Source organism: Dipteris shenzhenensis, chromosome 17, assembly GCF_047967505.1.
Source record: "Dipteris shenzhenensis isolate YYH24624 ecotype China chromosome 17, Dip_SZ_1.0, whole genome shotgun sequence".
Classification (NCBI taxonomy): domain Eukaryota; kingdom Viridiplantae; phylum Streptophyta; class Polypodiopsida; order Gleicheniales; family Dipteridaceae; genus Dipteris; species Dipteris shenzhenensis.
In genome coordinates this window covers 1,470,140-1,614,318 of record NC_141612.1, presented here as the reverse complement: position 1 = coordinate 1,614,318, position 144,179 = coordinate 1,470,140, and the positions used below count along the sequence as shown (strand labels likewise).

The 144,179-nt window shown below is 42.9% G+C and overlaps 4 protein-coding genes across 4 annotated transcripts; all 4 read right to left on the bottom strand.

Annotated features, from left to right (window-relative positions):
* Nucleotides 1-1,477: 1,477 nt before the first annotated feature.
* On the bottom strand, nucleotides 1,478-2,442 carry LOC147891509 (uncharacterized). Its single transcript, XM_087388893.1, has one exon. It carries the CDS (start codon nucleotides 2,276-2,278, stop codon nucleotides 1,685-1,687), a length of 594 nt encoding a protein of 197 aa, XP_087245019.1. The 5' UTR covers nucleotides 2,279-2,442; the 3' UTR covers nucleotides 1,478-1,684.
* A 75,022-nt stretch (nucleotides 2,443-77,464) lies between these two features.
* Nucleotides 77,465-124,986, bottom strand: LOC147891506 (DNA-directed RNA polymerase I subunit RPA12-like). The gene is made up of 6 exons (XM_087388903.1): nucleotides 124,822-124,986; nucleotides 124,651-124,691; nucleotides 124,471-124,566; nucleotides 124,329-124,385; nucleotides 124,144-124,247; nucleotides 77,465-77,837 (listed from the first exon to the last, which is right to left on the bottom strand). Exons 1-5 carry the CDS (start codon nucleotides 124,940-124,942, stop codon nucleotides 124,170-124,172), a joined length of 393 nt encoding a protein of 130 aa, XP_087245029.1. The 5' UTR covers nucleotides 124,943-124,986; the 3' UTR covers nucleotides 77,465-77,837; nucleotides 124,144-124,169.
* Nucleotides 95,347-95,796, bottom strand: LOC147891508 (uncharacterized). The gene has a single exon (XM_087387980.1). It carries the CDS (start codon nucleotides 95,794-95,796, stop codon nucleotides 95,347-95,349), a length of 450 nt encoding a protein of 149 aa, XP_087244106.1.
* On the bottom strand, nucleotides 101,328-102,026 carry LOC147891507 (uncharacterized). Its single transcript, XM_087387979.1, has one exon. The coding sequence runs from the start codon at nucleotides 102,024-102,026 to the stop codon at nucleotides 101,328-101,330; it is 699 nt and encodes a 232-aa protein (XP_087244105.1).
* Nucleotides 124,987-144,179: the final 19,193 nt, after the last annotated feature.

The following is a 144,179-nucleotide window of genomic DNA, read 5'->3' as shown; positions in this document are numbered from 1 at the left end:
CATCTTCAATGGAGATGAATGCACTATCAGAGACAAATCCAAAGGATTTCAGCTAGTAGGAAAAGCAGTCAAGGAAGGACGCTTGTCCAAAATGCTAGCTACAGGTACCAGATTTGCATGCCATGTCAGCTCAACGGCAACAGATGCCACTATCCATAAAATGGCACAAGAGATATGGACATGTCAATTCCAAAAGCTTGATAAAGTTCAGGAATCAGAATATGACAATTGGGATTCCTAAGCTACAATTTCTTGAAAAAGTTGTGAAGCATGCTGCTTCGGTAAACAAAAGCGACCAACTTTAGCAGAAGCACCTCTCGAGCACGAGGTATTCTTGATTTGATTCATACAGATGTATGGGGTTATGCCCAAACCCACAGTATCAATGGTTCTTTTTACTAATTGACTTTCATCTCACCAATGGAAGAAAGGAAATAGAAATTAGAAGCACAAGAAACTCAAGCTAGCATGAAGAACCCATGACAATAAATAAAGAATGGAAAGGTTCAGATGAAGCATATAATATTAACAACAATAGCAATAGTGAAAGATAACCAAGCCCAGTAGTTGAGAGTCTTGATAAAAGAGCTATATGTGTGTGTGTGTGTGTGTGTGTGCGCGCGCGCGTGTGTGTGTGTGTGTGTGTGTGTGTGTGTGTGTGTGTGTGTGTGTGTGTGAGAGAGAGAGAGAGAGAGAGAGAGAGAGAGAGAGAGAGAGAACAAACGCTCAACATAACTAGAGAGCAGAGAAAGAAGCTTCATAGACAAACCCAATCCTTTTTTACACTCTTCCTGTCATTCAAATTTCTTTCAACAACACTAAAAAGTGACCCATAATTCCATTTTTTAGTGCTAAAAAAAAAGATTGCAAACCCTACGAAAAGAAAACAATATGTAGAAAGCGAGGAAAAAGCACATAAATGGCCCATAAAACAGGCATCCAAGTCTTTACTACAGAACTCCTCTAATGAGTTGGCAGTGGTGGTAACAAAATAGAAGCATCATAATATGCATGTTGGACTAATGCCTCTTTCTTAACCCTAGCAAGGCTTATAGTGATAGTGGTTTGATACATTTTGTTGTATTTTTTATTATTGCCCTTTCGAAAAAACACTCTTCTTTTGGGCAAAAACACACCTCTACATACAAGTTTGTCCATGAAAGCTAATTTAAATCTGAAGTAATGTTGTAGCGTAGCTACATTTTCATGGAGAGTGTGTGAGTTTAATATAACATAGCTTAATGTACCATGTTTTTTTGGGGGGTGGGGGGAATTCTAGTAGTATTTTGTCCATAATTCCACACAAACATTTGAATATACAATTTGTTTTGCATGTTTCAACACAAACATTTGAATATGCAACTTGTATAACATGCGTCAACACACACATTTGAATATACAAGAAGTACTAGATTGTTCAACAAGTCACGAAGCGAAAAGCAGGTGATTTGTAGAAACTATTGAACATTAGCGAAAAGAACAAAACCTCGTGTTACAAGCTCAAGCGTAAAGGAGAGCGTCGTTGGAGGCACGCTGCTGCAAGGAAGACATATATCGTAAGCTCGAAACGAAATCTTTGTGTTCCGTCAGAGGTGAGGCACCATGGACGGAGACAGCCGTACTTGATTGACGGAAATATCGTCATTGACAACATGTTTTTCGAAAGCGTGATCACCTAAACTTCCTAAACGACTATCGGGATTCCTGTCCAGTCGCCGACATGTGGCCTCAACAACGTTAACCCGGCCAGCGTCGCAAATGCCGCCACTATCGCTGCCACTTCGCCCCCCCTCAACGCACTCCTTAAAGTAATTTGAGAAATCTCGCGAGCAAGCAGTTCTCCGTTCTCCACTAGTCCCTTCCGATGATGCAGCTTCCTGTTGAAGATAATCTCGAGCACGAGTGTCGTGATCCACGTTATGATCATCCGCGGGGCTAAAAAGACCAGCGCTACCACCACTGCCACCACTCCAACATCCGTCCCGACCAGAAGAGAGAACTGCAACGCTGAGAGCGGCTGGGAATACATGGCGATCTTCCACAAGATAATCATCCGGATTGCGAGGTACGCGGTGAAGCACAAAGCCCCTACTCCCGTGGTGACACAATAGATCCGCAAGAATTTGCAGATGCCAATCGTGACCGCGGCCTCGGAGGCGAGGATTTCGGCATCCTCCGTGTCCATATTGACGGCATCGTCGGAGGGATGTTCGACCGGCATCGCCCTTTCCACGATCTCAGCGCTAGAATTCATCAAACCTCGGCTATTTTCGATCATAATGGTGAAACAGCAACAGCAACAGCGAGCACGAGAGAGAGAATTACTTGAGGCTTGCGGGAAGTAGAAGCAAAGGTAAGAGGCTTTATCAAGAAACTGAGAAAATTCTTGAGCGATAGGAAGAAGAGTGAAAGGAGAGGCGAAGTAGATGCTCAGCAAACGTAAAGTCAATGAGTTTCCCTTTCCTTTTGCCATCACGGTCACGGTTTGACGAAACCTTGGTGCAAAAGTTCACCCTGGTACAAAAGTCTATCCATGAGTGAGACAACGTAAGCTAAGCACTAGGGTTAGCTCCAAACAAGGGGGCTACCACCGCTCTCCTTTGAATGACTCCTTGTTGCCTTGCAGCGTAGACCACGGGCAAATATGCCCCTTGTTGTTCGCCACGCATGTGAGTCGGTGGGTGAGGGGGGGCCGGGGAACACTAGCCATTTTCACCCTTTATTTCATATTCATTCTACCTTTGGGGTCTATACGATTCGATTCACCATGGAAAAAGTATCCCCAATCACAACAAATAGTTTGGAGTGCAACTATAAACCCATCTTAAACCAATCTAGCCCTTCCTTTGGGAATGGCATGGTTCTTTACAAAAGGTGGCTCTCAGTTACCTCAAGTCACCATCTTGGTATTTGAGCTTGTCTCCTCAATTTGTCAATAACCTACATCATTAGCATAGCAATCCTTGGAATCTACGAAAAAACAAAATTTTTTCAAAGTGTACAAGCATGGTATATTTGTCAGTAAGTTACTCATTAAGACTGATCACCAGAGTCTTAAACATCTGCTTACTCAGTCGGTGATCTCGGATCGGCACATTAAATGGACTGCCTTTATTGACAGTTTTAAACCGATGATTCAATATCAACCAAGCAAAGACAATGTAGTTGCCGATGCACTGAGCCGTCAACCTAGCATAAATAATATCTCAGTCATCGAGGGAGACCCTTTCGAGCCTATGAAGGCAGACTATCCTATTGATCGAGACTTTTCAAAATTTTGGCATAAGATTAAGCAAGCTAATAGCACCCCTATGGCCATTCATAATGACTATCTATTCTACGAAAAGCGCTTGTATGTCACTGCACCATTTCGACGCTTGGTACTAGAAGAGGTACATTAGCCACCCTACATGGGACATAGAGGCGTTGCTGCTACGTATCAGACTGTAATTCAAGATTATTTTTTGCCTAAGCTTAAAGTTGATATTGCACAATGTCTTATTTGTCAAAAAGTCAAGAGCTACAAGGGCAAATATCAAGGTTTACTTATGCCTTTACCAATTCCTGATGGCCCATGGGAGCAGATTTCTATGGACTTTATTATTAGATTTCCTACAACTAGCTCAGGTTTTGATATGATTTGGACTATCATTGATAGATTCAGCAAGCAGGCTTACTTTATTCCTTGTAAGAAGACCTTGACCGCAATTCAGGTTGCTCATTTGTTCATCAAGCACATCTTTATACACCATGGCCTTCCAAAAGTAATCGTGTCAAACTGGGATAGTAAATTTTGTAGTAACTTCTGGACCACACTCTTTGACAATCTTGGTACGAAGTTAGATTTTTCCACTGCTTTTCATCTCGAGTCTAATGGCTAAATCGAGGTCACACAAAATACTATTTGTGACATGTTACGTGCTTACGTGTCTGGTCAGCCAGGCAACTAGGACAAATTTATACACATATTACAATTTGCCTACAACAACACTAAGCACTCTGCTACAGGCAAATCTCCATTCCAAATTGTATATGGAAAGACCATTCCTACTCCATTGACCCGCCTTAAGCACCAAGTAGAGGCTGCTGATCGATTTGCTGAAGATTTCTCTAGCATTTTGGCTACTGTCAAAAAGAATATCGAGCATGCTCAAGCTGTGTATACTGCACATGCAAACAAGGGCAGAAAGAAAGTTGTATTTGCTGAAGGTGACCGAGTTATGTTACGTATTGAGAAGCACAGACTTAAGAGTATTGAGACACACCCTATAGTTAAGTTTGCCCCTAAATCCTATGGTCCCTTTAAAGTTTTAGAGCACATTAATGACAATGCCTATTAGCTCGAATTACCGAGTTATGCTACGTATTGGGGTGGTAGCAAGCTAAGGGTGTCCACTTCCGAACCACTTTCGGGTGAGTGTGACACCCGCTCGAGTGAAAATACAAAGGTTTTGCTTCGGTCTGCAATACCTCGATCGAGGTATTATCTCCAATGAAAATCACACATGAGGACAACCGAGCCAAGCCGATACCTCGATTGAGGTCCTTGACTTTTTTCATCGAACCGAGCCTATACCTCGATCGAGGTCTCCTATACATGCCACCTATACCTCGTTCGAGGTATCGTGGCACTCCAGCTGTACCTCGATCGAGGTATTGTGGCATGTCCAGCTATACCTCGATCGAGGTATGTGCCATCCGACAGGGCAGTTGACATATCTCGATCGAGGTATGCTGGACTGATGACTTGGCCGCATGTCGAATACGTCAATCGAGATATGTGGCATCCGGCTGGTTGCTGACATACCTCGATCGAGGTATCGTGGCAGGTCCATACCTCGATCGCGGTAGATGTACCGATGTGTATGGGGCATGTCAAATACCTCGATCGAGGTATAGAGGTATGACGGAGCGATGTATATATGGCATGTAAAATACCTCGATCGAGGTATCGTGGCATGTCTATACCTCGATCGAGGTATGATGGATCAATATGTATGTTGCATGTGAAATACCTCGATCGAGGTAGGGAAACCCTAAATTTTCTTATATAAATAGAGGGACCCCCCCCTCATTCTTCATACCTCGATCAAGCTCCTCCTCATCGACCGATTTCGGATTTGCAGGAGGTCGACGGAATTGCGGCAGCGACGGAGAGCGACCGACGGACAACGACGGAGATGGACGGCGCGGGAGAGTCCAGGTAAGGTTTTTTTTATGTAGCATTTTTTTTTTGCTAAAATTTATTTAAATTTTAGTTTATAGGAATAATTATAAAATATTTCTAAATTTCAAATGCATTTTAAATTTTATTTTTCTTTTTGGAATTACGACATTTTTTATTTAAAATGTAAAAATATAAATATAATCATCTTTTTAAAAAAAGAGATTAAAGTTATTTTTTAAATTAGTGCTATTTTTATTTAAATAAAAAAACGTTTAAATTTTATTTTTAAAAATGATCTTTGAAAAAAAAAAAAAAATAAGAGTTTAAGGTAACTTTTATGTTATGTAAGTTATTTAAGTTAGTGAAGTTTTTATTTAAATGTGAAAAAGTATATAATTTGTTTATTAAAATCATCTATAAAGAAAAAAATATAACTGAAGTTTATAAATTACTGAAGTTTTGAATTAAATATAACGTTTAAATTTTATTTTTAGAAATCATCTATTTAAAAAAAGAAAATAAGAGTTTAAAGTAGCTTTTATATTATTTCAGTTTATAGGAAAATGTAATGTAATTATAAAATATTTCAAAATTTCAAATGCATTTTAAAAAAATTTTAAACAATTTTTTTTAATTACATAATTTTTTCTTTAAAATGTGAAAATGTATATATTTTATTTTTTAAATTCATCTATTTAAAAAAAGAGAGATTAAAGTAGGTTTTATGTTATTTTTCAAATTGGTGCTATTTTTATTTAAATAAAAAAACGTTTAAATTTTAGTTTTAAAAATCATCTTATTTAAGTTAGTGAAGTTTTTATTTAAATGTCAGAAAGTATATATTTTATTTTTTTAAATCAACTATTAAAAAAAAAAAAATTAAAGTAGTTTGCATGTTATTTTTTAAATTAGTGAAGTTTTGAATTAAATATAACGTTTAAATTTTAGTTTATAGGAATAATGATAAAATATTTCTAAATTTGAAATGCATTTTAAAGTTTTTTTTAATTATTTTTGGAATTACGTAATTTTTTATTTAAAATGTGAAAATGTATATATTTTGTTTTTTAAAATCATCTTTAAAAAAGAAGAGATTAAAGATATTTTTTAAATTAGTGTTATTTTTATTTAAATAAAAAACGATTAAATTTTATTTTTAAAAATGATCTTTAAAAAAAAAAGAAAATAAGAGTTTAAGGTAGCTTTTATGTTATGTAAGTTAGTGAAGCTTTTATTTAAATGTCAAAAAGTATATAATTTGTTTTTTTAAATCATCTATTTAAAAAAAATTATAACTGAAGTTTTTAAATTACTGAAGTTTTGAATTAAATATAACGTTTAAATTTTATTTTTAGAAATCATCTATTAAAAAAAAGAAAATAAGAGTTTAAAGTAGCTTTTATATTATTTTAGTTTATAGGAATATTATAAAATATTTCAAATTTTCAAATGCATTTTAAAGTTTTTTTAAATAATTTTTTTAATTACATACTTTTTTATTTAAAATGTGAAAATGTATATCTTTATGTTTTCTAAATTCATCTATTTAAAAAAAGAGAGATTAAAGTAGGTTTTATGTTATTTTTCAAATTGGTGCTATTTTTATTTAAATAAAAAAACGTTTGAATTTTAGTCGTCAAAATCATCTTTTAAAAAAAAAGAAAATAAGAGTTTAAGGTAGCGGTGTGCGTTTATCTATCTTTATGTGGAATATTATAGATTATATAGTTGGTTAAGAGTTGTTTCATAATTTAGGTAGAGTAAGTAGGCTGTATAAAACACCACATGGGCATTATCCCTAAAACACCACACCACATGGGCATTATCCTAAAAATGTATCCCAACATAGCTAATCATGTCCTCATCATCCTTGGGATAAAAGAGCAAGCAATATTCAATGTCATGTGGTATGTGAGTTTCTCCCTTATATTAGCAAAATGATTTTTTCTTTCATGTCTTTAGCAAAGTAACTCGTTCCTTCCCACCTGGCGCCCACCTACATCCTCTCACTTGAGGCTCACATAATGACGAAAAAGTATCTTCTATTTCTAACCTTAGTATAGCATGGCCCAAAGCATAGTAACTATTCACTTGGGGGTCAAATGAAATTGGAAAAGTGTTTTCTACTTTCTAGCCTCAATTGAGCATGGGATGAATGAAGTCTATCCAATGATGCATCATCCGAGGATGATTGCCCACATGCAACACCACCCTACTAAGATATTGTGCTACCCATGTAGAACATCTATTGTTTTGCTTGGCCATATGGCAAAGACCCCAACACTAGAGTGGTTAGATGCATAAGCGTATGGCTAATTGGATCTTCTAAATGCATCAGTGCATGGAAAACACATACGTAAATGATTGTCCAAAGGTCTCCTCTCTCCCCAGGCATGGGAACCAAGTGATGATCTATAGGAATGGCCACTAGTTGAGGTGGATTGCCCAACCAAAATAGATAACATTGAAAAGGCCTAATTATTTTCTCAAAGCTCTCGCTTTTGAAGGTCTGTAGTGTCAACCCGCTCTCTTTTTTAATGTGTAGTCCGAGAAATACTAGATGCGCCTTGCTTGTGTATCGTTCAAAGTAATGTATTAGATATCCTTCTATCTCCTCCATATCTAGTGCAAACCCAAGGCAGTAAAGCATTCAAAGAAGGTCTTATTAACCAAACCTCTCCACTATCTGTCCTTAGTATAGGGGCCATAAGTGGACAATGTGGTCCTTACACCACATGTGGAAAAGTTTCCAAAGAGCGAGAAAGGCATTTAAAAAAATACATTTCTCCTTATTTTGGAAAATAACTTAATCAAGTATAATAATACTTGCCCCAACCATGTGTATTATCTTGGGGAATAAAATATAGAGATTCTCCTCAATACCATCTCTTAAACCTACAGTCTTGTCAGAATCTGTATAGTTAACAAACATAGATCATAATGAGTCTTCTTACTAGGGTCCTCAAAGTACCGATAAATGCAAAGAAATACAACCTTGGGTTACCAAGAGTGTGTTGCATGTGTGTGTGTATGTGTGTGTGTGTGTGTGTGTGTGTGTGTGTGTGTGTGTGTGTGTGAGAGAGAGAGAGAGAGAGAGAGAGAGAGAGAGATTCCACACACAAAAAAAGTGTGTGTGTGCTTAGATTAAAAAGCCCCATCAATAATTGAGCCATACAGTTAATTCCATCAATTGGATAAAAAGTAAAAAAAAGGGAAACATATAAGGAAAAATATTTGAAACATCTAAGTTTAAAAATGCAACAACTAGAGTTTGAAAAAATTTTAATCAAAATTAAGAATTTTTAATAATATTGAGCCACACATTTGGCCCATCTACCGGTAGGTGCATAGGATGATCCCAACGACATCCTACCTCATCAAGGAGTACGTACAAATAGTTTTCATTACGTAAATAGATTATAAGTCATATTGAATAGAATATTATTTTCATTACCCAAATAGAATATTAATTTCCATGTGTTTTTTTTGTGCATGCGCTAGCCAGCGCACAGGTTCTAGCACCACTATTCATATGCAGATAGAGATTCTGAGAGCTGAGATGAGGGCACTGCAGGATGCTAGGGCACCCCCTCACTTGGTTGCGAGTCTAGATTCAATTATTGAGGCTCTGGGTCGATTGGACACAGTTGAGGACGTTGTGGATAGATTTCAGGCACAGGCTGAGGTAGAGATCACTGGTCATGGCTTGGATTGGAGAGCCATTTGACAGTTGTTTGAGCGTGAGTCACCTCACAGGCAAGCCTTAGAGGATACGTTTTGGGATGGTCACACTGAGGCGATGCGACCATGATCAGGGCTGCCCTTGCATATTTTACGTTGTAGGCACCCCATCATAGCAGCACACATTTATCCGAGATATCTCGCTGCGAATGGTGGTCGATTGCCTCACAATCATCAGATAGCCAGGTCATTTGCCATGCAGCTATACGCCGAGTTTGTGCTTGGTCATCGAGTAGACTACCTTAGTACCCATCCACGATCAGGAGCGGGACATGGTAGGATGGGGCGTCAGGAGCATCAGACTGCAGGTGTTCGCGGCGTCGACGCAAGGCACCAGAGTTGCACACTATCCCTGCACCGGCATTGCGAGCTGTTGGAGGATGGATTAGGGGGGATGTTCATTCAATGGCATCATCCTTGCACCACATGGTCTCTGCCCTATCAAGATCACTTTCGATTCCACCTCCCCCACCTCCCACATCGATGGAGCCTCCCACATCTACACCACCTCCCACATCTACACCGCCTCAGCATGAGTTGGAGACTCGAGATGCATGGATTGCAGAGTTGGAGGCATTGTTGGCCGAGTCTAGGGACGAGGTTAGTTATTTAGATTATTTTAGTTTATTTTTTTGTAGCGTGTTTTGAACTGAAGGATTTTGGTTAATTCTCACCATGTATGCGACATGTTTGCATTGCAGGCACATCTATTGCGACAGGATATGGAGTCTCGTGTATGACTGTTGGAGGTAGATTTGGAGGAGTAGAGGATTCGGGACATGCATAGCGTACCATCGTGCAGAGCACTATATTTTGCAGTTGAGACATATTAGTCGTGATCCATCTCGCCATAGGATCGACCCCAGCATGGCCCTATAGCTCGCTCCTCCTGTAGATGTGCCGACTAGGACACCCATAGATGCAGCAGTCATAGCCAGGCTTCCTACCGCCACTTGCGTCCTTTGCCACGAGGAGTTTGACACCGTAGGGTGGTTTGGACTAGGGTGCGGCCACATCGCACATCTCCATTGCATGACCCGCCACATGGTGGCACGATCAGTGTGCCCTGTATGCTTTGCTGACATTGATGTGGCCACATACAGAGGACTATGCATGGATGATCTATATCCTGGTCATCGTCAGGCCATTGATCCATTCGCCCGCATGGTCTTGATAGAGCACTATAGGGAGGAGGCACAGAGAGCTTTGCTGATGCAGGAGGGTGCTGATACATCTGTGATTGCAGCGTGTGTTCCACGATGCTTCTCATATGGTTATTTCATGCCAGGTGATGAGGCACGAGTAGAGGAGCCACGCCATATTGAGCGAGAGGCAGAGCTGCAGACATCATTGCAACAGTGGGTGGAGCAGCAGCTTGGGCAGGGCCGAGACCAGCGTCTTCTACATGTAGAGACGATTACTCGCGCTGGATTTGAGGCATGAGTATTCACAGATGCATGACTTTGGGAGCTGAGACGCGCATACATAGAGGAGGCGAGGGAGGCAGAGATGGCAGCGGTGGCTCGCGCAGCATGCCCTCTTCTTCATCAGGATGAGGCTGGCCCATCTCATGCAGGAGATGAGGCTGGCCCATCTGATCTGGCTTTGCCTGAGGGCACACAGCGGACGGTTGGGCAGCGGGTCATACAGGAGCCACGTCAGAGGATGACTAGAGGATCATATGTGGAGTTATCAGATTCTGATTCAGGATGATTGTTTAGGCTTCACAATTTCTTGTTTAGGGATGCACTTCTGCACGATGATGATGATGATGTACACATTCATTTTGGTACTTTCATGATATTGTTCTTACTTTTATGATGTATGAGCATTTTCGTACTTTCATGATGTTCTTCTTACTTGTTTATCTTAGTTTATAGTTTGTTCAAATCTAACATAAACATTTAAAATTAGGAGTATGATTTTGAATTTCAAATATCTCAATTCACACATCGAATACATAAGGTATTTTAAAAAGAATGCCATGTGAAGTAATTGTAAACATTAAGCATTGAAAAAGTGTTCAAGTAGAAGGTCTCTCTCTCTCTCTCTCTCTCTCTCTCTCTCTCTTTCTCGTGCTATGAACTTTATCATTTTGAATATCATATTGAATTTTGTATATATCAATGCTTGCAATTATTACACTAAACCTAAGAGCCGTGCGAAGTTTCATCCCCATGTGCATATTTAAAATTAAGAGTATGATTTTGAATTTCAGATATCTAAATTCACACATCTAATACATAAGGTATTTTAAAAATAATGCCGTGTGTCATAATTGTAAACATTAAGCATTGAAAAGGTGTTCAAGTATAAGGTCTCTCTCTCTCTCTCTCTCTCTCTCTCTCTCTCTCTCTCTCTCTCTCTCTCTCTCTCTCTCTCTCTCTCTCTCTCTTTCTAGAGCTCTCTTGTGCTATGAACTTTATCATTTTGAATATCATATTGAATTTCGTATATATCAATGCTTGCCATTTTTCATACGTAGTCACTAGTAGGGATTATACCTTCCATGTGGCACCTATGAAATCAGTTGGAGACCAAATCTTGCGTGGATGTATGCATTATACCTTCCATGTGGCGCATACCAAATCAGTTGGAGACCAAATCTTGCGTGGATGTACGTCTAGGGTAGCCTAAGAGCCGTGCAAAGTTTAATCCCCAATAGATAAGTCCACATGCGTATTTGGTTAGTACGTGCACCTACGATCAGCTAACAGATAAGTCCACGTGCGTATTTGGTTAGTACGTGCAAAGTTTAATCCCCAACAGATAAGTCCACGTGCGTATTTGGTCAGTACGTGCAAAGTTTAATCCCCAACAGATAAGTCCACATGCGTATTTGACCACCTACGATCATGCTATGAGCATTGAAGTGCATCCCATGCCCATCCACTGTATCCTCATTCAGCACACTCTTCAGCATAGAGCATCGCAACAAGTAATAATCCACACCCTCCTCATTGCCCTCCGAAGCAATAACCGCGAAGATATCACCAATACGCAAAATATCTGTAAGCTGGTCATAATCTCTAGAGGAACTGAATCCCGTATCCTGATCATCATGTACCTCCTCCCAAGGCTGGAAGGGAGAAAGCACTCGCCGTACCCATGGATCGGCCCATGGTATCACGGAGCACCCTCCCCAATCATCATCAATGCATGCAGAGCAAAAACATGCAAACCGTCGAGAAAAGATCGCGGGGTGAGACTCACCTATGCTCCTGATGGAATGGAAATCAAGAGTGCCAGACACTGAACGACAATCAAAAGGCCTAGACCGATCAAGACTCCTAATGTCCATGCACTAAAAATACCGGCTCACCACCCTATCATCACGCGACTGAAACGAGGAGATAGCACTAGTGGATAAGTGCTGGCTGCACCACCGCACCACATCATGTGCATCCTTGAAGCGATCGGCACTATGACGCAACTAGTATCGACGCAAAGCACGCTTCATGCAAGCACCTGCACCATCGTGCTCTCCCTTACCGTGCCTTGTCTCGAAGTAGCTCCATGTGATCGGAATGCCTGTCTCACGATGCCATCTGCAGAACCAATAAAATTGTCTAGCGGATTTGAACTGACCACCACAGCCATCTGACCAGATCCAGCGCCGCTGCCATGTGACACCATGATCCCTCAAGAAACTATCATGCAAAGTAAAGCAATGCTGCACAAAATGGGCATCATGCGATCGATCATCACTAATGTAGAAGTGATACTCTCGTACAATGATGCGTGAGTCCATGGTGCTATCAATGCCATCCACATGAGCCTGTGCATGACGATAGCTAATGTGCACAAATATAGCAACCTGCAATATGGCATTGAAAAAAAATATGACTATTGAAATAATTCAATATAATGAGGCGTGGAAAAAATCAATACTCAATCACACGTCACCTGTTCGGAGAAATAATACTCCGATTGGATTTCATGCTGTGGTACAAAGGTGTAATTCTCCGCAAAGTCCACCACTGAGACAACCACCCCTGTAGGAAATGTCCTCAAACATGCACGGAACTAACGATCCTCCCATTTTGCAGTGTGCGAGTGGCATATGTAGCGGTACAGCTTCCCTCAAAAACTATCAATGAATACAACATGTGGTGTCTCCTTCCCCACAAGCTGCAACCTCCTCGACTATGCACCACCATCTAATGTCAAGCTACTGTACTCATACTACTGCCAACGAACCATCTGCACATCACAAGTATCTAGTGCAACTCGTGGCACTCTAGCAAAGTCACCACACAAAGTACACCTGCCTTCCACACAATCAAGGGAGTGGAATAAAGCATCACCATCTCGTGTACACAATATGGAATGAATGAAGTCACGAGGGCTAGTAGGAACCACTCCCCTATGACCATCAAGGGAACGGAATACATCATACATCAATCCAAAATCCACATGGTAGCGACAACAGCATGTGTCATGCTCCTGAGAGCATCGCACAAACCATGGCCTGCATCGCTCAAATGACCTCTGCCCAATCCTGAACTCCGGGTGTGCCTCTACAAACTGAGTGTACAACTCAGTCTGGGTACACTCCAAAAAGCATGCACCATGCTCAATGTACACACCGCGTGACACCCTCTTCTGCAATGCCTTCTTGAACACCGGGGATGCTCTGCAATGCTCCTCCCAAAATTGTTGTATGAACGACCTAGTGGAATCATCCAACAATCGATCGATGTGAGGTGCACGACCACTCGAAGCCCAAAGAGCATCAATCTCACTATCCTCTAGACTCTGCCTCTTAATCATGCTTGCTCGCAATGTGCGCAGTGCAATCTGAAGAAGACGTGAAGCGGTACGCACATGGCCTATCATATGAGGTCAATGGCAGCCACAATAGCACGACGTGCTGCCAAGGCATCACTAGAGTTCCTATGCTTAATAGAAGCATAGGAATGTCGAATATTGCTAAGGACCTCGCTACATACAACCCTATCTCTACGTGCACCAAGACCAGCAAGCCTCCTACACTCTACCAAGTCAAGGTGATCAATCAGGGACGTGAGAAGAGAAGACTACGAAGCTGGCGTGAGGTCACAAAAAAAAGACTGCACAATCTTGCTAGTACGACGACGGATAGTGGACTTTGGCAAGTCACATCGTGAAGCAACACTGCTGCTGCAAGGTGGGGCAAGGGGATCAATGGGAGATGGTAGGGTGGACGAGGGAAGGGAGGCACTAAGGGGAATGGGGGGAGGGGGAGGGGGAGGGGGGAGGGTGGAGGGGGAAGAGGTAGAGGTGGAGGCCGAAATGTAGGTGGCTAGCGGAAGGGCAGAGGCTGGAGGTAGGGGAGCGGATGAGGATGGGGGGACAATGGAGGTGGGGGTGGGGGTGGGGGTGGAGGTAGAGGTGGAGGTGGGATGTAGAGGTAGAGGTGGAGGTGGATCGGTGGTGGCAGCGTGAGCTCTAGCTCTAGAGGCTCTCTTGCACTCATGAGCCTTCCGCTTGCGCTCCTCGTCAATGAGATTTGGGGGGGGGTTCCTACATCTTTCATGTCTACTAGCTCTACGGCTTTGAGAACCCATTCTCAATGAAAGTAGGATGGAAGGTGTGACAAAGTGATGAGGAGGCAAGAATGGCTAAGAATGGGTGAAATGAACCAAAACATGGTGTCTTATAGAGAGCCTCAACTCATCCACTAGATTGCTCTTAGATTGCTCTTCATTATTATTGGTGGAGAAGGTGCTAAGATTGAAACTAATTGGCTGGAATCCAAGTTAATTTCGAATATTTGCATCGTTTGATTTTATTCCAGTTTTGTACCTACAAATACCTCGATCGAGGTATGCTATGCCCATGTCATATACCTCGATCGAGGTATTCAATGCCTCACGCAGGTATAAACCTCGATTGAGGTACATACCCCTTGGTCATAGTACATACCCCTCGGTCATATACCTCGATCGAGGTATTCTATGCCTCACGCAGGTCATATACCTCGATCGAGGTATTCTATGCCTCGCACATCGTGATGTGTATACATGTGGCTGATGTGGCGCCATGTATGGTCATGATGTGGCAATATGGTGTGGAATATATGAGTCTCTTCCATGATGTGGAAATGTGATGTGGCATGATGAGTTGGCATTCATGAGGTGGTAGATTGACATGGCAAATTGAGGTGGAGGGATTGGTGATGTGGCAAGGTTGACGAGGTATGCCAAGGTGGCAAGGTGTGATGACATGGCTTCGGGAGTTCCTATGATGTGGAATGATGAGGTGGCACATGTGGTTGATGTGGCAGCACGTGTGGTAATGTAAGGCGACATGGCAAGGAGTGATGTCACATCTCCTTGATGACATGGCACCACGCGGTCTAACAGCGTGGCATGGTTGCAAGGCAAAAATAGATGACTCAGCCTTCCGCATGGGCAGCATGCACACCCCAAAGGCTTGCCACTAGGGTCAGTGATGCTCCTAGCCTACCTCACCAAGCCTAATACCAAGCCTACCTTGTCTTGGTATTAGGCTTGGGTGGCCCTTTTTCCCCCACAAAAGGGAGATTTCACTCTTGGAGGCCATATCGTACGTTTCCCTTACTCAAATTTAACCAAAATTTTTTCCTCTTATTCATCATGCGGAGGACTAAAAATATTGACATTTTTGAAATGTTTGGTCATGTTTGAGAATTACTAGATTTATTTTTAATATTCTTTGTTGATCCTCTCAAGAGTAAAAGTAAAAATTAAACTTCAATCTTCCTAAATCTAACCGTTGGATTTGGGATTTGATGATTCAACCACACACCCTTATGCCTACTAACCTTCCACCGAATTGGATTTGCTTAATTATTCAAAATACTAAAAAAATGTGGTGTGCTACTAAAATGCATGTATTTTATGACTTTATTTATTATAAATAATTATTTATAATTAGATAAATCATTCAAAAAATTACCAATAAATCAAATTAAGCTCTACATAATGCAAAGAGACCACTTACAAAGTTTCAATAACATTTAATTTAAAATGAGTGAGAAATTTAGAATTTAATATGACACTCTCTGTTCGTGACAAAGGTGTGACCACGCTGGAACCATGCCGTGTGACACAAAGAAATTTTTTGTGTGTGCATCGAATTTTCGATCAGACTATACGATTGTGTGCACAATAGCAAGTGTGATGTTGTGTCAGAAGACTTCATAGACTAGATCCATAGGGAAGTAGGTGAGATTTGCATTTTTGTGTGCTTTAAAGCTTGTTTTTCCACCTCCTAAGGATTGGAGAGTGAACAAAAAGTGGACACCCTTAGCTGGCTACTTCCCATTGAGAAGCGCAGACTTAAGAGTATCGAGACACACCCTATAGTTAAGTTTGCCCCTAAATCCTATGGTCCCTTTAAAGTTTTGGAGCACATTAATGACAATGCCTATCAGCTCGAATTACCACCCGATTGAAAACTTCATAATTCTTTTCATGTGCACCTCCTAAAACCTTTCCATGGAGACCCACCAATTCGACCTATTTTAGACGATGCACCGTTGCTTCAAGGAGAGACCCAGTTAGAGCCAGACCAAATCATTGATCAACAAATTACTCAAACGAGACGTGGAAACTCATATCCTATTTATCTTCTTACATTTAAGAACCACCCCGTTGAGGATGCTAAGTGGATGCCCAAGCGATATTTTTGCCAGTACCCTGATTTATTGACTACTTTTTTGTCGTGCAATTGAGGGCAATTGTGATTTCAAGCAAGAGGGATGTTACGAGAATTGGAATTATCCCATTAATTTAATCCTTCAGTATTTAGTTTAGTGAGATCCAGCATTTTTGTCACGCAGCTGATGCATGTGTGCTCGTCGCTATTCCGTAGTGATGCATGTGTGCTCCTACATGGCTGGATATATGGCTGCGATTGTATGAGTGTGTAGCATTGTGTGCACCACTTACGCGATGACGGTATGTGTAGCATGTGTGCACCATCCGTACGATTTTATTCATGTGTAGCATCAGGTGCACCATGAGATGGTATGTGTCGCATGTGTGCAACATTCATCTGTGATTTATTGATTTTGCGTTGCTATAATACTGAAAGGTTGATTGATTGTGGTGATTAATTCCAAGGTTATCTAATGATTGAAATATTTCATTACTATTGGTTGTGTGAATCCAGGGGAAGAGTAATTGATCGGGCGATGGCATCTGGCAAGCATGACCTACCATATTTTGGGCACGTAGGCGTAGCTCCAGTGATGCGGGGATGAATAAGGCTTATGCCTAATTTTTGATATTACAAAAGCTTATGTACATATTTGAATTTTAGAATATTAATGGCTTGATTATGTGTATAAACTAAAGTTAGAAAAAACTTTATTTTAAGAAAAAGCTAGCTATTCTAGAAGGTGGATGGGCTTTTTGTAAAAGGGTACATGGAGGAAAGCACAAAGGCCTTTGTATGATTTTTGCTTGTAAGCTTTTTGGAAAATATACATAAATATATAGGAGGTGGAAGGAGAGCACCACTCCTATGGGGGGAGATTGTACCCAGCACGCTTGTTCTGTCTCTTCCATTTGTGAGTTTTGAGAGTTTGTGCATATTTTCGAAGAGTGTTGCTATGTTTTTCAAGGATTTTCAGGTTCCGCGAGCATTTCCCATCACAAAAATAGATAAAAATTGGTTACAGAGGGGTTTTTTAAATACCTTCTGAACACATGTTGTATAGCTGGCTTATGTAAGGTGGACCCCCCGAGCGATGGTCTTGGCTCACTTGTGTGTTGGCACAAACCTCACAAGAGTACTCCACAAGCTATGCGTTGAGGTTTGTGAATTGAATCAAACCACTCACCTACAAAACAAAGTGGATAAGAGCATTAGCAAGGACTTTTAGACTATTACTTATATTGGTGAATAAGTTGATCAATTACCATACGACCATATTACCCAAGATTTGCCACTTGGGTGAGCTCCTCTTTCTTTGGCCCTGTGTAGAATGTTTGCCAAGATTGTAAAGTCAAGCACGCATAAGTTATTTCTTACAGACATGTATGACACATTCTTTTAACTGTACATGATAGTGCCGTCTTCATTGTATTCTTGCACAAGCCGTCGAAGAGCCCCTTGCGCTCGTTCTCACAAATGTCAACTACAACGCTCAATTGGTTAAAATGTATTTGTAAAGGAAGAATATAAAGTGTTCAAAGAAATTTCTAAGAGAAGTTGCTCACTGCTGCAAGGTCTTCATTTCTTGGCCCGCCGTCTACAATAATAAGTTATGATCAACTGCTCCTCCATCCTTCACAACTTGGATTACAACAAATGATATAGTTTCCATGGCCATATTGATATGTTTTAGGGATTTATAATTCTTTGTCACATAAGGCACATACTTGGCAACGCTTGTGATCATTCAATAGAGTGATAGTAGCCTTGAAAGGTTCACCCTTCAATATAGTTGTTGTAGTGTCTAGATGAATGGAAAACTGACAAGTACCTCCCTCACCAATGTTCCTCTTCAACACCGCTGGCCCTTCTATCCCATAGAAGGACTCTACCTCAAGCTTATCTTTGAATTCTTCAACATATGAATGAAGTACAACAAATGTGATAGTATCGCAATCGTGCCTATCAGTAAAATCAGCCCTAATGACAATGTTGTAGTTTGTAGCTTTGGCCTTATAAGTCCCATACTTAGCTAGGATCTTTCCCTTGAAGGTGAACCTATAGTTAATACAATCAGTGATTTGCCATATGTACATGACTGGAAGCATGCTAGGGTCAAGCATGCCGTGTGCAAGAACTGGAACTATGGCTTGCAAGTTTTCACCATCATTAGCTGGGGGGAAGCTTTTCTCGAGCCCTTCATTTGACACTGAAGATGACTTAACCTTATCTTCACAACTCTTTATTGGTGTTGAAGACACTTTGCTTGTTGTGGAAATAGTTATGAATTTGAGATAAGCTCATTAAGATTTCATGCATTTATATTGAATTCACTATAAAGAAGTACACTTTGTTGCTTTTCATTTTTTTATCTTAACAAAATTTCAAGGGGTGTGCATGGAATTTGGGTGATATTGAGTTTATATGATTTTCATTGAAAGACTAATGATTATGGAATTGATAAAAGAAAAACTAGTTATTGCAAATGTATTTTATGACAAAAAAATCCATGTATGAAAAGTTTACCTAGGTTGCAAAGCATGTTAAAGCACGCTATTTAAGTGTAAAAGCAAATATCATGTCATCATCAACTAAGTTGCCTTGCTAAAACTTAGCAAAGTAAAAAGCGAAGAAAATTGAAGCAACAACAAACAAAAACTAAGCACGAAGATGTTCCAAAATTCATGAATAAGGAACGAAATTAAATTTTTTATAGACGCCACCTAAAACTAAAGACAGCAAATGATGGAAACCATATTATCCAGGATTTGCCACTTGGGTGATAAAAACTTGTGTGAGCTCCTCTTTCTTTGGCCCATGTAGAATGTTTGCCAAGATTGTAAAGTCAAACAGGCATAAGTTATTTCTTACAGACATGTATGACACATTCTTTTAAGTGTACATGACAATGTTGTCTTCATTGTATTCTTGCATGAGCCGCCGAAGAGCCCCTTGCACCCGTTCTCACAAATGTCAACTACAAAGCTCAATTGATTAAAATGAATTTGTAAAGGAAGAATATAAAATAATCAAAGAAATTTCTAAGAGAAGTTGCTCACTGCCGCAGGGTCTTCATTTCTTGGCCCACCATCTACAATAATAAGTTGTGATCAGCTGCTCCTCCATCCTTCACAACTTTGATTACAACAAATGATATAGTTTCCATGGCCATATTGATATGTTTTAGGGATTTATAATTCTTTGTCACATAAGGCACATACTTGGCAAAGCTTGTGGTCATTCAATAGAGTGATAGTACCCTTGAAAGCTTCACCCTTCAATACAGTTGTTGTAGTGTCTATATGAATGGAAAACTGACAAGTACCTCCCTCGCCAATGTTCATCTTCAACACCGCTGGCCCTTCTATCCTATAGAAGGACTCTACCTCAAGCTTATCTTTGAATTCTTCAACATATGAATGAGGTACAACAAATGTGATAGTATCGCAATTGTGCCTATCGGTAAAATCAGCCCTAATGACAATGTGGTAGTTTGTAGCTTTGGCCTTATAAGTCCCATACTTTGCTAGGATCTTTCCCTTGAAGGCGAACCTATGGTTAATACAATCAATGATTTGCCATATGTACATGAGTGGAAGCATGCCATGTGCAAGAACTGCAGGAACTATGGCTTGCAAGTTTTCGCCATCATTAGCTTGGGTGAAGCTTTTCTCGAGCCCTTCATTTGACACTGAAGATGACTTAACCTCATCTTCACAACTCTTTATTGGTGTTGAAGACACTTTGCTTACTGCAAATAGTTATGAATTTGAGATAAGTTCATTAAGATTTCATGCATTTGTATTGAATTCACTATAAAGAAGTACACTTTGTTGCTTTTCATTTTTTTATCTTAACAAAATTTCAAGGGGTGTGCATGGAATTTGGGTATATTGAGTTTATATGATTTTCATTGAAAGACTAACTATTATGGAATTGATAAAAGAAAAACTAGTTATTGCAAATGTATTTTATGCTTAAAAAATCCATGTATGAAAAGTTTACCTAGGTTGCAAAGCATGTTAAAGCACGCTACTTAAGAGTAAAAGCAAATATCACGTCATCATCAACTAAGTTGCCTTGCTAAAAATTAGCAAAGTAAAAAGCAAGAAAATTGAAGCAACAACAAACAAAAACTAAGCACGAAGCTGTTCAAAAATTCATAAATAAGGAATGAAATTAAAATTTTTGTAGACGCCACCTAAAAGTAAAGACAGCAAATGATGGAAACAGTAACGCAAAATTGCACGACCAAACAAGTTAAATGAAGGGCTAAAAATACATTAACGACATCATGTAGAACGAACTAGAGTGCTTGGCCAGCTGGGCTCTTGATGAATACTTCTCTCTTTTGCTATCTTGTTGAGGTTCACATGAGTCACGTTGTCAGAAATGATGCATAAGATTGATGTTCAATTGCATGCAACCTTTTCTAGAGATTTCATTATCATCCAGTCCTGCTTGCACTTGATGTTGTTCATGTCGACAATAAAACGTAGTTTTTCTTTTTTTCGGAGGAAGACTAATTCCTATTCTTTGCACTGTAAGCAAATCTATTGTCATTCCACTTCGAGCGAACGACGGGGAGATGTATTTCAGAAATGTATAAATAATAAATCAAAACCAAATTGAGCCAGAAGCATGCAACTGTGACAGGAAAAATCCAAACCCAAAGCTGCATTGCATGTACGACAAAAGTTCCAGCACCATTTGCAACTTCATTGGATCCCTTTTTTCGAAGGCACAAATGTTTATTTTTTGGGTCAAATTATGTTCCTACGCTTTAGGAAATAGTACTTCCGTGCTCTAGCCGGATGGCCCTCGAGCGTGTTGTAACCTAATGGACCTACTGTGTTGTGGCTCCTTATGTAGTACTACTCTAAAGTTCATGCTTTGTCTACAGTGTCTGTTGTTTCCAAAACTTTGATTTCGAAATTTTCTTTGAAGGGCTTGTAACACTGCAAGTCCTCTTTCATTTTCGCCGGTGGTTTTTTATTGTGCTGTTTGATCCTCCGCGGCAGGTCCGTTGTGCTCCCTATGTATTTTCTGTTGTTGGGCTTGCACGTGATGTAGTAGACGACGAGGCTCGCGCAATTCCCTTGCGCGAGCGCTTCAGTGGAGGCTCCTCCTTCATCTCGAGGCTCGCGTCTTTCAATGTCGTACCTGCGTAAACATTGACAATTACGTTAGTCATCGAGGTTTTCGGTCTTTTTTTTTCCGTTTGAGGTCCATAATAGAATGCATTTATTTACTTGCCCTGGTTTTTCTCTGTTGGCGTGAAAGGATCGTTTCCAATACCAAAGCGCTCCTCGTATAAGTCCCTGTCGAAAATATACATAAGCTTCTCCATTGTCGTCACCGGGTGCGTCGCGTCATGCGTCCCTCCAAATTGTTCCATGAATTGTTCGAGTATAGCCGTTTCTTGATCGCGCGTCGTGTCCCTCAGCAACTCCAAGGATACGTTGTACCCGTAATGCAGCAGCTCGCACGCATACGCTGTGATCCCTTTCGTCTTCGTGTCTAGTAGCTTCTGCCCCTCCAAACTTTCCATCATCCTATCGGTCTCATCGAACTCAATGTCAAGCTCGACAAGGATCTCTTTGAGTCGTCCTGCAGGAGAAGTGCAATCCATGATGAGTTTGTTGTTCTTGCAACTCGTTAATTCTTTTTCTCAATTGTTGCAGTTTTTTTTAATTTTCGGAAGCATTACGCACCATTTGCGAATCTCAAGCCTCCCGGCTCTCTTTTAGCTGGCAAACGCCTATTGCAGTTGTCAATGAAGTCGTGTAGTTCCGCATACGTGTTGAAGCCATTGATGTAAGCTCCCAGACGTTCTCCTGCATTGTTTGCTAGCCGGAATTGCTTTGTAGTTAGGAAGAACCTCCTCTTTGCTGGTGGAGGTTTTGTTGCCTTCGCGTTGCTTTTGTATAGCTCAAATAGCTGCTTGCAGGCACGACTTATTACACCGTCTTTTCAAATGAGCCGTCTTTTTAAGTCTTCAAGAAAAAAAGATTCTTTCATGCTGGTGGAATTTACCTTGTCTGCGTCCATGTCTTATGCTGCAATGTCCCGAGCTTTCTGATTCTCAGCACCTGTTCTCGACAACAGATAAGATATTAAAACCATTTTCCTTGCACGCATGTTTGACGTAACATATTCATGACTTGTCTTTGCCTTGTTCAATCTCTGGTAGTGAATACCTTTATGCGTGTGGTTGTGTTGTCGGCTGTGAGAACTCTCGTGGAATTGGTCTGAATATGTCTGGATGTGGGCAATGTAGCTCTGGACAACATCACGTATGCTAGGCCAGGGGCAAACACTCCTCGGAATATGAGCAGCGCTTTATTGGATATGGTTGCGCCTTGGGATTTGTGTCCCGTGATAGCGTATGCTAGGGTTAGTGGAAATGTGGACTTGTGGAACCATTTTCCATTTATTGCCTTTCGTTGATGCTTCGAGCGTCGTAATGTGAGCACGGCCGCTGTTGTGTCCACGACGACAGTGATACCGTTGATTTCTCCCCTGCTAGTTGCATTGATGCTCTTGATTTTACACATTGCTCCATTTGCGGCACCTATTGCGAGGTCGATGTTTTCCGTTATCATTGCCTTCGCCCCCACGCAAATTTTTCCTATCTCGTTGAAGCTTTTGTCCTCCAACCATTCTTTGAGAGCTGGTTCGCTCGCGGCGTTACTGTGTATTTGAACATGCACAATCATCTCGGGAGTGTTGAATTTCTCCACAAGCTCATCGTTGAAGGTAGTGACATCGACTCTGTGCATGCAAATGATGGTTGTTTCGGCATCGATGAAGTGGCATGCACCTTCCTTGTCGACAATGCACTGCCCCAAACAGTCGAAAATCTCGTCAGTTGTGGGCGTCCTGAGTCTTATGGTATGCAAGAATGCCAGGAACGGCATGTCTCGTGCATGTCGCACCGAGAATTGCATGTGGTACATTTTTGCTTGAGCCCAGTGCGCGGAGGACGTGATGTGGCACGGCTCGCAGAGATCCTCGCAGTGTTTGCAGACTGGCGGTAATTGCGCCAGGTCACCAAAAATTATGAGCATTTTGTGTCTGAATGGCTCATGCAATGTGCCATTAGTCACATTGACGATTTGTCTTACCACGAGATCGAAAGTCATCCTTGTTAGCATGGACATCTCGTCAATGATGATCGCATTGGCTTCCTTGATTGCGAGGTGTCGCTCATCCGTCTCATGGATGTTCAGTGGGTACTGACTGCTGCGCACAGGGATCTTGAATTGGTAGTGTACAGTGGTTGCAATCCCGCTCAGCCGCGTCGCAGCCGCCCCTGTTGATGCACAAAGTATTGCCGTTTTGTTTTGCGCTACCAGATGCGAAACATAGTACCATATCAAGAAGCTTTTGCCGCTACCTGGTGTTCCACAGACAACGTGCAGCCCCGAGCTTGTTGAAGCTAGGCTTTCGAAGACTCTTTGTTGTTCTACTATCAATGCGGCATTGGCGACGGTGCGAAACTCGGCCATTTTTTCCAAGATCCTCGTGCGTGTTGGCCCTTCGACGGTTTGCTGGTCGATGTTAGGCGCTTCCATCAGGCAGTCTCGGATGATCGCAACCTTTTGCAATATCATATTGATCAACTGGTCCGTGTGGTCAGTCGCTAGCAAGTTCCTTTGCGTGTATTCGGTCACATACATCTCGAGGTCCTCGTTGCTCAATATGAGGCCGCGCATTTGGCATTCGACAATGTAGGATCCAGCTGTGTTGGCAGGTGATATGAGCTCCATTTCATTCCTGAAGCTGAGTTTTCGCAAGAGCACGTTGTAGAAGTACCCCTCTGGTTGATGTCCAGGGTGGTAGTCAGTGAATCTGACTACTCGCTCACATTTTGCGATCCTGTTGCCTAAGAGGTCAAGACCGACCGTTCCATGTTGCGTTTCCTTGGGCTTTCGGATCACATATTGCCTATGGTAATCGTAGAATGTGCTATCCTCGATGACGCTCGGTCTCCCGCAGTATATGTCGACCGGGTGCAGGGTGACGTTGTTGTTTCGCGAGACGATGCGTTGTCTTAGAGATGGTGGGGAGGAGTCGACATAGTGAACGGTCTCGCTCCTTGTGATTGTTGGTATCTGCATGCAGTTTAACGCGGCCTCTGTTGGAGAGGTTGGTTTTGATAGGAGGCTCACAGCGATGAGTTTTAGCTTTACTTCGTCGAGATGTTGCAACCCCAAACGCGAGGCGTCTTCTGAACGGATGTTCACTTTGCCCATTGGTTCAGATTTCATCGCGTACTTGAGGAGGTAGTGAGAGATTGAAGAGTTTGTCACCCGCTGTATGTTCATGTGCGCACCCCACAACAGTAACACGGAAGGGTGGTAAGGGACGACGTTTCGGTGCTCATGTCCCGGCCGGTAATACAACCAATGTTGCGTCAGAGGGTCGAGGATGGGTTCATATTCTGGCTGTGTTGCGAAAGGGAAGCCGTGCTTGCAACTGTGGTGTGACGGTCCGACGTAGCACGCTTTCCTGCATACGTGCAACTGCTTCCTGAGAACTAGTTCTCGCAGCCTTGTGTTTCGAGGATCCAAGGCCTCGTCCCTGGGGACGTAAGCCGCAATCTCATTTGCAATTCGCTGACGGTCATCATGGTGGACCCACAATATGACATGGGCGTGTAGGGAGCCCCTGTTTTGTATCTCATAGCGAACGACATGGTGTTGTATTCGGCCAAGCAAACCGTCGGATGAAAGCAAATGCTTGCACATGAACATGTGGAAGCGTGCGTGGAAAAGTGCCACGCATTCAACAGAACAGTCCTTCCAAGTGAATTGCGCATTATAATGTGTTGCGATGCTCTCGATCACATTAATTTCTTGCCACCGTGTATCGGTGACCTCATCTTCAGTGAATGTCAGAAAGAAATCTGGGAGGCCCCAAGCATCGACCATCGTTATGAGGTCCTTTAGTTGCCGTCGATGCCACGATGGGGACCCCGGCATTGTTGATGGCATGCTGTAGCGAAGCACGTGTCTTATTGCATCTTCATCAGTCGTGGTAGGGTTGGCTTTCCTATATTGGTCGATGTCTCGTTGCAAGCATGTAGAGTTGCTTGAATTGGCAATCATCACTGCCTGTTTTAACTGGAACATGATCAACAAGTACGGCTTGTAGAGCGTGTAGATAGAGAATAAGGTGCATATTCTCATTTTCACATAGTTGCTGAACTGTATGCAGCCATCATAGTAGCCCCGTCCGAAAGGGAAGAGGAAGGGGAACACTGCTGACTCCATGGTTATGTCAATGCACGCACTGCCAGCTGCTGCTACTCCGTCGACGTGGAATGAAGCGACCCTCTCTTAAAGCGTTTCTGTACCCCGTAGCTATATGGAGGCAAACTCATGCTTGTCCCTTGCATCAAAGGCGCGACGGTTCGCGGGGTCCACCATGTTTTGCAAAAGCAGGAGCTCAGGCTGAGATTCCGCTATTGACATTAACTCGAAGGGATCTGTCTCATCGTGTAGTTCCAAGATACCTGCAATGGTTTGAGGACTCAAGATGCACATACCCATCTTGATGTCCGCACGCTCTGCTAAAGAATTGTACTTGCGCAATATTGGATTGTTCTCGATGTTGTATGCGAGCACAGCTGACAGCTCGTTCGTCACGATTTCTTGAGCCGAGCTTAGTGGGACGTTTCGCCAAGATATCAGAGGATTGTCTAGAAGTGACCTTCGATCGAGTGTGCCACGAGCAATCGCATTTGCAGTCGTGGTAACTGAAATGGATACATCTATGATGCTTAGCAGTTGCGTGTGGAGGTGGTTTGTTTTAAGCAACTGCCGAGAGTACTGTGGCATCAACGGCACAATGTATCTGCTCCGTTGGGCATCTCGTGTACAGCTTTGGCATTTCCAGTAAGTCACTTGCATGCCCATATTCTCGCAGGCATCCAAAAGTATCATGTTTCCGAGTGCGGCGCTGTGGCTCGAGATGCCTATGCCTTGCGAAGAAACGATCCTTTGGTTTGCAGACAGTAGCATGGTTATGCCACAGACACCGCAGATTTGAAGGCTAGAGAAAATAGCCGCGCAATTACTAACCCATTGCTTGTATCTATCTGCGATGGTCAACCACGATGACGTAGCTGGCCTCAAGGACATCTTTCTTGATGTTATATCAAGTTGAGTAGCTTGACCTCTGGCTGCTCTGAGCGTTGACGAATGGTCATGTTCGAAGGAGTTTCCGGTGGTCATTTCTACATCGTGACATGAATCCATGTCTTATGTTCGGGTTTAAACACCTACAGGGATTAATAATAAAAACCATCCGAAACTTTGCTACAATTTCACTCACGTGGTTTTGTCTAAACGCAACAAGAAAAACAAAATGGACTGAACCTCTATCTTTAGAAGGTGAAAGAATTGATAAAATAACTTGAATCAAGCAAATACATTTTGTTGTGTGTACCTTTAGGAGAAGACACTCGTTTGGAGGCTGCAAACATCTCGAAAACAGAAGTGTTGCAGACATGATTAGTATGTTGGTCGAACCAAGCAAATGTAATGTTCCCTTGCGAAAACAGAATGTGCGAAGACGTGTGCGTGCTCAAGATGAGGTGTTAAAAAAAAAAAACCATACGTAATGTATGGTGGAGAGCCGGCACATGTCTCTCCAAAAATTATATATCATAGGGGAACGTGCCATCCCCCCATTTCGAATAGTCACCTCCAGTGTTGGAGGTGTAGCGCATTAATGCAGACCAGAGCAATAGACGGTGCAGAAACATTTCAAAATTGAAATGACCGTACATTCTACTTACGTGGAGTATCCTTGTGACGTCCATAGCTCGACGAGAAGTCGCCTATTTCTTTGCTGGAATGTTGGAATCTGAAAAACAATCATGATTAGTCAATATGCATTCCTCATGTTCTGCATGTTTGGATATGTTGGTTAGCATATGTGCAATTTCCTAAAGATGAAAAATTGAAGTAGAAAAGCTATACACAATCCAACGATCAAAGATGTTCAAACCATCAAGGTAATCATCTTCACACATCTTTGAGCAGTTGTAGTTACAATTTTTGCCTTTGCAAGATTACAATCATTTAATGATGGTGAGGTCACTTAGCATGCCCAGGTTTACATAAAGGCATTGATGACATTATAAAGCTAGACCATTCCCATGCCGCCACAACTCAACCTAAACGAGGGAGGCACAAAAGACATAAAGCCAAGGCTTAGAGAAGAGGTGAAGAAAGAGGACCAAGACAAAGGCAAACTTTTCAATGTGGGAACCAAGAAAATGCAAGTGTTCAAAATCTTGAGTAAAAGATGTTAGCTAGGGAGAGTTTCCGAAGACGATCCTCACTCTTTCCAAACTAGAAGGTAAGGGAGAACTTCCTTCACTAAGTACACTTCTCCACCATGGTGGCTATGGCGGACCACCTCCACAAACCTATCCGCATTCTACTCATGCTCGTCTTCCTCTTCACCCTTTCATTCGATATCTTCCTCCCTTTGCTGCATGCATTTATTTCCATGCACTTTTCATGCACATTGGTGTGGGTGAGCTTTTCCTGAGCTCACTCTCATATAACGGCTACTTCTTGTCATCGTCCCCTCCAAAGAACTTGCTTGCCTCACATGCTTTCTCTTCTCTGCGTTTCCGAGGGATGGCTCACCTTCCCCATCTCTGATCAAACGTATTCAGAAGTTGTGACTTTGATCGTGACTGGCCCCTCATCAAATCTAACGCAAGCTGTAACAAAGCAGTCAAGCAGGCGGATGCTGATATGGTCAAGATTGACATAGATAATATCTTCGGTCTCTTGTGCAATGCAAACTCATCCTCTCGCATCCGAGTCGATTTCCACTTCAGTCTACTCTTCGAATGGCCAGCCTAATTCACAATCTAGCCACTTTGCCTTGCCTTTGCAGAAGGCCTTCTTCTCCACCACCGCAGCTGATCAATCATGAAGGGAAGGTGTTGAAGACTCTGCTAGCTTCTCGTCCTACCTCCTGGCACTTCCTTCGCCGATGTAGAAGGTGATGCCTGATTTGCAATCGTCAGCTGGACCATGATTGTAATATTCTAGCTAGATCGAAGTTTCAAGAGCTATTCGATCGTAATTGAGGCGTGCAAGGATTTACGTAGATAACGAATGTCAAGTTTACGATAAGCGTTTTGGAGGAGCAAATTATCTAACATAGGAAATTATCCGTGTTCTGAATGCGGCAATGGGGGATCACAAGTCTCTTCACGGAAGGCTGCAAAATTATTATCTTCAAGTAGCTGGGAAGGTGCAGATCCTGACGAAGTTATCTATGTTATCATGCATCCTACAACGAGAACACACATGCAATGAATTCTGGACATGAAACCCAGATGGTGGCTAGGTAGGCCATCTCTTTTTCAAATGGTTGTGACTAAAAATAAAGAGCAAGGTTCTTCACCCATGGTTCTAACTTCTAAACTTAAGAGTTCCATAATATTCTTATAATTCTAGGTTATATCCACCTTGAAACTTTTAGATAGGTGGGAAACTAAGGCTTGCAAGTCTAGGTTATATCCACCTTGAAACATTTAGGTAGGAGGGAGCCTAAGCTTCCTTGAGAAGATTACAAGCCTCTACTAGAAGAATTGCTTGAGGTATGAGGATGAGGAGTCCCAAAAAATGGCTCCACTATTGGTATTTTATTTCCCTAGCCGCTTGATTTATGCTTTGGGTAATTTGTTGAGACATTATTTCTCATACAAAATCACTCATATCTGAAGCCATCTCCCCCACAAATTTGGGCATTTGATTTTATAGAGCAATGTGTCCACAAGGTATTGTTAGAGTATAGCATGCCCCTTCCTCAATTCATTGACCTCTTGATGAGGTGAAACTTTAGCCATCTTGGAAGAAAGTACTATGGAGGACAAAAGGGAGTGGGATTATTTCGAAAGAGGGGAGAATTCCAAAGAGAAGGAGATAGAAGGAGATGACTATGTAGGAAATGGAAAGACTAAGGAATGTAGAAGCTAAGATCTAATACCAATTATGTGTACTCCAAGTAAAACACTCACTCAAATATGCTATCAATATCTCAAATAAATTGATGAAACACTCATATGGACTAAAAATGCAACTCTATTACTCAAAAGAAAATGAAGGGAAGAAACCCACAATACAAGCTAGAAGTCCAAAATGGGCATCTAGCTAGTTAAAGGGAGAGAAGTGTATACCCCAAATTGACTGATCTACTATAGTAGTATATCTAATTTATTTTTGAACCCTTTTGTTGAAGTGATCGCTTCCAATGTCACTAGGGAACCCCTCCATAAGCTACCGCCATTTGTCTCACCAACCTCTAAAATCTAGCAGTGGGTTTGGTGAATACCTAAAGATCCATGCAATATCTGCAAGATCTCTCTATGGATAATAAGAAAAGATCCATTTCATTTGAAGGAAGTATCATATCTAATGGTATGATTCTGAGGTAGGTAGCCCGTGGTTAGGGTAGGTCTATCAAACCTTCTATAATTAAAGGGTTAACTTCTCAAAAGTGGGATTTTGGGTAGTTGAGATTAATTGGGAAATTTCTCCTAGCTACCACTTCAATGAGTTGTGGAGTACCTACCTCTAAAAAAAAAAATGAATCACATGGCAAAGCCTCCATTATAATGGGTTCCATTTAAGAATCTTTAGCTAAGTGATCAATCCTTCTATCTTGGATTAGTTTATTATGGTTGGCACAATGACCCAATTAATAATCAAATCATCCCTAGTCATAGCTAATGACTTAGTCTAAGACCTTATAAAATTAGAACTCACAAAATATCCACCTTGGTTGCACAATCCTAACTCAAATTCCTAGAAACCTAGGGGATAAAATGCACTAGCATATGTTCAAAATGGGCTTCAAAGAGCCCATTTCAAAATGCACTAGCGTACATTCAAAATGGGCTTCAAAGAGCCCATAGAAACATAAGGGATAAAATACGCTAGCCTACATTCAAAATGGGTTTCAAAGATCCCCTATTCTCTACCCCCTCCAATTAGATGGCAATGGTTCCTGATTACAATTGCAATAATATGAAATCATGGACACAATGATGCATCCACATCATGGTTGGTCGTTGTTCAATGTCTATGTGACCTTTTTGCGTGCTGAGTGCTATCTCCCTTTTGTGACTATGTGTTGTGATGTCCATTGACATGGAGAGGCTTTTAGGTAGTCATGCTTGCTACTTACTCATTTGCTACATTGTGCTTACTGCTTTAGTAATTTTTGTTCTTTCTTTGCTTCTTTCATGCCTTTTCTTTTGCCAACTTGTGTTATATAGCTAATATTGTGTGTGCTATTTCCTAGCTCTTGATTGTGGCCATTCGCATTGGTGAAGCATCCGCGGTGTGGTCATTGTGCTACCTATTGTTAACTTGTTACTTGTTCTGTTCCATTTCTTAGAGTTCTATACTTTGATTTTGGTTAGTAGTCACTCTTCTTCTATTTGTAGGTTCATCGATGTAGCAAGAGGGAGTCTGTCAAACTCAATAAAATGAAGATAATTGAGGAGGTACTAAGAATCTTCATCCTCACAAAAAACCTTGTAGAATCCTCATGAAAGTGAACATTACACCAAAATCCTTTGAACCATTGCAAAGGAAGAATACCCATATTTCTTATCTCTAAAGCATTAAAAATGAGATAATTTGAGCTCTATGAAGTGAAATGGAGAGCTTCCTGAACTAAAACAAAGAGGAAGAAGAGATCTACAAGAAGAGCTAAATGAGTGATCAAGATGCACCAAGAAGGAGTATGACTTGATTAAATAAATGTATTATGCCTTGAATAAGGAGGGCTTGGGACTTCCTAAAAGTAAAGGATTATGCCTTAATGAGAGCAAGGGATTGCACTCTCTCAAAATGGATAGAGCATGAGTGGCTCTAATAACATGCTAAAGGACCAAGGAGAGAGATTGGAGTGCACAATATAGCTCACTAAATATTGAACATAAACATGAACCCCTTAGGGTTAGGGTTTTAACTTATTCCCTAATCTAGGGTGCAATCAAGTGAGAGGATTCTTGTTAGCCACAATCAACAAGTAGAGTTCAGCATTGACATTCCAAGATACTCAAATTTACAAATGAAAGCTGAAAGTATGGCAACTCAAAGAGAAACTGAGTTTTATATCCTCACTCTCCATTAAACTAGAACATTAGGTATGCTTGTAATGATATTGCATTGAGAAAGAGAGGTAGCCTCAGTCTTTTTAATGGAATATCTCAATGCATTGGTCAAGGTAGATTAGTCATTTTTAATGGAATATCTCAAGTTTGGTCTATTGAGACAAAGGCCAATGAAGCTCTCACATTTTTTTGCTGGCATTTTGCTTCATGGAATCCCAAAAATAGTGCCTTGTTTTGTCTCCTAAAAAGGATTTGCCTTTCTTTTTTTACTTCTTGACATCCTCATTATTAAAATCAAAAGAGTTTGGCCTAGAGTCTATGTCCTTTCTTACTACTTTATATCTCAACCAAAATATGCGAATGAAATCCTCAAAAGATTTATAATCGATGATTTCAAGCCATGTTATACAATGTAAAGGCCTTGTCTTTTCCATATGAGTAAGTGGTGAATGCATTCTCACCTTTATCTTTAGATTTCACTTCATTGACCTTCTTTTCAAGTCCCTTGATATGGCATACAACTCGAACTTCTCAACATGAGGGGTTTGGTTTTGCCACTCATCAATTCCAAAAAATAATTTGACATTTTAACTATTAGAAGAGGTTATGACGAATGGCTAGAAGGCATCATGGCACAATTTTTTCTAGTGCAAGAATTTATGTTTTATGCCATATATTTTCTTATGTCCATATGTGTCTCAGCTTTTAAAGAATAGGGAATACCCAAGAGTCAAAGTGCACATGAAACAAGCTTGAGGGGTAGTGACAAGGGTGCACCAGGAGTCAAAGGGGGGGACATGGCACAAGGAGTGGCAAGTGGGAATAGATGAGTGCTATGTTAAACATGAACAAATTTTATTTCTACCAGGTGCAAAAATGGAGAAATGGATTGAAACATATTAAGAAGCCAAAAGAAAATGAGAGAAAAATAGCAAGAGATCTTAGAAGAAGCAATAGTGGATGACCTTGTCAAGATCAGTTATCTGTATTATGAGAAAATGCAAAAGCATGGGGATCAAATTGCAATCATTAAGGCTTGATAGAGGGGAGACTAGAGAAGTTAAAAATAACATCCATCTAAAATACTAATTTATGCTTTTGGCTTTCAGGTTTAGTATCTTTCATTCAAATGCAATGCGGTCATTTGGATGTCAGATTCATGTAGAGAAGGAATGATATGAATGTTAGATATGCTCAATGCCCCACCCTCCTGGTATCCACCAGTGGTCCAAGGTGCTCAAGTTGCAAGGCCCCCATATGAGGAGAAGCCATGTGTGAGCCCGGGACACTAGATGGATCCTGACTTGCATGTTAGATGAGGTCTATCAATGAGACCGTTGATGGTAGAAAGGTGATTGTGTGGGAGCCCCTTGCTCTCATTGGGGTCTGGGGGCCAACTGGCCCCCCTGGTGGGGGTTCGAGGGCGAGAGCCTTCGAGACGATGATATAGGGAATATTCCCTAAATATTCCATGGACGACTAGTCAGTTCCATCGACTAGGTTGACTGGTCAACTCCACTAACTAGGTTGATTGGTCAGCTCCACCAACTACATTGATCTAACTACCGCCCCCATAGCTATAAAGAGGTGACCTCCCCAATCCATTATACCAGATCAAATCTTCCAGCTAGTAGCTCTTCACCTAGTGTCTGTCTAAATCGCCATCTAAGCTCCACTGTGGGAGCGCACGAGTGGACAGAGCCAGCATCTGTACTACATCAATATTGAAGGAAAATTTTGTTCGTCTCTAGTTTGCTGTGTACTCTCTATTCTTTGTTCAGTTTTTGTTCCGCTGCGCCGTGTAACTTAACAATGAAGGATGGATAGTGCATTTGTTTGCAAGAGATTTAAGGTAGTGCGAGGGATACCCATGCAAGTGGCTATAAATTGGGTTGAGGCCATAAAGATATCATGTGTTTATATTGTATGTCAAATGGATCAAAGCTTGGTTTTTCATGTTGTGATCACGTGGTGACATGACCATGTGATCATGAGTGGCAATCATGTTTTCAAAACTCATATTCACATTAATATTCAAGTGACCCAATAATCGTTGACCAAATAGCTTGCTCTATTGTAAACATCAATTTACCAATGATAAATAAATAAATACCGCCAGTCTAAGGTACTTTTATCGGTAGTAAAATTTATCCCTTATATCGGAGGTGAATTTAGGTTTTCTTATTTTTGGGGGATTTCTATATGCATTGGAGTAAGGTGATCAATATCTACAAAGAAATAGCAATGGATTATTGTGAAACTCATTTGGACTCAAAGTTGAACCAAACTGAGATTGTTAGTAACGACATACATAGGAATTTGTAGCCTCTTGATTCTTGAATCCTGACGTTTGAACACAATCTCATTTGGGAACCAGGCAATGAGTGCTAATTGATAAAACATAAATAAGTTGACCATGCTCTATGATTATTTGTAGCTAAGAGGGTCCAACTTGGAATTGGGCCACCACATATATATAAATAATATCATGTGTCCATAGATAGACTAGAGTATTGTCCTTTGTAGCATGAATTGCATGACTGTGTTTGTTTCTAGAGGCTCTCGAATATTCAATGATTACATCTCCTTAAGTATCAACAATGAAAATAAATGATCAAATTAGGTTAAGGTTTGAACAAAATATTGAATAAATAAGTTATATTTTTCCTTAAGTTTGATCTTCAACCAAAAGTCTTTGGTGGTTTCACCGATTTATAGGTTGATGAGGAGCACAAGTGATGAGATTTTGGACACATGCCATTGATGCATTAGACATGGAAAAGTATCACAACTCATTTATTTGTGCTCCTTTCAAGTTTCTCATCATCACTCACTAATCCTCCATTCTAGTCATTTGAAGATGTATCATTAGAATGAGGTTCTTATGCCACCTACTAAATTTCTTCTCTTTTTTCCATTGAACCTTTTCATATTCGCATAATTTTTAGCATCCTAGGGATTATATTTTATGAAAAGTTCTTAGTAGCATGATTGTGCCAGTGTAGCACTTGTAGCTTCTATGCTGATGATAATTGTGTATCAAGAATTAATTTCTCTTGAATAGCAGTGCTATGCTCAAGGCATCTTTCTCGCTTTGCCTAAGGAAACCTGGAAAGAGAGTACTAATTAGAAGGAGATTCCAAGGCATATTGCAAAGGGAGAGAGAGAAAAGCTATTGGGTCTAAATGAAAAAGTAGAAAAGGTTGTGATGTGGAAGCATGTCCTTGGGCTTATATATTGCACAATATTGGAACAATTGGATAAGAGAAAATTCTATAAGGAAGAAAATATGGTTTGTATGGAAGCAAGAACTTTTCTCAAAGTATGGTGTAGAAAAACCCCTTGAATAGTAAGAATCATGCAAACAAAAAAAAGGTTCCTTTGAAAAAGAGGAGAAAATGAGGTGGTGCAATAAGATTTTTCTAATGATATGGCTTCAAAAGGTCCAAATGGAGGATCACTAGGTGAGAAACTCAAAATGAGGGGCATAAATAGATGAGCTGTGACACTTGCCATGTCCAACACATCAATGGCATGTACCCAAACTCATTTATTTGTGCTCCTCATCAATCTATTAATTTGTAAATAGGAACCATGAGTATTTTGGCCCAAGCTCAAAATTCAAAGGAGAAAATTTAGCCATGTAATATGTTCAAACCCCAATTTCATTGAAACTAATAGTTGAGGGGATGCATACGTTCAATTTTTAAGAAAATTAGAAACATACAAAATGATTCATGATCTTCTATGGTGATGAGAATCGATGCAAATAGATGAGTTAGCCATGTCTAAACTCACCTGTAAGAGGCTTGACATGGTTAGATGTATTATCCATAGAGAAAAAAATGTACTGGATGATTCCCAAAGCTTGTAGAAGCTAGAGGAATTGCATTCACACTCCAAAAATTGGTATAGAGGGTAGGACAGGCAAGAGGGGAAGGGGAGGCAGAGGGGGATGGAAGGCAAGGGGGTGAGAGATTTAACTTACCCTAATTTTGTAGGAAGGGCTTAGCTAATACTAATGCAATTACCTTGATTAAGTTAATGTAAATTCACAAATGTGTGCTTGCCAAATTTTAAAGAGATGGTAAATAAGTTGACATAAAAATCACCTCTGGTCACCATATGATGTAGACCATGTGATATGTGTTTTGACTATCCCATTTTTGTAAAACTCACACCCTCGGGAACCCTTGCTAGCATGAGATCCTAGCCATAGATTAATCCTTGAACACCATGAGATGGCATGAGAAACTATGAGACTAGATGAATCCTTGACACTGCAAGAGGCAATCCCTTGAGGGGGGTTTGTTAGGGTAAGTATGATCAAGGGCTTGCTCTATGGTGCATGTGTGCATCTAGGGGAGTCACATGTGTGTTTGTGTGTGTTGTAAAGGCACATCAAGTGCTATGATGTGTCTAGTGTGTGACCTAAGTGATGATGTAAGACAAAGGGAATTCCACGATGTAGGGATTGATTCCCACTGATTGAGGAGATGATTGTGGAGCCTTGGTCAGAGGTCATCAGTGATGTCAGTGATCATGTAAGAGGTGCCTATATATGGACCTCACCTTTCTTCATTCCAATAAGCAAGAATTCTCATTTTGTGTTCACTTCATGATTTCCCTTCAGTTCTCCATCAGTGCATAAGGCCCAGGGTTGAGGTGGCAGGGCATGACCATGTGCCATCCTTCCATGTAAGAGGACCCATAAGGTGTGTTGTACATAATCCATGGTAGTGTTAAAATAAAATGATAAGGTGGCATGGGTCCTCCATGCACCACCCCTCCAACTAGGTGGTCTCACGCCTGCATTTAGTGAGATATGGCCCAAGGACCATGGGAGAAGTAATATAAATAAGGTGGAGATGGATATTATATTAGTTCTTATCTAATGAAGGAGAGCATGTTGATTGACCATGCTCAACATCATGTGATTACATGTGAATAGCACTAACACATATAGAGTCATTTTCAACTAAATCTAGTGTACAGTTAGTCATTTGTGGTGTGCTCTCTAGCTATGCCCTTTCATCTCCACTCTTCTCTTCTCTGCTCTTCATATTTTTTCATGGTATCAGAGCTCCCTTGCCTTCCACTGCTGATGAGGCGTTGCGATCCATGTGAGAGTGATTGAGAGATTGAGAGATTCTCAAGTGTTCTTGTGAGAGTTCACTTCTGTAGAGAAAAGTTTCCGTTCATTTTGAAAGAGAGTGAATTTTTTGTCTATTCATTTGAGAAACTTCTGTCAATTTGTTTGAGAGATTTCATTGTGTGAGAGAAAGATAGACTTCATTGAGAGCAAGTTATCGTGAGAAAGAGATCCCTTCACTCTAAGAGAGAGAGAGAGAGAGGTATTCTTTGCAAAAATTTGAAGTTGGAGACCTTCATCTCAGCAAGCCCTACAAGCTATCTACAAAAGATGCAGCACAGTAGAAGGGGCTATTGACTCCAACAAAGTCACCAACGACTCCTCCATAATGAGCCGCCTCCATCTCCATGATTCATGACTAACAGCAATCAACACAACAGCAAGCTCATGACTCAAACAAAGCTCCTATGACCTAGAGACTATCTACAATGAGCCAACAAATGACATAGATCTAGGTCATAGCAGACTAGATCACCATAGAGGAGATGCTTTGAATTTCTCCAAGTTGCCAATCTAAGCCATACCCTAAATTCTCGACTAGTTCCTACTTAGAGTTAGTCCCTATGCTCACATACGGTTTCACATCATCACATTACCTGAAACTTGATGTTCATTAGTTAAGTGATCAGACTTCAGTGTTCAGAGGCATTGCCAATTGATCAGTGGGAAGATAGCACATGATTTGATTTCATACACACATGCCATCATTGTAAATCCTATTCGGCTATTTCATGGCATTGTGCACTTTATTCTACCCTTGTAAAGCCTCTTGGCTATTCCTACCATCATTTGACACAAGCCTTGTAATTCAGATTGAATTATACATTGCAGTTCTATCTTCACGGACAGTTTAGATTTCAGTTGATACAGTCAGTGTTTTGCAATTGATTTAGACAGTGATTTTCATGACACTTTGAGTACATTTCTTGCACTATGTCCACGTCTAGAAACCTCAATTTGGAGGCACCTACTAAGCTAGACAACTCCAATTACGGCACATGGAAATATCAAATGGAGACCATTCTTGTACTTCATGACAAATGGGAATATGCCGATGGATCTACACCTAGACCATTGGACGATCTAGCCAATAGTAGCTCTACTCCACCTATTGTCACAGCACCAGCAACATGATCTACAACGAGATCTCCAACTACACCAATAGTTTCCGCACCTATAGTAGATCCTACCATTGCCCGAGCACATGCGGAATGGGATAAGAAAGATAAGTATGCATATCATCTGATCAAGCAGAATGTGCAAGATGTCATGCTAGGACATCTCAAGACCATCAAGACATTAAAAAAAGCATGGGATATGTTCGAAGCTCTCTACGACTCCAAGAACACTTCCAAGATTCTTACACTGAGAAACCAAATCAACTAGAGTTTTCATAACAGCAGCAAAACCGATCATGATTACATATTTAGAATCAAAGACTACAACAATCAACTCGTAGTAGCAGTAGTAGGAGAGACCATGAATCTAGCAGAAATGGTTCAAGTCATCCTGAATGGACTAGGAGAGGGATATGAGAATCTAGTCTAGAGTATTGCCATCCAACGGTAAATTCTGACACTGCAAGAGCTTCAGTCAGTGCTACTTAGTGAAGAACTCAAGACTCAGGCCATTCATGCACACAAAGGTCATTCTAATGATCATGCATTCACAGGTTCAGACAAAAGCCGCGGCAGAGGCAGAGGTAGATCATTCCAGAGAAGTGGTCATTATCAGTAACAAAATCAACATCAAAGTCAAAATCAGCATCAACATCATCCTCAGCAACATCAAAATCAGCAAAGAGGAAATCATTCCAATCGAGGAAGATTCCAAGGACTAGGGAATGCATCCACCAATGTGTCAAACATAGTGCAACTACTGTCGTAAGTTTGGACACTATGAAAGAGATTGCCACAAGAAGCAGTACAACCAAGGCGATCAATCCAGCAGTAATAGAGGAAATTTCCACGGAAGAGGAAATCATCGTGATGGACATTCTAGTCATAGTCATTATGCAAATGAACAATGGGAATATGTTTCTTGCAAACAAGGAAATCCAAAAAACTGATAGAGTGTATCTAGACACTGATTTCAATATAAAAGAGGATTTTAGCTATCAAGTCGACCAAGTAGATTAGGATCTTTGGTACATTGATAGCGGTGTATCATCTCATATGACAAATCATCAGGAATGGTTCATAGAGATGAAACCGTTAGGTCAAAAGAATGTCATCTACACAATAGATAATACACCGAATCCAATTCAAGAGACATGCATTATCCCTAAGAACAATTTCATTGGTACGAAAGGATTGGTGAAAGATGTACTCTATGTCTAGAAGCTTAGCAGCAGCAAGAACCTCTTGTCAATAGGTCAAATCATGGAACACAACTACCGAGACATCTTTGATAGAGATGAATGCACTATTAGAGAGAAATCTAGAAGATTTCAGCTAGTAAGAAAAGGAGTCAAGGAAGGACACTTGTACAAAATGCTAGCTACACTATCAGATTTGCATGCCATGTTAGCTCAATTGCAACACATGCCACTATCCACAAAATGGCACAAGAGATATGGTCATGTCAATGTCAAGAGCTTGATAGATCTTAGGAATCAAAATATGGCAATTGGGATTCCTAAGCTACAGATTCTTGGAAAAGTTTGTGAAGCATGCTACTTTGGCAAACAAAAGTGAACCAACTTCGGTAGAAGAACCTTTTGAGCAAGATGTATTCTTGATTTGATACATACAGATGTATGGGGTTATGCCCAGACCCACAGCATCAATGGTTCACTTTACTACTTGACTTTCATCGACGACTACAATAGATATTGTTAGGTCTACTTTCTAAAAGAGAAATCTGAAGTCTTTTCAAGATTTCAAGAATTCAAAGCCATGGTAGAAAACCAAACAAGCAGAAAGATCAAAGTCATGAGATCAGATAGAGGATCTGAATATATGTCTTCAGCATTCATGAACTTTTGCAGAAGTCACGGCATTCGAAGACAATTCACTTGTGCAGATACTCCTCAGCAGAATGCAAGAGCTAAAAGGAAGAATGGGACTTTAGCAGACAGTGCTAGAGCAATGCTTAGTGAGAAGCATCTTCTGAATCGGTATTGGGCAGAAGCAATAGCCACTGCAAACTACTTGCTCGATCAACTTTCGACCAAACCGATTCAGGGTATGACACCTTATGAAGCATTCACTGGACACAAGCCATGCATTGGGCATCTTCACATATTTGGTTGCATTGCATATGCCCACATACATGGCGACCATCGCAGGAAATTGGATGTGAAGTCATGTAAATGCATCATGGTTGGCTATAGTGAAGAAAACAAAGCATACAAGTTGTATGATCCAATCAACCAAAAGATCATTATCTCTAGAGATGTAATCTTTAATGAGGAATAGGAATAGAAAACCTCAAACACACAGGATATAGATGCACCAATTTCACAATCATCTATAGAAATGGTTGATGAAGAAGAGCATGAATTGCTAGAAACACCCCGAGAAGAACCACATCAACTCAGACGGTCTACTAGGGAAAGCAGACCTCCAGCCAGATTGACATATGCTCAGAAAGGTAAAGCAATTCAGGTTGAACCACAACTATGCTCTTATGACTACCATCATGGCTACAGAAGAGCCAATGTACTTCGAAAATGTAGTTGACAAGCTAGAATGGCAAACTACTATGAATGAAGAAATGGAAGCTTTTTACAAGAACAACACTTGGGAATTATGCAACCTTCCACTAGGAAAGAAGGCCATAGCAAATAAATGGGTATACAAAGTGAAATACAATTCAGATGGAAGCATTTAAAGATACAAAGCTAGACTAGTTGCAAAAGGATTTGCATAGCAATATGGTCAAGATTATGATGAGACTTATGCTCCAGTAGCAAAGATAGATTCCATACAATTCTTGATATCACTAGTGACACGCAGATGGAATGTGTATTAGGTCGATGTCAAGAATGCATTTCTCAATGGCTACCTAGACGAGGAAGTCTACATGCAACAGCCAGCAGGTTATGTTGACCCAGGAAAGGACAATCAGGTTTGCCAACTCAAAAAGAGACTTTACGGCTTAAAGCAACAAGCACCTATAAGTTGGTACAATAGAATCAACAAGTATTTTGCTGATCTGGGACACAAAATCTAATGCAGATCATACTCTCTACTACAAAGTTCAAGGGGAAGACATTACTATTGCACTTTTGTACGTAGATGATCTGATTGTGACCGAAAGCAAGGATAGCTTCATCAAAAAGCTAAAACAAGACTTATCTACAGAGTTCGACATCAAAGATCTTGGACTTATGCACTATTGTCTTGGAATTGAGTTTTGGAGAGATTCAGATAGCACCTTTATGAGTCAGCTCAAATATGTTGACAGTCTCTTGAAGAAGTTTCATATTAGCCTACAATCAATGATAGGTACTACAGGTAGCTCGTTGGATCTCTTATATATCTGACTATCACACGGCTAGATATTTGTTATGCAGTAAGTTCACTTGCATAGTTTATGGCAAATCCAAAACAGTCTCACTGGAATGCAGCCAAAAGAGTCTTGAGATACATTAGAGGCACAAGACAGTTTGGGATAGAATACTGAGGAAGTCATCCACAGTTGCATGGATACTAATGCCAGAGATCATGAGACCAAGAGATCCACACAGGGATATGAATTTTTCCTTGGTCAAGGTGCTATATCATGGTTGTTAAACAAACAACGAATTGTTTCTTTGTCTTCAACTAAAGTAGTATATAGGGCACTCACTACAGGTGCATGTGAGGCTATATGGCTCAGAAGACTATTATCAAAAATAGATTACTTTGATGAATTAAAGCCAACAACAATATACTGTGAGAATCAATCAGCTCAAGCATTGGACAAGAATCTAGTAGATCACTCAAGGATAAATCACATTGATATCAAAGAGCACTTCATCAAAGAAAGAATGTTACTTGGTGACATCACACTATAGCATTGTGATAGCAAAGAGAATGTTGTAGACATCTTTACCAAACCAATCGATAAAGAGCTTTTCAAGAAATATCGACAAGCTCTTGGTTTCACGGTAGAGGAAGGACATTCCCATTAAAGGGTTGTGATGGAATGTAATGCTCAGTCCTTCTTCGATTCCCCAAAATCATCATCTTGAGGGAAGGTATTGAGAGACCACGCTCAACATCATGTGATTACATGTGAATAGCACTAACACATATAAAGGAAAGGCTTAGATGCCCTAACCCTAACCCTAAATGGGTTTGTATATGTTCTACATTTTCAACTAAATCTAGTGTACACCTAGTTATTTGTGGTGTGCTCTCTAGCTGTGCCCTCTCTCCTCATCTCCACTCTTCTCCTCTCCCCTCTTCATATTTCATCCGAGCATTTGTATTATGATCCCCATACAAAGGTCTTAATTTCTAATGGGGAATCAATGCATAAAATGTTGAGATGTGCCACTACCTTGATGTCATGATGCTTATGTGCCATCTTGGCATCATGAAGTCAATAGATATAGGATATACATTTTTTGGAGTAGGATTTCCATCATTAGTACATGCTTTTCTTTTTCTTACTTAAAAGAAAACTCATAACTTATAATGGTGATGAATATGTACTATTAACTAGAAAATAATTCAATGCATGAGGCTAGATGCTAGGCATGGCGATGCTCGAGGGCCATGGAGGAAAAGGGAACATGAGGGAAGAAGCGTTAACATAGGTGGGGAAAAAAAAAATAAGAGGGGTGGGAATGAAGAGGCGGACTATGGCATAAGGGGGAAGGAAGAGGGGGAAGAGGAGCATGTACATGATGGGAGGTGGAATGTAGAGATGGAGACATCAAGGGAAGAGAGTCATGCTTTATTGGAAAGATGGGGGGGGGAAATCAAAGTACTAGCTAGGTGGCTTTACAAGAATGAGCGTGTTCCATCAAGGAATAGCCCCCTCCTTTTATAGCCAAGAGAGGGGGTCTCTCACAATAAATGCATCCTCCCACATGCATGGTGTGTGTGGAAGAGTGTCCCATGTGGGCTAGGTAGTTACACACTCTCAATTGTGTGTGACAACCCTTTGCCTTATTTTTCCACATACATCAACCCCCATATCCCAAGTCTAAGATACTCCCTTGGTCTCTTCCCAATTTTATAATACGTTCAAACATCTAGGAGGATAAGTGGAGGGTTGGCACAAGGAATCTTGCCACCTCATCCTACTTTCCCATTATCTAACTTGCATTCTTGGACTTTCTACACGCCCCCCCACATGGGCCTATCCTACATGGAGGGAATAATCCAATATAATATCCATCTCCACCTTATTTATATTACTTCTCCCATGGTCCTTGGGCCATATCTCATAAATGCAGGTGTGGGACCGCCTAGGTGGAGGGGTGGTGCATGGAGGACCCATGCCAACTTATCATTTTATATTATTACTACCATGGATTATGTACAACACACCTTATGGGTCCTCTTACATGTAAGGGTGGCACATGGTCATGCCCTACCACCTCAACCCTAGGCCTTATCACCATATTTTTATTATACTATTGCCACACATGCAAGCACACACACATATTTATGCCTTTTACTTTGGTCAAATTTATCCATAACATTTCCCCCCCCCAGGCAAGGAATGCACAACATTTCCATGCCTGGGACCATCGCACAAAGAAGGGCAACGCTTGTTGATCACCTTCTTGCCATATGGCTCATGCAGCTCCTAAACTTGTACAAACCCATTGCTACATTCCTTGATGACTTTGTATGGACCAGTCCACAGTGGCAGGAACTTCTTATCCATTTGGTGGTCCAATCTATTATCAAAGCATAGCACAACATCCCCCTCAGCAAAGTGTCTTTCCCATCCCTTGCGAATTTTAGCATCCAAGCGGGCCTTTTGTCAATTCTTTTGGATCTCTGTTTGATGTAGTGCAAGGCGTCAGGTTTCATCTAACTTCTCAACTTGTACCAACCTGGCCTCTACATGTTCATCTTCTGTCATCCTCTATTCTCGTGCCAATCTCAAGGCCGGAATCTCTATCTCTAGTGGTAAAACTGCCTAAGTACCGTACACCAACTCAAAAAGAGTGTGACCTATAGACGTTTTATGAGTGATGTTGTAAGCCCACACAGCTTCAGTGACCTTCTGATCCCACTAGCTCTTGTTCCCTATGGCCATTTTCCCCATGGATTTACAAAGGAGGCCATTGGTCTGCTCTGTTTGTCCCATGGATGCTGGATGATAGATGCTAGAAGTGCGGTGATCAATACCCATGCGATCCATGAGCAACTCCACTGCTTCATTTAAGAATGGACTCCCATGGTCAGATACTATTTCCATGGGTGTCCCAAACCTTGTGCAAATATGTTCAAATATGAAATTTGAAACTGCCTTACCATTTGCAGCGGGGAGGGCGATAGCTTTAGCCCACTTAGTGACATACTGAGTGGCTACCAAAAGATACTTCTTTTTGTGGGCAGTCATGGGTAGGGGCCCAACAAAATCTATTCCCCACTCCTGAAATGGATGGATGGACATCACTGGGTAATGTTGCCCAGGATGCAAATCCTTCCTACCAAAGAATTGGCATGGTTCACAAGTTTTGCAATACATAGTGACATCCTTGAACAAGGTTGGCCAATAGTACCCAGCATGTAAAATCTTCTTAGTTGTATAGTTACTGGCATAGTGGCCTCCACAAAATCCATCATGATAATGCTTTAATACCTTAGGTACTTCATTTGCATCAATGGCTCATCTTAGTACCCCATCCAGGCCTTGACAGTATAACACCCCATCAAAGAGAGTGTAGCGCCTACTATCTCTATGGATTTTCTTTCTCTCATAGCTAGTACTTTCTGGAGGAAAGGAGAAAGCGGTCAGAAACCTGTAGATTCCACCATACCATGGATCCCCAACTTCTATGGCCGCTACAAGGGTTACATCGAGGCGCTCCTCTAAATCAATCAAAGCATTCTTCAAGTTCGAACAACCCCCTTTTACAAATTTGAAAGAAAAATCATATTCTTGTAAAACTGCCAACCATTTGGCCAACCGGCCCATGAGATTTGGTGATTGAAGAACCTGCTTTGCAAGACCATTGATACAGATTATAATGAAGGACTTTTCAGCAACATAATGCTTAAATTTCTCAATGCAAAACACCAAAGACAAAGCATGCTTGTCAGCCTTAGAGTAGCGTCGTTCAGTTTCGGCAATTGTCGAGAAGCAAATCGAACGAGATACATGAACCGATCCTCCCCTTGCTGGAGAAGAATACCCGCCAGAGTGTGCTCATCAAACCCATGATTAATATAGAAAGTCTTTGACCAATCAGGATTGCATAGAATGGGTTGTGAAGCCAGAGCACTCTTGATTTGTACAAACCCATGATCACAATCCTCATCCCAAGAGAAATCAACTCCATCGTTTAATAGCATAGTCATGGGTCGCGTCAAAGCAGCATATTGATCAATGAAGCGGTGATAGTATCCTGCTCGATTGACAAATGAGCGCACTTGACATTTGGTTGTTGGCGGGGAGAGCTTGAGGATAGATTCTACCTTCTCGGGGTCAGGCTTGTCCTAGTAACCTCCCTTGAGTGGCTCCAATGGTGCATTTATCAGGGTTGACGCTGCCATTTGCATCATTGACTCTTTGGAAGGCCAACCTAACCTTCATGACATGCTCCTTACGTGCCGAGAATATACAGAAATCATCTAAAAAGACCTCCAAGAAAACCCCCAAATAAGGAGCAAACACCATCTGCATAAATCTTTGAAAGGTAGCAGGAGCATTGGTGAGGTCAAGTGGCATTACTTTGAATGCAAATGTCCCCCAAGGTGTGGCAAATGTGGTTTTGAGCACATCCTCCTCAGCAATTCTGATTTGATAAAACCCGGAGTAACCATCACAGAAAGTATACATCTCATGACCACTTATTCTCAAGAATGAGGTCTTGAAAGGGAAGAGGATGATGGTCCCTCTTGGTGGCTGCATTGAGTTTCTTATAGTCGATGCAGACCTGCCACTTGTTGTTTTTCTTTGGGGTGACTACCACTGGTGAAACCCATTTAGTATTGTGAACCGAAACGATAAACCCAGCTTCTACAAGCTTCTACAACTCTGAGCACAAAGCATCGGTCTATAGGGGCCCTAATCTCCGATACTTCTGAGCCACTGGCTTAGCATCAGGCTTCAGCTCTATCTTGTGTTCTATGGCAGCCACATGGCAAAGGTGGTGGTAGCTAGTTGCGAAGAGGTCAGGGAAATCTTTGAACATTTCTAGGAACTCATCTTTCTCACTCAGAGTGAGGTTAGGGGAAAGCATAGATTCAAGCTGTTGAGGACTTGCTGTTACCTTCTCTGCAGGTGGCGGGGTCGGAGACACCCCCATCATGTAAACTTCCTCCTCTGAGAACTCCTCCCCCCTATCTGATTCTTCCATTGATTCAGACACCGAGGATAAGAGAGTATCATTGTCTTGCTCCTCTTCTTCTTTTGGTTCAGTGGCACCTGGTTGCACCGGGATCTTCTCCTTAGAAGCACCAAAAGACATGTGTCTTGTCTTCCAATAGCTGACTACATCACTCTTTCTCAACCATGGTCTCTCGAGTATGGCTAGGTAACTCCTGCCTGTATCTTCGATGTCCACTACATAGAAATTGACAGTGGTGGTCAACCCATTGACAGTGATGGGCAAATCCTCAATGACTCCTAGGGTGGCAAGTCATCGACCATCTGCTACCTTGATTCGAGTGGAGGAACGCATTGTGCATTTCAAATTCAATTTCTTCATGAAATGGGGCACCATGATATTACATGCAGCTCCCCCATCGGCACACACACTTTTGACACGGCAATTATCTATGATGACATCTATTGTATGTGGCTGCCGATCAATTTCTTCAGAGATAGAAGAAACCTCTCGTACCTTTTCCTTTTTCTTGCTCCTCCTTGTTGAGAGCCCTTGCTGTAGCTCACGTCTCACCTTAGGGCTTAATGCTATTAGTTGAGGAAGCGTGATGCTCAAAGACCGATGAGCAAGGTCTTGAACGACCGGATAGTCCTCTTGCCCTGAGCTGATGGGAAAATCCGAGGGCGACCACTTACTCTTGCGAGATCTTTTAGTCTTCTATGTTGGTGGGTCTGCCATCTCAGCATCTGAGGGCTCTGAGAAGGACACCTTCTTCATGGGGCAGCCGGTCCACGGTTTTGAGAGGGGTTCGAGGTGGTACGACTTCTTTTCTCGAGGTCAAGGATCTCTACGTCAGAATCCTTGGTGCCTGATTCACTTAGAAGATTCACCCTTGGAATATTGGGACATTCCGTGCGATAATGACCCTTCTGGTGGCACTCGTAGCACACAACATTGGCACGTTCTCTTGGAGGGCGATTGGCTTGATTTCTGATGCCCACCATCTCAAGCCAAAGATCAATCATTCAGGGCCTTGGCTAGGTCATTGACTCTGAGTTCTTTAGTAGGAGGGGCCGGGGGAGTAGGAAGGAGGGGGCTCGTGGGCGAGGCTGGGGAAATCTTCCAGGCGGAGGTTGAGGATATACTCCTTGTTGAGGTTAAGCATCTAAGGGAGGACCATACATTTGAGGTGGAGGTGGTGGATACATCCTTGATGAGGGGTGGGGGTATGCCCCTGAGTTAGACCCCCCAGGTTGTTGTTGCAAGAGTTGAGGGGGTTGCGGAGAGACAATCGTCTTCTTTGAAGCGGGGTCCAGACTAAACTTTATCAAACTTTTGAGCAATCTCATGTGCTAGCACCATAGTTTATGGATTCTCCCATTTAAGCTTAAGGCGAAATTCGTCACTTGCTCCTGCTACAAGGTAGACCAACACATGCTGAGTCATTCCAGCTCAAAATTCGGCATTGTCCTCTTGCATGGCAATTAAACGGTCTAGGAGCATGGCCGCTCGATCCACATATCGACGCGCCATCTCACCTTCTGATTGCTTCAAGTTTGCCACCTGTAGGTACACATTCTCCGGCTCCTCTTCTTTGCCGAAATACTCAATCATCGCTACTGTTAACCTTGGCCAGCTTTGGCGAACGTCGTCGGCCTGTTTCTCATACCTCTGAGCCAAACCCTCTAGAAATGTGGGAAGAACCAACAGCCATCTATCTTCAGTAAGAAAGTTGAGAGAAACACAACGGCGCTTGAAGGCCATAAGATACTCATTTGGATTTTCTTCAACCCGTCCACAGAACATGGGAATGTCAGCCATGCTTGAAAAATGGAAAAGAGAGAGTCGAAATGAGGCTTATCTATTGGCAAACAATGGAAAGAGGTAGCTTGAGCTGAAAATCAGGTGAAGATACATCCACAAAGCACACATAGGCAGGGTAGGGTGTGACTAGTGTATTGTGAAATACTACATAGGAAGAATCTTCAGCATAGAATAGCTCGTAGACAATCTTAAAAGGACCAACCCTCATGATATCGCATCCATCTTTACAAGCAAGGGTTAGAGACATGGCGTTGCATGAGGTTTTTCATCAAGGCAAACAAGAATGCCATGACAAATGTCAACAGTTGGAGAGCTTGCACATCACCTTCAGCTTCTTCCAGTTCTTGTAATCGCCATGCTATTTCTTCAAGGGGTGTGCGGTCTGGCATCCTTCTTTTGAGCAATGTCCTTGAGGACCTTTCTGATGATCTTTCGAAGTCACTAAACTCGTATCAAATATGCCCAACACTTAGTTTCATGATGACCAAAACCTTTGCATTCCTTACAAATGATCACCCTCCTTCGTGGCTTGCGGCTTGTTGGGGTGGTGCTTCCACTCGCTTCATGCATGATTGAAGTACAAGCTTCATGTGCCAAGAAATCAGCAACTATATTTTGAGCTCGAGGGATATGCTCAATTTTTACCTCTTCAAATTGTTGGCAAAGTTCCAATGCTTGTTGATGTTGTGGAACCAAGCCCTCGCTCCGCACCTTCCACCTTCCACTAACTTGTTCACACACGAGTTGAGAATCTCCTTGCACCTCAAGTTGCTTGATGTGCACTTGCACCTTTTGTAGCCCAAAAATGAGTGCCGAGTACTCAGCTTGGTTGCAAGTACTTATTGGTGTAGACTTGCTACTAGAGTGTTGGATGACACATCTTCAACAACAATCTCAACCAAATCAGCTCCCCTGCAACAGTGCTCATGCCATAACGGGTGATTCACAAAGCAATGTCAATAACTAGATACAAACATTGGCAACCATCGACAACTGCCATTCATTAGACCCCATCTTCTCACAGATAGATGCTGAGATGCTACAAGTAGATCCTCCACTCACACATGAAGAACCAATCGATCTAGAGGTGCCATTCTTTATGGTTAACCTCGAGTGGGATAATGAACCTGAAGAAGGTACCCATACCAATGATGACTTTGATTTTCCTTAGGACCTTGAAACTGAGGTTGAGAATGCTGAAATTGAAGATCAAGTCTATGACAATGACTTAGCCATTTTGCATGCCCTAATGGCAGTCGAGCTTCCAAAAATTGAACCTCCAAAGTTGAATACCAACAAAAGATCCCACAAGAAAGCTGAAGGAGGAAATCGCAGAAAAGCCAAGGCCGCACACTTCAATGAATTCGAATGAGTCCAAACAAGGATCATCGAATTGTATCTTGCAAAGCCAACTCCCTCAAAATCAGAACCACCCCCTCCCCCTGAGGGACTGGAAGGAGTATGCGTAGCAAATGAACCCTTACTTGGAAACACCCTACCAGTGGAAAAGTTACCCCACAGTTCCCAACGTAAGAAGTTTCAGAAATATAAGCCACATGTGCGGATGAAGCTCTATCAAGAGACTTCAAAAAAAAAAGTCAAAAAGAGCCTAACAAATTGGTAAATGAAACTATGCCACCCAGTACACATGGCACATGTCAGGCTAGTTCAACACCATCAAAGGCTCATCTTCGAGAAGTGTCGAAGTACTTCAAGAATTACACAAGTGGTAGTGCCCCAATAGCAATGCCAAGACCACTAAGAGAATCTAAAGTTCAAGAAATTGATAGCATTGGAGAAACTCCAATCTATGAGGGACCGGCAAAAACACACACAATAAACCTCACCCTTGAAGGGAGGAAGAAAAACTGGTTTTTATTGGGAAACAGCTTCGACAAGAAGATTAAAATAAACTCAAAGCACTCCTAATGGAATATCATGACTGCCTAGCATGGTCATACAAAGAGATGAAAGGAATTTTACTAGACATGGTAGTACACATGATACCTATAAGGGAAGGTGCCCACCCTAAGGTATGTGGACCTTATCGCACAAATCCTAAGTATGGCACCATGGTTTATGAGACGAGCTAGAAAAACTCCTAGATGCCAGTTTCATCTATGAGATGGAGCACACTGATTGGGTTTCACCCATCGTCATTGTGCCTGAATGCAACAAGAAGCTCAGAATATGCATAAACTTAAAGAATGTGAATGCCGCCACAATTAGGGATCACTATCCCCTACCCTTAACAAACAGTGTTGGGAAAGGTGGCAAGCTCCGAAATATATAGCTTCTTGGATGGCTTCAGTGGCTATAACCAAGTGCAAATTGCTCCTATAGACCAATCAAAGCAGCATTTGCTATAGAATGGGGTATTTTTGCATATAGAATCATGCCATTTGGCCTTTGTAATGCCCCAGCCACATTCCAACGAGTCATGTTCACAGCTTTCAAGTCATTTCTGAATAAGTTTTTATAGGTGTTCTTGGATGATTTGTGCATCCATTCAAACAAAAAAGACCACTTCAAATGTCTCGAAGTAGTACTAATCAAATGCAGGGAGTATGGCATCTCCCTAAATCCAACAAAATGCTAGTTCATGGTCACCCACGGAGTTGATTTGGGACACATCATTTCTCAACATGGGATTGCAACTGACATGGACAAAATCAAAATCATCATGGAATTGCCTCCTCCTACAAATTCCAAAGGTGTACCAGTCTTTATGGGACATGCCAGCTATTATAGAAGATTTATATTGCGGTATGCCATGATAGCTAGACCACTTTACAAATAATTAGTGGAATTCTTATGGTCAGAAGAGTGCGACCAAGCCTTTGAGCTTTTAAAGTGGCGCTGAATCACAGCACCCATCCTTATATCTCCCAATTGGGATATTGATTTTCATGTTCATACTGATGGATCCAAGTATGCAATTGGGAGTGTGCTTTATCAACCTGGTGAACATAAGAAAGACTACCCATTCTACTTCGCCAGCCGACAACTCAATGATGCAAAGATCAACTATACCACCACAGAAAGAGAAGCCCTATCAATGGTGTATAGCATTAAGAAATTTTGGCACTATCTACTACGGGCAAATGATTTTGTCTTCTACATCGACCATCAAGCATTGCTTTATCTTGTGAACCATCCGTATACAATAGGAAGAATAACCAGATGGCTCCTCTTGCATCAAGAATTCAACTTCAAAATAGTGGTTCGCAAAGGTGCCCAACACTACATTTCCGATCACACGTCTCGTGTCAAGTTGGGAGAAGAAGCCACTAGAGTTGAAGACGACTTACCAGATGCTGCACTATTTCAAATAAATGCTATTCTAGAGTGGTGTGGAGATATCATTGGGTACTTAATGGCAGGAAGACCACCCCCTGAAATGAAAGCAGTAGATGCCAGAAAACTAATTCTAAAGGCTGCACCCTATCAACTCATTGCAGGGCAACTGTACAAGATGGGCAAGGACCAGGTATTACGAAGATGTGTAATGCCTCATGAGATCATGCCAATACTAAGTGAAGTCCATGAAGGCATTGCAAGAGGAGACTTCCAAGGGGAAGCCACAGCAAGAAAAGTTCTCCTCATAGTTAGAAAGGCAGATGCCAGAAGCACATCAAGATTCTTATACAAAAATGTGATCACCCGATTCGGATGCCCCATTGAAATTGTGTCGGATAGAGTCACATATTTTGTCAATGAGGTAATCCAAGAACTCTTGTTTGGCTTTATGGTAATCCATAGAAAAAGCACACCCTACTACCCCCAAGGGAATGGAAAGGCCGAATCCAGCAACAAAATAATATGCATTATTTTCACCAAGGTAGTAGAACCACAGCGTCCTGATTGGGCAGAGAAACTGAATGTAGCCTTATGGGCATATAGAACCACACTCAAGGTGAATACACAAAACACACCTTTTCAATTCGTTTACGGCCTTGAAGCTGTGGTCCCACTAGAATTTGTAATACTAAGCCTACGCATAGCAGTATAGGAACGCATGGGAGACCATGAATCCTTGAAAGAAAGACTCTATCAATTGGAGAAGCATACAGAGACAAGACTAGTCACCTACCATGCCATGACAATAGAAAAACGCAGAAGAAAGGCATGGTTTTGACATAAATCTTAAATCTAAAGACATCAAGGAAGGTGACTTGGTCTTGTTATACAATGCCAAAGTACACAAGGGGAAATTGAAGTATCTAGGTCAAGGACCCTACCGAGAAAGAAAGATGAATCCCATCAGAGCTGTGCTACTAGAAACATTAGATGGAGTCCAATTCAACACAACAATAAACGGGAGCCGACTAAAGTGCTACTACTTCAACACGCAAGCCATCCCTGACAAAAATGAAGATTTGGGAAACCAAGTCTTCCTTAGTTAGGATTAGATTGTATCACGAGCACTCACTTGCATATGTACTAGCTGCCCTATGAAATCCCAGCAAAAAAAAAAAAGCAGCATATAGTTAGTTCCTACCTAGCTACTAGGTCACATGCACTCACACGCTTTCACTTAGACAGATAGAAGATTGCATGAATAATTGTGCCACACACTTTCATTCCACACTTTCAAAGCATGTATAAAAATATGATCTCTCACAAACACATAGAAAGGTCATACTTGCATGCCAACTAATCTAATGATCAATGGTAAACCACATGCACATGGATGCAAGTTCAGAAAAGATGCCGCCACTAAAGAGGATGCGCAGAAAGAGCCCACCGCCTCAACCACGAGACCCCCTCCAGAGTTTGCAGCAGCCATCTACATCCTCTCAACCACGGCGACCACAGGCATTTGTGGTCCAGGGCGATAGCTCTTAATAGGATTCAATGCATGGCCATGGAGAAAAAATGCCACCCTAGTCATTACTGGACTACACAACCATTGACGGGGCCCAGTCATTGGAACTTGTTTGGCCACCTACATCGACTTATTCTCTTTCCCAGGAAGCAAAATCTTACTTAGAGCAAAGGGGTCTAGGCAGTTTGCATGAGAGCCTAAAATCATTAGAGGATAGTCCTACAATGACCACATACATCAGGGACTTTCTCCATTCTTACCTTTCGAGCAATGCACAGGTTGGCAAGTACGGTACAATCACTATACATCAGAGCCCACTAAACATTATCCTCGATAGTACAATCATTCAAAGGGCTTTCTCACTGCCAACACACGGTGTCAAATACCCTACACGGCCTACCAATGCAAAGTTTCTCGAAGTACAGCCTCTCCTCATCACCAAGGGCACACTGTTCCATAGGGACGGCATATTACTTCGCACCATCCTTAACCATCAAGTCAGGGAAGCAGCACAATTCCTATCCACAATCCTGAAGGTTAAGTGCGACAAGAATCAATCCCTTCCACTCCACACATTTGTTTTGCTGAGTAGGAAGCTAAAGCAAGACTGGATCCAGCACTTAGTCATCTTCTTTACAAAGAAACTAGATGGTTCATCAGGCCAAAAATATAAAATTCCACACTTATTGGCTATAATCATAAAAAAAGAGCTACAAGAAAGAGAAATGACTCTGCCCCAGTCACCAAAACTAATTGAGGAGTTAGACATCCCTTCTCACTAGTATGGGAGCCATCACCAACTTCTCCTACTATCACATTGACAAGTGTAGATGCCTTAGAAGAAATACCTATTCTGGAGGTCGGGATTGAGGAATTGCCCCACGAGATGCTACAACTTGGTGCACAACTGCAACCAATATATCTCCAACAATAGCAGCAACCAAAGCCTAAGGAAAGATCGGCACCAAAGCCTGAGGCTACATCATCACTAGAACCACCCATCGATGCCATGCCAGTCGATGAGCCATAAGGGGAGTTAGTGCCAAATCAACAATATGACTATTGTACACAAGGGACTGAAATATCATTGGAACAACCTCCCACAAGTACTACAGAATCATCAGGATGGCTAAATGGGAACCACTTGTATCAGCAATATCGCCAGTCCTGATCACCGTCTGTGATTCTCCAACATCAAGCTAGCCAAATTATCCAAATGTCATAACTATTCACTAGCTTGGCCAAGGAATAATATGCAAGAGAATTGGACAGACAGACTGCAACAAAAATCGAAGACCAATTCCAGGAAATCGCCATAGAGGTCAAGGCACTTCGGGCACAGATAGATGAGGAGGAGGTAGAAGAAGTGCGCATGAACCAAGCTCTCCAAGCTCAAGAGAAGGCAGTGAGGGACATGACCTCCAACCTCCACCAAAGTCAAACACAACTGACAGCAGCAGTACAAGCAATGGCAATCCTACAAACCTACTATAACTCCTTGACCTCCATACATGCTCAATAGATGGAGGTAGGGGCACAAGCTCAACTCACTCTAATTCACAAAGAAGAAGAGCTCTAGGATTGCAAAGACAAGCTTGAAGACATGAAACAATCTTTGGCAGTATGTGCCTTCAGCATTGATGAGCTTACAAGGGAATGCAAAATCTTAAAGGACCAACATACTATCGCTCAAGAGGCTAGCACTTCACAAGCACAAGTCTTGGACCAATGGTCCAATACCACTGAAGACATTCCTCAATAGGCAAAGGTCACCTTGCAAATGAGAAAGCTTAAGGAGGCATATACAACCATCTACCAGAAATACAAAGAAAAAATGAATGAGATGCACTCCCAAAAGATAATCATCTCCAAGCTTGAACTCCAATTGCTAGTGCACAACAATGAGGTAATGGAAGACAACACCAATGAAACCCCACTACAATGCACAATGGTGGTGTACCAAGAGCTTGTGGCTACTCTACAAGTGGAAGATCCCCTCAACGCACGTGTGCTTATCCAATGGAAGCAACTCCAAATCAAGATCATATCTGCTCATCCAACAATCAAATGGTAACGCTCCATAGGGACCAAAACTCTGTGCATAATTTGCCAAGACTTGTCCAAATATGAGAAAAATATCTTCTGCCTATCTACACATGCCGGGTTTATAGCACTCAGGACGGATGCTTTCATTGCATATGTATGCCTCATGGGTAGTCCTCCCCTCAGGGTTATTGTTGGTTTGTTGCCATTGCTACTAAGGCCATCACTATTATTTGCAAGGCATGAGATAACCGACATCCACACCAACCCATGCAGCTGATGATCCCATCGCACCAGCAAAAAGAAGTGTCAGAAGATGACAGGGCCTATCTCACATCCAACTTCCCATATCTAACCACTCTCTCTACCAACCTCATAACCTCACTTACCCTTGCTGCTACCACCCTCTTAACCTTCCCCGAGCTCCATCCTAACATCTATTCCCTCCATCGTCTCTTTGCTCATGCCTCTCACCATTTTCAACTAACCCTACAGTCACAAACTTACGAGCCCCTCACACCTAGCTTCTTCCCTTCCCTTGCTAATCCTACCCTTGAGGATTACCAAGCTGCTCAAACCATTTGCCAATTATTCCCCCCCTCCCCTCTGCTCCCCCTTCCACAACTAACACTCTTCCATATTTCTCCCCCATGTCCCCAGATTCCCTCCCTACCCCGTCATCACGTTCAACACTACTTGTGCTTTCATCAGCAGAAAATGACACAGTATTCCTTGATGGAGTTACTGGGAAGTGGTATCTCATCAAAATATCCTGATATGAAAACTCGAGGTGGATGGACCCTGGACAACTTTCCTACCAACCTTCGTCAACGTCAAATTAGTGAAGGTTGGATAAGCAAGTTGGATCCACAACCTGATTGGCACCGCCGTTCCAAGCTCTTCGATGTAATCTTCTTGAAATAGTACCTACATGCACCTCCATGTCTCAGAACCCATCCCAAGTTCTATGCAGTTCCAGGATGTAAAAAATGGGATGAAGATCGCACCATTAATTGGGAAATGATTGAACCATACTCTAGTATAGAATGGAATATCCAAGGCACAATGATCCGAGCACTTCAGTAGCATGAGCAAATAATGCGCGGCAACATTGATCGCTTCCTTCACCTAAGTGCTATCTTCTGCAAAACATTGGAATTCATTCTGGAGGTCCCATGTTACCTCGATACCCATTTGCCTCCACTTAGTTTCAATCCCAATGAATGGATCGATGCTCAAATCGATGCTCAGACTACAAGCCAACTCTATCAAAGAGTGATCTTCTTAGAAGCACGCCACATATCTCTGTTCGAATAAACAGTGGATACAGGCTACCTGGAAACTGAGCAAAAATTGTATAGTGCCAAGGCTATACAGCAGGATCGACTGGTACGACACAAGTTCCACAGCCACTGGACTAAAGGCATGGCAATCCAGCTACGTGCTCGCAATAAGCCATAACCCGAGGACGGGTAATGAAATGATCCGGGAGTATGTTGTCTCTGTGCCAACATGGACTTAGGTAGAGTAGAATGTGTGTGTAGAGTAGTGGCAAAGCTCCACTTGTACTTGCATAAGGCTAGAAATAATCCCTCTTAGAAATCCAACTTGCATGTTCTACATGCAAGTTCTACATACAATTCCTACATGCAACTCCTACATGTGAGTTCTACATGCAACTCCTACATGCGAGTTCTACATGCAACTCCTACATGCGAGTTCTACAAGCAACTCCTACATGCGAGTTCTACTTGCAACTCCTACATGCAACTCCTACATGTAACTCCTACATGCGATTCCTACATGCATGTTCTACATGCGAGTTCTACATACAACTCCTACATGCAACATGCAACATGCGAGTTCTACATGCAACATGCAACTTGCAACTCCTACATGCAACTTCTATATGCAAGTTCTACATGTAGAGAGAGAATGTCTTACAATTCCTACATGCAAAGAGAGAAGCTCTCCAACTTGTATAAATACCCCATAATGGAATGAATCCCACACTCTTTGGGGCATTGTGTTGAGTTCTACTTTGGTGTTCCAAGCAATTGTCTCAAGTGTCCATGCTTCCTTGCACTCCACGTCCAAAAGCATGTCCTAACCTTGCAACTCCTCCTCCCCTCTCCTCCAACCTTGCAACCCATCCTCTTCCTCTCCTCCTCCCTCCTCCTCCTCCTCCCTTCTCCTCCTCCCTCCTCCTCCTCCTCCCTCCTCTTCCCCCCTCCTCCTCCTCCCTCCTCCTCCCTTCTTGTCCTCCCTCCTCCTCCTCCCTTCTCCTCCCTTATCCTCCTCCCTCCTCTCTCTTCTTTCCCCCATGCTCTTACACCTTCTTTCTCTCCTAGTCCTATGCTCCCCCTAAACCCTTAGTTCCTCAACCCTTAACCTCCATGATCTACGAGGGAAACGAGTTCTCCACCATGTACTCTACCCTAAACCTTGGATCCTCCTTCTAACCCTGGAACCTCTTCTAAACTATGGAACCTCTTCTAAACTCTGGAACCTCTCTCTAAACCTTGCCACCTCCTTCTAAACCTTGGAACCTCCTTCTAAACCCTAAACTTCCCTCTAACCCTTAAACTCCTCCTAAACCCCTCAACCCCTAATGAAGGCGAAAGCCTTCATTACCTCAACCATGATGATACACGTTCCTTTTACACATGCATGCACTATGTTTGCTTACCACACTTAAGCCTACGTCTCTCACCAGAATATGACTCGAGGTCCTAAGGTACACGTATACTACAAACGACAATCCCGATATATCTGTAGGTGACAAAAAGCCTCGGAACCCTGCATACTGAGAATACCCTGCTCTTCCTACAAAAGCCATGGGAAAGAGCCAATAGACTATACTCCGGCTATTGCCACCTTGTTGTTAGAAGTGGAGATGTATTTGTGTTTTTCACTTATCTAAAGACACTCTGAACAACCTATATATTGAATTCAACAAACTCTTTTGATATAGTGCATATTGAGTGGAGGTCCACAACATTTTCAGCTTCATTAGCCCTATTTATATGAGTGTGATCCATTTTGTTGCAAAAGTACATATGATATATCGAGTAGAGGTCACAACTTACAACTTTGGCAAATTTTAAGGCTTATTATACCATTAAGTGTGGCACTTACACATCTAGTGTTCCAAAATACCCAATTTATGAGTCTACAAAGTGATATTAAGTGGAGGTTACCAATTCAAAAAAAAAGTCCAAACGAAGCGAGAAAGTCCAAATTTTTTGAATAGTGTCTTGTAATACTAGGAAGGCCCTTTATGTGCACGATAGGACTAGTCCTCTAACTGAATCTATTTGTGCAAAGACAAGCAAATCATGAGGGTCAACCTTCAAATCTGGAAGGCCCACCCCATGACCAATAACCTATTTGTAGAGCTGTGAGTTTGAGACTACACAACGGTCTACCTTTGTAAATGTGTTCCAATCCTATAACGATAAGGATGCAGGGAAGGACAGGGATGAACACTGGTATGCTCCACTACCAGAGCCCAAGTTCTCTTATAATTGGATGCATGTCCTTGCGACCATAGACTCATCAGTCTCGAGAAGATAGGAACAAAAATGGCAACATATGACTCTAAGGTGCCCAGGGCTATAATCCCATTGAATATGATTAATATCTTAAGGGAATATGAAGAAGGAAAGGGGATAAGGAAGGTCAAAACTAACCTTCATTGGATAAGGTATGTTGGTGCTATCACGACGCACCACAAATTCTCCTCTAATTGGGGAGCTAGGTTGGACAGGATGAAGGCCCCATTAGGGTCCCTGAAGGTAGAGGAAGCCCCTCCACCAAAGGATAAGGCTCCCCTAGAAGTTAATCCCCCATTTGAGGATAAGGTCCCAAGGGCAAAAAATCAGAAGACTTCTCCTCAGGAGAAGCAACCCAAATCAAAGGGCTTGGAGGATGACTAAAAAAATTTATGTTAAAGCGTCGAACACACTATTGAAAAAATTTGCACTTTCTCGCATTGTTATCTTGAAAATATTTTTAGTTTACAACTAGCAAGTTCTAGTTCTAGTCTGAGGAAGAAGAGATGGACCTATGACAAGTCCCCATGCAATTTAAATCCCACACAGTCCAAGACCACAAGATACTTCTTGAGCAAGCCAAGAGGACTACCGAGGAGGGAAACCAATACGATCACGATGGTTTGGCTAAAGTTAAGGAAGTATACTTTGCATCAAACCCTAAACCGATCTATATAACCACCGATGGCCTTATAGTCGGGCAAGAAAAGGCCTTGATTGCCCTCCTATAAGAATATAAGGACTACTTTGCTTGGAAGTATATATAGACATGAAGGGTGTGCCTCCCAAGGTTTTTCAACACAGCATCTTGATGATGGATGACATCAGACCGGTTAGGCAAAGGCCCTATCCCATGAATCCAAATACATGATGATTGGAAGGGAGAAAATAAAAAAATGCATCGATGCAAGAATCGTCTATGAGATCAAACATACAGACTGGGTGTACCCCATTATCATTGCCTTGAAAAATAATGGCAAAATCTAGTATGTGTCAATCTAAAAAAGGTCAATGCTACTACATATAAGGACCAGTATTTCCACTGCCCTTCTTGGAGTAGGTGCTAGAGAGAATTGTAGGAAAAGAACCTTATGGCTTTCTTGATGGATTCTCTGGGTACAACCAAGTGTCCATACCAGTAGAGGATTAGCATAAGACATCATTTGCCATTGAATGGGGTGTCTACACTTCTAAAGTCATGCTCTTTGGTCTCACTAATTCTCTGCCCACATTCCAAAGGTTAATGGGAGCACAACCTTCAAGGAGTATTTGAGAGACTTCCTAGAGGTGTTCTTGGATGACATATGCTTACATTCTGCATGGGATGACCATCTCAGATACCTTAGACTAGTCTTTGAGAGGTGTTGTCTCTATAAGATTTCCCTCAATCCTCAAGTGCGAAATTTGGGTTAAAATCTTAGGTGCTCTTGTATCCAAGAATGGGATTTCTATGAATTGCAACAAGATCAATCTCATCTTAGAGCTACCAACCCCTACCAATGTGAAGGCTGTGTAGTAATTTACTAGGCATGTAGGCTAGTATTGTAGATTCATCTATAGCTATGCTGAGATCACTCGCCCCTTATACAAGTTGTTGATCATATCATGGGATATGCAGAGCATTGTCTCCTCGAGGAAGCTTTGGATTTTTTTTAACAAATGCAACTCGAGGGTGTCTCTCCAGATTTTCACATTTTCTTATAGCTTGAAAGCTTGTGGCAGCCTAGGAGCCATAGGTCAAATGTGACTCTATTGCAAATGCATAGGAAGTCTTTGACAGGATTCCAATTTAGTCTACATGATGCAAGGGACTTTCTTGGAATCTGTACCACCATAATCATTGGTGCATGTGGTGCATTGGAGCATGCAAATTGTTATGTTATATCCATAATCATCCCCAATTGGATCATCATTAGGACTAATCATTTGACATGGACTCTAACTAGGTGTGCAAGCACTAGCCATGATAACTAGGCAAACCTTCGCTTACTAAGGTTTTACTCAACTAGCATTGAAAACCTAGGGAATAACTTGTCCTTGCAAATCAACTAGTTGCACCATTCCACTGTCAAACATTTTGATGAGCCATTCCAACCAAGCTTTAGATTAGGATTGAGAGGTCCTGGCTTGGTATTATACAATAATACAAGTATGCCTTTCTTCAAGTGCTTTGGGATGGCCATGCCTTCCTGCTTCTTTTTTGTATAACTTGTTTTGCGAGACGATGATCATGCTGTTTGGATGCACAACCCATCCAAGTGGGCTAGTAGATGCAATCATCCCTTGATTGCCTTGGACTTCCCAAGGTGATGCTTGGCTACTACTCAAAGACTTGGAACTAGAGTTTCCAAAAGAACGAGTAACTCTATTCCAAATGCCCTTTTGAAAGGGTTACCTTGTATGTAGTCCAATAAACTCATAATGCAGCATGGATCTTGGTGTCCCTATCTTGGCGATGTGAACTATCTTTGTCAGAAAAGACCTAGAAGTCTCCTCAATTGGCCATTGTAGTGGGGGTAGTATGTCATGGCAACTCGATGCATCACCACAATTTCTTTCTTTCATCAGAGACTAGAAGACTTCATTCATGAAGTTTTATTGATGGTCTTCTTCCCTCATCCTCTTTGGCCATGGATCTAGTGCTTGAAAGTGATAGTGACAGTGCTTGGCAATCACATCAACTCAACCTAAGATCCACAACACAAGTTGTGGTGAGCTGAGTTGTGTCCTTGTAATTCCTAGTGCACATGCCTATTCGGTGCAAGGGTTGAACATTGAAAAGAACTAGCCAGGGGGTTCCAAGTGGGAAAAACTGTATGGAGATGGGTGAGAGAATACAACTAAACCAATGAGCAAAGCAAATGTATGAATCAAGCACAACTCTATATTACATCAAGTAAAGGGGCCTTGGTCCATTATAATAGCCTTAGCCAGAAGATGGTGCTCATGCAACAACCAATGTGGGTGCTCACCTCAACCTAAGATGCAAACCGCAATTAAAGTAACACAACTCAGCTCACCACAACTGAGCAAAAGAGAAAGTTATAGAGTAAAACTGTTCTACATGACCCATCACCTAAATAATCTAAGACCTCCTATCTAACTTGGTGGTTTGGTGAACCACACTCATAGATTCCTTTCAAAATATACTACCATTAGATACTTCAATTGGATTCTCTACTACCTTCTTGTAGCCTATCCTAGCCGCTCAGGTATTTGCTACTTGTTCCTTGCTGATCCAATCTTGATGGTGCCTAGTCATCAAAACTTAGGTTGGGTACACTATTATGCTTGTTGTTATTTCTAAGACAATTATGCTTATTGTTAATTCTAATTTGCATATTAGGGGGTGGGGGGGGACAAGGAGAGAGAGAGCCCAAGGTGGTCATGAAAAGTAAGTTCATATAAATCCTACTAGTTATAGTCCATATGGATTTCTTAATTTTGTTCCAAATTTTTTTAATGTAGTAATGGGTGCTTACACTTATGAGGATATGTAGTTATGGTTATAGGAGTGGTTAGACATGATGTAGCTCCACGTGGTGTATTTGCATGCATTACATTACTAGGTGGAGGCAATGAGCCGCCCTCACTCTCACACTCTCTAGACGGTTCCATGAGGTTCAACCTCCATGATTTTAGGGAAGATAAATGACTCTTGGTCTCTCCACATGGCTAGAGCTTGTTAGTTTGGGAGCTACTGGTGGCTAGCACAAGGAGAAGCGGTCTCTAGGGGTGGTTTACATGATGTTATAAGCCTTGAAGCAAGTCGTATTTTGTGTGGGTGTGTAGTTGATTCTGTGAGCCTTTGTGGCTCTCTCTTATGCTTTGTAATGAGAGATAAGAAGCCATCTTGCTGAGAAGCCTACCTGCGGAGCAACATGGAGAAATCATTTGACTTTTGTGACTTGATGATGATATGGAATTTTTGGACTATATAGGGATGCTACTGAGTGAGGAGAAGCACAATAACATCTCATTATTTGACAGTAGGGTGTATGCCACCACTGAAAAAGGAAGAAGACATGAGATACTTGGAAGTGCAACTATTGTTGCAAAAGAAGGGCATATAGAGAAGTACTACTACATGAAGCAATGAGATGAGCAATTGAAACAGACTAAGGACAAAGCAATGGTAGTAGAAGATCATAGCAGGAGTGACATCACCTATTGGCTGAGGTTGATCACCTTAATGATCAGGATTTTGCTTTTTAAAATCATGCTCTTTGTGACTAGTTGGTGTCTTGTTTGGCAGGTGTCAAGCTCTTTGTGAGCATTTGATTTTGGCTCTTTGTGAGCATAGTATTGTGTCACTTTTTGTGAGCACTTGATGAAGAATGTTTTTTAACATAGTCTATTCTTCTCCCTCATTTCAATTGAGGGGGGGATTGTTGGAGTTAATGAGTGCTCATCCTCATGAGGTTATCTAGTTAGGGTTAAAGGAGTGGTTAGATGTGGTGTAGGTCCATGTGGCATGTTGCATGCATTAGATTATGTAGGTGGAGGAGGCAACAAGCCGCCCTCATTCCCACACTCTCCAGGTGGTTCCATGAGGGTTGACCTCCATGATTCCAGGGAAGACATGTGACTCTTGGTTTTCCACATGGCTAGAGTTTGTCAGTTTGGGAGCTGTTGGCTAGCATGAGGAGAAGCGGTCTCTACAGGTGATTTACGTAGGCGATTTAGGTGATGTTATAAGTCTTGAAGCAGGTTGTATTTTGTGTGGGTGTGTAGTTGATTGTGTGAGGCTTTGTGGCTATCTCTTATGCTTTGTAATGAGGAAAAATCCCGATCGATATGCACTCTGATTATTGATGAATAGAAGTGTCTTTGTGTGCATCTATATGTCAAAGCTCCTTCTCAATTCTCTATCTATTCATAAGCATTAGCTGTAGTTATAGCTTTGACTATACAGTGGATTAAATTGCATGCATTATTGAAGTAAGTCATAGAGACAACACTCTCTCTATCTCAGCCTGCAAGAAGCCTCCTGGCCCACCCTGTAGAAATTATGGACAGAAGGACATAAGAGACTCTCAAAAGAAATGGATCCTAAGAGGCATCCCTATATGAGTGAGCTGCCCGATAAATAGTATGGTGTCCAAGGACTGTGTACCCCGCCCACTAGGAAGCGGGGATTACTGTGTCAATCTTTGCCATATGGATTCCTTCCCCCCTCAAGTGAGAGAGAGCCTACGACTTAGCCTCTACATCCCTAGGGAGTTTTCTCCAAGCCCTAAAGGACATGCTTGCACCACAATTCCACTATGCCCATCCAATGTGTGGCCAGTGACCTAGCATATGCCCCTCACAATCCCACATCTTTGGGTGCCAAATGAGCAGTTATCTCTCAAAACTCCTCCCTACACTAAGGGATAGCCTAAATGAGTCCCCCTACCAACCTCTACCAAACTTTAAACAGTCTTCCCATTAGTGGGGCCCCTTCCCTATTAAGGGAGCCTCCAACAAAATCCATCTGAGACTACTACCACTGGCCTCTTGCATAAGGAGTGTTCCCAAGCAACCCCCACAGGAGGAGGAGTTTCTAGGGTTCTACTCTTGGGTTGGACCTTGTACGTGCCCAAGAGGGCTCTGCTCTACATCTCTGGATCAATGATGCTAGTCTGCCTCATTCTTATGGCATGATCACTATCTGTCGTGCTACTATGGCTCTAGTATTATGCATGCCATCCAACCCTATCCACAGGAAGGTATGCACCAAGAATCTCAGCTATCACATGCACCCTCGATAGAAGCACTAGCAAGAGGCAATGTACCAAGCCGTGGCAGGAAGGACCTAGTTTATTACCAATGCTGGACCTTCTAGGGAGAGTTTATCCGAGCTCCAATCATAGCTTGCGCCGAATGCTCTCTAGTACCATGGCGATTTGCTGCTTTGCTGAAATATCAATACCAACCTACCAACCTAAGTACCTCACTATGTTCCCTCATAGGATCCATCAAAAGCCAAAATTAGCCCCCCCAATCTTTGACCTCTTGGACCTCCTCTATGTTGGAAGACAAGCTCGAATATGCTATCCCACAGATATGTTACGGATAGCTGGATATGCCTATCGGCACTATGATTGGCGTGTTAGTAGTTAGTAGTAGTCAGACCATGGTTCCAGACCATGCATGGTTCATACCCATGGTTAGTTCTTATCAGTCCAGTTAGGTCTTATCTTGTGGTTTTAGTTCTTTCTAGAGTGTTCACTTGGTGGATGTACTGTCTTTTTCCTTCTAGTATGGAATAGACTGTGTGTTGGAGGCTGCTTGCCCTCCTGGTGTTCTTCCTCATACCTAGGTGTTCCTACTTCTGCTACGCTATCTTCTTTGACATGGTATCAGAGCACTTCAATGCTTATGGGTGAGCTGTTGTGGTAGTGTGTTGAGGCAGAACCCTAGTCATTTTTTAGGATAAGAGAGATGTGCTAAGCATGTGTTGAAGAATTCCTGGCTTGTCCTATCTTCTACAGGTAATTTTTGGTCACGATGTCAAAATTTTGCAAACGAATACTCTATATTACTCAATTTTGCCGCTCTGAGTAATTTTAGGTCTTTGGACCTTGGTCCCCTATTTTTTGGCCGAATTCAATCGTTTACGTCTCCAAATCACCGTTTTAAAATTCTTGTGAAGAAATCTAGCATATTAAAGCTGTTGAAGTTGCATCTGCTCAAGTCTATTGAAGACTAGCTATCAAAGCTTGGAGGCTGAGGGAAGAAGACCTCTTGAAGGTTCTCAAGAGATTGGTTGCCGTGGAAAAAGAAATACAGGTGCCTTGTTTCTCTACATTACACTTATTTTTCTTATTCATTTTACTGCAAGGATTGGCATAGCCCACTGCTATAGGGGTGGTAGACTTGTGCCTGGGGATAGGTTTTCTTGCAGGAACATACACTTACAGAGACAGTGGTTGACAGTGGTTGATGCCTTACTATGCATGAGGTTATGCTTATCTGTTGTCATATTGTCGGGTGATCCTATGCTAGTGACATAGTACTGGTGGATGCATCTTGGGGCCTGATATGGTCCATGGTTGATGCATGATTTTGCAGTGACATTTGAATATTTACAATGGATCAGATGCCTTTGATCTTGCTGTGATACAGTGGTTGGTTTGAGTGTATTGATGCCTAGCAAGCGGTTGTACTTTTTATGCCTGATTCCAGCTACATATTGATTGTTGTTTGCTCATGCTATGAGCTGCTAGTGATTGACTGTTGGAATATTGTGAGGCATTATTGGACACCTTGATTGCCATTATTGGTTTGTGTGGTGCTTTGCCTTGCCACTAAAAGAAGCAAAGTGCCATTTTGATTCCAGTTGATCAGTTGTGCAGTGGTAACTGGAAGTTCTAGGACTGAAAGTGTGCAGGTGGCTGTCTTCAGCAGTAGATATCAAAAAATCCTTAAGGAATTTGGATTTGCACTGAGCTGAAAGTTTGTAGAGCCATGCACTGGCTACATTTTTGCTTTTGACAGCATTTGCATCCAAGCTAAGGTGTGAAAGATATTGACAGTCCAAAATAGTAAAAAGTTGCAGGAATCTGTTTTTTTGTAACTATGGCAAATGCAAGTGGGTCTGATAATATCATCCAGATTGTTGGTGAGAAATTAGATTACCATAACTATCCCATTTGGAAATTTAGAATGGAGAACTTTTTGATTGGATAAGGCTATTAGGATTTGGTTACAGGTGATGAGAAAGAACCTAATTTGCCAAAAAGAAATGCTACTGCAGAACAAGTTAAGAATCATAAAGCTTGGCTAGAAAGAGCACGGAGAGTGTTTCGCTGGTTTTCAATATCTATTTCAAATGCCATGGTTATGCAAATTCTGAACTGCAAGTCTCCCAAGAATGCATGGGATATCTTGACAAGATATTATGGCACAACTACAAGTGCCAGGAAAATTCAGCTGAAGCAAAAGTTCAACAATATGTCAAGGTGGGGTAGAACAATACAGGAGTATTCAATGAACTGGTTGCTCTTTTGATACATGAAGAAGTGAAGCTTGGGCTGAATACTAGTGCTAGTAGCTCCAGAAATAGAGATGTTGTTTTTTACTCTAATCAGAGAGGTAGAGGTGGTAGAGGCAAGAGTGCCTCTCATGGTAGAGGCGATGTCAGATATGCATCACAAGATCAAGCCCATAATTGGAGCAATCAAAATCAGCCTCATAGAGGAGGAGGATCTCTCTGAGGCAGGGGGAGATCTGGATCACGATGTAGGCAGCCACCTCACCATGTGGATCAGCCCAATAAGGATAAGGTATGCCATTACTATGGGAAGATTGGCCATATTGCCAGGGATTGCTTCAAGAAGCAAGCGAATCAAAGAGGAAGGGCAAATCAGCAAGGTCATTTTGCTTCTTCAAGTCATACACATGACACACCCACAGACCAGTTGTTTGCTATGACATATGTACAAGATCATAAGCCTACTGATGGTGGCTTTGAGGATGTGTGGTACATAGATTCAAAAGCATCTAACCATATGACACCACATTGTGAGTGGTTTGAACAGATGACTCCTGGACTGCATGGATCTGTTTGCACCAATGATGATACTCAGCATGACATTACTCATACGGGTGTTGTACCTTTGGCTATGCATGATGGCTAGACTAAGAAATTGATTGATGTGTTGCATGTGCCTTCTATCACAAAGAATTTGTTGTCTGTTGGGCAAATGGCTAAGCAAAACTTGCAGGTGCAGTTTAATAAGCATGGCTGTTTCATTTAAGAATTTGATAATGGCTGTAAACTTATTACAAAAGGGAAAAGACAAGGAAGAATGTTCATTTTAGATGCAAGCATATCGGAATTGAAGCCTACCATGTTCACCCATGGTACGGGTGTTGTTTAGGACTTGGAAATTGGGCACAAATGCATTGATCATAGAAGCTGAAAAATATGTAGCATAAAGGCATTGTTGTTGGCCTACCAAAGTTTAAGTATAATGCTTTGGAGCATGTATGTCCTGCATGCCAATTTGGGAAGCAATCCATGTTGCCATTTACTAGGCATATGCAGGAAAGTAATAGACCCTTGCAGTTGATTCACACTAATGTCTAGGGTCTAGCTCAGACTACCTCAATGGGAGGTTCATCATATTATGTCACATTTATTGATGATTTCAACCGGTATACATGGCTGTATTTTTTGAAACATAAGGATGAGGTCCTGCCTGCCTTCAAGCATTCCAAGCAACATGTTGAAAAGGAGTTTGGGTCATATATCACATGCTTGAGATCAGATAATGGAGGTGAATATCTGTCAAATGAATTTGATGACTTCTTGGCCTATCATGGGATTAGATGGGAGCTTACATGCCCATATACACCACAATAGAATGGACTGGCTGAACGTAAGAATGGGGTGATTGGTTCGTGTGGTAGAGCCATGTTGAATGAAAAGAACTTACCTGATTATTATTGGGCAGAAGCACTTGCAACTGCAGTGTATGTGCTGAATCGCACTCTTACTACTGGCATTCATATGCTCACATCATATGAGAAATTGTATCGACAGAAGCCTGATGTCAGTCATTTAAAAGTGTTTGGTAGCTTGGCATATGTGCATATACCGGATGAGAAGAGGAAAAAATTAGATCCGAAGGCTAAAAAATGTGTGTTTATAGGCTATGCTCAAGACCGGAAAGGCTATAAGTGTTACGATCCCTCTACTAGGAAGACTTTGATCAGCCGTGACGAGATGGGATCTTGGTATGGCAAACTTGATATAGTGGTTCCACATCAAGCCTCGGATGCTTAGTTGAATGATAAAAATCAGCCACATACTACTTCTATGTCAAGACCTATAGCCAGTGGTGATTCCACTGTGAGTCCTTGGTCAGGCAGGTTGCGTTCTTCCACCACTGACACCTCTATGTCAGTGAGGGGGAGAGATAAAGGGAAGAACAAGGTGAATGAGACTGTTTCAGTGCCTAAGATTGAGGTTGATATGCCCCTTGGACCATCTAATTCAGGTTATGATTCTTCTGGTAACGATAGTTTGGATAGTAAATTGGGTATTCCTTCTATTTCCACACCAAATGTGAAAAGCTGTAGGTATGTGCCTCCTCATGAGAGAGGAGAAGCGGAAAAGTCAATGTCTAGAAAGTCTATGAGAAGATCTCAAAGGGTAAGATACCCTGTTGACATGTTAACATACACTGGGTTTGTGGCAAAACACTGTGCATACATGGCAAAAGTTGTGGGACATACAGAGCCATCTAGATTCAATGATGATGTGCATGATGAGCAATGGTGGATAGCCATGGATGAAGAAATGGATGCCCTTGCCTTGAATCAGACTTGGGATTTGGTTGAGCTTCTTGCAGGAAAGACACCCATTGGATGTAAATGGGTATACAAAGTGAAATGGAAGTCTGATGGATCGGTAGAAAGGTATAAGGCAAGGCTGGTCGCAAAGAGTTATGCACAGAAGTATGGTTTGGATTAGAGGAAACCTTTAGTCCAGTTGCAAAGATGGCTACTGTGAGAACGGTAATTGCTTTAGCTATTGCAAAAGGATGGAAAAATTACAGCAAATGGATGTTAAGAATGCCTTTCACAATGGTGATTTGCAAGAAGAGGTATACATATCACAGCCAGAAGGATATGTCCATCTTGATTTTTCACATGTTTGCAGATTGAAAGCGTTGTATGGGCTAAAGCAAGCTCCATGAGCCTGGAATGAGAGGATCAGTCAGTACTTGCAAAGCTTGGTTTTATGGTTGGCAGGGCTGATCACTCATTGTTTGTGAAGAAGACAAATACCAGTTATGTTGTGATTGTTATATATCTTGATGATTTGATTCTAACTGGCAGTGATGATGATGGGATTGTTGGAATTAAGAGCATGCTGAAAATGGAGTTTGACATGAAGGATTTGGGAGATTTGAAGTGTTTTCTTGGCATATAGGTGTTGAGGACACCTGATGGCATTTGGCTTATGCAGAGGTAGTATGCCTTGAATATGTTGGAGAGGTTTGGCATGAAGGAATGCAAACCTATGGATACACCTTTGGAGCAAAACTTGAAGATTATGGCTGATTCTGGAGCTGAGATTGAGGACATTACCATGTATAGGCAGATGGTTAGTAGCTTGATATATTTGACAATCACTAGGCCTAATTTGGCATATGTTGTGGGACTCATTAGTCAATTTATGCAGAAGCCACGAAAGCCTCACTTGGATGCAGTGAGGAGGATTATGTGATATGTCAAGGCTACATATGAACATGGGCTCTTTTATGCATATGGCAAGGAAATAGAGCTGGCTAGATACACAGATGCAGATTGGGCACGATGTGCATATGACAGGAGATCCACTAGTGGCTATGCATTCAGCCTTGGAAGTGCTATGGTTAGTTGGAGTAGCAAAAAGCAACCCACAGTGGCATTGTCTAGTACAGAAGCTGAGTATAGAGGTGCAGCATTGGGAGATTGCTTGGCTTCAAAAGTTGTTACAGGATTTGGGATTGCATGTGGATAAGCCAGTCAAACTTTACTGTGATAACATGAGTAGTGTCCAGTTGGCAAGTAATCCCGTATATCATGCTAGAACAAAGCATATTGAGGTACACTACCATTTCATCAGAGAGATGGTGTTAATGAGGCAAGTTGACCTCATTCATGTTCGGACTGAAGATCAAGTTGCAGATATCTTTACCAAGTCCTTGGGTAAAGATAAGTTCATATGCTTTCGAGAGCTTCTTGGTGTCTTACTCCCTACTTGAGCTTGAGGGGGAGTGTTGGAAGACAAGCTCATTCATACCATTAGATTGTTACGGATAGTTGAATATTCCTATCGGCACTATGATTGGTGTGTTAGTAGTTAGTAGTAGTTAGACCATGGTTCATACCCATGGTTGGTTCTTATCAGTCCAGTTAGATCTTATCTTGTGGTTTTAGTTCTTCTTTGAGTCTTCACTTTGGTGGATGTACTGTCTTTTTCCTTCTAGTATGGAATAGACTGTGTGTTGGAGGTTGCTTGCTCTCTTGGTGTTCTTCCTCATACCTGGGTGTTCCCGCTTCTGCTACGCTCTCTTCTTTGACACTCTGTACCCAAGAAGAAGCCAATAGATTTTTTCCAGTTAACCCGAGCCCCAAAGGCCTCACAACAGATAGCCAAGGCCCCTTTGACAATTTTGACACTTGCAAATGAGCCCTCCACATACAGGGATGTATCATCTCAACAAACTCTAAGTCAAACAACTACTCCTCCTATCAAAGCATAAGTTTCATCCTTGTGAGCGCTTAAGAGTGTAAAAGATAGCTTAGCATCTCTGCTACAAAAAGAAAGAGGATGGGGATGAGGGAGTAGCCCTACCTAATTGAGCGAGAAAGGGAAAAGGCCTCACTTCTGTGCCCTCTAATGATCAGCTAGCCGGAGATGCTTGCATAAAGAGCGAAAATCCCCTGATCCACCCTCTAAGAAGCCTAGTCTCTGCATGGTACCTTCTAAAAAGGACCACTCCACTCTGTCATATGCCTTCTTGAAATAGAGAGAAGGATGGCAACAGGCTACAAGTCCTCCCTAGCCCAATCCACTGCCTTCTAGAAAGTGAGGATGTTGTCTAGGATAATGCATTCTTGAACAAAAGTTCTCTACATGTTGTGGATGATATCAGGTAAGTGGGGCCTCAACCATAGGATCAAGACCTCGGCCAAGATCTTGTAAGCCATATCAAGTAAGACAATTGGTCTCCACTGACCAATGTTTGATATATTCCCCCCCTTCAAGATTAGGCAAATCCAACCTTTGCTCAAAGACTATGGAAGGCAGCCTAAGTCTAAGATCTCTTGGTAGGCTAACCTAAGAGGGGTAAAAATATGCTCCCAAAAACACCAAAGAGACTCGGGGTTAGATCATCCTCCCTATGGGACTTCTGAGGAGGGAGGGCCTTTAGAGCCACCTCTCATTCGTGAATGGCGTCTCTAGCTATCTACTGAGGCTCTATGTGACTAGTGCCAAAACTCTCCCAAACTGCCTCTTAGGCTATAAGAGTCATGGGTGATGACTCCTCCAAGATTGAAATAGTTGCTGATAGAAGTTATGTTGAACTCGAGGATCTCTTGAGGGTTCGTGTGCATCTACCCCCGCACGTCCCACAACCACTAAAGATACATCCTGCTAATTGGCCCAATGGTTTGGAATAATTGCATGGCCATCTTGTCCCCCTATTGCACCCATCAAGCTCAGGAGGAGTGGTACAAGAATTTGTCATAAAAAACCTCTGTAGCCTGTAGGTCAAGCCACTCACATACATAATAAGGGACATGGATCCTACTCTCTGAGTCTCTCTATGGTTGTTAGGTCCCGAACGAAGTGCTCTTTCTCACTCTTGAAGAGTGTGCCTCTAGCTAAGGGCCTGGGATTGAAGCTTCTGGCTACTCCACTAGATCACCTCTACAACACAAGCCTGCCCAAACCTCTCTGGGCCCCTCCTTTGGCTGCCTTCTAATCTCAACTATTGCCTACTATACCTCCACCTCTGCCTCCTGGAAGAGATCATCTCGAAAGGCTTGGTTTGTGGCTTGGTCAACTCATAGCCCCCTTTCTTGGCTTCTTGTAGCTTGTGCTTCTCCAAGAAGTCTTAGGCTTTCCAGTCCGCATATTTCTCCCCCTTATATAGCCTCTCTTTTTGTTGAGTCAAGGGACCATTCTCTTATATAGCCTCTTTTTTTGTTGAGTCCAGGGACCCTTGTCAGGCCCCCTCGGTGAAGAGCTTGCAGGCTGAGATGTTCACCAGTTGTGCCTGGCTTTTGGTAGCTATCCTCCTCCTTTCTCTTTTTTGGGCTTTTTCTTTTTCTCAAATACTAATGGCTTGTGCTAATTGTCCTTAGCTAAGAGCTCTTCCTTTCCTTCCCTTTGATTTTCCACCCTTTCATCTTTGTACAAGGCACAACGTTCTTATGTTTTTGGAGGAATGATTCCCAGGGCTCCCACGGGGGTACAAGGCCATTTTCCTTCCATTGGATGAGTGTTTCGTACACCGATGGAGTCTCCCATGGAGTCGGAATCGTTAGTCGTGGTAGATGATGGAGTCCCATGACTTTGGTTGGTCGTAAAGATCCTAGAGTCCCTACCAAAGATGATTCTGAGCACACAGGTACCCCCGCAAATAGCAACATGCCACAAAAGCTTTTGGCGCTTCGGTGGCTATTGCTCCTCCTTCTCACCCCACCATAATTGTAGAGGAGGCCCAAAGTTCTCAGGCACTCGAGCAACAGCGATCCTCCTTTTTGGCATCGCCTGACATCCCTTCCCCCCACCCCCTGCTGAAGCCTTCTCTCCCCCCCTTCCTTTCTCTCCTCCTCCCCCCACCCCCTCCCTCCGCCTACCACCTTGTTGCTATCACCCTTGTCACCCGTCCCCAACCTCCTCCTCCCTACAACAGCTGGCTCACCCTCCTCTTCCTCCACACGTGCTTCTTCTAAATCTGGCCCTAACCCTCTACCCTTGGCAAGGGCAAAATTGAGCCATCTCTATCGGCTTCCTCTGAGCTTCAGTAGCCCAAATCCTCTCCAGTACATTGCCTCTTCACAGGTGCCAAGAGGAGGAGGATTCTCCTCTCAGCCTTTGTGACTACGCACTGGGCTCCCTCTATCCGAGAGATTTTTGGAGGCTTGGACCATGGAACTACCTAGAGATCCCAGACTTGTATCCTATGTCTCTGGAGTTGACAATATTGGTCCTACAATCCCAAAAAGTGGTATTATTGTGGTCGGCTCCCGCACTCATCTTTTAAGGTTCTCCATTTCACCTCCATACGTGTGGAGAAGTGGACTCTGTCTCTATTTGACACCATGATGGAGCATCGGATGTATCAAATGATGGACAAATGGATGGGCTAGTAGGGGATGGATCTGTGGCTCTCCCATGGTGCTCCAGCTCATTTTCAGCTAGAATTTACCTCAGAGAGACCGGGCTTAGGCTTTGTAGGAGGAGTGGTTTGCCAGCTACACGAGGTAGTGCTCACTTAGCTGCATTACTAGATGCTTCAACAATGCACTGATCTATTTGGCGTAGATGTTTCCTTCATGATGTATTGGGCACAGAAGGTAGGGATTGAGCCAATTGCAACCCTGGTAGGTGCACAGATATGGATTCCTCTCCCTCAAACACCCTTCGAATCATAAAACTTTGGTTTTTTGGAGCAGGCTCTCATGCTAGGCAAGCCTTGTTTTCTACCACCCCATCTCCATGAGCTAGACCATGGTGAGTTGGAAAGTGTATGGACTCCATGACCATGCATGTGGTCATTCACAATATTTGATACATCGACAAGGGTTTGTAGTGAGTAGTGGTAGGATGAGCAGCCGACTTGCTCCTGATTTAGGAGCAAATGTTCGTAGCCACATCGTCACCACTTCCTCCCTAGGAGGGCCCAGAGGTTTAGTCCCTAGCAGTTGGTAGGGTTTCCCAGGCAGTGTCCCTGAAGGTTTTTTATCAGGGTGAGCTCATTACAAGTCATGTAGTTTGTCTCCATGCAAGTGCATCCAAGATTGGGATCCTGAATACATATGCACACGCTTGCGAATAGAAGCACCTTGATTTCTAGTGGTAGCTGACACAGTGCCTCCAATATCTTCACTCTTCGATTGTTGGTTGCGACTTCAACAATCTAGAGTTTGCGGAGGATGAGCAAGAAGGAACCTCATTTGCTGAGATGTTGACAGCATCAAAGAGGAGCACTTGGGAGAAGTTTTCGCAATTAGTGGTGGCAACGATCCTTGGAGGGAGGTAGAGTTTGCTAGATGCCTCAACAACCTACACTTTTCTTTTGGATGGAGGCATGATGGATTGCTAAAGCACCTTGAGATGGATTTTATGTAGGTGACAGTGCTACATAGAGGAGGCTCTACAAGCATTCTAGTGAGCACCATAATCCAGATCACTCTGTGGTTGTACTTCATCTAGAGCAACCCTACCTTGGACTACCCCAAAACTAGGAGCTGTGACTACCAAAAGCAAAGGGTACCTCTATCAAAACCTAGGCTAGCCAGTCACGAAATGGCAAGCTAGGCATTGCACCAAAAGCTGGCTACAAATAGCTAGGCCTTGCTCCCAAAGAGTCGTCTTCTTGGATACGTGCAAGCTGGAGGACACACGAGGGTTGTGAAGCAAAGTGACCACTCCCTAAGGTAGCTCGGGTGCAAAAAATCGAGGCGAGACACACATGGGCGTGCTGGGGAGCAAGGAACGAAGGTAGGAAGGAGGAGGAGCAGAGGGAAGGAGAGACGGGGGGGGGAGGGTTGCGCGCAGCAAACAAGGAGCTTCCCCTCTAACTGCCAACTTGGAAAGCAATAACAAGTTCACCTTTTGCTTACACCATATATAAATTATCCAAATATTGCTTGAAGTTTTCTTAGAAAAAACTCACACAAGCAAATCATGTTGAAACCTCACATACAAACTTAATAGCTTCATAAACAAGGGACCTCAGTGGTTTCAAATATCATACATGGCTGCAAGGGCTCTCAAATCAAGGTAGTGCTCAACTAAAGATGCCTTTCTCCATGTGGTCCCTCAAAGATTTAAGTATCTCTACTAGGCAAGAGGACCGCCACTGGTACCTCTCGTAGGAGCCTCTCCAAGCCCTAGGAACCACTGGCAAGTTTTCCTTTTGTCTTCCTATCTGCTCTTGAAGCAAAAAAACTGAAGAAAAAGAGTGACTGACCACTTCGAAAGAGTGCAACAACTTTGCAAGTTTCACATCAAAAGTCGCAAGACTGAAACCCACTGCACACACTACAAAAGTGCCTTGGGTAGCTTTGTGATGTAGATGATGGAACATAAGACTTAAGGAAAAAAAGAGAGTAATCAAACAAAGAAAATGTAAGACCATGGTGAATATACAAAAAAAAGACAAACTTGCCAATTTCCTAGTATGGCTATGAATATGGTTGTGAAACTAGAGCAAAGTTTGATCGAATTGCGAAACCATCGCAATGTTGGGCTTTCTGTGCAAGATTAGTTACTCCTCTGTGCCCACTTTTAGTGCAAAGAAGTTCTGTCTAAGCTCCTAAAAGTGCATCCTCACAATTCACAAAAGTGTCTGGTCTAAGGTGCAAGAAAAGGAAGATTTCCAACTGGTGTTTGTTCATCAAGTATCCTTCACAATGGTGCAAAAAAGTTGTTAAAATACTCCGCTGCCTAACTACTCCCTCACTAGCTATTGTTATGCAAGCCTCTACCACTACAATCTCTTCAGAGTTGAACTTATCTCAACAAGTCCCTTTCTTAGTCCATGACCACACTAGTACTCAATTAGCCCTCCCTCCCTATGATAACACTCTCTCAAGAGACACTTCCCTAGGGTGTTTCTCTTAGGAGCATACCATATACTTCTTTGTCCTACTACCAATATCCTCTTAGCTCAACTCAATAGATTCTTGTAATAAGTGGATTCTCAAGGATTGAGGAGAACCTACGAAGAAAATTGCAACACTTGTAGCCCAAGCATTTGAAGCTCTAGCTCCATCACTTTCGCACTTACAGGAGGTTAGCAACATCTCTATCTTCCTCTCCATGGAAAGGTTGTATGGAGCTTACTAGCTCCCTCAAAACAAGTGATTCACAAGGGTTTTCCTTTATTGCTCACCCCCTTCACACTATATAGCGACAAGTTGGCTTCTTTTGTACAAACTCTCATCCCTATTTTACTTTATGCCAATAATATTGAGTTGAACAGAGGGCTTTCAAAGGCGTTTAATTGCTTTATATGCATTTTTTGACAAACACAAAGGTGAACTATGGTAGCAACATGGTCCCCCCTTCAACGATAAGTCTTCCACCCTAGTACATAATATGCATGTTCACTAGCTACACATTTAATGTGAAACAACCCACCCCCATCTACACTAGTTTCACTTGAGAAAATGCTTTCAAGCTCACTAAACATGATGAGTGGATCAAATTTTATTGGTTACGGGTCATGATACTATCATGCATTATTCAAGGGGAGACATGCACTGCAAATGACATACGCAGACAAAAGTTCGTAACAAGGTCCCTACATAATAGACGTCCCATTTTAGATCCCAGTAGGGTTTGGGAATATGGCTCGACGGATGGAGGTAAACAAACAATACCATGGAGGTCTCTATTGTAATCTATGTAGCTTGCAATGAATGGAAAATAAAGGTGCTAGTATGCATAGGTCATCATGTGGTTGCATGTCCAATAATCCTTGGATCAACTTCCTTACATTTGATACAACACATCCAATAATCCCCAGATCAAGTTCCCTGCATCCGACACAACACATCCATTGAATTAACCGAGACAACTTATTTGTAAGTAGACTCAACATCATCTGCCCTTTAATGAGGGTAAATTCTTTATATCTAGTAGTAATGAACATGCTTGTAACCAAAAATGTTGGTGAAAAATCGTTGCCATCATAAAACATGTCAGAGTGGATGTTAAAAATCCCTAACAAATAGCATATCAACTGACTGATCGAAGTAAATCTGTCTAGATAAAGGCAGAGGTATTAAAAGGCTCCTGCTTTCAACGTTTCACATTTTTGCAAATTCAGAATTTGAGATGACAAACGTCATATGAAATTCTCAAAATAATAAGCTGTATATATCTAGAGCAATCCAAGAATATGCCCAAACTCATTCTCTAACGATACAACAAATAGTGCAGGAGGTTGAAAACCATAGACTCCATCATGCATAGCAAGGGCCAGCTAATATGATATCGTCACCATCATCAGAACCCAATGGTGGGTATAGATCATAGTATAAACATAAGATGTCTGAGTCATGCTGTAGCAGAAACATGTTTGCAAAAGGTTGACTCACCAAACTCTTGGAAATTCAAATTGCCATTTAAATTAAACAAATTAATGCCAAGCTTCACATAGAAAGATAGAATTAAGAGAAAATAATAGGAAAATAGTGGCATCGCATGGGATCCAAATGAGGATCCACAATCCATTCCAAAGATAAACTTCAGAATTTCAACAATGATGCTTGGTTTTGATTACAATAGCAATCTCAAAATTTTGAAGAAACTTTTCACGATTTGTTTTTTCGACGAACTTATAAATCTGGAAGTTCCTATATATATATATATAATAGTATTTTTGTAATCAGCTCCTTCACAATAGTAAGGATGATATCCAGAGCTGAGTAGAACTGCCCAAAAAATTATTTGATGTAACCAACAATAAATCTCGTCAAGGACTGTGACAGATACCAAAAACTCAGCCAAAGAAGGTGGCTGAAACATAGATCTTCAAGAAATTCAAACTTTTCCTCTTAAGCCCTGTCACAATCAAGTGCCCATCACTGACATTAGTATCTTCAACCCAGTATTAAAAACCAACTCCTACATAAACTGGAAAACACTGCAGGAACAAGATCCAATATCCACATAACCAAGACTGAACCTCAGCAAACTAAAGTACTCGAACAGGCAAATGACGAGTACTCTCAACTAGTATGCATCCAAAAACATCAAGATGTCAATTTTGATATACCTTCACATGACTAGAATATATATCTAAGCTTACAAATTACATTTTTTTATAGAACAAACAAAAGAACAAAGGAATCTTTTTTTTAAATGAGTAAATGAGAAAAAAAGAAGAAAAAGAACTTGGTAAGCAAAGCTACAATTAAGATCTCATAAGTACTCAAGGAAAAGCTGCCATCTGAGTTTCGAAAGATTCCGGAATCTCTTGGTTAAACCTAGTGCTTACTAAGTTTTGAAATCACAACCAAACAACAAAAATTTTGAAAGCAAAAAGGAAGAAACAAGCAGAAAATTAGAAGAAGAAATGTGGGGGGTGGGGGGGGGGAGAGAGAGAATTAAATGAAGTTAAATTTCCATCATAACCCTACCTAACCCTGAAGTTAAATTGTAAAAGAAGCAGAAAGAAACAACAATTAATATGAAAAACAAGTTAAAAAAGCGAGTGGGAGAAATAATATGAAAAACAAAATAATATTTATATTTACACATAGCAGAACTAAACTAAACAGGTACCTAAGAGTATATGAACTCCAAAAATAGAACAAATCTAAGAACTCAAAAGAAAATGGGCTATGAAGCTCCCCACTTTGGATTTTGGTTCTACAATCAAGGATCCTAAACATACCCAAAGCCGAATATCCGAAGATATAACGACTATAACAAAGGACAGAGCGGAGTAGCGTGGAAAAGGCAATCTCAGCGAGAATAGAAATGCTTCTATTGTGATGAGCCTGGACACAATGCAAAGACTGCGCCGATCAAAACAAGCATGAGTTAGAGGAGTCGTAACCAGCAGCTAGCATGGGAGCAAAAAAAGCTTTTCTTGGTGATGGCATTGAGTGTCGCTGAGATCAGGCATACTGATTGAGGTGACCTTGTTTTGATGACCTATCTTAAGAGATGGTATAATGAGCCAAAGGTACCAGGAACCCTTGTGAAGGTGGAGGACAGTTTTGACGACCGATCTTAAAGGTTAGGATTAGATGAGACTGAAGGTTGTAGTGCAGTGTTACATGTAGAAGCCTCCCAAGAGGTACCTGAATTGATTCAAGCAACCAACTAGATGGTGGGAACCATATGGTATGTATTCTATCTATGCATAAAATTAAATTTCAGCTATTTGTTTTGCACAGTGTTTGCCACGTCTTTCACGAGTAGTGATGAAAACCTTCCTGGCGGATACAAGAGAAACTCATGTTGCAGAGGCCATCAACATATACCTAGATGAATCCATGAACATTCCCAAACTCATCCTCTAAAAACACAACATAGTGCAGTTTCAATCTCACGATAGTCACTCATAAGATTGAAAACCATAAACTCCATCACGCATAGCAGGGACTAGCTACTATGACATCCCCACTAACGTCATCAGCGCCCAACAGTAGGGGTAGACCATAGTATAAAAATATGCTCTCACACATACAAATCCACACACCCACACATACTTGAGGATCCATTTATACAAAGTCTTCGTACTGAGTTTCTGTCAGCACTCCAGAGGTGAAGGGCAAACTCAGCCATGACGAAGGCTAGCACTAAAGGAGAAGGCTAATCAAAAAGTAGTCCAAATCTCTTCATTCATGCTGCATGACTTCTGTCAAGGTCAGTAATGACGACTTCAAGAAGCGTGAATTGCTGACATGGACAGGTGATTTGGACGTCTCTTCAAGGCCTAGTTGCATGATGTTAGCAGCGAAAAAGGGGGAGCCTGTTGAAGCCTTTATGGTGCAGACAAGAATATCATCAGCAGAGAAGGATGTAAAGGCCGGATGGAACCGCATGGAGCTCATCTAGAGCTTGTATTTGGATATTGCTGGAGGGAAATCCAGGAGTTCTGGAATTGCATTTGGAGATTGGGATCTATGTGGAACAGCCACTGGGGTCTCATTATTATGTGTTCCTTGGTTGTGTATGATGCTAGAGTGATGACCCTGGAGGCATGGTGCTTGGCCAATCTAGGCTGTCTTTAGTTTGTGAGGGCGACAGCTGGATGAACTTGATGCCACTTCCAGGATTGCTCAAGAAAGCTGGCACGTTCATGATTGAGGAGAAAGTACCATGGACTGTTGATGCTACTTGAATTGTACCTATGTTCTCGTGGCTTACCTTGGAGGAGTTGGTTGAGGATTCGACGACCAGATATCGAGGACATCTCCTACTTGTTCCTGATGGCTTCTCCATGAAAGCTAACGGAGCAGTGAGTGTATTATTCACAGTGGGTCGGTGAAAGGAGGTGTTGGATATAGTAGTCACTGTTGTGATTATCATGGTCACACCTCCGCACCTATGAGCCCCCATATGAGGAGGACATGGGGGAGTTGTACCAACAGCAAAATAGGGCTCTGAGAGAGGCTACCATAAGGGCAGATCTGATAGAAGGAAAGATTGGACAGTGGATGCCATGTGGACAGCATGGAAGGCTGTCTGTCACATGGATTAAGGGCTGTCTATGTGGCTGTGTATAGCCAGCTATGGGGCCATAACAAAGGCCGAATGGGCTGGAACAGGACTGCGTCAGATGATGCAGCAGCCTGGAACAGAGAATCCCTGCAAGGGAAGCACACATGGGCTGCCAGGGCTGCTGTCTAGGCCCCGGCACTGGTCAACTGATCTGGGACAGTGCAGCAGCAGGTCGAAATTGTACCAACAGGTGACTTCCACACGGCAGTCTGGAGCATATCTGGGTCGGCAGTTCGGTGCAGATCTGGTCGGGCTGGTCTGCAGATTGACAGGGGGCATCCATCCCCTATATAAAGAGCCCCAGCCTTGGCTCTCATATCTATTCATAGAGCCCCAGCCTTGGGCTCTTATATCTAATCATAGAGCTTCAGCATTGGCTGCTTGCAGAGCAGCAGGGAGGCCAGGATTCATCCTTTGTTGCCTCATTTCTAGGCTGCAGTTCCAGCAGTAGGGAGGTCTAGAGGTACACTAAAGAGTTAGGTCTTTGGCGCCTCAGGTTTGGGCTGCTCTACAAGCAGCAGGGAAATCCAAATAACCAGGAATCAGGGACCATTGTGCCTCACCATTGGCTGCAGACAGAAGCAACGAGGAGGTCAAGGATCAGGGTACAAACAGTACCTCACCTTCATGCTGTCCACCGGAGCCGCAAGGTGGTCTGTGTGAACTTTGAAGGGCATCTACTCAGCCCACTGAGACAGTGTTTTGAAGGTGGCAGGAGGTAGGAGAACAGTTTGTGGTGCCAGGGGTCCACGTTTAGGCAGTACCTTGCCTCCTAGATGGTGGCACACTGTGCAAACCTTTGTTCTAGATTTTGTCCATCTTGGAAAACATATTTACTGTTTCTACTCTCATGTGCATTGTTTTCTACCGTCGGCATCTATCTGTATTCAGTTGTGTACACAAAAAGGACAAGGAGTGAGATTCAAGTTAGCACTGTGTGATTTCTGAGAAAACGTTTACACAAGATTTCGCTGCGGGAGTGTTGATACAGCAAGAGATCTCCATCTCTGTTTTCTAACATGGTACAAGGGCCCTGAGGAAGACTCACAAGTGGTGAAGCTTAAAAGGTGAGAACCTTTGGAAGGAGATCTCAGTTCAGGCTTGTACAAATCACCTCCTACATCTGAAGGACAAGCACCTTTGCAATAAGGACGGTGATCAAGATTGAGACAGGTGTAGACCTCCTAAGACTCTCACATCCTCGTCATGGCCAATAGACTACCCATCCCAAGAGTTGGGGGCTTGGGGGTACAAATTACCCTTTCTGAAGGAAGAAGATCCGGAGCCACCTAGTTGAGAATGATTTGGGACATTACGACAAGAGTGGAGCTAAGGCCTCAAGACATCGAGAATGCTGCCAGGGTAGGGATGACAGCAGCAGATCCTGATGCAATTAGAGAGTGGGTACTGTGTAATGCAGAGGCCCTAGCCATAATCATCGGTGCGACTTAGCTCTCGCATATTCAGCTGGCAAACACGGTGTTTCAAGCATGGACCATTCTAAAGGACATGTACGAGACCAACAACGCAACTCGGATCCTCGATCTAGAAATGGAACTCTACAACATCTATACGGAGGAGGAGGACACATTACAGGATCATATCACTAATATGAAGGTAGTGAGGGATCAATTGTCAACAGTTGGTCAACAAATGGATTCGGCTCAGCTAGCCAAGCTTTTGCTTGGCATGCTCCCCAGGAGCTGCAACCATGATTGAAAGGCAACGGTTGGCACCAGTCACATTCGAGGAGCTAGTGCCTGTAGGAAGAAGCTCGGGTCCAATGACAAAGACTTTGTTGCAAAAGACAAGGGCAAGGGCACAAGAAAGGGCAAGCATGGCAACTGCAAGCCCCATAAGAAGAGAGATGAAAAATCTGATGATAAGGAGAACTCTTCATCTAGTCGAAGCAAGAAAAAGAACCAGCCAAGGCATTTGCGAAGGACTGTAGAAAGAGGAAGGCTAATTAAAGAGAAGGAAGGAGTCCAAACAAGAATTAGAAGAGTCAAAGCCAATAGCAAATGTGGTAACAAAGGCAAGAGAGTTTTTCTTGGTGACAACTCCAGGTGTTGCCAAGATTAGAAAAGCAGATTAAGATGAACCTATTTTTATGTCACGCGCATCCGCGACTCAATCCAGGATCAGAGCTAGCACCTGGGAACGAGACTTGCTCCCATCGGCTCTCTGAGAACTGAACCTCTGGGCCCCTTATATAGACTCGGGCCCAATGCGTCAAAAATAGCGAAGACCTCTAACTGGTTCGTACCCTTGCCACTCAACCCGAGAATCAAGCCTGCCTAGCCCTAAGCCTCCCCAGGCTACCTGAGCTAGTCTTCTGTACCCAATACGCGTCAGATATCAATCCGCGCACATGACATACTTCCCCTCCTCTAAGAACTCACTCCTGAGTGCGATAAAAAACCCGAGAATGTCCTCTGGAGGTTCTGTAATGTCTCCCATGTTTCATCCTCCTCAACACAATCATTCCACTTGATCTTGTATTCTGTGATAGTTCAATTACGAATCTGTCTTTCACAAAATTCAAGAATACTCTCAGGTTCGTGTGGAATAAAAGTCAAATTTGTAACTTCTATTATTTCTTGAGGAGAAACAAGTTGATCATCCGCACCCAGTAACTCTTTCAGTCTGCTGACATAAAAGACTGGATTACTTTAATATCAGAAGGCAATTCTAGTTTATATGCTTCTTTTAATAATCTTGAACGGACCACAGTATATGGGGGATAACTTCGGAACCAAACCAGTACTTAGGCTCTTGGATTCCTTGGGAATTCGCAAATATACCATCGTTCCTTCAAAGAACTCTCTCGGTGAATGATATCTATTAGCATAAAATCTATCCCGATCTTGGGCACTTCTAATAGACTCCTTGGCAAACTGCAACATTTCTTGCATGTCTTGCAAGAATGTCTTTGCAGCATCATTTTGGATTTCCTTTAACCCAACCATAATTGGTGACTTAGGTTGAAACCTGTACATAAGCATAAAAGGACTGTAACAGAACTCGAATGCTTTGCACTGTTATAAGCAAATTATATCATAGGGAGATAATCTTCCCATGAAGACTGTCTCTTAGAAACATATGCACGAAGCATATCTTCAACCAATTGGTTGACCTTCTCTGTACTGCCATCAGATTGTGCATGATTTGAGGAACTCATACTTAGAGTAGTTTCCAACTTCTCAAAAACAAGTGTCCAGAAGTTACTTGTAAACTTCGAGTCCCTGTCGTTGACTATGTCAGACGGCAAACCATACAGCTTAAACAAGTGGTCCACAAACTCGTGAGCCAGTTGAACAGCTGAGATGGTTGTTCTAGTAGGTAAGAATCTAGCCATTTTTGTCAGACGGTCCACTATGACCCAAATGGAGTCGTGACCCTTGCGCGTTCGAGGCAAACCGGTAATAAAATCCATGGAAATACTTTTCCATTTATTACTCGGGATTTGCAATGGCTGTAATAAACCCGCGCTTCTAAGGCGTTCTGCCTTAGTAACCTGACAAACCCAGCAACTTACCACATAGTTTTCAATAAATGCACGCATCTTAGGCCAATAAAAGGTATGCTTCAAAAGAGACAAAGTCTGATGTATACTTGGATGTCCAGCACTAGGAGGAAGAGAGAGAGGGTGAACTCGAGGCTGATAAGAGGGGTTAGGTGAGAGAGAGTGAGAGGTGTAGCTTCGAGAGAGTGGAGAGGACTATAGGAGAGGCGTGAGAGGAGACGCTAGGCAAGCAATGGGCTGAGGGGATGCCCAGGGGATCCCATGTATGGTCGGGGCTGCGCAGAGGTTAGGTGACACCATGCACGAGAGTGTAGAGGAGTGCGCCATAGACTGAAGCAAGATTGCGGCCAGGCTGCTATTTCGGGGAGGCTGGACACTAAAAAAAGCACCACCCCTCCAAGTTTAGACCATCGCATAGATTTAGTACCTTGGGCTCAACCTATTAGTGTCCCACCTTATAAGATGAGTTAGCTTCACAACTACAAGATTATCTAAATATGGGCTATATTCGCTAAGTAAATCACCTTGGGAAGCACCTGTCCTCTTAAGAAAGAAGAAAGATAGTTCGTGGAGAATGTGTATAGATTATAAACGATTGAATAAAGTGACAATTAAGAATGGATACCCACTTCCTCGTTCCAATGATTTGATAGACCATTTGGCCGGAGCGAAGTATTTCACTAAGATTGATTTGCGTACGATTTATCACCAAATCCGTATCTATGCTAAACACATAGATCGAACTGCATTCCGAACTAGGTATGGCCACTACGAGTTTCTCGTATTACCTTTTGGTTTGACCAATGCTCCTGCTACCTTCCAACAAATGATGAACGATTTGTTCCAAGATTTTCTAGGCAAATTCATTGTCGTGTTCTTAGATGATATCTTGGTATATAGCCGAACGCTAGAGGATCACATTGGACACCTCCAAATTGTCTTAGTTATTCTAAGACAGCATAAGCTCTATGCCAAAATGAGTAAATGTGACTTCTTTACGAAGGAGATCATTTACTTAGGACACAAGATTTTGTCTGAAGGTATTAGCATTGATCTGGATCATATCCAGAAGGTCTTGAAATTGCCTATCCCTCAGACTGTGAAACAACTTCGTTCTTTCCTAGGATTCACGATTTTTCTACGGAAGTTTGTGCGTGATTATTCCAATATCACGACACCTTTGACCAACATATTGAAAGGTCGCGGACGCAAGTCTACCCAACCAATCTCTTGGAATGATGCATTGAACAAGGCTTTTGAAACCTTGAAGTTAACTATCAAGGAAGCACCCGTTCTTGCATCACCCGATCCTACCCGGCCTTATGTTTTAGAGGCCGATTGGAGTGATTTTGCAATTGGAGCAGCTTTATTCCAAGAGGGCAGACCTGTAGCTTTTGAGAGTAAGAAGCTAGACGACACCCAACATCGTTGGCCCACGCTAGAAAAAGAACTCTATGCAGTTGTGTATGCTCTAAAGGTTTGGAGACACTACTTGTATGGTTCAAAGTTTCTTGTGTTGACCGATCATCAGTCAATCAAGTATGTGTGTGATGGGTCTGAATTGAGAGGAAGAAAGGCAAGATGGGCAGAGTTAATGCAAGATTTTGATTTTGGAATACGTTATCATAAGGGTTCGATGAAAAGTGTGACAGATGCCTTAAGTCGAGTCAAGTTTGTAAATGCTATGTCATTTACAAAAATATCCTCAGACCTATTTCAATCCTTGAGAGGGCTTTGCGCAACTGATAGTCATTTCAGTTCTTATTGGCAGGATGGAAGCTCCATGGTTGACCACGACTTAGGGATTGTGCCACCTACGGTACAGGCGGCGGGAGGTCAGTGGATGATTAGGAACGGCTTGCTGTTCCGGAGTGGAAAGATATGTGTGCCAAATGTTTCGGATCTTCGATCCGAGATTCTCTGGGAGTGTCATGATGCTCCTAGTGCTGGACATCCAGGTATACATCGGACTCTGTCTCTTCTAAAGCATAACTTTTATTAGCCTAAGATGCGTGCATTTATTGAAAACTATGTGGTAAGTTGCCGAGTTTGTCAAGTTACTAAGGCAGAACACCTTAGAAGTGCAAGTTTATTACAGCCATTGCAAATCCCGAGTAATAAATGGAAAAGTATTTCCATGGATTTTATTACCGGTTTGCCTCGAACGCGCAAGGGTCATGACTCCATTTGAGTCATAGTGGACCATCTGACAAAAATGGCTAGATTCTTACCTACTAGAACAACCATCTCAGCTGTTCAACTGGCTCACGAGTTTGTGGACCACTTGTTTAAGCTGTATGGTTTGCCGTCAGACATAGTCAACGACAGGGACTCGAAGTTTACAAGTACCTTCTCGACACTTATTTTTGAGAAGTTGGAAACTACTCTAAGTATGAGTTTCTCAAATCATGCACAATCTGATGGCAGTACAGAGAATTGCCTCCTGATGTTAAAGTACATCCAGTCTTTCATGTCAGCAGACTGAAACAGTTACTGAGTGCGGATGATCAACTTGTTTCTCCTCAAGAAATAATAGGAGTTACAGATTTGACTTTTATTCCACACGAATTTGAGAGTATTCTTGAATTTTGTGAAAGACACATTCGTAATCGAATTATCACGGAATACAAGATCAAGTGGAAGAATCATGTTGAGGAGGATGCAACATGGGAGACATTACAAAACCTCTAGAGGACATTCTCGGGTTTCTTACTGCACTTAGGAGTAAGTTCTTAGAGGAGGGGAAGTATGTCATGTGCACGGATCGGTATCTGACGTTTACTGGGTACACAAGACTAGCTCAGGTAGCCTGGGGAGACTTAGAGCTAGGCAAGCTTGATTCTTGGGTTGAGTAGCAAGGGTACGAACCAGTTAGAGGTCTTCGCTATTTTTGACGCATTGGGCCCAAGTCTATATAAGGGGCCCAAAGGTTCAGTTCTCAGAGAGCAGATGGGAGCAAGTCTCGTTCCCAGGTGCTAGCTCTGATCCTAGATTGAATTGCAGATGCGCACCTGCATCATAGCGTAGCCCAAGGCCCAACAACAGATCCCAAGCTTCACAATGCCACCTGGTGGTATGGGACACTAGGCTGGTTAGAATCTGGTTGGGAGTTCGTGCCAATAGCTCAGCTCGTGGCTCGGAGGGGACATCTCCTGATTCGGGATCGCATCCCGTAGATGTCATGGTTGGGTGGTGAGCAGCCTGCTCAGTTTCCTCACATTTGGTGTGTTCTTGTGTTTGCTTGCAGATCAAAGGTTTCAGGAGTGCTGGGGTCGTGTCATGTATGGACATGCAAACTTGCATTTACTTCTATACGAAATTTCGTACAGCTTGTACGGCTCATGCGGCTACATTAATTCGGCCTCATTTATTGCTCCAAAACTCACACGCTTGGTCCGTACAGTAGTACAGACTGATGTACGAAGCATTTATTACAATACGAAACTGTACGGGCAGCTTTTCCAGCCAGTTTGGGGTTGTTTCAGCATTCCTAAGCTGTTTGATGCTGTTTCGTGAAGTGTGCCAGCCATTTGAAGCCTTTCCTCAGCACATTTCTTCATTTCGAGGCACATGCTTGGTGTTTGAAGACATTTGGAGCTTGCTGAACTGATCAGGAGGCCTCTCCTTGAGCCCTTTCCTTCTCATTTTGGCTTACCCTTGCCTCACGCTGGGAGATTCCCTCCATTTAGATCACTCTCCTCTCATTTCCAAGTGCTCTCCTCCTCATGGGAGCACTTTCTCTTGCTGTAACTCTAATTTCCAGCCCTCTCTTGGCATCTCTCATTGCCATTTGCTGTCATTTTCACCTCTCCTTCAAGGGTGAATCCCTCTGCTCGCATTTGGACTCATTGCCATTTGCTGTCATTTTCACCTCTCCTTCAAGGGTGAATCCCTCTGCTCGCATTTGGAGCCTTTTCCCTGCTATTATTTCGAGCTACACCATTGGGTAAGCCTTTGTTGCATTGGTTCTTTCCAATTTATGCTTCATTTGCATTTTGGAAAGGCCTCGTGTTGCCTTGGAAGTGTTTTGCCTTTTGATTTTAAGAGGTTGCCCTTCTCTCATTTTCCTTGCCAATTGGTGCATTTGCCTTGAATTTCAGCACCATGACTAGCAGCAAGGATGATTTGTTTGGGATGCTTGGGGCTAAGGACAAGCTTGATGGCACAAATTACCCCATGTGGGCATACATGATGGGGCATGTCTTGGTTGCCAAGAATTTGTGAAACATTGTTTCAGGCGCTGAGGTCAGGCCTACACGCTGCCTCTGGTACTGCAGGTACTGCTTTAGGCTCGTGATGGGTCTAATGCTACTTCTGGGGCTGCAACATCTTCTACTACGGGTACTTTGCCTCCTACACAGAAGCAGATTCAGTGGGATGGTCGTGATGCCAAAGCACATGCCTTGATTGCTCTTTTAGTTAAAAGGATCATTATCCCTCATGTCTAGTCTTGCAAGACAACAAAGCAAGCGTGGGATCAGCTTGCATCCTTATATCAGGTACGGAATGAGGCGCGGTGGGTTTCCTATCTCTGTAAGCAGTTGAAGCACTTGAAGCTTGAAGAGGGTGGTAACATGGCCTATCTTACCAATGTAAAGAATATGAAAGAGCAGTTGGCTAACATTGATGAGGTGGTGCCTGATTCTCAGCTTGTTTCTAATACCCTTGATGAATTGCATGACTCTTATCAGGGCTTTGCTACTACATTAAGGTTGGTTGTAGGTGGCAATGCCAATCATGTTGGAATACTGAAAGGAAAGAGTAGAGTGGACACAAAATCAGAATACTTGCTTGTAGAATGAAGAAGAAAGAGATCCTTAAGTAGGCACCTCATACAAGGTCACTGACATCACTGATGACCTCAAAGCTCCACAATCATCTCCTCAATCTGCTCCTAGATTCACTCAATCATCCTATGTGGCTTTTCCACCACCTAACTGTGCTTGTGGGCACCTAACTGTGCGTCTAGCACTCACACATAGAAACATAAGGTGTGCCTGAGGCATACACCTTGAGATATCCCAACAAACCCCCCCTCAAGAAAATGCCTCAAGCTATGTCAAGGATACATCTAGTCTCATAGTTTCTCATGCCATCTCATGGTGGTCAAGGATAAATCTATGGCTAGGTTCTCATGCTAGCAAGGGTTCCCTTGGGTGTAAGGTAAACAGAAAGGGATACAAACAGACCTTCCAATGGTTATCTCCCTTGCATGTACATGCACACAATGTCTGCAAGAGGTACCATGGAACAAAACATACACATGGCCTACATCATAAGGTGACCAGAGGTGTTTACAAAACACACAACACACAATAGTTTATTTTCATTCATTTTGGAGGACTATCCAGGCTGAGTACCTTGACATAAAAAGAGAGATCTGGAGCATACATGGAGATGATTTAAAATGCATAATCTTCAAAGGATGCCTCATCTTGTGGAGGCTCATTCACTGTAAGTAGATTTGCATTTTCTGTCTTTGCTTTGGCTTTGCAAAACTTCTCACTATGGTTGTTTTTGCCACAGTGCTTGCATGGATTAACTTTGAAGCAGTCCTTTGAAAGGTGATTTGTCTTTCCACAGTGATTGCAAGGAGAATACTTGCCCTTCTGGAATTTCATAACATAGGCAGTGTCATTGCCTTTCCTTAGCTCCATATGTCTTTCTTCTTCTTGGAGAGCTGAGATAATGCCTTCAAGGTTTGGATTGGGAAGATTCTTCAAAGTGCTAACAATGTGATCAAAACTTTCAGGCATACTCTTAAGTAGTACTGCCATTGCATCATCAGGGGTGATAGGAGAGTTGATAGAAGCTAACTGAGTCATAAGACTCCGCATATAGTTGACATGAGCAGCTAAAGTAGTATCACTTGCCATCTTTAATTCAAAGAAAGAGATTTTAAGTGATAGTTTAGATATGTGAGAGCTTGCACCAAAAATCAAATCTAGCTTCTGCCATGCTTCCGATGGAGACTCCAAGTCAGATATATGATGTATGTAATCATCACCCAAAGCTAAAGCAATTATACCATATGATTTTTCTTCTCTTGCTGGATCCCTTGCCGGTCGTGTCGGAGCTGAAGATTCTCCAGCATTTGAGGCCGTAGAAGAAGCGGTAGGAGTAGGTTTGACAAGTCCCCATAAGTTCTCCCGCATCAATGCAAATTTTACCTTCATTTGCCATGTATGGAAGCCCTTTCCATTGAACTTCTCAAGATTATATAAGGTAGCCATGAGAGGGTCTAACCCAGATATTAGGCAGTGTCTATCTCTCTTACAAGGCAAAAAGAACTGAAATATTTCCAAAGTATAGGCACTTGATGTAGCAAATAGTAGTGACTAGTTTTCAAACAATGATGCTACTTTTGCATGCTTCATAGGAGTGGATGAAATAAACACTTTCCAATCACAACCAGGTCTAGCAAGTCAAAACAAAACTGAAGCAACACTTGTAGTGAAGTTATTAAAAACTTCAAAAGACCAGAAATGCTAGAGTAGCATTTTATGTAGCATCATCTTCAAAAGCTAGTCAAAACTGTCAAAACTAAAGAGCTGAACTTGGAGGGCTTGTAGCTCACTCTTCAAAGCAAGGAAAAGAGGGCTTTCTGAAGCAAAAGAAAGCTCATATACCAGAGAGGGTCCAGCACAGAGGTTGGACGAAATGGTGCGTACTTTTGCCCGGGAGAGTTGCTACAGGCTGAAACTGAGTTTTAACGATTTCTCCCTCGTTACTGAACCAAATGACTTGAAAAATAGCTCAAAATCTTCGTCTTGAGGTCGCCCATCTACTCCTAAGAGGGCTCAGGCAATGGCGGAGCAGGCAGGGAGTATTGAGCAACAGAAGAAATTCGCTGTTTGGAGAATGGCAGCCACCACAGACGTTTTTTCTTCAATTGCTTGCAGGTGGAAGTTCGCCCATACTAGAGGAGTTTCCAGCTCAGAGGGTTTGGGCAATGGCCGTTTGTAGGTGGAGAACCAAGCTCTCAAAGATTTTGGGAAGAAAGAGGAAAATGGAGAAGAAGAAGATGAAGAAGAAGATGATGATGTGGCAGAAATGGGTTCAAGGGGGATCAAATAGCTCTGATACCATGTTGGAATACTGAAAGGAAAGAGTAGAGTGGACACAAAATCAGAATACTTGCTTGTAGAATGAAGAAGAAAGAGGTCCTTAAGTAGGCACCTCATACAAGGTCACTGACATCACTGATGACCTCAAAGCTCCACAATCATCTCCTCAATCTGCTCCTAGATTCACTCAATCATCCTATGTGGCTTTTCCACCACCTAACTGTGCTTGTGGGCACCTAACTGTGCCTCTAGCACTCACACATAGAAACATAAGGTGTGCCTGAGGCATACACCTTGAGATATCCCAACAAATCATTATTCCTTTGACCAGCTGGTTACCCTCTTACTTCAGGAGGAACATAGATGTGCGAACCGCAACGCTTCTATGTCTAGTGATCAAGCCTTTGCTGCCCAGCATAAAAACAAAGGCAAAGGCAAGGTTGCAGCTGGTAAACCCCCTCATTCACATGCTGGTCACTCCCATGATGCTTCTTCTTTTGGGGATAAGAAGAAAAAGAAGAGATGCAATTATTGCAGGAAACCTGGGCATGGCATTTCTGAATGCAGGAAAAGAATTGCATCTGAGAAGAAGAAAGAGTCTGGTCTTGCAGTATTTGGTTCTCCTAGTCCAAATGATCGACATGAGTCAGCTAACTTTGCTCAAGACCAGCGACCCAACAGACCAACCAAACCTGAAAGGACAACGCACCAATGCTGCCAACAGGTCAGTTAACAATGAATCTGTATCTGTAGAGCCATGGTAACAAATACGCGACCCAATCTTCAGTATGTTGTCTCACAGTTGAGCAGATATATGCAAAGCCGTGAAGCGTTATCTTTACGTATCTCAAAGGCACTCAGCATTTGGGCCTTCTTTATGAGGCTGATTGTTCACTTGTTATGCATGGATTCACTGATAATGATTGGGCTTGTTGTTCGGACACCCGTGTGTCAGATATTGCCAACTGTCTCATGCTTGGTACTTCATGCATCTCTTAGTTCAACAAGAAGCAAAATACAGTTGCTACTTCTAGCTATGAAGCTGAGTATAGAGCAGCTTTTACAGCTACAGTGGAGTGTTTGGCTCTGGAAGTTACTTGCAGATCTTTATGCATGCTCCTACTGTCATCTTCACTGATAGTCAAAGTGCTTTGGCTGTTGCATGGAATCCCATTTTCCATGCTCGCACAAAGCATATTGAGGTTCACTATCACTATGTCAGAGAGAGATTATTAGTAGGTGATATTCACTTGTCTTATGTTCCCACTGAAGACAAACTTGATCTTTTGTACTCTATACAATCATGCATTGCTATATCCCTACAGGATCAACATGTGCAACCATGACATTAGATATTCAGGTATCCTGAGCCATGTCCAAGATACTTCAAGAGGGGGGTTTGTAGGCGATTCTATGGGCTATCCATAGGTGCCACTCATTCCTTGGTATGTGCCTTGTAGGCCTAGTTACAATCACTTAGGTCAGTTGGTATAGTTAGTACATGTACCACTTAGGACAATTAGGACACATAGTCCACTTAGCCCTAGGGTTTTGTTATGTTGGCTCTCTCTTGAGCCTCCACTCAGTTTTTTGCAGCAATTCATTACAGCAGCTCATTTTTGTCTAAGACTCAAGGGGGCTCTCAAAAAATATATAAGGCTAAGTATCTCTTTTATGTTGATAAAGTTTGCCTTATGAAGAACTAACCCTTGTATGGCAATGCAAGGAGAATAGTGGATTGTTTTCTTGAGCCTGATGAGCTCAAGTATCGGTACAAGTGATCATTGCCCAAGTGTTTCTTTCACTTACTTGGGAATTAAAGGTGGAGTTGCTGTTAGGAATGTCACTGCCCCACCTGTGAGCCCCCGATTGGAGGGGACAAGGGGGCAAGAGACTGTAGGGGGAAAAACAACTGAAGTTACCTGGCTGTGTGGAGGACTGCGCCAGCAGCCTACGTGGAAGATTGTGCCAGCATCATACGAGGGCACACGGAGCAGTACAAGGGCCAGCCATGTAACCGGCCTTTGACTGACAAAGGGCAGTAGATCTTACTCTATTCTCTCACAACACCAAAATACAACCGCCATGACACGTCCCAACACTCCTGAAACCTCTGATCTGCAAGCAAACACAAGAACACACCAACATGAGGAAACTGAGCAGGCTGCTCACCACCCAACCATGACATCTACGGGATGTGATCCTGAATCAGGAGATGTCCCCTCCGAGCCACGAGCTGAGCTACTCGCACAAACTCCCAACCAGATCCAAACCAGCCTGGTGTCCCATACCACCAGGTGGCGCTGTGAAGCCTGGGATCTGTTGCTGGGCCTTGGGCTACGCTATGATGCAGGCGCGCGTCTGCAACTCAATCCAGGGTCAGACCTAGCACCTGGGAACGAAACTTGCTCCCATCGGCTCTCTGAGAACTGAACCTCTGGGCCCCTTATATAGACTCGGGCCCCAAGCGCCAAAAATAGCGAAGACCTCTAACTGGTTCGTACCCTTGCCACTCAACCCGAGAATCAAGCCTGCCTAGCTCTAAGCCTCCCCAAGCTACCTGAGCTAGTCTTGTGTACCCAATACACGTCGGATACCAATCCGTGCACATGACACACCATGTTCCATTGCCATTGCCCAAACACAATACTTAGAGCATACAATTCTACAGCATAGCATCACTGAGCCAAACAAAACAAGGGAGGCTAGAATGCCCCTACTCAATAGCATACACCGTGACACCTGTTGGCCCCAACACTTGGGGCCCCTTGCGGTATTTATTTATTCACTAGTTAGGTTCCCTTCAGTAGCCAAGCATATCACAAGCAGAGTAACCCAGCGTCATGCCAAGCAATGCATCTACACAAATGAAAGCCATTACTGAGCCCAAGGCTTGCCACTGATTCCCCAGGAAGAGAGTATCACAACCAATTCCCCAATCCTCTCTCGGGCCAATGGCAGGGCATCCAACCTTCCAAAAACTCAGGCAAGAATGACAGTAGCACAAAGCAGAAGAAGAAGACAAGAATTCGGCCAACAAAAGGAGCCTGTTTCAGCTCGAAACAGCCTCAGAAAATGGTTGAACAGCAGATAGCAAACTCTGGTAGGTCCTTGACTGCCTTCCAGCACCAGAAAAGGTTATAAGAGAGAGAATCCATCAAGCTGCAGCAAATCCGCCATGAATTCATCCACCAGAATGAAGATTCCAGCCCACAGAAACCTCAAAAATCAGTGCGCCTTGAACCAGACAAGAGCTAGGAGTGAGGCGTCCAAGAATATGGCTTCAAATGAAGAAAAATAGAACTTCTGTCGCAAAGAAAGTCGAAAAAAGCTTCAGAAAAGGCCCAGAATGAAGACGTAGTGGTCCAGGGAGCATGCCAACAGCTGGAAACACCCAAGGGAGAAGAATTGTCGCCGAGAAAGCTTCAAAAACGACCTCAGCCAGCCAAGAGAGCTGCAAAAATCCGCCATCTTCTTTTGAAGAATCCTCTAGTAGGAGAGAAGACTCAAAACAGCAGGGAAGACTAGGGAAGGGCTCCAAGGCCTTCCAGGTGCTTCCAGATGTGACACACGGATGCCATAAGTCAAGGAGAGAGGCCACACATGCTCACACACAAACACATGGCAAAAAAGGTGTGCCCCTAGGAGGGTCACTTGGTAAATCATGACCCTAATGCTTGGAACCAATAACCCTAGTATATAGGACCTCTAGTGGGTCTGTTTTTAAAGCATGACCCCAGTGAACTACACCAATGACCCTATATAATAGGACCAAGCTAATAGCACTAGGAGTTGCACTTGTTGCACATAAAATCAAAGGTACCCTTTGGAGTGCCCCTAGCTTGGCACCCCTAGGCTAAATTCCCCTCTTGAAACAGCAAACTATCATGTTTGATGTCCCAAAAATACAGCAAATAGAAAAGGGTATCACAATAGGCATAAACAGCCCATAATCCATAGTACAACACCACGATAAGTACAAAAATACAATGCACATACGGCAAGACTGCAAATCCATCCATATGGTAATGTATCAACCATCTGGAGTGTCATGACCACTCATCATAGAAGTCTCGCAGCAGAAACACTGTGAGCATCAGTGCCTCGGATGGAACCACAGTGTCACCAAGCGACCTCTAGATATCATGTGAGCCTGTCTGCACTGTGGGAGCGGAGGTGCTACCCCCCCCATGAGCATCCGGTAATGCTCCAGACCTGTGCTCTGCTGAACAAGAATGAGCCGCTACCGCAGTAATGCCTCAAGGTAGAGCTGTAAAACCTGTGGTGAATCTGCCAATTCATTCTCTTCCATCCAGATCACATCGTTTGTAGGATAATTCTTGCACTTCACTCGATAGCATCTAGCAACTCTACCGTTAACCTTCCGATCCTTATGTGCCACAATCTGCTCAAGAATCAAGACCTCATCTTGCTCATCAACTTCAAGTTGTTCTTCAACTGGGATATCCTGTGGCACTTCTCCATGAAAAGGCTTCAACAAGCTAACATGGAAAGCATTGTGGATGGTACACTTCTTAGGTAACTTCAGCCTGTAAGCTACCTCATTGATCTTCTCAAGAACTTGAAAGGGCCCGTAGTACCTCATATTCAGCTTGGTGTACAGCTTTACCTTCCCTTTCTTGCTCTTGAGGCGTGCCTTAAGAAAACACAGCAATATCCAATCACCTTCCATGAAGACCAGGTTCTGCGATGCTTATCTGCAGCTCTATTCTGCTTGTCCTGACTGCATTGAAGGGCATACTTAACCTTTTCATACGCTGTCTGCAAGTCTTTCTCATACTCATCAGCCACAATTATCCTCTCTTTTGTATGCAAAATAGGAGAAACCTTTCTCGCACCTTCCACTATTTCAAACGGTGCCTTACCCATGGAAGAATGCATTGTGTTGTTGAATGCATACTCAATCAGCGGCAAATACTATTCTCATTTTGCTTTGTACTTAGACACATAACAACGCAGCAAATCCAATGTTGTCGAATTTGCCTCTTCTGACTGGCCATCAGACTGTGGATGATATGAGGAAAACAACAGTGAGGTACCCATGTTATCAAACAAACCTCTCCAAAACATACTGGTCATCCGTGGATCTCTATCGCTCACGATAGACTCAAGTATCCCATGGTACTTGAAAATAAACTTCAAGAATTCCTTTGCCATCGCTCAGCTATAATCTTCTTCCTCACTAGAATGAAATGAGCCATCTTGCTAAATCTGCAAATTATAGTCCATATGCCATCATGACCAAAAGGAGTGCGAGGGAGATCAAAAACAAAATCCATAGCACTATCAGGGTCAAACAAGGATGCCCATTATCACCTACCTTGTTTGGCCTCTACATCGACGAGCTCGAGACAATGATGCAGGCACAGGGTGGGGTATGGTGCTCTCTCGCGGGCACGCTGATCCGGATATTACTTTATGCAGATGACGTGGCTCTCTTGTCTTCCTCAGCAGAGGGGCTCCAGAGACACCTTGACGCACTACAGTCCTTTTGTGAGTCTCATGATTTGAAGGTCAACTTGGGTAAAACCAAGGTTATAATCTTCAATACATCTCGAGTCGTCATGCGCGATGAGCATTTCACATTTGATGAGTCCCCTGTTGACGTAGTTTCATCATACACTTATCTAGGGGTCATCTTTTCCGGACCCACCTTCACCATAAGACCCGTGATGCAGGTGCGCCTGAGCAGAGGATATGCTTCATTGGCTAGACTAGAGAGACACTGATTCCGCTCTCATTTTTAGGATCCACGGGCCAAAGGGTTGCTTTTTAACTCCTTGGTCCGCCCTACAAGGATGTATGGCAGCCCATGCTGGGGGCCAGATTTGTCGGATACAGAGTGGGCCAGAGTGGAGCGGCTACAGGTTCTCATGTTATCACGAATGATCCGTGGTAAGCCATCTGTCCCTCACCAAATCATTCGAGCGGAGTTTGGGTCACCCCCATCACAGCTAGATGCTGCATTTCAGGTCATTACATATCTGTACCGAGTCAGGGAGTATGGGGATCTGGGCGTAGCAGGATACCATGGCTAGCATTGTCCTCTTCTATGGCACTTGCAACAGGGGGAGATCAGAGGTGTTGGTATGCACGCATAGAGAGATGGTTTGCAGGACTAGGGCTCCATATGGACAGACTACCTCCTTTCCAATACAACATGGATGCTCCTTTCTCTCCCCTCCTATCACATGAGGCCAACCAAGTTATCCGTGAGGATCTACTACAGCTACACACATTCCGGACTTGGTTGGGCCCGAGTGATCTTCCAGTGAAGCTGAGAATCTACAGAGATCACTTCCTACATATCACAGCGGAGGGTTTCATTGATCCACCAGGATACACGTAGATTCCCCTACCCCCCTCGCTGAGGATCTCCCTTGGGCAATTCCGGGTCTCTCCACACAGACTTCGTATCGAGAGCGGCCAAGCAGAGCGGTTACCCAGGGAGAGGCGCATATGCACACTATGTGACATGCAGGAGGTTGAGACAAAGGAGCACTTCATCTTCAAGTGTCCTATTTACTATGAGATCCCAGGGCGTTTCTACTACCTCTTCAGAGATAGTTATGGGATGTTGGCCCGTGTCCTCTCCTACCCAGACCAGCAATGCTTGGCTGGTTTCATTCATGAGATGCTCAGACACCGCAATAGGATACTCCGAGCACGGAGACAGGAGCAGCCTTCTCCCTAGACTGATACCTCTCAGAGCTCTATCACGGAGTTCTTTCAGTCAGATCACATAGACCCCCTCGATGCGAGACCTCGTTATGACCGTGACCCGACAGCTCAAACAGAGGATTGACTCACAGATCACACTTGGGGACATCCCTTCCTTGTTTAGGGTCGGAGCCCGATCGACGGGGGTCACACTGGCCTTGGTTAGACGCAGAACTACGGCACCCCTAAGGGGGCGACAACGTTCTATTACTGACCTCATACCTCCACTTCCACAGCCTCATCCATCCTGATGCCTTGTTGCTGACGATGATGATGATGATGATGATGATGGTTATGATGATGCCGACGATGATGCTGAGATTGATATATATATAGTCGGGATATGACTATGTTGTACTTAGAACTTAGTACTGCCATTTTGCATTTTTTTGCATTTTGCATTGGTGTGGATGCTCGTTTAGTAGCTCCACTACCACAGCTCATTATATCGGGTTTTTCACAGTCTCATAGACCCATCAGTCTTTCGAAGACTTTAATAAACTTTCTTTCTTTCTTTCTTTCTGCCATGGTCTATCTAGTATAGGCAAAGGCTGAAGTAAACCGGGCTGCTTCTGCCTATCATACTTCACGTTCTGACAAATGATGCATGACCTGACATAAGCCTCAACATCCTTCCGTAGAGAAGGTCAATAAAAGTAGTGCTCCACTACTTTAATTGCAGCCTCAATACCCCTATGTCCTGCATACGGTGGGGCATTACTTTCAATGACCACCTTATACAACTCGGACTGATTCCCCTTTCATGTTTACATCTATGACTTGGGTTTTACTTCTATAAGTCAAGGTAAGCTTCTTATCATGTGTATCAATGATAGCATGAACACGGTACATCCAAGGCATCCCCAGCAAAACATCACACTCACGTAAAGGCATCACATAAAAACCCTCATAATCCACAGAGTCCTGAATGTGAATCCGTAGCTTCCCTATGATAGGAGTGACAGAGGTATTGAGCTCCGGATTAGCCATGTTGGCCTCACAAAGAGGGCCAATCTCCTCTGGTCGATGACCCAACTGAGCTACAAGTTCACGAGTTATGAAATTTGCTTTGGCCCCCGATTCAAAGATGTACAAACAATGCTGATCCCGTAGCTTACCCAGGGAGAGGCGCATATGCACACTATGTGACATGCAGGAGGTTGAGACAAAGGAGCACTTCATCTTCAAGTGTCCTATTTACTATGAGATCCCAGGGCGTTTCTACTACCTCTTCAGAGATAGTTATGGGATGTTGGCCCGTGTCCTCTCCTACCCAGACCAGCAATGCTTGGCTGGTTTCATTCATGAGATGCTCAAACACCGCAATAGGATACTCCGAGCACGGAGACAGGAGCAGCCTTCTCCCTCGACTGATACCTCTCAGAGCTCTATCACGGGGTTCTTTCAGTCAGATCACATAGACCCCCTCGATGCGAGACCTCGACATGACCGTGACCCAAAGCCTGTGACCCGACAGCTCAAACAGAGGATTGACTCACATATCACACTTGGGGACATCCCTTCCTTGTTTAGGGTCGGAGCCCGACCGACGGGGGTCACAGTGGCCTTGGTTAGACGCAGAACTACGGCACCCCTGAGGGGGCGACAACGTTCTATTACTGACCTCATGCGTCCACTTCCACAGCCTCATCCATCCTGATGCCTTGTTGCTGACGATGATGATGATGATGATGGTTATGATGATGCCGACGATGATGCTGAGATTGATATATATATAGTCGGGATATGACTATGTTGTACTTAGAACTTAGTACTGCCATTTTGCATTTTTTTGCATTCTGCATTGGTGTGGATGCTCGTTTAGTAGCTCCACTACCACAGCTCATTATATCAGGTTTTTCACAGTCTCATAGACCCATCAGTCTTTCGAAGACTTTAATAAACTTTCTTTCTTTCTTTCTTTCTACCATGGTCTATCTACTATAGGCAAAGGCTGAAGTAAACCGGGCTGCTTCTGGCTATCATACTTCACGTTCTGGCAAATGATGCATGACCTGACATAAGCCTCAACATCCTTCCGTAGAGAAGGTCAATAAAAGTAGTGCTCCACTACTTTAATTGCAGCCTCAATACCCCTATGTCCTGCATACGGTGGGGCATTACTTTCAATGACCACCTTATGCCTCAATGGTTGCATCACACATAGCTTACCATGCATCATCATGAATCCCTCCTTGAGTGTATAATGATCATGCCAATTGCCCTCCATAAGCTGATCATAAATACGTGCCAAAGCATCATCTGTAGCATACTGCTCCTTCATGGCATCTAGCTCATTGTGATAAGCAATAGTAGCTGCACATACCTGTGGTTTCTTAGACATAACTTCCGTACGTGGCCTTCTGGAAAGTGCATCAACCACTACATTCTTCTTTCCAGCCACATCTCGTGTGCTTCTCTGACAGCTTTCTCTCAGTGAGAAAGTACCACAACAATTGGTGATTAGTTTGCACATAAAAATCAGCACCTAAAAGGTAGTGCTTCCACACAGTAAGAGCATGTATTACAGCTACCAATTCTTGCTCATATACATTCATGTTGTGTTCAGTATCTTGGAGCAGCCTACTCTCATATGCAATCACTCTCCCTTCCAGCATAAGAACTCCACCAACACTGTTGCCGCTTGCATCGCATTGAAGAACAAAAGGCTTTCACAGGTCTCGCAAAATGATAACAAGATCATAGCATAACTTTTCCTTCAGCTCATTGAATGCTGCAATTTCTTTCTTCCCCCAACGGAAAGGCATTGCCTTCTTTTGTAAAGCATGTAAAGGTGAAGCTATCTCAGCAAAATGGCGTATGAAGCGCCTGTAATATGAACACGTCCAAGAAAACTACGGACTTCATCTAGGTTCTTCATTGGAGGCCAATCCTTGATTGCCTCTATCTTGGCAAGGTCCATCCTTACTCCATCCCGTGAGATGATATGTCCCAAGGAATGGATCTCTGGCATGAAGAACTCTCTCTTTTTAGTGTTGACCAGCAGCTTATGTCTCCTGAGCTCTGCAAATACAACTACCAAGTGTTGCCTATGCTCCTCTTCATCTTTCGAGTGCACAATAATGTCATCAAAGAATGTTCCCACAAACTTTCTGTGCTCTCTGAAAATCCGGTCCATCATGCAATTGAAGGTAGCAGGAGCATTAGTCAGACTAAATGGCATAACAAGAAACTCATAAAGCCCAAAAGTAGTCCTGAAGGCAGTCTTGTGTAAATCTTGGGGCCTAATTCGTATCTAATGGTAACCACTCTTCAAGTCAACGCGACTAAAGATAGCTGATCCCTCTAATCGATCCAAAATATCATCAATGCATGGGATGGGGAATCAATTTTTTATAGAGATCTTATTCAGAGCCCTGTAGTCAATACACATTCTCCAAGATCCATCCTTCTTCTGCACTAGTAGGACGGGATAACAATTTGGAGAAGAGATGGAGAAGAGCTTGGCTGAATCAGCCCCTTCTATAGCAATTCATTCACTTGGAACATGATCTCCTCCTGTTGTGCCGCACTAACTCTGTATGATGGTCGGTTCGGTGGAGAGCTGCCAAGAATGATGTCAATGGTATAATCTTCTGGCCTTTCGGGAGGTAACTCCTCTAGGAGTTCATTTGAGAAACAATCTTGAAACTGAAATAAAAACTCAGTTTGCTGTTTTTCCAGCTTGAAGAAATTAGATTCAACCTCTATTGGTTCCTTTTCTTTTACAAATATCAAATACGCTGAAAGATGCTTTTTCATAATGGAGGAAATTGCCAAAGCGGATACAACTCGGACTGATTCCCCTTTCATGTTTACATCTATGACTTGGGTTTTACTTCTATAAGTCAAGGTAAGCTTCTTATCATGTGTATCAATGATAGCATGAACACGGTACATCCAAGGCATCCCCAGCAAAACATCACACTCACGTAAAGGCATCACATAAAAACCCTCATAATCCACAGAGTCCTGAATGTGAATCCGTAGCTTCCCTATGATAGGAGTGACAGAGGTACTGAGCTCCGGATTAGCCATGTTGGCCTCACAAAGAGGGCCAATCTCCTCTGGTCGATGACCCAACTGAGCTACAAGTTCACGAGTTATGAAATTTGCTTTGGCCCCTGAGTCAAAGAAGTACAAACAATGCTGATCCCGTAGCTTGCCCCATGCTCTACACATCTCTGTCTTCTTCTCATCAAGCTCACCCAATGATATTAGGATTGTGGCCAGCACTTGGCTTGAGTTTCTTGCCTCTGAGGTCCTCTTTTGTGCCCTGATTAGACTCAGCCTGAGTTGCTGCAAGTTCTTTTCTGTTCTTGTTAGGACAATCTGCTGCCCTATGACCAATCTCTTTGCAGAGAAAACACTTCCCTTCAACGAACAATTTATTCCTCTCTTCAGAGGTGAAAGTGTTGGAAAGGTCACCTCCCCATCTGTAAGCCCCCATATGAGGAGAGCATGGGGGGGTGAACCTAGGGTTTGAGTGTCTGTCACATGGGCATCTAATTGGATGTCATGTTGACACGTCCCAGCACTCCTGAAACCCCTGATCTGCAAAATAACCACACACAACATCAGAACTGAGCAGGCTGCTCACCACCCAACCGTGACATCTACGGGATGTGATCCCGAATCAGAAGATGTCCCCCCGAGCCACGAGCTGAGCTACTGGCACGAACTCCCAATCAGATCCAAACCAGCCTGGTGTCCCATACCACCAGGTGGCGCTGTGAAGCCCTGGATCTGCCACTGGGCCTTGGGCTACGCTAAGATGTAGGCGCGCGTCCGCGACACAATCCAGGATCAGACCTAGCACCTGGGAACGAGACTTGCTCCCAACTGCACACGGAGAACTGAACCCCCTGGGCCTCTTTTATAGACTCGGGCCCCGGCGCCAAAAATAGCGAAGACCTATAAATAGTTCGTACCCTTGCCACTCAACCCGAGAATCAAGCCTGCCTAGCTCTAAGCCTCCCCAGGCTAACCTGAGCTAGTTCTGTGTACTAGTACACGTCAGATACCAATCCGTGCACATGACATACTCCCCCTCCTCTAAGAACTCACTCCTGAGTTCGCTAAGAAATCTGGAAATGTTCTTTGGAGGTTTTGTAATGTCTCCCATGTTGCATCCTCCTCAACACGATCCTTCCACTTAATCTTGTATTCCGTGATAGTACGATTTCGAATCTGTCTTTCACGGAATTCAAGAATAGATTCAGGTTCGTGAGGAATAAAAGTTAAATCTGTAACTTCTATAATCTCATGAGGAGAAACAATTTGATCATCTGCACCCAATACTTCTTTCAGTCTACTGACATGAAAGACTGGATGTACTTTAACATGAAGAGGCAATTCTAGTCGATATGCAACTGGTCCAATTCTTTTAATAATCTTGAATGGGCCACAGTATCTGGGGGATAATTTCGGAACCAAACCAATACTTAGGCTCTTGGATTCCTTAGGAATTCTCAAATATACCATCGTTCCTTCAGAGAACTCTCTGGGTGAACGATGTCTATTAGCATAAAATCTGTCCCGATCTTGGGCACTTCTAATAGACTCCTTGGCAAACTGCAACATTTCCTGCATGTCTTGCAAGAAGTTCTTAGCATCATCATTTTGAATCCCTTGCAATCCTACCATAACTGGTGACTTAGGTTGAAACCCGTACATAAGCATAAAAGGACTATAACCTGTACTAGAATGCTTTGCACTGTTGTAAGCAAATTCAATCATGGGTAGATAATCTTCCCATGAAGACTGTCTCTTTGATACATATGCCCGAAGCATGTCTTCAACCAACTGGTTGACCTTCTCTGTACTGCCATCAGATTGTGCATGATCCGAGGAACTCATACTTAGAGTAGTTTCCAACTTCTCAAATACAAGTGTCCAGAAGTTACTTGTAAACTTTGAGTCCCTGTCACTGACTATGTCAGATGGCAAACCATACAGCTTGAACAAGTGGTCCACAAACTCGTGAGCCAACTGAACAGCTGAAATAGTTGTTCTTGTAGGTAAGAATCTAGCCATTTTTGTCAAACGGTCAACTATGACCCAAATAGAGTCATGACCCTTGCGCGTTCGAGGCAAACCAGTAATAAAATCCATGGAAATACTCTCCCATTTATTACCTGGAATCTGTAATGGCTGTAATAAGCCCGCGCTTCTAAGGCGTTCAGCCTTAGTAACCTGACAAACCCGGCAACCTACTACATAGTTCTCTATAAATGCACGCATCTTAGGCCAATAAAAGGTATGCTTCACAAGAGACAGAGTCCTATGTATACCTGGATGTCCCGCACTAGGAGCATCATGACACTCCCAGAGAATCTTGGATTTTAGGTCCAGAACATCAGGCACACAAATCTTTTCATTCCGGAACAGCAAGCCGTTCCTAATCATCCACTGACCTCCCGCCGCCTGTATCCTAGGTGGCACAATCCCTGAGTCCTGGTCAACCATGGAATTCCCATCCTGGACTTTCTGCTAATAAGAACTGAAATGACTATCAGTTGCGTATAGCCCTCTCAAGGATTGAAATAGGTCGGAGGATATTTCCGTAAATGACAAAGCATTTACAAACTTAACTCGACTTAAGGCATCCGCCACACTATTCAACGAACCCTTACGATAACGTATTTCGAAATCAAAATCTTGCATTAACTCTGCCCATCTGGCTTTCCTTCCTCGCAATTCTGATCCATCACACACATACTTAATTGACTGGTGATCAGTCAATACAAGGAACTTTGAACCATACAAGTAGTGTCTCCAAACCTTGAGAGCATACACTACCGCATAAAGTTCCTTCTCAAGTGTGGGCCAACGATACTGAGTGTCGTCTAGCTTCTTACTCTCAAAAGCTACAGGTCTGCCCTCTTGGAATAGAGCTGCCCCAATCGCATAATCACTCGCATCGGCCTCTAAAACATAAGGCCGGGTAGGATCGGATAATGCAAGAACGGGTGCTTCCTTGATAGAAAACTTCAAGGTTTCAAAAGCCTTGTTCATTGCATCATTCCAAGGGATCGGCTGAGTAGACCTGCGTCCACGACCTTTCAATATGTTGGTCAAGGGTGCCGTGATATGTGAATAATCACGCACTGACTTCCGAAGAAATACCGTAAATCCTAGGAAAGAGCGAAGTTGTTTCACAGTCTGAGGGATAGGCCATTCTAAAACCTTCTGGATACGATCCAGATCAATGCTAATACCTTCAGAAGAAATCTTGTGTCCTAAGTAAATGATCTCCTTCATAAAGAAGTCACATTTACTCATCTTGGCATAAAGCTTATGCTGTCTTAGAACAAATAAGACAACCCGGAGGTGTCCTATATGATCCTCAAGCGTTTTACTATATACCAAGATATCATCTAAGAACACTACAACAAATTTGCCCAGATAATCTCTGAACAAATCATTCATCATCTGCTGAAAAGTAGCAGGAGCATTGGTCAAACCAAAAGGTAATACGAGGAACTCGTAATGACCATACCTAGTCCGGAATGCGGTCCTATCTATGTGTTTAGTATAGATACGGATTTGATGATAACCCGTACGCAAATCAATCTTAGTGAAATACTTCGCTCCGGCCAAACGGTCTATCAAATCATCAGAACGAGGTAAAGGATAGCGGTTCTTAATTGTAACTTTATTGAGTCGTTTATAATCTATACACATCCTCCAGGAAGAATCCTTCTTCTTTCTTAATAGGACAGGTGCACCCCAAGGGGATTTACTTGGGCGGATATAGCCCATATTCAGGTAATCCTGAAGCTGGGTAGCTAACTCATCCTCCTCTACCTGGCTCATCCTATACGGTGGTACACTGATAGGTTGAGCCCCTGGGACTAAGTCTATGCGATGATCTACTGCCCTTCCTGGAGGTAACCCTTCCGGCAGTTGAGCTGGGAATACGTCTGTAAAATTATCTAACAAGATTCTCAATTCTCGGTGTTCAAACACACTTAATTCATTTTTGTTAATGACCGAAACAACAAATGAAGAGAGTGGAATCAAAACACACTGATAGACATCATAATGAGAATTGTTTAATATATTCCGAAGCTGCATCGCAGATACAATAGGCCCCTGAGAAGGGGTAATCTTATCACACTGAATACAAAATTGGGTGCCTTTGTCTACAAAAGAAAGTTTATGCTCCGTCCATCCAATCTGGATATTGTGGGTTTTAAACCACTCTATCCCGATCAGCAAGTCTACATGCTCTAGATGCATAACATAACATGTGAGAGCTCCTGTGTAGGCTTGAATCCGGATGGGAAGCGCTTCAACCTTGCGATCCCAAAACTGCTTCCCGGCTGGAAGCTGCACCTCGTAGGTGTGGTCGCTAGGTACTGTGGACAGCCCCATCTTCTGCACAAATTTGTAATTAACAAAATTGTGAGAGCTGCCCGGATCAAAGAGAATGTGAACCTGTTGGTCCCTAACTTCTCCATAAACTCGGAAAAGATCATGGGAACCAAACAACGAAGTATTAAAGGTACAATTACAAGAAAGGGGGCAGGTAATGACATTTACTGAAATACCTGTCATCGTAACCTGGTTGGCTCCCTTGGCTGCGGTACGTGGACCTGCCTGGAGCTTGGGTCCTAGCACCAATTTCTGGTTCTTCCGCTTAGGACACTCATTCTTCGTGTGGCCCCGCTCCTCGCAATAAAAACACCGGCCCTCTTTCTTGAGCCTGAGAGTGCGAAGGAAACGGGCCTTACCATTCTTCGCAGGAGTTAAGCTTTTCCTGGAGGCGTTGTCCGTAGACTTCGTCTCCGCAATACCAGTTGCATGCTGAAAGAACTTGCGTTTGTTCTTTCCGTTCGTCTCGGTAACTCTGGTTGCCTTGATACCGGCCATGGTATCATCATATATGCGCGCATATGTCATGGCTTCCTGCAATGTTGTGCACTTGTTATTCTTAATCTGTAACTTATAGGAGTCTGGCAAACCATCCACGAAAAAACCTAACAAGGTTACAGGATCCATTTTGGTGGCCCTGGTTTGCAGATCCCTAAATCTCTGAAGATAAACTTCAAAAGTTAAATTCAAATTTGACATATCGAGGGCTTTGAGCTTGCCGACGATATCGTAGTCATCTTCCTTTTTCAGGAACTCCTTCCTGAAGATACCCTCAAATTCTGTCCAAGTGTCAGGCTTAGGTTGGAGTTCTTTCCACCAAAGCAAGGCTTTACCTGACATAAACCCTGCTGCTAGCTGAATCTTTTTCTCGTCTGGATAGGGGTGAAATTGGAAGTGTACTTGCCACTTGTGCAACCAAGTGTCAACCACCTCCTTTGTTTTTGATTTCTGGTCACCTGGAAAGGGATCCGGAGTGATATTCGGGCCTAGCACGGAGGCTATGGCATCCACATGCGTGAGTGCCTGAACTGTGCTAGCCAGAAGAGTCAAAGTGGCTTGTATCCCTTGGAGTTGCTGTGTCAACCCCGATTGATTAGCGTTGACCTGCTCAAATTTACCATCCAGAGCAATCGTGAACTCACTGAAGGCTTTCTTAGTTATCAGGTCGTCATAAAGACCCTGATCATCCTCTCCCACTGGAGTGTAATCTAATTCCTGCTCTCCCATAGTGAACTCGGGATTTGGAGCATCAGACATGGCTGAAATCTGTTTCGATTACAAACGGAGAGAAATAAATGACTGAAACGGAGCACGGAGGGAGATGGAGTAGAAGAAAACCGTCCCAGATAAATCTGACAGAAAGGATGCTGGAATCTGGAAGACCACGAGTCCCGGTGCCTCCCCGAATCTGCAAACTGGATGCGCAGTCGACAATAGGGCTGTACGGACTGCTGACGTGGCCTGTACGGCTGCTGACGCAGTCCGTACGGTGGCTGCAGAAGCTGGCGCAGTCGCTGTATGGAGCAGCGGCAGGTACAAGAGCAGGCGAAACAGTCCGTACAGGCTGTACGGCTGTCGCTGTAACTGTACGGACTGGTACGGAAATTTTGGGAGCTGTGCAGGGCTGACACAGGCAAGGCGGATGCAGGGAAACTGCTCGAACAGGGCGCTGCTGAAGGGCGAGGCTGGCTGGCACAGATCTCGAGGTGACGTCTCGAATCTTGGGCTGCTGGTGGGTTGTCTAGCACCCAGCCCCCCATCTATATAGGGTGCAGGGCTGCCCGATTTGGAAGCTAGGCTTCCAAAGAAGGCTGAGCCCCTCCAGCTTTGGAGGGGTGCTTTTGCGAAAAAAGCAACTGAGCCCCTCCAACTTTGGAGGGGTGCTTTTTTCGCAAAAAAGCACCTTCCTCCTGCGCAGGCTGCACGCAGCCCTAGGCGCAGGCTGTTCGCAGCCTGTTGCGCAGGCTGTGGACAGCCTATTGCGCTGGCTGTGGACAGCCTATTGCACAGGCTGTCCTGCCTCTACTGCCTTGCCTACTGCGCCCCTTCCTACACCCCGCATCCACTACTCCCTGGCTGTATATTTCCTGCCCTACTATCCTTCCTTTCTGCTCTCCTTCTCCTCCCTCAGACTTCTCTCTGTAGCCTTCAGAAATTTCGATTCTATTTCACTCCTCTTCTTCTTCCTTTCCCAGATATTTCTTCACCCCTTCTACCCCAGGTAGACAGCAAAAACGCAGCAGGAAATCTCGAATTTTAGGGCATACCTGGAAGAGAAATCCGTCAAATTTCTCGCATCAGAAGTTCCTACCTCAAGAGCTGGCTCTGATACCAACTGACACGTCCCAGCACTCCTGAAACCCCTGATCTGCAAAATAACCACACACAACATCAGAACTGAGCAGGCTGCTCACCACCCAACCGTGACATCTACGGGATGTGATCCCGAATCAGAAGATGTCCCCCCCGAGCCACGAGCTGAGCTACTGGCACGAACTCCCAATCAGATCCAAACCAGCCTGGTGTCCCATACCACCAGGTGGCGCTGTGAAGCCCTGGATCTGCCACTGGGCCTTGGCTACGCTAAGATGCAGGCGCGCGTCCGCGACACAATCCAGGATCAGACCTAGCACCTGGGAACGAGACTTGCTCCCAACTGCACACGGAGAACTGAACCCCCTCGGCCTCTTTTATAGACTCGGGCCCCGGCGCCAAAAATAGCGAAGACCTATAAATAGTTCGTACCCTTGCCACTCAACCCGAGAATCAAGACTGCCTAGCTCTAAGCCTCCCCAGGCTAACCTGAGCTAGTTCTGTGTACTAGTACACGTCAGATACCAATCCGTGCACATGACACATGTGGGCAAGAATCAAAGAGATGGTGGGTACCTGGAGCTAGGATGGATCTGCAGTAGCAAAAGGCGAAGTAGTAGCCAGCACAAGGAACCCGTACGGCGCAGGACACGTGGCCGGGAAGAGGGCCTGGCAGAGGCACAGACATTGCAGGGAGTGCAGGCCCAGATCTGCAGCAGGAAAAGTGGCTGTCAGTGGGCAGGAAACAGGCCTTTTATAGGCTGGATATATGCCTTGAAAGGAGGGCCAAAGGGCCCTGGAAGTTTGGGCCAGAAAGCCCTGGGTTGTGTGCCTTATATGGCTGGACCAGCCACAGACTGGTCGGCCAGTCTGTACCAGGCTGGTCGGTTTTTACCAGCCCTCTTGGGCCTATATAAAGAGGGCATTCAGGCCTCATTTTGACATCACTTGCAGCAGCAGATCCAGAGCAGAAAGGAGCAGCAGGCAGCCACCCTCTGGACCTACATTCAGGAGGATAGAGAGGTGCTAGCAGGGCTGCAGACTTAGCCAGGAGGCTGCCCACCTAGGCTGGTTTCCAGACAGCAAGGTGGAGAGGATCATCCTAGACGGAAAGTCTACTCACGCTCGAGGTGGAGCACGCGGACTCTAGTCTAGAGATAGCCAGCAGATAGGAGAAGGACTTTGTGGTAAGATCAGAGGACCACACCATTGGTGGGACTCTAGATCTGTCTCTCTTGTATTGTGTCCATAGTTGTGGACGGAAATATATTATTTGGTGGTTTCTCTATCTAGTTTGGTTCATTGTCTATTGATGAGTCTGCACACCTATTGAATGCACATAAGTAAAGAAGTTTGTGATTCCACACCCACACCGCACACTGTGTGAGCTCCTGGGCATTATTTCCGCTGCGTGTACCCTCTGTTGGGTCTTTTCTAACATGGTATCAGAGCCCAAGTAGGAGGCTCACAGGTGTGGGAGCCTGAAGGCAGGGACCTTGCTGAAGGACGACCCTGATTCAGAAGCTCTAGGGAATCGACCTCCACGACTGGAGGATTGTGCCCTTGCGAGAAGGAGGGTGACTCAGGTTCAGTCAGGTGCGTTCAGAGTTCTGGTTTACTGAAATTGAGTTTGGTTGACTTTGCTGAGTGGTACATACAGCAGAGATGTCGACAGCTACAGCCTGTTCAGCCCCTGCTTTCCCTTCCTCCTCCTCCAGTTTTCTCTCTTTCACTATCCCTAACTTTGGAGAGTCTGGGAACCTGGACGGGACTAATTACCCGATCTGGAAAGTGAAGATCCGGAGTCATTTAGTGGCTCGGAAGTTGTGGAAGCTGACCACGGGAGAGGAGTCGAAGCCGGAAGACATGGTGGATACTAAAGGGAAGGTACTCATGGCAGTAGACAGAGAAGAGCTTGAAGCTTGGGAAGAAAGAGATGCCCATGCCCTGGCAATAATCATAGGGACCACGGCGGACTCTGTTCTTCCGCACATCCAACTGGCCGAGACGTCAGTAGAGGCGTGGGCCACACTAAAAGATCTGTACGAGACAAACAATACCTCCCGGATTGTGCTTCTTCAGCATCAAATCTACAATCTTGATATGGAAGAAGGCGATACGGTACATAGCCATTTGACGAAGGTCAAGGTGGTGCGGGATCAGCTGGCAGCAATTGGTCAGAAGACAGACTCATGCCATCTGGCCTTGATGGTACTGAGGAGATTGCCTCGGAGTTTCAAGAGCTTTGTTACGGCTGTGACAGCAGGACAGAGGACCAAACCTCTGACATTTGAGGAGTTGTGTCCATTACTGCTACAGGAGGAAGCTCGGGAGAAGCTCTACAACGAGGACAAAGATGACAAGGCGATGCTGGTGAAGGATTCCGCTGGCAAAGGGAAGGGCAAGCCTAACAGTGGCAAGTCCAATAAAGACGACTCTGACGACGAGGGGACTTCGAAGAGGAAGCACAAGAAGAAGTGTTTCTATTGTGATACGCCTCGATATTTTGCAAAAGACTGCAGAAAGAAAAAGGCGGATCTGAAAAACAAAAAGGAGTCTGACTCAGATTCAGAGGGAAAGGCCAAAGCCAATGTGGTAATCGAAGAGTTGTTCCTGGTGACATCACCGAGTGTTACCGAGGTCAGATATGTTGATCCAGAAGTCACAGTAAGGATGTCTGACATAGAGACGTGGGTCGACGATGTTGGAAAGGTCACCTCCCCATCTGTAAGCCCCCATATGAGGAGAGCATGGGGGAGGGAGACCTAGGGCAGTACCCAACAGGAAAAGAGAGAAAGGGGCTGCCACATAGACAGCATCATGGCTGTCATGTGGGCAGCACATCTAGGACTGTTATGTGCAGGACAGAGGGACAGAAAAGTGTGGAAGCATGGCTGGGACAGATTACGATGGATCTAGACAGGAGGCGCATTGTCTGCAGTAGATTTTGGGGGGGGCTGGACCCTGTATTTATAGGGCATCTGCCCTTGAAAGATGGGCCAAGGGCCCTTGTAATGAGTACCCCAAAAGGGCAGCCCACAGTCCCATAAATGGGGAGCTGTGGGGTCGGTTTTCATACAGACTGAGTCGGTTTTCATACAGACTGAGTCAGTTTTTTTTGGTACAGGCCTTGGGGCCTATATAAAGAGGCCATTTAGCCTCATTTCAGCATCACTTGCAGCAGCAAATCCAGAGCAGAAAGGAGCAGCAGATAGCCACCCTCTGGACCTACATTCAGGAGGATAGAGAGGTGCTAGCAGGGCTGCAGACTTAGCCAGGAAGCTGCCCACCTAGGCTGGTTTCCAGACAGCAAGGTGGAGAGGATCATCCTAGACGGAAAATCTACTCACGCTCGAGGTGGAGCACGCGGACTCTAGTCTAGAGATAGCCAGCAGATAGGAGAAGGACTTTGTGGTAAGATCAGAGGACCACACCATTGGTGGGACTCTGGATCTGTCTCTCTTGTATTGTGTCCATAGTTGTGGACGGAAATATATTATTTGGTGGTTTCTCTATCTAGTTTGGTTCATTGTCTATTGATGAGTCTGCACACCTATTGAATGCACATAAGTAAAGAAGTTTGTGATTCCACACCCACACCGCACACTGTGTGAGCTCCTGGTCATTATTTCCGCTGCGTGTACCCTCTGTTGGGTCTTTTCTAACATGGTATCAGAGCCCAAGTAGGAGGCTCACAGGTGTGGGAGCCTGAAGGCAGGGACCTTGCTGAAGGACGACCCTGATTCAGAAGCTCTAGGGAATCGACTTCCACGACTGGAGGATTGTGCCCTTGCGAGAAGGAGGGTGACTCAGGTTCAGTCAGGTGCGTTCAGAGTTCTGGTTTACTGAAATTGAGTTTGGTTGACTTTGCTGAGTGGTATATACAGCAGAGATGTCGACAGCCTCTTCAGCCCCTGCTATCCCTTCCTCCTCCTCCAGTTTTCTCTCTTTCACTATCCCTAACTTTGGAGAGTCTGGGAACCTGGACGGGACTAATTACCCGATCTGGAAAGTGAAGATCCGGAGTCATTTAGTGGCTCGGAAGTTGTGGAAGCTGACCACGGGAGAGGAGTCGAAGCCGGAAGACTTGGTGGACAGTAAAGGGAAGGTACTCATGGCAGTAGACAGAGAGGAGCTTGAAGCTTGGGAAGAAAGAGATGCCCATGCCCTGGCAATAATCATAGATCTGTACGAGACAGATAATACCTCCCGGATCGTGCTTCTTCAGCATCAACTCTACAATCTTAATATGGAAGAAGGCGATATAGTACATAGCCATTTGACGAAGGTCAAGGTGGTACGGGATCAGCTGGCAACAATTGGTCAGAAGACAGACTCATGCCATCTGGCCTTGATGGTGCTGAGGAGATTGCCTCGGAGTTTCAAGAGCTTTGTTACGGCTGTGACAGCAGGACAGAGGACCAAACCTCTGACATTTAAGGAGTTGTGTCCATTACTGCTACAGGAGGAAGCTCGGGAGAAGCTCTACAACGAGGACAAAGATGACAAGGCAATGCTGGTGAAGGATTCCGCTGGTAAAGGAAAGGGCAAGCCTAACAGTGGCAAGTCCAATAAAGATGACTCTGATGACGAGGGGACTTCGAAGAGGAAGCACAAGAAGAAGTGTTTCTATTGTGATACGCCCGGACATTTTGCAAAGGACTGCAGAAAGAAAAAGGCGGATCTGAAATTTAAACAGGAGTCTGACCCAGATTCAGAGGGAAAGGCCAAAGCTAATGTGGTAATCGAAGAATTGTTCCTGGTGACATCACCGAGTGTTACCGAGGTCAGGTATGTTGATCCCGAAATCACAGTAAGGATGTCTGACATAGAGAGTTGGGTCGACGAGGAGTCAGATGCCTTTGTGAAGGTGAAGGACAGTATGGAGTGCTTGGAACCTTCCAGGTATGTAGTTGTTGACACTGACACGAGGGTGGATTCCATGGAAAGCCCTGGGGTCTCATGGTCAGATGGATGCTGGACTTCAGAAGGGGACAGTACAGGATTACACAGGATCTTGGCAGGTGCCTCATTGAGGTACAGGGTTTGCTTTCAGAGCGAACATTCAGGCAGTACAACAGTCGAGTATGTATTTGATATTCTGCATTTGAGCCTTTATAGCATGCTGTGGAGAGATTCTGCTCTTCATTTGTCTCAGGTGATTAGAGATTGGAAGGAATTGGCCTTCTTCGAAGGCAAAAGGGGAAGTATTGGTGCTTCTTCAAATCTCGGACGCAGATTGCTAGAAGGTGGTGGACAACGAGTACTGAAGCCAGAAGAGTACTTGCTTGAGAACTCAGCGAGAGTTCATGGTCCAGGTTATCTGGAAATATTCATTGGTTACAGACCTTGCCAAAGGAAGGACGGGTTGAAACAGACCCTCAGAGCATGGTGCCTGGAAGACTCCAGGTTGTTCACTCATTATGAGGGGGACGACTGGAAGATCGTGACGGCTGGATTGCTCGAGTTCAAAGGCGGGAATGTGACTGAAGGAGGTGGTACCAGGAGGTGCCACCAGAGATGGACCTGTGTACCAGGATGGTGTGCGGAAGCAGAACCGGACCAGGTAGAGCAGGAGCCACTGGATGAAAAGCCAGGAAAAGATTTCGACACCAAAAGGTTCCAGAGGACTACGACCAGGGAGTTACTGGAGCATCTTCATCGACGTGTTGGCATTGGGCTGAGATGTGTCGGTGAGAGGGGGTGTTGGAAAGGTCACCTCCCCATCTGTAAGCCCCCATATGAGGAGAGCATGGGGGAGGGAGACCTAGGGCAGTACCCAACAGGAAAAGAGAGAAAGGGGCTGCCACATAGACAGCATCATGGCTGTCATGTGGGCAGCACATCTAAGACTGTTATGTGCAGGACAGAGGGACAGAAAAGTGTGGAAGCATGGCTGGGACAGATTGCGATGGATCTAGACAGGAGGCGCATTGTCTGCAATAGATTTTGGGGGGGGCTGGACCCTGTATTTATAGGGCATCAGCCCTTGAAAGATGGGCCAAGGGCCCCTGTAATGAGTGCCCCAAAAGGGCAGCCCACAGTCCCATAAATGGGGAGCTGTGGGGTCGGTTTTCATACAGACTGAGTCGGTTTTCATACAGACTGAGTCGGTTTTTTGGGTACAAGCCTTGGGGCCTATATAAAGAGGCCATTTAGCCTCATTTCAGCATCACTTGCAGCAGCAAATCCAGAGCAGAAAGGAGCAGCAGATAGCCACCCTCTGGACCTACATTCAGGAGGATAGATAGGTGCTAGCAGGGCTGCAGACTTAGCCAGGAAGCTGCCCACCTAGGCTGGTTTCCAGACAGCAAGGTGGAGAGGATCATCCTAGACGGAAAGTCTACTCACGCTCGAGGTGGAGCACGCGGACTCTAGTCTAGAGATAGCCAGCAGATAGGAGAAGGACTTTGTGGTAAGATCAGAGGACCACACCATTGGTGGGACTCTGGATCTGTCTCTCTTGTATTGTGTCCATAGTTGTGGACGGAAATATATTATTTGGTGGTTTCTCTATCTAGTTTGGTTCATTGTCTATTGATGAGTCTGCACACCTATTGAATGCACATAAGTAAAGAAGTTTGTGATTCCACACCCACACCGCACACTGTGTGAGCTCCTGGGCATTATTTCCGCTGCGTGTACCCTCTGTTGGGTCTGTTCTAACAGACGAGGAGTCAGATGCCTTTGTGAAGGTGAAGGACAGTATGGAGTGCTTGGAACCTTCCAGGTCTGTAGTTGTTGACACTGACACGAGGGTGGATTCCATGGAAAGCCCTGGGGTCTCATGGTCAGATGGATGCTGGACTTCAGAAGGGGACAGTACAGGATTACACAGGATCTTGGCAGGTGCCTCATTGAGGTACAGGGTTTGCTTTCAGAGCGAACATTCAGGCAGTACAACAGTCTGGTATGTATTTGATATTCTGCATTTGAGCCTTTATAGCATGCTGTGGAGAGATTCTGCTCTTCATTTGTCTCAGGTGATAAGAGATTGGAAGGAATTGGCCTTCTTCGAAGGCAGAAGGGGAACTATTTGTGTTCCTTCAAATCTCGGACGCAGATTGCTAGAAGGTGGTGGACAAAGAGTACTGAAGCCAGAAGAGTACCTGCTTGAGAACTCAGCGAGAGTTCATGGTCCAGGTTATCTGGAAATATTCATTGGTTGCAGACCTTGCCAGAGGAAGGACGGGTTGAAACAGACCCTCAGAGCATGGTGCCTGGAAGACTCCAGGTTCATCACTCATTATGAGGGGGACGACTGGAAGATTGTGACGGCTGGATTGCTCAAGTTGAGAGGCGGGAACGCGACTAAAGGAGGTGGTACCAGGAGGTGCTACCAGAGATGGACCTGTGTACCAGGATGGTGTGCGGAAGCGGAACCGTACCTGGTGGAGCAGGAGCCACTGGATGAAAAGCCAGGAAAAGATTTCGACACCGTAAGGTTCCAGAGGACTACGACCAGGCAATTACTGGAGCATCTTCATCAACCTGTTGGCATTGAGCTGAGATGTGTCGGTGAGAGGGGGTGTTGGAAAGGTCACCTCCCCATCTGTAAGCCCCCATATGAGGAGAGCATGGGGGGGGTGAACCTAGGGTTTGAGTGTCTGTCACATGGGCATCTGATTGGATGTCATGTGGGCAAGAATCAAAGAGATGGTGGGTACCTGGAGCTAGGATGGATCTGCAGTAGCAAAAGGCGAAGCAGTAGCCAGCACAAGGAACCCGTACGGCGCAGGACACGTGGCCGGGAAGAGGGCCTGGCAGAGGCACAGACATTGCAGGGAGTGCAGGCCCAGATCTGCAGCAGGAAAAGTGGCTGTCAGTGGGCAGGAAACAGGCCTTTTATAGGCTGGATATATGCCTTGAAAGGAGGGCCAAAGGGCCCTGGAAGTTTGGGCCAGAAAGCCCTGGGTTGTGTGCCTTATATGGCTGGACCAGCCACAGACTGGTCGGCCAGTCTGTACCAGGCTGGTCGGTTTTTACCAGCCCTCTTGGGCCTATATAAAGAGGGCATTCAGGCCTCATTTTGACATCACTTGCAGCAGCAGATCCAGAGCAGAAAGGAGCAGCAGGCAGCCACCCTCTGGACCTACATTCAGGAGGATAGAGAGGTGCTAGCAGGGCTGCAGACTTAGCCAGGAGGCTGCCCACCTAGGCTGGTTTCCAGACAGCAAGGTGGAGAGGATCATTCTAGACGGAAAGTCTACTCACGCTCGAGGTGGAGCACGCGGACTCTAGTCTAGAGATAGCCAGCAGATAGGAGAAGGACTTTGTGGTAAGATCAGAGGACCACACCATTGGTGGGACTCTGGATCTGTCTCTCTTGTATTGTGTCCATAGTTGTGGACGGAAATATATTATTTGGTGGTTTCTCTATCTAGTTTGGTTCATTGTCTATTGATGAGTCTGCACACCTATTGAATGCACATAAGTAAAGAAGTTTGTGATTCCACACCCACACCGCACACTGTGTGAGCTCCTGGGCTGCATGTACCCTCTGTTGGGTCTTTTCTAACAGAGAGAAGAGGGCTTTTGTTTTCTTCTTTGACCTGTCACAAACTTTGATTTGAAAGGTACTTTTTCAGCTTGCTGTGGTTTCTTTTGCTCCTCTTTAAAGTTGCTTTTAAAGCCTGAGACTCTGCTCTGCATGAGTGAGTAAGCTGTGTTTGCATTCTCTATCATCTGTGACATGTAAGAAATGTGTCTTTGAGCAATAGTCCCTCAACTCTTTAGGAAGACCACAACAATACTTTTCAACCTGCTCTAAAAAGGGGACTGTTCTATAAGAGCTCACAGGCAGAAGTGCATCCCAAAACTTCTTATTGTAGCCTTCTAGATTCTTGCATTCCCTAACATTCAGGTTATGCCACTGAGTCATGACATCCACTTCAAATGTAGTGGTGAGCCATGTGGCTGAGAATACCTGCTTGAAATCAACCCATGTAGCAAGTATCTGCCCCTGAAGAAGAAGGCTAGACCACCACTACATCGCATTACCTTTGAGGAATGTGGCTGCCTTCCTGATTTTCAAGGACTCTCTTAAATAACCTCCAGCATAAGCCAAGTCAAATTGCTGCAAAAAGGTAAGAGCCTTCATCCTATCTGCATGTCCATTGAAGGTCTCAAACTTCACTGCTGCCTCTCCCTCCTTGTAATCCTTCATCTTAAGCTTGGGTTCCAGACGATCATAGCCAGGGGGCTGCAAATAAAGAGGCTTCTGTCCTTGGGGTCCTTCTAGATCTTGTATAGCACTCCCCACAGCTGGATTTGTGTTGAGATATCGAGCTCCACTCGCGATATGCCAAGGTGACCGTTGTGCATTTATGTCACCGACTTGTTAGCTGCAGATGCGGTTGGTACACCGCCCACGAATAATAGCTAGATGACAGCTATCCTTATCTACTCTAGTTCGTGGCTCAGTTAGTATGCCACCTTAGTTAGTTGAGTTTAGTTTGAGACCCACATATAGGGTTCTTCTATTTCTTTGTACTAGAGTTCTTTTGGCTTTCACAACTAAGAAGAGAAAAACTGTTTTCAGCCTCCACCTGTGTGTATTCCCCCATTGTGTATATGAGAAAGCCGCAAGTGAAACTCCTTCCCTCTCTCCCACTATCTTCACATGGTATCAGAGCCTTGTTCGTGGTTAAGGAGGCCATTACGGGGCCCGTTTTGATTCGAGGCCATTTCGGGACCCGTTTTGATTCGAGGAAGTTCTTCGCAGGCACTCAGAAAAAGGCCCTGTTTTTGCTGTGCGACCACTGCTCTGCTGGTCGGTGAAAAGTTGCCGCAGAAATTGCATCGTATGCCTGTGTGCAGAGATATTGGGAGTTGCAGAATCATGCTTGTTGCCTGTTGATGCAAAATCGTCACTAGGAAGTGACTGTGTGGTCAAATATCACTTTCATCAGTTTTGTAGATCTGCCCGTGTGAGGCAAAAGCTGTGTTTTTTACAGTGAGAATATTTTGCAGTGTTTTGTAATGACGTCTGATTCTCTTTCACAGATTGTCACTGAAAAGCTTGACAAGAACAACTTTCAGACATGGAAGTTTAGAATGACGAATTTCCTTATGGGAAAAGACTATTGGGAGTTCATTACAGGAAATGAAGAAGAACCAGTTCTTTCTAATGTTCCCAATCAACAGGAAATACAGGCATTTAAAGAATGGCATGAGAGAGCCAAAAAAGTTATGTACTGGCTGTCTATCAGTATTTCAGATTCTATGATTGTGCATATTCATGATGCAAGTACGCCAAAGGAGGCATGGGATACTTTGGCAAAAATGTACAGCACAAATACGCAAGCCAGGAAAATGCAGCTCAAGCAGAAGTTGCACAATGTGCAGAGAGAAAATATGAGCATCAATGACTACCACATGAAGGTGAAGAAAATTGCAGATGCACTTGCTTCCATTGGGTCGCCAGTGGAAGATGATGATCTAGTTTCTGTGACCTTGAATGGTCTAGGAAAGGATTATGCACAGTTCCGAACATCCATTGCCGTCCGTGAAAAATTTCATGATTTTGAAGAGTTGTTTGCTCTTCTAATTTCTGAAGAGCAGAGAAATGGGGGTGCATCTTCTTCAAGAGGAACTTCAAAAGAAACTGTCTTCTACTCAAATGCTGAAAGAGGTACAGGTAGAGGTAAAGGAGGCCGATCTGGAGGCCATGGTAGAAATCAGAATATGCAGCAAACTCAAGAAATCCAGTCCTATGGAGGAGGATGTGATAACTCTAGAGGCAGGGGGAGCCAAAGAGGCCGTGATGGATGGCAGAGAGGCCAAAATACAAACAGCAATGTTGAATGCTACTACTGTGGTAAAATGGGTCATATGGCTAAGGACTGCTACAAAAAGCAGAATAACATTATGAATGGAAAATTGCAGCAAGACAATTATGCATCTTCTAGTAGACAGGGTGATGACAGAAATGAGCATCTATTTATGGTGCAGCACATGACCAATTCTGTGACAAGTGCAGAAGAACGAAATGATGTGTGGTATGTTGACTTAGGTGCGTCAAACCACATGACAGGTCATGCAGAATGGATGCAGGATGCAAGGAAAATGAAAAAACCAGGATTTGTGGAGACTGGTGATAATACTGCACATCCTATTGTGCAGATTGGTAAAATTCCTTTGTCTATGCAGGATGGGAAAAAGAAATACATGTCTAATGTATTCCATGTCCCGAATATCACCAAGAACCTGGTTTCTGTTGGTCAAATGGTTGAGCAGGGCTTGCAGGTCAGATTTAATCCTCATGGATGCTTTGTTGAGGATATGAAAAATAACGGTCGCTTGATAGCAAAAGGAAAGAAGGAGGACAGGATGTTTACATTGGATGCAGACATGCCTGAATTGAGTGCAGCAATGTTTGCACATGGGACTGGTGTTGTTGCAGATATTGATATCTAGCATAAACGCATTGGTCATGTTAATGTACAGCGACTTAAATCAATGCAGGCCCAAAATATTGTTGCAGGATTGCCTAAATTCAAGGTTGTAAAAATGCATAAGGTATGTGAAGCCTATCAATTTGGAAAACACGCAAGGAAACCATTTCCTAGGCATGTTCAAGAGAGCAAAAAGCCATTGGAATTAATCCACTCTGATGTGTGGACTACTAAAGCTGCATCTATTGAAGGCTGTCATTATTTTGTTACTTTTATTGATGACTACAACAGAAAAGTTTGGGTGCATTAGTTTGGGTGCATTTTATGAAAAAGAAAAGTGAAGTGTTTGGGCATTTCAAAGCTATTAAAGCTATGGCTGAAAAAGAAACAGGCCTGCAAATAAAATGCCTAAGGTCACATGGAGGGAGAGAGTATCTCTCAAATGAGTTTGCAAGGTTCCTGCAGGAGCATGGCATAAAGCAACAATATTCATGCAATCATACCCCACAGCAAAATGGACTTGTAGAAAGGAAAAACATGCATATTGGAGAGGTATCTCGGGCCATGCTAAGATCTACCAGATTATTATTGGGCTGAAGCAGTTGCTACAGCAGTTTACATAATAAACAGGACTCCCACTGCAGCAATACATGGCATGACACCATAGGAAATGTAAACTAGTAGGAAACCAGATATTTCTCATTTGAAAATTTTTTGTTACATTGCCTATGTTCATGTGCCAGATGAGTTGAGGTCCAAGTTGGATCCAAAAGCTGAGAAGTGCGTCTTTATTGGTTATTCTCTGCAGCAAAAAGGGTATAGATACTATAACCCTTCTACTCGTAAGTTTACAATGAGCACAGATGTTTTTGATGAGATGAGCAGTTGGTATAAACCAATAAATGTGATGATTGATGTAGATGCACAAAATGATAATGCTGCACAGAATTCACAGCAGCAATCACAAAATATCAGTGGACCTGCAGTGTCCTCTAACAGTGATTCACATACTTCGCCATGGACAGGCAAATTGAGATCAGGAGAATCTCCTCAAAGCAATGCAGATAGTGGTACGCAGGTATCACGAAAAGGAAAAGAGAAGGTAGATCAGCCCATGTTTGATGTGAATGCAGGTCACTCTTACGTGGATGGTGAATCCAGTGGCTCAGTACAGAGCATTGATGATGAGTTGGGTATTCCTTCTGTTGTTACACCTGGAGTAAGGAAGACCAGGGATGTTTTGAGAGCACCTGGAAGTGAGCCTATTTTGCGCAAGTCTACCAGAGCTAGGTATCCTGTGGATAGGCTGAAATATAATGGATTTACAGCCATTCACTATGCCTATATGGTCAAAGTGATACAGGAACCAAAACCCACTTCTTTTGAGCAAGCCATGGGAAATGAAAAATGGGAGAAAGCCATGGATGAAGAAATGGATGCTTGGAAGCAAATGCTACATGGGAATTTGTGTCTTTGCATAAAGACAAGAATGCAATTGGCTGTAAGTGGGTTTATGAGATCAAGCACAATGCAGATGGTTCTGTGAACAGATACAAGGCAAGATTAGTTGTCAAGGGGTATGCACAGACATATGGCATTGATTATGAAGAAACATTCACTCCGGTTGCAAGGATGGTAACTGTAAGAGCAGTCATTGCTATGGCTGCATCAAAGGGATGGTCTTTACATCAGATGGATGTAAAGAATGTCTTCTTGCATGGTGATTTGTAAGAAGAGCTCTTTATGGAGCAGCCACCGAGCATGGTCTGATAAGATAGGACAGTATCTTGTCACTATTGGCTTTCATATTTCCAAGGCAGATTTCTCACTCTATGTGAGAAGAACAGCGAAAGGTATTATGCTGCTTGTCATTTATGTTGATGATTTGATCATCACAGGTGATAGTGATGAAGATATCCTTCATGTGAAAATGCTATTGAAGCAGAAGTTTGAGATGAAGGATTTGGGAGAGCTGCGTTATTTCTTGGACATTGAGGTGATTAGATCACCAAGTGGGATACAGCTCTTGCAGAGGCAGTATGGATTGAACATGCTGTCCAAATATGGGATGACAGGCTGTAAGCCTATTTCAGTTCCTTTGGAGCAGAATGTGAAGCTGAGCACCGATGCTGGTGAGCTTCTAGAAGACCCTACTATGTACAGACGCATAGTAGGAAGTTTGATTTATATGAGTATTACCAAGCCAGATTTAAGCTATGCTGTTGGATTGGTAAGTCAGTTTATGCAAGCTCCAAGGAAACCGCATTTGGATGCGGCTAGACGCATACTCAGGTATGTGAAGTCCACATTGCAGTATGGACTATTTTATGAGGCTGGGGTTCAGATACAGTTGCATGGATACACTGATGCTGATTGGGCTGGTAGTATTTCTGATAGACGATCTACCAGTGGATATGTGTTCTCTTTTGGGAGTGCTGCAGTCACCTGGAGCAGCAAGAAACAGCCTACAATTGCCTTGTCGAGCACAGAGGCTGAGTACAGGGGTGTAGCAATGGCTGCATGTGAGGTAGCTTGGTTGCATAAGCTACTTTATGATATGCATCAGTCTACAGATGGGCCAGTTGTCATTTATTGTGACAACATGAGCAGTATACACTTGGCAAATAACTTAGTCTATCATGCTAGAACAAAGCACATTGAGGTGCATTATCACTATGTGCGGGAGACGGTTTTACTAGGTCTTATTGATCTAGTTTATGTCAGCACAAAGGATCAGGTAGCTGACATATTCACGAAGGCATTGGGCGCAGAGAAGCTGCGCAAGTTCAGAGACCTGCTTGGTGTGCAAGAATTGGGATTGAGCTCGAGGGGGAGTGTTGAGATATCGAGCTCCACTCGCGATATGCCAAGGTGACTGTTGTGCATTTATGTCACCGACTTGTTAGCTGCAGATGCGATTGGTACACCGCCCACGAATAATAGCTGGATGACAGCTATCCTTATCTACTCTAGTTCGTGGCTCCGTTAGTATGCCACCTTAGTTAGTTGAGTTTGGTTTGAGACCCACATATAGGATTCTTCTATTTCTTTGTACTAGAGTTCTTTTGGCTTTCACAACTAAGAAGAGGAAAACTGTTTTCAGCCTCCACCTGTGTGTGTATTCCCCCATTGTGTATGTGAGAAAGCCGCAAGTGAGACTCCTTCCCTCTCTCCCACTATCTTCACAATTTGGTGGTACAGGTGGTACTACTTGAGTGTGAGACACCATGGGACTGCCTCCCTGCATTCCAGGCTGTATCCCCATATTAGCATACAAAGGATTTAGGGCTGGCTGTGAGGTCATGGCCTGAAATATAGATCCTCCTCCAAAGTGAGTTGGGTGAACCAAATGCTGTGGTTGGGCTTGCTGCTCTTCCTGCAAGGTTTGAGCATTGCTACCATGCTCATTCCCATTTGGTCCTTGCCTTGGTGGCACGGCAAGTGGCTGTACCACTGGTGTCTGTGGCTCTGGTAGTGGCTGTCCCACATGCATTTGTGGAGATCCTGTATGGGCTGGGCCTCTTCGCTCGGCAATAGAGCTGGATTATGTACAATCTCAGCAAAGCTCTGAGTGAGCTGAGTTAAAACTTGCAACGCAGGAGCCATCTGAGTTTGCATCACGGCCATAGCATTTGGCTGTACACTTGGGTCTGCACCCAATGCAACTATACTAGCAGGGTTATGTACTTGTAAGGCTGGCTGCCCCAATGCATCAACCTGAGTATTCTGCCCTTCATGGGCTGCATCTTGCACTCTTATTCCAGGGTGTGCTCCCCTTATCTACTGTTCTGGCTCTGACTCTGAGTCTACATCATAACCAAGCCTTATATGCTCCATATTAATGGCAATGGGTGGCTGTACCAAGAAAATCAGCAGATACTCTCTGCCCAAGCTGCCCAGGGTCTCAACGATATCCATTTCCCACGATATCACAACGGCTTAAGTCAATGGAAACCGTTGATAGAAACTGTTACGGACCAACCCGTTGGAAAGGGCACGTCCACTCAGGTTTTGATGTTCATGGAGCCAGGCTTTTTCCTGCATAAAAATCTTGTATGAACTCACTTGTCCGTAATTTATTTAGTCATGTGGATAGACGAAGTTCCTTCTTGCTTTTTGTGCTTTCTCAAGCTATCTTGTTTTTTAAACTGTGAGTGTGCAAGTTCCAATTTGAGATTTGTGCATCTTTGAACTAGTAGTTACCAACATACCTCACCAATTCCACCCCCGGTTGTGATCACATATTCTGCGCAAATTTGTAACGGCAATTTGGGCATTCATAAAAGACCGTTTGCCCTTCATCTGCCGATCGCAACTGCATTTCCCAGAACAACACTGTTAAACCCTAGCAAAACCCGAAGAGTTACGAACGACTGCTAATAAGGATGGCCCTCACCTGTCTCGTATAATATTCAAGCTGTGGGTGGTGACACTTTGGGCATTCGTCATTCACCTTCCAAAACAGTTTAATCCCATAAGGAATTGATGAAACGTTGGTCACTCGTCCGATGATACGAGAAACCCAAATTGAGCCTTACCACGGCACGTTGCGCAACTTTGTCGGTCTCGTCGAGAGTTTTTTTCCGACTCAGTGGTTTCACGAGAGGCTCGATACCAAGCCGTCTGGCCAGATCCTACGTTACACGCCAAAATGTGCTTGATCATAATAGCATGCACAGAAAAACCCGATAAGTGAAGAATATGAAGAAAAATCAAACCTCAGAGCTCGTCGAATAACAAAACTCTCTGCTCCTTAGATCTGCCACCACAGCACCACTAGAAGATGGGCTACTCAATCCAACCAATAGACGTTCATTTTACGTCAACTCAGCCAAAACGTTTTGCGCAATTGCGTGATCAGGGCATATTCGTAAGACCGCGAGACTGACCTTTGATGTCTCTGTGAGAGTGGCAAAGAGGACAGACCGCAGTTGTCTCTGATTCAAAGGAGATGAGCGTACCACAGAAGTTACAGAAGAGAGAATCGTAGCCATCCATGGCGCGCCTCATAAGCAATTATGGAGGGAAGGTTGGCCAGTTATAGGAGGGCCTCATGTTCCGCTCGCCATGGGTTCTAATTCTCATTTAATAACATTGAGGCACCAACTGGTAAATTCATATTTTTGGCGTTCCAAAAATTCATAAATTTGCATTTGCACATGTCATCCCGTTCATATGCATTTGCACATCATTAGGGACTGATTCTGTTGCAAAGCAGGTTCCAGCTCATGAGTTGGTTGAATGTGCATACGCGAAGTAGTTTCATTGAATCCAAAGAATCTTGCCTGATGTCAATATGCGGATAGGTACGTACACAAAATCTTCTCTTCTGTGCATGTAAGTTTTAGTTTGGTGAATTCGCTCCATGAACGAATGTCATGTTCCTCGGCGTTTTCCATGGAGCCTGTAATTTGTCCTTTGGTGAATTTGCTCCATGATCGAATGTTAGCTATTCATCAGTTGTTTGTCCTCTGTGCATGATAACGATTCAGTGTTAATTCTAATTCTTTAGAGGATGGAGCTCAACGGGAGGAATGTCAGATTGTTCGACGTTGATTTATCTTCTGTGAATGATTATGATTCCTTCGTTCATGGTCAATCTTGGAAAATGGATGTGCCTGATATCGTATGCGTGTTGCTCTTTTCGTCTCTACTTTCGCCTATAAAATAACTATGTTTGGAAGAGTAACTTATTCGAAATCTCATGTTTCCTTTGGCACTTGCTATGGAAGATTCTGCTGAATACATGGACACCGATAGCAGTGCCTTCGTTAAAGGTATTCGAGCATCACCATTCCTCCTTCTCTTGGCTTCGAACGTCTTTCTTTACTTATTCAGTTGTTTGACTTTCTCCAATCTCTTCATTTTGGTATGTCTTGCCAAAGTTTGCTCAGATTGTTGATTCGGTTGTCACTCCACTTTCAAATAAAGTTGCTATCGAAGAAATGGAGAACGCAATGATTACTTGTTTGCGTAGAAGATTCTCATTTGTATTTTGAATGGAACAAATTTGAGTTAACCTTGGAGAACTAAACATGTTCTCTTATTGAGGTAGGTCTTCAGACCCATTTTGTTTGCTTGAAGATTAGAATGTACATGGTGTTTTGTAGGTGTCTTTGCTATTTTAGCTTGTTCCTATGTTGAGAAAACTGCATCTCCACCTTCTCCAAAATTTAGTGCTTGCCTCTACAAGTAGACCTCCGAAAGAGAACCTCTTGAAAAATTCTCCAATCAAGAAGAGTCCGCGCCGATCATTGAAGAATTCATTTGTGAATTTCTTGCAAATTGGGGAGTTTTATAGAGTGGAGGGGGCAAGTGTTGTGCCAAAAGGATCAATTGAAGGTCGAACTTTAAAGTTCTCCTTACTTGTTAATGCTACCACTTGTTTCATTAGGGGGGAACCTTTGAAAGGCAATATTCGCTTGCTACCTAATCACTCACTTTGCACATTTGTTCCTTGGGCTGCCGAGATGATCAACTTTGGCAAACTACAACTCTCTAATGTGATGGGGACACTTGCAATTGTCATTATTAAAGTTGTAAGCGACGAAGGCATGGCATACCAAATCATAGTTGCAGACGGACTGCGAGATGAAGATAGAGCTACAGTAAGTTAAATTGTTGATTAATCACTTCATCTCCTTTGACATTATTGTGGAAGTCCCCTTAACTTTACTTGTTTTTTGCTTGTTCATGTTGTAGCCATCTTTCGTGAAAGAAAGGAAAAATACCCTCACTAAACTTGTGCAAGAGTTCAAGGAAGAAGGTAAGGTTATGTATGTGTTGAAGAACGTGTCCTTCCTAAAGGCAAAGGGAACTATTTATGTCTTTGATTTCACCATCTTAGCCGATGTGCCAGATTGTTCAATCAAAGATGACTTGAAACAAGCATTTGTGAAAAGCTTTTAAAGTTTGTTCCTTCAATTTTAGGTAGTCCCATCATGCCACTAGACTTCAACATGAGGTTGATTTTCAATCCGCACTGGACCTTTTTATCACTCGATAGGGTTCACACTGTACCCCTAGAGCATTAGCCAAACACACTCTAATGTACCTTAGAGTGGGCTGATCACCATTCGAATGACATTAATGGCTTGGTATTCCGGTAAGAAATTCCATATATTTGGCCATTAGTAGAAGAGGGTGAGAATGACTCTAAATAGGGAGGAAGACATGGAAGATGACGATGTAAGACCTTGGTTAACAATAAAAGGGTATGGAAAATAGAGGGGCATGTGATGTCAATCTATGGTCAAGAGCCTAGTAATGGGGATGTGCCATTGGACTTTACAAGACGTTATACATGCATTTTTGTGAAGAAGATTTGAGGAGAATTCTAAGCATCAACTTACACTCATAATGTAGGCCAACATCTCTTGAAATGCTTGTAAGTATTATAGCCATGATCATGTGTTAAATTAATCATTTATAGTGGAGGAATTTTTTGTGAATAATGTGATGCATTGATATGCTTGATTTGTTAGGGATTTCATGATGCATACCAAAAAAAAACTATGCACATTAGTTTTACCTCATTTGTTTATTATTATTCTTGCAAACAAATAGGGTGTGCCTCCTCTATAGGTTCAAGTTTCCTTAATCATTGTATTTGGTTTTGGAACTTTGGGATTTATTACTAAACCTAATCATATGAACATCTTCTAACATATAGAGAGTGTGTGTGTATGTGTACATACATAAATACATACATGTGTGTGTGTGTGTGTGTATGTGTGTGTGTGTGTGTTTTCACCCCAAAAAAAAGAGTGTGTGTGTGTGAGAGAGAGAGAGAGAGATTTAGATTAGAACCCCTCAAGGAGGTCCAAGAATATATGAACAACATTTTTAGATCAAATGACATATTAAAAAGGTATAACTAGAGACAAAAATATGGTTGAATTCTAAAAAGAGAATATTTCTAGGGTTATAAAGAAATTTTCCATGACAGAACCTTTGCACTACACTTTAACCCTAACAACGCTGATACCTGCCACTATCCAACATGCTTAAGTTAGAATTTCTTAAACTAGAAGGAAAGACATGTGTCATAGCACTACTGGACTTGTTATCGATGTCCAAAGTAGAGTGAAAGATTAATTCATAGAAAATATATGGATTGGAAAATTCCTTTATCCTTTTTACACACCAAATACCACCAACACATGTGCTAAAAACCTTTTTCACTTTACAAGGTATGTTAGCCTTATAAAGAAAAGGAAGCCACTAATTAAAAAGTAAAGGATTACAATTATAATTTATGCCCAAAAATGGTACGGATTTTTCTTTTTCAAGAAACTTTTTTTTAAAAAAAGGCCCTTATGTTGCCTAAACAATTATGAAAAATTAATACGGATTTTGAAAAAAAACCAAATGCACATAGCACCCATAAGGCACACCAAAGGAATAAGTGGACCATGGTGTAAAGGTCCTAAGGTCCACTTAGAAGGGTTCAAGGCCTTAAACAACGTATAGAAGGTTATGAGGTCATGAGATCCATATTCTATGTCTTGTGGTCCTGGGGTCTTGCAGTCCACTTAAGAAGGTTCTACAATAAAAATGACCAATGGAGTGGTCAATACCTACCCTTTTAGAAGAGCCATCACGCAAACAGTTGTGACCCAAGTCATAGGCATGTGCATTGGAAGTAAGGTATGCTCATACCTTTAAAGATTTTGTACTGAGCAATTGATGCAAAAGGTCATGACTCACGAAGTCCACGACCAAAGTTTATAGCCAATCGAATTTTCCACCATGTATTGAATCACTATGCTCACAATGTGTTATTTATAGATGTGTCGTCCCCATAAAATGAAGGGTCACAAAGGAGTCACCCAAGAAATGAAGGGCCACATTGCCTTTTCCTATTTGTAGGCCCAAAAAATTAAAGGTCACTTGCTAATATCCCACACCCCTCTGCATACATTATTTTTTTAACCAATAAGCAACGGTTAATAACGAGCTTTACGACTCGTTAACTGTTATGCAAAAAGATGGTCTATAAGGAACACCAATTCTAGAACCTGATTGTCAGAAAATGGTGTGTGTATGTGTGTGTGTATGTGAGTGAGTGAGAGAGAGAGAGAGAGGAGAGAACTGTCGTACAACATCCCCCACCTTCCTGTTAGCCATCGTACAACCTCGTGCTACCTCCGTATACCCTATACGAAATCCATACAGGGCCCGCTTTCTATCCATACATTGTACGACAGCTTTTCGTACCCTACAAACTGCCCATTTGTTGTGTCCATATAGATCCATGGTGTTACTCTCCTCTCCTTTCCATACTGCTTCCTTCCTTTTCTTTTTCGTTGCAACTCCCTTTTTGTCGGCCTTTTCTGTCACGTTCTTTTCCGTACAACTTTTATACTACTAGCATTTTCTGTCCCTTGCTTTTTCGTATAGCTTCTATCCTTTTTTGCTCCGTATAGCTTCCGTACTGTCAGTCGTTTTCGTATAATCTTCTATCCCGTTGTCTCCTTCAGTTCTTAGTTTTGCTCTATTTTCCACAGCCTCCCTTTTAGTTCTGGATTCCTTCTTCTACAGCTCCCTTTCAAGCTTCCTCTTTCTTGGGTTCTTCATTTCCTCACCTTCAAATGGGGGATTGTCCTTATCAAAAGACTTCTCAAAAAGAGAGATTAGTGCAACACAAAAAACAAAAGCAGATTATGGGTCAGGATGAGCCCTTCATGACTCTGCAAAGGCTCAGCTTGTCTATGAAGTGATGCATGAGGGTTTTGAAGACACTCCAAAGAGTTTCTAGATCCCACCATGCGCATCATGGTGGAGGTGGATTATATTTTTTATCCTATTAAGGAATATGCCAAGCATGCCATTATTATCGTTTTCCCAAGATGTATGCCTACTCCTGCAGATGGTAACTGGTTGACTAGAACTTTGGGTGGTTGCTATGTCAAAAGAGTTCATTATGCAGCAAGGGGCTTTTTTGAAGTGATCATGGCAAATAAAGAGCATAGATAGATTTTATTGGAGCACTCTTCTCTCTTCTATGGCCAGCAGCAGATGGTTCATGTATTGCCCTGGTAACCTACCAAAGATTATCAGGTATGCATTGATCAGATACATATGCCCTGTCTCGGTAGAAGTTGTGGATTTCCCTCAATGTCTGGCTTCTCTTTTGCCAAAAATGGCAGCCTCTCTTGGCAAAGTGGTTTACCCACCATGGCTTAATGGCAATTCAAATATATTTTGCATTTCGTGGGATACAGACAATCCAACCCAGACTCTTATTCGGTCACAGTGAATAATGTTTCAATGGGCAGTGCCTTTTATAAATTGAAATGGGGTCTCTTTGCAGGTGCTTGCTTTGAATGCAAGAAGTTTGGGCATATGGCTTCACAATGCCCTTCACGTGCTCCCAAAATGCCATTGCAAGCTGAATTGTCACCGTCTCCGAGCAAGAATTCTAATGCCTCCTCTCTGATGAAGCCTAAGGGGGTAAAACAGTTTTATGCTATCCAAGACAAAGGGAAAGCACCGGTTGCTTCGAATGGTGATGCTCCTCTTTCTGTCTCTTCGGCCTCTCATCCTCAATCGAAGGAAAAATTTTTGAATGATGCTTGGCAAACCCCAAGAAAAGTCATCTCACCTAGGAGACCTTTGCCCTCCCAGACTTGGAATGGTACCTCCTCTCAGGGCAAAACACTAACTAAAAACTCTGGCATTGGTTTGATTTGGGCTACGGTGACTGCCAATCGTAGCTTCTTTTCAGAACAGGAAGCTCTGTCATTGTCTTCTCTTCAGGCTAACTTTTCTTCTCAAGGCCGAGGCCTGAATACTGAGGTGGAAATGCAGACATAGATGGCTTTTTTGCTATTGTACATACATGTCTCATACCTGTAAATATGTTTTATCATCTCAAATGTGTCACTTTGAATGTATAGGGTTTGTGTGATGATCGAAAATGAAAACTGGTCTGGCTATATATATGCCAATTGCAGCCTGATATAGTGGCTTTACAAGAGCACAATCAGCATATGCATGCTGATAAATCTCGACATTTTGCTGGTTATGACATTTTCTATGCTGGAGAGCACTCTTTCTCTGGGGTAGCCTTTTTGGTTAAGCATGATCTTCACCCTATTGTGGCTTTCAATGACCATGGATGATCATACAATGCCTTGTTCAAGGCAACATCGTTGAATTTGCATCAGTATATGCTTCTCAATATTCCAAAAATCGAGCTTTGATTCGGGATGCTATACACAAATATCCCTGGCAACATTATGCTTTTATCTGCGATGATTTTAGTAATGCCCCACAACTGGGAGACAATGCCTCTGGTCACACTTGTTAGATATGCCCAATGCCCCACCCTCCTAGTAACTAGCAGTGGTCCCAGGTGCTCAAGTTGTAAGGCCCCCATATGAGAAGAAGCCATGTGTGAATCTGGGACACTAGATGGATCCTAACTTACATGTCAGATGAGGTCTATCAATGAGACACTTGATGGCAGAAAGGTGATTGTGTGGGAGCCCCTTATTCTTGCTGGGGCCTGGGGGCCAGCTGGCCCCCAGCTGGGAGGTCCCATGGATGACTAGTCGGTTCCACCGACTATGTTGACTGCTGGAGTGACACATGCAGACTTTGGCACGAAAGATTTGGGCACATTGGATTTGCAGTGTTGAAGGAGATGCACAAGCAAGGTATGGTTGCTCACTTACCTACAGTAGCAGAAATCAAAGAACCATGTGAAGCTTGCATGATGGGCAAGCAACAAAGAAAGGCATTCCCACAAGAAAGCAAGAATAGAGCAAACGCTCCTCTAGAGTTGGTGCATGTTGACTTGCGTGATAAGATGCCTACACAAGCCTTGGGGGGATCTTTTTTTTTATTGATTGTCGACGACTATAGTAGAAAGATGTGAGTGTACTTTCTTCGCAAAAACGCTCAAGCTTTTGGTAAATTGAAAGAATGGCTACAGCTTGTTGAAAATGAAATAGGGAGAAAAGTGAAGAAAATCAGATCGGATGGTGGTGGTGAGTTTGTTTCTACAGAGTTTTGAGATTTGTGCAAGAGCAAAGGGATCAAGCAACAAAGGACAACACCACATACACCTCAGCAAAATTCGGTTATTGAATGCCAAATGTGGACCACCGTAGAGATGGGAAGGTGTATGTTGAAAGGTGCTAGACTACCAAACCACTTTTGGGTTGAGGCTGTCAATACTGCGGTTTACATCCTTAATCGCAGCTATATAAAGGCACTCAAAGGTAAAACACCACATGAGGCTTATAACGGTAAGAAGCCATTTGTATTCCACTTCAATACGTTTGGGTGTGAATGCTATGCGCATGTACTAGACAAAGAGAGAACAAGCTACAACCAAAAAGCACCAAATGTATCTTCTTAGGCTATTGTGATGAGAAGAAAGCCTATAAGTTGTATGACCGAGAGGCAAAGAAGATCATAGCGAGCCGTGATGTGGTGTTCAGGGAGCAGCCACATGCAGTGGAGACAAAGAAGAGCTCTTTCATTTTATCATCAAGCAAAGAGGTAATTCACTACTATGGACTTGTCCCAGGAGCTATAAAGGAGGAGGAAATATCAGATGATGAAGGTATAAGTCACCAACCTGTTGTTACACCACCGAAAAAGCCATTGCCACAATGGGTAAGGCAGCTCTACGACCATGATAACCAGATGCCTATGTCTGTTAAGCAGCATGCAGATGGACCAAGGCGGTCTCAGAGAATCGAGGAGCAAAGGAGGGCTTCTACTCACATAGTGAATATGGCCTTGATGGCTGAGATTATTGCAGAAGTAAAGGAGCCTGCAAGTTTGGAGGAAGCAGTTGCAGACCCAGATTCAAAAAATGCTATGCAAGTAGAATATGACAGCATCATGAAGAATAAAACTTGGGAGCTGGTAGATCGACCACCTAACATAAAGGTTATTGGCACCAAGTGGATTTGGAAGGTAAAGTATAAGGCCGATGGAACTTTGAAAAAGTACAAAGCCAGATTGGTTACACAAGGATTTTCGCAAGTTGAAGGATTTGATTTTCATGAATCTTTCGCTACAACTACCAGAATGACCACTATTCGCACAGTACTATCAGTGGCTGCTCATAAAAAGTAGCTAGTTTATCAAATGGACGTTAAATCAACATTCTTGAATGGTGACCTCAAGGAGGAGATGTACATGGCTCAGTCACCAAGGTTTAAGACCCCCATTTTGAGAACAAGGTATGTAAGCTTAAGAAGGCTTTGTATGGGCTGAAACAGGTCCCAAGAGCATGGTACCAACGGATAGATAAATTTTTTCATAAATTAAACTTCAAAAGATGTGCCTCAAATGCTAACTTGTATGTGTACAGGGAAGGTGAAAATTTTGCTATTATTATTCTATATGTGGTTGATCTCCTTAGTACAGGTGACTATGAAGACATGATCTAGCAGACAAGAAAGGCATTGAGTAGTGAGTTTGAGATGACAGACTTAGGCTTGATGCACTACTGTTTGGGGATTGAAGTCTGACAAGAGCCAAGCAAGATCTTCATCTCTCAGCAGAAATATGCAAGGGAGATCTTGAAGGCAGTTGATATGTCTAAGTGCAAGGAGATAGCTACGCCTATGGAGATAAATGGGAGGTTGTCTATGGAGGATGCCTCACCACCAGCAGACATCGAGAGGCACAAGAAGTAGGTCGACAGTCTCATCTATCTACGCAATACCAGACCGGACATCAGTTTTGCTGTTGGCGTTTTGAGCAGGTTCTCCAATAAGCCCCGAGAGAATCATTAGAATGCAGGGATGCCGGTGCTCATGTATGTGAAGGGCACTCTTAATTATGGCATCACCTATGATACGGACACTTCCTTGGCTGGTCATTGTGACTCAGATTGGGCTGGAGATGATTCTAGGAAATGACTTTCTGGATATTGTTTCTCTTTAGGTTCAGGTATCTTCTCTTGGATCAGTAAGAAACAACCAACAGTGGCATTGTCTTTTACTGAGGCTGAGTACAAGGCAGCATATTTTGCTGCTTGTGAAGCAATGTGGCTGAGGAGGATCTTATGGCACATGGGAGTGCAAGAGGATGAGGCAACTATGCTGAGGTGCGACAATCAAAGTTGCATGGCCATTGCTAAAAATCTAGTGTTTCATACGCGCACAAAAGATATAGGGATTCAGTATTACTATATGCATGATTTGATCGAGGACAAAGCAAAATGGAGCAAATATCTTCACCAAGGCAAAATGGAGCAACAGAGCAAAATGGAGCAAATATCTTCACCAAGGCACTCGAGAAGGATCATCTTTAGGGTCATCTTCAGAGACTCGGCATTGGGCCGAGAAGGTAGTTCACGTACAGGTGAAGGGGGGTGTTAGATATGCTCAATCCCGACCCTCCTGGTAACCAGCAGTGGTCCCATGTGCTTAAGTTGTAACACCCCCATATGAGGAGAAGCCATGTGTGAGTCCGGGACACTGGATGGATCTTGACTTACATGTCAGATGAGGTCTATCAATGAGACCGTTGATGGTAGAAAGGTGATTGTGTGGGAGTCCCTTATTCTTGTTGGGCCCTGGAGGCTAGCTCACCCCCAGCTGGGAGATCCCAGGAGGGCCATCGGTCCCCTTGGGTATAGATCACCATCTAAGCTTCATTGTGGGAGCGCACCGGTGGACGGAGCCATCATCTGTACTACATCAGTATTGAAAGAAAATTTTATTCCTCTCCAATTTGCTGTGTACTCTCTATCCTTTGTTCAGTTTCTGTTCCGCTACGCTGTGTAATTTAACAACACTCACATGTTGGCTTCTGAAAAGCAAGCATGGTCTGATTTTTCGCTTCAGTTATCTTTGGTTGATCTCTGGAAGGAATTACAGCCCAAGATAATTTTTTACTTCAATTGTCTCTGGAAGGAATTGCAGCCCATGCTCACGGGCTATACCTTTCAGCATAATGCTCAATCTTCATACCAGGCACGCTTGGACAAATGGTATCAGGTTGGTCCGCAACATTCTGATGCCTTCACTTGTTAGCTTTGGATTGACCATGCTTTCATATATTCTGATCATGCTCCTCTTTGGCTAAGGCTCTCTTTGCATGAGTTTCTATCATCTTGCAGACACCTTTTGCTGATAAATAATGGTTACCTTGACCATGCTGATTTTACAGCCATGGTTTCTTATGCCATTCAACCTCTTTCTCATTAGATGTACACTGATCTGGATTATGCATGGCAGGCTTTTGTTGCAAGAATGCAAGCAGTTATTCGGGATTATGGTAAATTCTACATGCAGGCTATACGGGAGACCGTGATGCATGCCAAATACACTTGCCAAAGTTTGACTGAACTCAGTCATCTTCGATCTTTGTCTTTAGAAGAAACCATGCTATTATGTCAAGCTAAATTTTGTCTCCAATCGAATGATCAAACAAAGCTTGCTAAATGGGAGCCCCAATCTCGACAAAGATATTTTCTTAATAAAGGTTGCTCTTCCAAGCAATTCTTTAAAAGTTTGCATTACAAAAGACAGGCTGCTAATATTTGTCGGATTCGGATGCCTCATGGTTCTTGATCCTCATCTTGCTCAGAGCTTGCTGCTTTTTGTGTGTAGCACTTTTCATCTCATTTTGGGCATGTGGACATTCTTTCTCATCAGGTGGTGTCTACTCGCCAGCTTCTTTTGCAGCATGTCCATCCCATTCTTTCTTATGCTTAGGCTTTGGAATTGGAAATTCCTTTCACTGAAAGAGAATTGTCAGATGCTATTAAAGCCTGTGGCAAATGAAAATCTCCGAGATGGGATGATCTCACTGTGAATTTTTTTCTTGCCTTCTAGGATATCCTCAAGCCTACTTTGTTGCAAATGGTTAATTCAACATGGAAAAATTAGCAAATGCCTATGTCATGGAAAAAGGATTGGTCAATCTCCTTTCAAAAAAGTAGCTATGTGATTCACTCACTGATTGGCGACTAATAACGCTCATGCCAGTCATTTAACAAGATCATAGCCAAAACGGTTCTTGATCGTATTAAAGGTTATTTGCATGATGGGCTGCATCCTTCACAATATGGCTTCGTTTCCCATAGGCATATCACGAATAATATTGCCAATGCTTATATTAGGATTAAATATGCCAAATACACGCAATAGGATGTTCTGCTCTTATAGGTGGATATTGCAAAATTCTTTTATATAGTTCAATAAGAATTCGTCTCGTAAACAATGGAAGCTTTGGGGTTTGGAACAAAATGCAGTAGATTATTTATTGGCTTTACATAGACAGCAATGCAGCTTGCATTCTTTCTAGAGATCTCTCTGATGAGTGTACTATTCGTTGTTCGGTCCATCAGGGATGTCCCCCTAGTGCTTTATTGTATGCCATTGCTACCCATCCTATGTTGCAATATATTGATCATCTCGTGGTTACAGGGCTCCCTTCATGGTTTGGAATTAGATGCAAATCACAGCATGGTTGCTCAAGCCTATGCTAATGATTCTTTCTTTATTCTGAAGAATACGCAAAATGACCTTTCTGCTTTGATGCAGGCTCTCTCTGTTTATGGTTTGGCAACTGGTCTTCATGTAAATTTTGAAAAGTCTAAGCTGCTCCCGTTACATTCTAAAGACTGCCATAGCCTTTTATGGCCCGGGGAAATCATTCCACCCACTTAGATGTTCGTTCTCACTCGTCGTCAATAAACTGATTAGGTAATGGTCAAGCTTCGAAAGAAAAAGATAAGAGTATTGAAAATTGGCAAGCTAGCCTTTGCATGTTCAACTTCGAATAGTACAGTCCATCCGTGTGGCTTATATTCGATTTTATTTACCATTGATTATGTTTACCAAGGCAAATCTTGCTTCTTTCATGTCTACCATTATGAAAATCTTAAGGCATTCCAAACATGGCAGAAGGAGTCTCAGGTTGCTTTCAGTGCATCAACTTTGTTCTCCTAAGATGCATGGTGGTTTGAACATCACAAATATCCAAGTGCACATCCTTGCTCACAAGGGCTCTTATGATTAGATCTCTAGTCACACATATCAGTATTTCTTCCTTTGATCGCTGACAAATCAATTACTGAGATTTCTTATTTGGTCGCATCGATGGCACTTTACCTGACTGCCCTTTGGTCTTTAGTTTGCTTCTTGATTGAAAGCATGTCCTCTCTCATCTGGAATGGCATGGTTGACAGTCTTTGCTAAGTAATTCTTTGCGAGCTGAAAGCATTCACTGGTCGACAGTTTTTCAGTCTCCACTGGCTTTACAAGAACCTCGTCATTCCTACTTTGTTTCTTCTAAGGGCATCACTTCTATTACTGATGTTATTCATGATAATGACTCTATGCTATCTTTTTCTTTGGAAGCTACACGCTATGTCTTAGACTCTCATTATCGTGCTTTGTGGCAACAAATTGCTTATATGCTTTCGCTTTTTGTTCCAATGCCTCTTTTGGAACTTCAGAACAAGTTAAAGGATTTGACTTTGACTTTCCCAAGGTCCTCTTCTCGCCCTTTGAGGTTATCTCAGATTACAGTGCTTGCATTGTATAAAATCCTTTTGCCTCAACCTTGGATTTTAGAGAAAGGTAATTCTATTTAGTGAATGCATCGTCCAACCAAGTGGTGGAGAAAGAGATTATAACAACTTTGGACCTACACAACTCCTCTTCGACAACAGGTTTTCTTCTAGCAAGTGCTTCTAGGCATTTTTTCATCTAGATAAATGTTGGCTCGTAGACACATTGCTCCTGCTCGTTGCCACAAATATTTGAGTTTCCAAGAGATTGTGCCTCATTTCTTTTAGTTTTGTCCATGTTCTCGTGAGTTCATTAGTCTTCTTCGACAACGCGTGCGAGAGAGATTCTCGACCGTTCCTTTTGAAAAGTCTTTCTGGCTCTTTGGTTTTTATCCACCTAGACCGAAGTTTCATCTTTTCCTTGTTTGGATTTGCTATTGGGCACTCTGGACTCTAAGGACAGACAGGAACAATAAAGTCTTTAGTGATCTTATATTTTCCTTGTTTAGCTTTTTTAAGCGTTCTCTGCAGCAATCCTTCTTTGATTGCTTGCAAACATGCTGCATAGATCATGATGTATATCTAGCATACACTGAGATTTTCAAATGATGTAATTTTGACTGCCTCGTTTTGAGATCGCTACTCTTGTAATATAATCAGCCAAAAGTTTTCACCCAAAAAAAAAGTGTATGTGTGTGTGTACCTACCCTTATCTCATGGTGGACACAACACCATAATTGGAGTGATGGTAGACACCCCAATATAAAAATTGCCTACCATTCTCCACAACCATATAAAGTTCTTCATATAGAATCATACCTTCATTTAAAGTTCTGATACTTGAAGTAGCGCGCCAGGAAACTCCGAGGACGTTAGAAAATGTCATATGAGATGTAATACTTTTTGCTTTCTGAAACCATTGTTAGTCATAAAACTTACCATTTCCAAAATAGCCATAACAAGTTTGACATTACTGTTGTATAATAGGGAATAGGAAAGATTTCAGAAATGATCATTTTGTAGGCTTAGCCAATAGGTCTATTAAATTGAAAGTTGATAGATCTGGATATGAAAAAAGAAGTACTTTTGTTTTATCAAACTTATCCACTGTAAAGCTACCATCTTCTATAATTTCAATAGAGAGATTCATAAATTTTGTAGAAAGAGTTATTACTTTATCTAACAAACAAATGGATTTGTGAATGGTTTCCTTAATCTCAATGATAGATAGGGAATAAATCCAAAAAGAATTATTTGGATCCCTAATAGCATTTGAATGAAGAAAATCTTTTATACAACCCTGTGCGTGTGTGTTTAGATTAAAAAGTCCCATCAATAATTGAGCCATATAGTTAATTCCATCAATTGAATAAAAAGTAAAAAAAGAAAAACATATAAGGAAAAGAAGCTTGAGACATCTACGTTGAAAAATGCAACAACTAGAGTGTAAATATTTCAATCAAAATTAAGAATTTTTAATAATATTGAGTTTAATAAACAGAATGTTGAAAAAATATGCCGAATCCTCAGGCAGTCCAGGTTCCAAGGTTGGGTGCCACCATCCAAACAAACTAGGTGTTAGAACATCATAGTTACGTTTGGGTAGACAAGTAATACATGTTTTTCTCGACTTATTATCTCTTTACCTAGGAATATAAACAACCATATAAATTCTTAGACATTAAAAAAAAATTTAAGCCACAAGTGAAGTTTAAGTCACAAGTTGAGAAAAAGCAAATAAGTGTGTCGTTTGAGACGAGATTAGAGGAGATATGGGACGATTAGTGAGCTTGGTGTGTAGGGTGGTTAAAAAGAGAGTGTAAAGGGAAGAATTCACAGTGGTAAATGAAAGAATAATTCATGGTTGGGGAAGCATACATATATGTATGTGTGTGTGTGTATGTGTGTAAAGAAATAAGTGTTTGTGTGTGTGAGATACATCTACTAATCTTTTTTCTTTTTTTTTGGCACAAGTGTTTTATGGAATAAATTTTTATTTTAAAAAAATGGATCCTAGATCCTACTCGTGTGCGAACACATGAATATGACCCATGAGGCCTTGTTTTTTTAAAAATCACCCTAGACATAACACTCACACACACATATCTTTTTTTTTTAATATTAATCAGAATTTCATAAAAGAGCTATTTATCAAAATCTTATTAATTAAAACACACACCCGTACACGTACCCATACAACACACCCATACACATACAATACAAACTTTGTTTTATTGATTTCTCAATCTTGTTTGAACCTAGCTAAAGTGGTTGCCTTTCTTTATCTATACAATACTTGTGCTTTTTTGCACAACTGATTTTTTATGTAGATGCATGGGTAATGGAGTGTATTAGTGTCCATTAAAGAAAAATTAAAAGTCACTATGAATCCTTTTCGATTGGGCAAGAAGTAATAACATAAGACACAATAATTTTAAAATTTAAAAAAAACCTCATGTCCGCAATAAGCGACAAAAACAAGACAGTTGATAACCTCTGCTAGATACAACATAGATTATGATTTTACTTAATCTTATGAGAATGGTACTTGCACTTTTTTCAACTAATTTAGATAGAAAACCTATACTCTCGTATGCAACATTTTCATTGATTCTGTAGTCTAAAAAAAGACATCTTCCTGGATAAAGAAACGTAACATTTTTTCTTTTTGAAATGAAAGATCGATTGCATTAGAAAGAGCAACTACAAGAAACCTTCATTGGAAAGCCAAATATAGTCTCTACAAAAGGACACACTATAATACAATAGATGTCCTCTAAAGGACAACACCTACAAGCTAGATATAATATAGATGGGTTTAGTAGTAAGTGCTAAAGAATGACCACTTCTGTTACATTCGCCTCAAAAAATTTAAAACTAAAAAAATAAAAAAAACCTCCTATCCCCAATCAGCAACAAAAACAAGACATTTGATAACCTCTACTAGATACAACATAGATTATGATTTTACTTAATCTTATGAGAATGGTGCTTGTACAATTTAGATAGGAAACCTATACTCTCAGACGCAACATTTTCATTGATTCTGTAGCCTAGAAAAAGAAATCTTCCTGAATAAAGAAACGTAACAATTTTTCTTTTTGGAATGAAAGAAGGATTGCATTAGAAAGGGCAACTACAAAAAACCTCCATTGGAAAGCCAAAGATAGTGTCTACAAAAGGACACTATAACACAATAGGTGTAAAGGACACACCTACAAGCTAGATATCATATAGATGGGTTTAGTAGTAAGTGCTAAAGAATGACCACTTCCGTTACATTCGCCTCAAAAAACGATGAATACCATATAAGACTCTTCCCTTCAGCTTTGATGGCTTAAATCTTTTTAGTTATTAATGCTCAATATCATTGTATACTGTAATCACCGTAGAAATGGGAAATCAAGATCTGGCAAAGGGCATTCATTGAGAAGGGCTGCTCCTCTAAGGATTTCTTTCAGGGCTTGCAGTATAAGAGGCAAACTGAAATATTTGCAAGATTAAAATTTTGGATGGCCACTGGACTAATTTACAAGCATAGCTTGCTTAAGCCTGAGTTAGTCACTTTGACAAGCAATTTGGAAAGGCTGATTCCCAATCACATGCTATGATGTCGGCATGGCAAGAACATAATAATTCTACCTCCTCATTAAGTTATGCAACTTGAAGTTCGTTTTGATGAAAGAGAATTCAAGATGCAATCGGGTCATGTGGAAAATTGTTGGGAGTGGAGTTTTCTCTTGCATTGGAATGTCATTTCTGCGACACTAACCATGCTAAGGAAACTCAACAAATGGTAACCAATTGGTAGAAAGGGTTGATAAAGCTCTTCCCCAAAAACCTTTGTGTGAGTCTTTTGCAAATTGAAGACCCATTACACTCATGCTTGTCATATATAAGCTAGTTGCTAAGACGATAGTGGCTCATATCAAGGGTTTCTTGCACGAGGGCTCACATCCTTCTTAGCATGGCTTTATTTCTTGCAAACATATTACATATAATATTGCTAATGCTTGTGTGGGGGTTGAATATGTAAAGTACACTAAGCAGGACATTCCTTTACTACAATGTTGCAAAATCCTCTAATATTGTATAATGGCATTAAATCTAGCAAACTATGAAATCTTCAGGATTTGAAGAAAAAGTGCAGCAAGTCATTCATTGGTTGTATCTAGACAGTAAAGATGTCGGTATACTAGCGGGTGATATTATTCATCAATAGACTCTTACATTGTTCAATACTGCAAGATTATCCTCTCAATGCTTTGTTTTATGCCATAGCTACTCATGCTATGCTTCAATACATGGATCACGTAGTAGCTACCCACGCCTTGCATGGTCTATAGATACATGGAAGAACGCCACTACTTGTGGAGGCATATGTTGAGGTCTTTATATGGATTGGCAACTAGTCTACAAGTAAATTTCCAAAAGTCTAACCTTCTTCCTTTGCATGGGAAAGACTAGCATCATATTTGTAAGAAAACAATACTACGTCTGTGCTCAACAAATAACAGGATCTCATATGCAAGAGAGAAAAGCAAATAGTATGGAGAATAAAAAATTTGATTACTGTAAAACTGATACAATAGATGACGTTGCCTCCTAGCCGTGCGCTCATGTGTGAGAAGCTTCGATGGCGTGCTAGAAACAGTAGAGGACGGAGGCTGGATGCTAAGGAATCAGGATTACTGTAGCCAGTAATGAATATGGGCTTCACGGGCTTGCTCTTATATAGCCACCAATCATAGTCGGTTAGACCCAATTGGGAGATCGACCCAGTTGGCCCAAAACGACCGACTGGAGGTCGGTCTCGAAATAGGCCACCGACCACACGTTAGAACCGTGACGCAAAATAGAGCAACTAACCTACAATCACCGTTCGGCCCAGAGCCATCCGAGATCATCTAGGGCTCCAAACGGGCCCCGCAACCCAAGTGGGCTGCCCCAAAAAATGCTCCGTCTACCCTCAGTGCGGTCAATCATGGAATGCCTTTTCGCACTTGCATGTACCCTAGTTTCCAATGTGCCAACTCTATCTGAAGTCGTCCAGCCATCAGGCCACACATGACCCCCATCTAACCTACCAGATAACCAAGCTACTCAAATGCCTTCTCATATGGAGGGCTTACAAGTAGAGTTAGCTGGTTCTCGCGTAGTTACACGAGAGTGGAGCATTAATATCTAACACCCCCCCTCAACGTCCATCCGCAAGTGAACTTACTTTTTCTGCCCAATGCCAAGTCGATGAAGATGCCTCTCCAGCAAGTCTCTTCCAAGAGCCTTCGTAAAGATGTGCGCAGCATTCTCTGTAGTCAGACAGTACACCAAGTCAACCTCTCCATCCATTATGAGCTCACGTACAAAGTGATTGAATCTCAATGTGTTTTGTACGAGCGTGGTACACACGGTTCTTGGCAATTGCCATGCAACTCTGATTGTCACATGATAAGTGTGTAGGCTTGTTCTACACTGCACCCATGTCCCCTACAATCCTCCTCAACCACACTGCTTCACAAGAAGCAAAATATGATGATTTATACTCAACCTCGATAGAAGAAAGAGCAACTATAAGTTGCTTCTTGCTAACCCATGACACAGCTCCAGATCCAAGTGAGAAACAGTAACATGTCACTGATCTCCTGCTATCCACGTCTCCTGCGCAATCCGAGTCACAGAATCCGATCAAGATGTCGCCCTTGGTATAGGTGATGCCATAATCAAGTGTGCCTTTGATGTATTTCAACACCCGCATCCCTGCTCTCCAATGGTTCTCCCAAGGCTTATTGAAAAACCTGCTCAGTACACCAGTCGCAAAACTGATATCCGATCGCATGTTGCACAAGTAAATCAAACTGCCCACAAGCCTTCTGTACTTCGCTTTGTCCACCACTGGTGATGAATCCTCCTTTAAGAGCTTCACGTCAACCTCCATAGGGGTGCCAACTGTCTTGCACTCAGCCATGCCAAATGCCTTCAGTATCTCTCCAGCATACTTCAATTGTAAGATGAAGATCTGTTTTGGCTCTTGCCAAACTTTAATCTCAAACAGAAATGCATCAATCCGAGGTGTGTTATTTCAAACTCTCTTCCTAGCAACTGCTTTGTCTGAGAGATCTTTTCTTTATGGTTCCTTGTTATGACAAGGTCATCCACTTAAAGGACCACGATTATACACATGTCTCCTTTATAGATATACAAATTTGCATCAGATTGGCTCCTCCTGAACCCGTTTTACAGAAAGTAGGCATAAATCCGCCGGTACCACGCTCGTGGGACCTGTTTCTGTCATGACAAGAGAAATCACTAATCTGTGATTAGTAGACATCAAAACATTATTAGTATGTTATACGCCAATGGTATAACATGTATTTGTATTTAAAATGGACACCGACCGATTTGTTATGGCGGTGGATCATCTGAGTAGATAGGACTAGTCGAGCTGGAGCCACTGCTTCAGACGGCATCGAATTTGGACATGTGATACTTATTCTATTAATAAAAATGTGCACACACGTGTCTAAGTCCTAGGGGCAATAGAAAGGGAAGGGTGCATTAAGGTGAATTGAATGGTAGATGCATGGGTCATAGGCTAAGGATAGGTGTAAATGGGAAGATGGAACTTGAGTGATCTCAAGGGACATTAATGAAAGGATATCACCCTTTCATTGTGAATCTCACGTTGCATTCACTCCACCACATTGCATTCATCCGTCATCTCTCTCCCAGCTTACATGTAGGTCGAAATAGAAA

Excerpts from the sequence above, each read along its gene's own strand:
- LOC147891509 (XM_087388893.1), bottom strand. The coding sequence starts at position 2,278 with ATGATCGAAAATAGCCGAGGTTTGATGAATTCTAGCGCTGAGATCGTG.
- LOC147891508 (XM_087387980.1), bottom strand. The coding sequence starts at position 95,796 with ATGGAAGGTGATTGGATATTGCTGTGTTTTCTTAAGGCACGCCTCAAG.
- LOC147891507 (XM_087387979.1), bottom strand. The coding sequence starts at position 102,026 with ATGTGTAGAGCATGGGGCAAGCTACGGGATCAGCATTGTTTGTACTTC.
- LOC147891506 (XM_087388903.1), bottom strand. The coding sequence starts at position 124,942 with ATGAGGCGCGCCATGGATGGCTACGATTCTCTCTTCTGTAACTTCTGT. Across the intron at positions 124,692-124,821 it reads CTCTCACAGAGACATCAAAG|ATCTAAGGAGCAGAGAGTTT; the intron begins GTCAGTCTCGCG and ends CTGTGGTGGCAG. Across the intron at positions 124,386-124,470 it reads AAGTTGCGCAACGTGCCGTG|GTGAATGACGAATGCCCAAA; the intron begins GTAAGGCTCAAT and ends CTGTTTTGGAAG.